Source organism: Hyperolius riggenbachi, chromosome 1 (genome assembly GCF_040937935.1).
Source record: "Hyperolius riggenbachi isolate aHypRig1 chromosome 1, aHypRig1.pri, whole genome shotgun sequence".
Classification (NCBI taxonomy): domain Eukaryota; kingdom Metazoa; phylum Chordata; class Amphibia; order Anura; family Hyperoliidae; genus Hyperolius; species Hyperolius riggenbachi.
This window is the reverse complement of record NC_090646.1, coordinates 645,099,113-645,243,291: the sequence shown is the minus strand read 5'-3', so window position 1 is coordinate 645,243,291 and position 144,179 is coordinate 645,099,113. Positions and strand designations below refer to the sequence as shown.

General features: G+C 45.9%; 3 protein-coding genes across 12 annotated transcripts in view; 2 read left to right on the top strand and 1 right to left on the bottom strand.

The window, feature by feature from the left end:
* Nucleotides 1-8,775, top strand: part of ELAC1 (elaC ribonuclease Z 1) — a 24,814-nt gene extending 16,039 nt beyond the window's left edge. For all 6 annotated transcript variants that reach the window (XM_068271872.1, XM_068271875.1, XM_068271871.1 and 3 more), the window contains exons 3-4: nt 3,475-3,936; nt 8,238-8,775. In XM_068271872.1, coding sequence (XP_068127973.1) covers nt 3,475-3,936; nt 8,238-8,707 — 932 coding nt within the window. In that variant the 3' untranslated portion in view covers nt 8,708-8,775. The remainder of the gene's footprint in view (nt 1-3,474; nt 3,937-8,237) is intronic.
* Nucleotides 8,776-26,275: 17,500 nt separating this feature from the next.
* Nucleotides 26,276-129,986, top strand: SMAD4 (SMAD family member 4). Of its 5 annotated transcripts, XM_068251350.1 has the most exons (16): nt 26,276-26,466; nt 55,877-56,189; nt 59,414-59,588; nt 64,352-64,381; nt 73,251-73,337; nt 73,807-73,893; nt 81,549-81,635; nt 82,378-82,461; nt 85,594-85,809; nt 90,783-90,902; nt 94,451-94,564; nt 97,729-97,779; nt 101,030-101,213; nt 116,883-117,051; nt 119,516-119,654; nt 122,365-129,986. In XM_068251350.1, exons 2-16 carry the CDS (start codon nt 55,950-55,952, stop codon nt 122,574-122,576), a joined length of 1,995 nt encoding a protein of 664 aa, XP_068107451.1. In that variant the 5' UTR covers nt 26,276-26,466; nt 55,877-55,949; the 3' UTR covers nt 122,577-129,986. The 5 variants fall into 5 exon arrangements, with proteins under 5 accessions (XP_068107451.1, XP_068107452.1, XP_068107453.1 ...); XM_068251351.1 differs by lacking the exon at nt 82,378-82,461 and having other exon boundaries at nt 26,278-26,466; XM_068251352.1 differs by lacking the exons at nt 81,549-81,635; nt 82,378-82,461 and having other exon boundaries at nt 26,279-26,466.
* Nucleotides 129,987-142,568: 12,582 nt separating this feature from the next.
* Nucleotides 142,569-144,179, bottom strand: part of LOC137560523 (uncharacterized) — a 2,422-nt gene continuing 811 nt past the window's right edge. Inside the window, exons 1-2 of the mRNA XM_068271869.1 lie at nt 142,702-144,179; nt 142,569-142,605 (exon numbers count right to left, since the gene is read on the bottom strand). The exon at nt 142,702-144,179 is cut by the window's right edge and continues 811 nt beyond it. Of these exons, the coding sequence (XP_068127970.1) occupies nt 143,035-144,179 (1,145 nt within the window). The 3' untranslated portion in view covers nt 142,569-142,605; nt 142,702-143,034. The remainder of the gene's footprint in view (nt 142,606-142,701) is intronic.

Genomic DNA, 144,179 nt, shown 5'->3' with positions numbered 1-144,179 from the left:
TAATAGTAACCCGACGCCGGCGTAGCGGCCTGAAAGCCTTGCGGAGCCGATGCCCCGGATTCCCCCGCCATGTGTTGCCTTCTTACTGATTAAGTTTTACGATCTGCGCATATCACAGCTGTCACCATCTCTGCGGAGAGCGGCAGGTGCGGCGTTCACTGGAGGCAATGGGCTTCCGTCAGCTCCGCACGCAGGGGTCTATCAGCACCGCTCAATACCACAACACGGGACATCAGCAGATTCCTCCTCTACAGATATCAATTATTAATGGCAGGATGTGCCAGGCAGTTACAGCAAGAGATTAAAGCAGAACCCCGCCTTCACTAAGAATCCTCATCAGATCACCATTGTACACACTAAGCACTTAAAGTGAACCTAAACTGAGAATAATATGGATTTTTCCTTTTAAAATAATACCAGTTGCCTGACTCTCCTGCTGATCCTGTGTCTCTAATACTTTTAGCCACAGCCCCTCAACAAGCATGCAGATCAGGTGCTCTGACTGAAGTCAGACTGGATTAGCTGCATGCTTGTTTCAGGTGTGTGATTCGGCCATCACTGCAGCCACAGGGATCAGCAGGACTGCCAGGCAACTGGTATTGTTTAAAAGGAAACATCCATATCCCTCTCAGTTTAGGTTCCCTTTAGGGCGGCCAATACACCTCCTGATCTGCCACCAGATTGACCATCAGATAAATTCCATTCACATTTGATCTAAGGCCGAGTGCACACCAAAAACCTTGAGCAGATCCGCAAAACACTAGAGGTTTTTGGAGCAGATTTCAGAGCGATTCTAGGCATGTTTAGAGAGGTTTTCTAAACATGTCTAGCGTTTTTTGGAGCGTTATTGTGTAGCAGATTACACATATTGTTACAGTACAGCTGTTACTGAACAGCTTCTGTAACAAAAACGCCTAGAAAAACGCTCTAATCTTGCATTTTTCAGAGCGTTTTGCGTTTTTCCTATACTTTACATTGAAGGCAGAAACGCCTCAGAAATCCCAAAAATGCTGCAGCACCGAGTTTGCGTTTGTGGAGAAAACGACCCGCTCTGGTGTGCACCATCCCATTCACTTTCATTTGCCAAGCGGTTTCCCCCCTGCAAGCGTTTTAAAAAATTCTCCAGAACCGCTCTGGTGTGCACCAGGCCTTAGAGGGAGCTACTGTATATCCTGCCCAGACACTGCACAGCATGAAATCGATACATCAGACGATGCATGCGCAGATCGACCAAGAGACAGATCTATCGACCTTGTGACACTGCAATTACCACCTCCAGCTCTCTATCCCCCCAACCCCCGTGTAAAATGTGACCCCTGCAGTGTACTTTACCTGTCACTGGCTCTGAGCTCCGTCCACATACACACGCCCTATGTGGTTGCCCGTGTAACGTGGGCGTGTGTGTGATGTCACACACATGCCACGTATACGCTGGCAACAACGTGGGAACAAGTGGTGGATGGGGAGGGGGCATTTAACTTTAGGGGGACAGCGGCGGGGATTCCGTCACGCTCATCGCTCGTTTCGATATTGCACTCTGTTACCACCGTGCACCTGATCGAGCATGTTGGTCCTACATCTTCCAGCATGTCCTATCGATAAATGCGACTCTTTTCGGCCCGAAATTGGTCGCATCGTCGATTGGGCATGGTCTTGACTGCACTGATTTTCATCTGGTTATAATAATTGAATCGGATGGTCGATAGACTATCACGTCACCTTATGCATTGCCACCTTTATAGATTTCCACCCCATGTTCCAAAACTATCGATTCCTTTCAGAAAATAATCCATTCAGAAGGAGTCCATCCTTGCCATACACTGCAAATCAATTTCCAATAGATTCCAGCAGGAAATCTATTGAAAATCAATCGAATTGCAGAGTTGCCCTGTTCAATGCAGTGCAAAGCTATAGGCCAGGGGTCCCCAAACTTTTTCGGTCAAGGGCCGGGTCAACATACTTCAGACTGCTGGGGGCCACAACATAAATAAAATGTTAAAAAACATTACATTGAATATACGTATTGATTTCCCCAATCATGCCCGGAGGAGACCTCCCAGCAGCAGCCATTCAGTCACGTGGTACCCGAAGAATGTCTTTGTGCACCAGACAGTGAAGCATACCCAGGTGACAACCTGTCGTCCAGATGGACAGCAGTGTCACCTGATGCAGAATTGGATTGGAAGCCAGCGAATGACTGCTCACTGGCTTCTACAGTATGTGGATGGGTGGTGCCAGCACTGCTATTCTATATGCGGGCCACCAAAGGTGCAGTGGGCCATATCTGTAAGTCATACATTTGATGTTTGGGGGCCAGTGAAAAAGCCTTGGGGGGGCCGCATTCGGCCCGCAGGCCTTAATATGAGGACCACTGCTATAGGCAATTGATCTGCCAAGGCTCTTGGCCTGTCCCCGATTGTTTTAAATTTTCTATTTTGTCTGTTCGATCATTTTGATCGATTTTGAGTCAGAGCTGAGTCGAGCTAACATTTTGGGTTATCGATTCCCAGCAGATTAATCGAATCTGCAAGGAATCAAATTAGAAAAACAATGGGTTTATGGCCACCTTAAAGGCAGCCATACATCTAGCGATTCTGATTCAATCGACAAAGCGATTGATGTTCTGACTCCAGATTGATCGAAGGACATTTAAACAGTAGCTGATTCCTGTGTGGTGATTGACTAATATCTTCCAACCTGCTCAATCGACTAAGCTGGTCGATTCAACATATCAGCCACTTTTTATCGATTGGGCATACTGGAACAAACTCTATTTCCTCTTGTTACGATAAAATAATTGAATGAAATGGACAATCATACAGCCAAATGTATAAAATAACCATTTGAACGTGTTTTTTTTTTTTTTTAGAAGTTTAAAGCAATTATAGACTGGTTTAAAAATAAGTTATTTTAAAATACCTAAACACATTCTTTAATAAGATTTGTTACATTATGACAATCTCTGGAAACTTCATGAAGATTAGTTTTCTTTTAAAATAAGCACTATAACAACATATAGTAGAATGTAGTCAATTATTCAGGATACCCACTTTTACTGCAATTTCCCTGTCTTCAGAAACCCTTTTATATCTATATATTGCTGTATATTGAATGTAGCCCCACCCTTCCAGTGATACTTGGGCTAGGCAGATTAGATATATGGAATTCTCCCAGAGCATTCTGGGGGAATAGACATTTCTGGCTTCGTAATTCACAGAAACCAACATTCCTGAGAGCTGCACCTGCCAGGACTAAAGCTGTGGCCACATGTGATAAATTGCAGAATGTAAATCAGGGTGAGGAGAGATTTTACAATGGGCAAACACTGACTAATTCATACAGTAAATGAATATAAAAAAAAGAAACGGGAAAAAAAAAGCAATTTTATTAATTCCATTATTTTCACTACAGTTCCTCTTTAGTTATTGCTAATTACTGTGACTATAATTTTTCCGTTATCTGTTACATCCACAGGCAGAATTACCAAGATCTTCATCAGCCATCTCCACGGAGATCACATGTTTGGACTTCCTGGCCTCCTTTGTACGGTCAGTCTACAAGCCGGCTCCACCCCATCCAAGCAGACCGTAGACATCTATGGTCCGGTAGGATTGAGGAACTTTGTCCGCAGGAGTTTGGACATCTCTCACTCACAGCTGGTCTTTCCATACGCTGTTCATGAACTGGTTCCTTCAGAAGACCAGTGTCCACCTGAGGAATATAAAGACTTCTCAAGCTGTAATGGAGAGTATGGTCCATCTCCAGAAGAAAGGACTATCCAGGCAGATCCAAATGATGGGACTTACCAGGTCCTGGAGAACGAGCAGTTCGTTGTTAAAGCTTTTAAACTTTACCATCGTATTCCATCCTTTGGATTTGTGATTACAGAGATGGACCGACCTGGAAAACTCAATGTGGACAAACTGAAAGAACTCGGTAAGGTTTGCTCTGTGATTACGATGTCTGATATTTAGGACACTTTGATGGACGTTGAAGGATGGGGTAAAATATTATGGAAACTTGTACACAATGGTTGCTCTATCTCTGACGTAGGGGACCATAGGGGATGCTTGGAAACAAGTATCTGCTGTCTCCTCTGGCAACTTGAACATATATTCTCTGATGATGTTTGTAAGCTGGAGATGACAGGTGCAGGGGCAGCTTATACATTATTATTATTATTTATTGTATTTATAAAGCGCCAACATATTACACAGCGCTGGACAATAAATAGGGATACATACATTGCAACGAGGGGTGACAGACAGAGAGGTAGCAAATGGTTATACAACATAGCACAAGGTTATACATACAATCAGGGTATAAAATGCGGTTTACGGCGTAGTAAAATTAAGAAGGGCACACTAAGGGAAGGGGGAGGCCCTGCCAAGGCTTACAATCTAAAGGGTGGGGGGACACATAAGCAGGGCTGTGGAGTCGGTCCAAAAATCCACCGACTCCGACTCCTCAGTTTAGGATTCCACCGACTCCGACTCCTCGACTCCGACTCCTCTAATTTGCATATTACAATTTTGTTGATTAAAAGTATGTAACATGAAATTCGTCTCTTAACTGCCAACGCTTAGGAATTTTACAAGACAACTGAAGTGAGAAGGATATGTAGACTACTATATTTATTCCCTTTAGACTAAGTACTTGTAAAAGGTACAAACCAGAACAAAGAACATCTATCAGGCCCTAGGCAATGTAAGTCTGGGTACATGTAAGAATGATGTGCAGGTACTCTGCAGGGGAATGAGGAGATTGTAAACAGACAACGCCTCTGTGTTCAATGTGCACAGCATTCTCAGTGGATTCCCTGCAGCTCTGTGGGGAATGCATATGTATAGTATAGTACTACTGTGTAACAAAGTAAACCTGAGACAGATGAAATTAAAGTTTTATACATACCTGGGGCTTCCTCCAGCCGCCTTCAGGATAATCAGTCCCTCGTTATCCTCCTCCGCCACCTGGATCTTCTGCTATGAGTCCTGGTACTTGAGCCAGTCGGGCGTAGCGCGTATGCACACACTCCGCCACCAGGAGCATACTACACCTGTGCAGCACTATTGCGCAGGTGCAGAATGTTCCTGGCTGTGGGAGCGGCATGCGGCCGGACAGCGCTGACTGGCTGAAGTACCAGGACTCATAGCAGAAGATCCGGGTGGTGGAGGACAGCGAGGGACTGATTAGCCTGAAGGGGGCTGGAGGAAGCCCCAGGTATGTATAAAACTTTACTTTTCATCCGTCTCAGTTACCCTTTAATTTGTAGTCACCAAACCAAATTTTAACAACATATCAAATTATTTGATTTCATCAGCAAAGGGAGTGCATACATTTGCATAAATCAGCATCAATGCAGAATTATTTCCATCTCATTGACCATCTCTATTAGTGACACGGCTACACATCAGGCTTTATTCTTACAGCATAGATGTTATTTAGTATATATGAGATTCCTGTGTACACATCATATATACAGTCACAATCAGATATGTATATCTGACCTTAAAAATACGGGGACTGCTTTATTGAAGCAGCACAAGTAACTAATTTTGATTGGTTTATTTCATTTTTGTGGACTAAGCACAGCTATTACTGTATATATACATTATTTTTAATGACTATTATCTGAGAAATAGAACATTTTATCATATTTTCTATTTTAATTACAGTTACAAATTCATTAGGAGTCGGAGTCGGTGCATTTTTTCCCGACTCCGACTCCAGGCACCCAAAATTGCCCGACTCCACGACTCCGACTCCACGACTCCGACTCCACAGCCCTGCACATAAGGTAGGACTGTGGAAAGGGTGATTGACAGAGAATTAGAGTGTGGTAGATGTGGGGTAGGCTATTTTAAAGAAATGTGTTTTGAGGGCTTGCTTGAAGGTGTCCAAGGAAGGAGCGAGTCTGAGGGGGAGTGGAAGGGAGTTCCATAGGGTGGGGGCAGCTCTTGAGAAATCTAGAATACATGTGTGTATTCTATTGCCTTTGCCTGAATATGGCATAAATAGAGGGATATGGAGGCTGCCATATTAAGTTCCTTTCAAAGTGACCCTGAGCAGGACAATAAAATGGGCAAATCCCTCGGTATCCGCCAAGTTCCCTTCATTCTGCCCCCGGCAGCTTTGTAAGAGCGGCGACTTTGGCTGAAGTCGTCGGCCAGTGCGCATGCACGGCACCTCCGCGTGCCCATCTTGCTCGCATGCCCGTCGTAGTAAGCACTCTCTTGAAAGAGCGCGGAGGGGCTGCGCATGCGCACTGGCCCACATCTTTGGTTGGAGTCGCCACTCTATCAGAGCAGCCGGGGGCAGAATGGAGGGATGCCGAGGGACTCCGACTACGAGGGGCTGGAGGAAGCCCTAGGTTACGTTAATTTGCCTGTTTTAACCTCCTTAGTGGTAATCATGAGTACAGCTTTGGGTAGTAAAAACATGCCAGGAGCCGTAACCCCGAGCTGAAATCGTGGTGGCCGCCGGGAGGTCTATGCGGAGCAATGTGCGCAGCGGGCGTTTTAACTCACCTCCCGGGGGATTCCGATGTCTGTTGCTATTCTTCTTCCTCTCCTCCGATGCTCTGCTTCCCCCTGGTGAGATTGCCGTCTGTCGTCATGACGATAGCCAGCAATCTCACTATAGGGTTACAGCGCCACCCGGAGAACTGAGGGAAAACTGCAGTGCTGGATCCCAGAAAGGTGAGTGAGTGCTGAGCTGCTACAGATCTCCCTAGCAGCATGATTTTCTTTTTCCAGGTTTTGGGGTCTGAAAAGGTGCAAAAAAATGGTACCACTTTTAGATTCTAAAATCCGGAAAGAATCATACCGCCAAGGGGGTTAATGTTCTGCTCAGGGACCCTTTTAAATAGTGTCTGGCTGTCCTGCTGATCCTCTGCCTGTAATACTTTTAGCAAAAGACCCTGAACAAGTATGCAGATCAGATGTTTTGCTGAAGTTTGGACTGTATTGGCCTCATGCTTGTTTCAGGTGTGTCGTTCAGGCAATACTGATGCAAGAAAGATCAGCAGGACTGCCAGGCAACTGGTATTGTTTAAAAGGAAATAAATATGGCAGCCTCCATATCCCTGTCACTTCAGGTTTACATTTTAAATTATTAGCATTGAATTCTTCTCCCCAGCCAGGTCCAACCTGGCGCTGCTCTCGGCTGATTTACCGATGCAGTGAGCAGAGCTGTGTGTGCGGCGGCACCCCCTCCCCCGTGCTGTGCTTCCCCGGCCTCAGTATATGCTGCAGAGTGTGGGTGCAGCTGGAAGCCCTGCGTCTCTCAACTCCAGTGATGTGCATCTCTCCACTCTGCTTCCTGCTCACTCTAGTGCTGTGCTCGGTATCTCATTCTCTCAAGTTGTGCGAGATGCCGGGCACTAGAGCGAGTGGAGTGGATAGATGCATGTCGCTGGAGCTCCTGGAGGAGGTGAGAGACGCATGGCTTCCAGCTGCGCCCTACACTCCGCAGGATATACTGGGGGGGCGCACAGGACAGAGGGAACACAGGATGGAATAGCTTAGAACAGGGAAAGGACTGAGGAAGAGGAATAAAATGACTAACAAAGGACTGGGGAAGAGGGGAGGAGGCAAAGGACCCGGGGGAACACTGTACGGGGAGTTACACATGATGGGGGGAGGGTACTCTGCCTATACAGGTTTGGGGGAGCACAGGCAATTGGCCACTATACTCCAGGGAAGCAATATGGGGGAGAGAGGGGGGGACCACTAAACAAAAGAGGGGGGGGGTCACTAGGCACCAGGGACTGCTGAATAGGGGAGGGGGACCACTAGACTGCCAGATATCGCTGTATGGGGAAAATATCCCTGCCCAACTCCACCTGGCTATTTGTTCATGCCATCCGGATGGAAATAAATTCTGGGGAGAACATAAACCATCACATAGACCAGTGATGGCTAACCTTGGCACTCCAGCTGTGGTGGAACTACAAGTCCCATGAGGCATTGCAATACTCTGACAGCTCTAAGCATAAGTCGGGGAGGCAGAGGCATGATGGGATTTGTAGTTTTGTCACAGCTGGAGTGCCAAGGTTAGCCATCACTGTCATAGACCATCTCTTGTTGCAATCTTTTTTTCCTCCTAATAGTAGAAAAGCTTTAGTATACCCAAGTCAGGTTGTAGAATCCCTTCTCTTCTGTAGCTCTGGAGAACTTTGGTTTTGTGCTTTTGTGTTCATCAATAATCCGCAGTAACCTGTTCCTTCTAATTGACAGGTATTCAGCCTGGACCTCTTTATGGGAAACTTAAGCTTGGCTCGGCAGTCACCCTAGAAAATGGACAGACGGTCTATCCGTGTGACGTCCTAGGGACCCCCATACCCGGGAGGAAAGTTTGCATCCTCGGAGATTGCTCAGGAGTCGTCTCTGTGGGGGCTGCTAAGCTATGCCGGGAGGCTGACCTTCTCGTTCATGAGGCCACCTTAGATGATGGGCAGGTGGACAAAGCTAAGGAACATGGCCACAGCACCCCTCGGATGGCTGCAGAGTTTGCTAATTCGTGTCTTGCAAAGAAGCTGGTTCTGACTCACTTCAGTCAGAGGTATAAGCCACCAGGGCTGCTCGCCGAAGGAGATGAGGATGTGTCCATACTGAAGACTCAAGCCCAGAGCGTTTTAACAGGCCGAGAAGTGATCTTAGCTGAGGACTTTTTAACTGTTACAATTTCAATGAACAAAGCAGAATAATTTTGCCATGGGCAAACACTGACTTCATTTAAAAATGAATATTTATTAAAAAAAAATAACCAATTTTATTCATGACGTTAGTTTCACTACAGTTCCTCTTTAAAGTGAACCAGAGATGAGAATAATATGGAGGCTGCCATATTTATTTCCTATTAAACAATACCAGTTGCCTGGCCTTGTGGATCTATTTGGCTGCAGTAGTGTCTGAATCACACCAGAAACAAGCATGCAGCTAATCTTGTCAATCTGACAATTATGTCAGAAACACCTGATCTGCTGCATGCTTGTTCAGGGGCTATGGCTGAAGGTACAAGAGGCAGAGGATCAGCAGGATAGCTAAGCAGCCTCCATATACCTCTCGTTACAGTTGTCCTTTAAGTGACAACACTAACATTTACAGAGAGAGCTGGCAATGGCAGATCCCGCAGTCTCAGGTGGGGGTCACATATACTACTATCTGGGCGATTTTGGGTTTTCAGGCGCTCTGAGATTGCATCTTTCCAGAATTCCAAGATTTGAAAATGTGGGAAAAAACACAGAAACGGAATAAGGGTGACTGCTAAAATTGTCTGATTTCTGAGTGGGCCGTTGACTTTCAAGGGAAATGCGTGTGAGTCTAGGAAGTCTGACCCCTGCCGCAGATTCTACCAGCATTTATTTTGGAACTAAAAACTTGCCAAATTATATTTTCATCGCTTTCCAGATCTTGGCAACGTTTGGTAATTCATTGATTATGCAGGAGGGTATTGTACCGTGTTAGCCATCAGTAAAAGCAAGAAGTTTTGAAACAGGATGATACCATTTAATGGCTAACTAAAAATGAATAAGAATAAGTTGCTACACACTTTCGGTCCAGTTGCCTGGCAGTCCTGCTGTTCTCTTTAGCTGCAGTAGTGGCTGAATCACAGACCTGAAAAAAGCATTCAGCTAATCCAGTCTGGCTTCAGTCAGAGCACCTAATCTGCATGCTTGTTCAGGGGCTGTGGCAAAAAGTATTAGAGACACAGGATCAGCAGGACAGTTAGGCAACTGGTATTATTTTAAAAGGAAAAATCCATATCCTCCTCAGTTTAGGTTCCCTTTAAAGGGTCTCTAAACACCTCTCATGGGCATGCCTTTAAGACTCGGACCAGTACTGCAAAGTACTTAAAGATGCATACCTTTCTGTAGCTTGTGCTCTCCTCTTTCATTTGATGCCTGAATCACTGTTCTACACCAAAGCGTTTTCGCTCGATTTCAATTTAAAAATTGCGGTTTCCATCGTGGCTAGGTTATAACTTCCGGGTCACCCCTGTCTTCTCTGTTAGAGAAGTGCATCACTGAATGAAGCAGGAAGAGGAAGTGACACGCATGGCCATTGCAAGAGGCTCCTCCAGAGGGGTCATAGCACGACTTTGTTGGAAGTCGTCTGGCTTAAAGGCATGCCCATGAGAGGTGTCTGGAGTCCCTTTTAAAGGAATAAGAGTAAGCGAGCTTTCGGCTGTATAGCCTTCGTTAGGCTTCAATCCTGTTTGCTTGCAAACTGATGGAACAGACAGGCAAGCCATGTGTTATCGTAGAAGAGAAGAATCCCGGCTAATCCGCGGCTGGTGCAGCAGGATTATCCTCTTCTACGATACATATTTTTATATTTTATATGCTTTTATATAGTAAATAAAGAGAAAACTGTTCCAAGCAGTTTCTTTATTATTGCCTCTGACTGAAGCCAGTCCTGATGTCATTTCCTCCCTTACTCTTTTTTTTTTTTTTTTTTCCCCACTAGAAACTGCACTGTCATATCTAGGTTGTGAGGGCACACATGAGCACAGCATAGATCGTATTTCAGCAGCTTCTGCAGAGGGTGAGGAGTATTTCCCTTCTCAGCCTCGTGTCACTCTGAACTGCCCTCAGCCAATCAGTGAGAAGCAAGAGTGTGGGAGGGGAGATAAACTTCCCTCTCGCCGGCAATGCACCAGAATAGAGCCAGGGTGACTAAGATAAGATTCCTTACAGCAGAAACATTTATGATTATATTGGAATTCTTGCAATGCAGGATCCGGATTTAGACTACATAATGAAGAGAAGTGGGTAAATGGAATTTTATTTTGTGGCTGACAATCCCATGTTAAATTAAATGTGTGCGCAAGATGGAATCGATAACATGTTCATGACTATGACATCACACACACACGCACACACAACACACACACACAACACACACACACACACACACACACACACACACGCAATTTCATTAATGATGAACGACTGGATCACATTCATACAGTCCTAGGACATTACTAATCCCTTGTTACCACCATATGCCATGAAGAAGATGCCACCGAATTCTCCTTAGATGTACTAAACACACTGGATCCTCTCCAGAGCTATTTCCACATCAGCTCCTGTTGTTCTGGTATGAAAACGCAAACCACCACAATTGTGCACCGGTCTGTCTTCAGATTGCACGTTTGTGAAGAAGCGTAATCCGTTCCTGAATGCTTGAAGCTGGCCACTAACGGTCCAATTTCTAGTGAAAAATCGTTCGAGCGATCAGAAATTCTGATCGGACGAAAAATCGTTCACTACACCATCAACTAACCAATCTTTGCTTCCTATCTATCACGACCACCAAGAAAATTCAAATTTTCGCTCGACGAAAATTCATTCGGGCGACATTTTTTTCACTCGTTCATAATCGATTGTGTCCACCAATGGAGATTATTTACAACCAATCCGATCAGAATTTCTGATCGCTCGAACGATTTTTCGCTAAAAATTGGACCGTTAGTGGCCAGCTTTAGGGCTGGTTCAGACGGACGTTTGGAGGCGTCGCGGTGTCAATGTGTTCGGGCTTTTAGCAGCGTTCGCATTGCGTTCGGATGCGGTCGCGTTTTTTCTTTCCCCTAGGGGGACATTACCCGTCGTCTTTAACCGCCCCTGGAAGCAACATGTAGCTTCCAGGGGCTCCTTGAACGCCAGTGAAAATCGGGACCTGAACGCCGCGTTCGTGCAAACGCGCGTAAAAGCTTGGTACAAACGCTCCCATTCACTTGAATGGGAGCGTTTAACGCCAAGCCCCGAACGCTGTCAGTAAGCGCTCTGCAAGCGTCCGTCTGAACCAGCACTAAAGGACAGTATCATGGTTGACTTTCCTTCCTTTCTCGCATCCAGCTAATTGTCTCAGTTTTATTACATTCAGTTTAAAAGGCTTCCATTTCCTGTTAAAATTACTTATTGTATTGCCATAAACAAAGCTCAGGGATGTGTGTGTGTATATACACTGTCCATGCGTGATCAACTTATCTGTGTGTGCTGGCTAATTGCTCGCCATTGTGTGTACAATGCGCAGCTCTGTGGGATACCAGAGTTGACGTGACATGATGAGATAGACATGTGTATGTACAGTGCCAAGCACACAAATAACTATGCTGTGTTCCTTTTTCTTTCTTTCTCTGCCTGAAAGAGTTGAACATCAGGTATGTAAATGGCAGTTCCTGTCTGAGTCAGGACTGGTTCAGACTACAGTGTGACCCTCACTGATAAGAAAATACAATTATAAAACACTTTCCTAGCAGTAAATGGCTTCTTAGAGCAGGGAAGAGATAAAAAGAGCCAATAGTTCATAGATTTTAGCTCTGGCACACGTCAATGAATGTGTCATTGAGCAAAAACAATAACAACTTAAAAAGTAGATTTAATATAAAATAAAATTGTGGAATATCTTAAAGGAAAACTTAAGTCAACTATAAAAAATGATTTACTCACCTGGGGCTTCCCTCAGCCCCCAGCAGCCGATCGGTGCCCTCGCAGCCCCGCTCTGACGCTCCAGGACCCGCCGGCGAACACTTCCGGTTTGGCCGTCACCGGCCGACAGGCATGGGAACGCGAGTGATTCTTCGCGTTCCCAGCCTGTATATCGCCCCCTATGCTGCTATTGCGACCAGCTGGCCGCAATGACGTCACTCCGCTCGTCGCTGTTACGGTACGGGGACTGTTGACCGCCCCACTGCTGTTTGGGACACCTGAGCACAGAATCTAAGTGACCACGGGTCTTCACCCACGACCCCTTGAGGGGGAAGCAGGACCACAACCCCAGGAGGGGGCTGTGGGAACTCCGCTGCCTAGTGCCCACCAGGTTGCGCTCAGAGTAATCCCACAGTGGGTTGGAGAACAGGAGACACTGCGGTATGGAGGAGATAGTACACGTAATCCAGTAACAGGCCGGGAATCAAGGCAGGCGGCAATCAGCGGAAGGTCGGAGTCACAAGCAGAGGTCAGGGCAGGCAGAGATCAGAGGATAATCGGGGTCACAAGCAGAAGTCAGGCCAGGCGGAGATCAGAGCGTAGGTCGAGGTCACTAGCCGGGGTCACAACAGGAAATAATCAGGATAATAATAGCAGGAGCACAATAGCCAAAACTGTCAGAACCAACAGCACTGCCATAGAGGGCAGTGCTGTTTATATACTATGGTTAATTGAACTTGGCGCCGAAACTGACGCCTGCGCATGCGCAGTGCACCGTGCGCCGTGCGCGTCATGATCTGCGCATGCGCGCGTGCCCGCTTGTGCGCGCGCACGCACGCCGTAGCGCCGTACGCCCGGAGTGAGGAGTGTGGACTACAAAGCCCAGCGCACCCGCGCGCGCGCGCGTAATGACACGCGCCCGGGAACGCCAGACAGGAAACCCGCGGTGAGTATAACATTGCCCCCCCCCTAGGGGCAACCTCCGGGTGCCCTCAGGACATGGTTTGTCTGGAAATTTCTTATGAAATTGTCTAATCAACCTGGGAGCGTGAATATTCTGGGCTGGTTCCCACGAGTTCTCCTCAACCCCAAAACCCCTCCATTTGATCAGGTACTGAATGGAATTTCTGATCCTTCTACTGTCCAAGATCTTTTCTACCTCAAACTCTTCCGTTCCATCAACTAGAACTGGAGGAGGTGGACTGGAGGAACGGTTGGCAAAAGTACTGGGTACCACTTTTTTCAGGCAAGAAATATGGAAAACTGGATGGATCTTTAGCGTGTCTGGCAAGGATAATTTAAAGGCTACTGGGTTTATTTTCTTGATGACTGAGAAAGGGCCAATGAATTTAGGACCCAACTTCTTAGAAGGCAAACGAAGTCTTAGGTTTAAAGTAGAGAGCCAAACGAGATCTCCCGGAGAAAGATCCGGGCTCTCTCTCCTCAATCTGTTGGCAAATCTCCTTCCCTTTTCTTGTGAGTGTCTTAGTTCTTCCTGTAATTTTGAGAAATTGTCCACCAGGGCTGTGATTCTTTCTTGTACCTCAGGAATATTGGAATCAGGGCAAATTCCGGGCAGAAAAGAGGGATGGAACCCGTAGTTTACAAAAAACGGAGATTGCTTGGTTGATGAATGCACAGCATTATTAAAAGCAAATTCAGCAGTGGGTAAGAGGGAGGACCAGTTGTCTTGGGAGGCTGAGGTAAAACACCTGAGGTACTGCTCAAGAGTCTGGTTAGTCCTTTCAGTCTGACCATTTGTTTGCGGATGAAAACCAGAGGAGAGGGAAGTGTGAATTCCTAGACTCCTACATAGTCCTTGCCAGAACCTTGAAGTAAATTGAACGCCTCGGTCAGACACAATATCAGTAGGGAGTCCATGGAGTCTGACAATCTCTTTAATGAAGACTTCCGCGGTCTCGGCCGCGGTTGGTAACCCCCTTAAGGGTAGAAAATGGGACATTTTAGAGAACCTGTCTACTACTACAAGGATGGTGGTAAATCCCTTGGAAGATGGTAATTCCACAATAAAGTCCATGGCAATACTCTCCCACGGCCGTGTGGGAATAGGTAAGGGGTTTAGTAGACCCCAAGGCTTGGCACGAGAGCTCTTGGATCTGGCACAAGTCTCACATGAGGTGGTAAAGTGGTTACAGTCCTTAATCATTTCAGGCCACCAGAAGACTCTCTGAAGTAACTCCAAGGTCTTAGAGATCCCAAAATGTCCCGCTAGTTTGTTGTCATGACAGGCCTGTAGAACAAGGAGACGAACCTCTGGCGGGACAAAGATCTTGTCTTTGAAGTAAAGAACACCTTCTCTGTTGATCAAATTGGTAGGAACATCTTGATGGGAAGAGGATTGTTTAATAGTTTCCAGCAGACCGGATTGCAGAAGAAGAAAGTGCTGCGGAGAAAGGATGTGTTCTGGCGTTGACTGGGTAGTAGACTCAGATTGAAACATGCGCGACAAGGCGTCTGGCTTTGAGTTCTTGAGGCCCGGACGGTAGGTCACATGGAAATTAAACCGGGAGAAGAAGAGGGACCATCTGGCCTGTCGGGGTTTAAGTCTCTTAGCGGAACGGAGATATTCAAGATTTTTGTGATCGGTAAGAATCAGTACAGGATGCTCTGCTCCTTCCAACAGGTAACGCCACTCCTCCAGGGCTGCCTTGATAGCTAAAAGTTCTCGATCGGCAATGTCATAATTCCTTTCGGCCGAGTTCAGTTTTCTGGAGAAGAAGGCTATAGGATGCAGCGTGGCCTTAGGATCAAAACGTTGGGAAAGGATGGCTCCAATGGCGATTTCAGAGGCGTCTACCTCCAGAATGAAAGCTCTAGACGGATCAGCGTGTCTTAGAACTGGAGCGGACGTGAAGCATGATTTTAATCTTTCAAAGGCGACTTGGGCTTCGGATGTCCAACGGAAGGTCTGGCGGGTGCTCGTCAGCTGGGTAATGGGAGCCACAATCTTAGAAAAGTTCTTTATAAAACGCCTGTAGAAGTTGGCGAAACCAATAAATCTTTGTACAGACTTTCGATCACATGGTATTGGCCAATCCAGGATAGAAGCAACCTTTTGGGGGTCCATCTTGATTCCTTCAGGGGATAACTTCAAGCCCAAGAACTGAATGGACTCCTTGCCAAACTCACATTTCTCCGCTTTTGCATAGAGTCTATGGGTCCGAAGACGGGCCAGCACCTTTTTGACGTGAGTATGATGTTCTTCAATGGAGGAGGAAAATACGAGTATATCATCGAGATAGACCACCATGAAGTCATCGATAAAGTCCCGGAAAATGTCATTGACAAAGTGCTGGAAGGTGGCCGGGGCATTGCATAGGCCGAAGGGCATCACTAGATATTCAAAGTGCCCAAAACGGGAGCGAAAAGCGGTCTTCCATTCGTCTCCCTCTCGGATTCTCACCAGATTGTAGGCCCCCCGAAGATCTAACTTAGAAAAAACTCTGGCCGTGCGAAGTCTCTGAAACAGGTCAGGCATGAGCGGTAAAGGATATCGGTTCTTAATAGTGATATTGTTCATTTCCCGATAATCAATACAAGGGCGTAGGGATCCATCCTTTTTTTCGACAAAGAAGATGCCCGCTCCTGCGGGAGAAGTGGATGGTCTGATGAACCCTTTCTTTAGATTTTCATCGATGTAGTCCTTTAGTACTTGAGTCTCAGGTTCAGATAATGGATAGATCCTCCCAAAAGGAATGGAAGCCCCGGGCTGCAAGTCGATAGGGCAGTCATAGATGCGATGTGGTGGGAGAACATCAGCCCCCGTCTTATCAAAGACGTCCAGGAAATCATGGTACACGGCTGGGATAAAATCCTTCTTGGGAGAGTTCAGACAGAACAGAATGCCGGCCCGGGGGTAGCAATGTCGTGCACAATATTCAGAACGGAGGAAAACTTCACCGGTTCTCCAATCAATTACTGGGTTGTGGGTTCTTAGCCAAGGCATGCCCAGAATGACTGGGAACAAAGGGGAAGGAAGCAAATCAAAGCATAGGTATTCCTGGTGTTCCTCCTGGATAGTGATTAGAAGCGGAAGAGTTTCAGCAGTGATAGGACCAGAGTGGATGGCCGATCCATCGGCCAATTGGATGGTCAGGGGCAGGCTTTTTTGACGCGTAGGAAGCTGAAGTTGTTGGGCGAGTTCAACATCAAGGAAGCAGGAACAGGCCCCAGAGTCTATGATGGCTCTTATCTTAATGATCTTTCCTTGGAGGCCCTGCAACGAGAGGGTAAGGGGTATATGAGAGGAGGTCGAGGTGATGGAAACATTATCAATGAAGCTTGGAAACAGAGGCTCACCCGTGGGTCTAATCGGGCAGTTGACTCGGAAGTGTCCCGGAGCCCCACAGTACAAACAGAGGTTAGATGCTCTTCTGCGCTGTCTTTCTTCTGGAGACAAGGCCGGACGGGCCAGACCTAATTGCATAGGCTCAGGGATGTCGAGAGCAGAAGAAGAGGAAGAAGGCACTGGAGCATTCATAGCTGAGGATACATCAGGAACGGTGGGAAACCAGATAGGACGTGATGATCCGGACCTCTCCAACCGTCTTTCTCTGAGTCGGCGGTCAATTTGAATCGACAGATGGACCAGTTCTTTTAAGGTTGTGGGTACACCGACCCTGGCCAGTTCGTCCTTCAATTGATCGGAGAGTCCTTGCCTGAACTGAAATTTAAGGGCCGACTCATTCCAGCTGGTATCTCCTGACCAGCGGCGGAAATCTGTCACATACTCCTCTACGGGTCTTTTCCCTTGGCGGAGGGCCTGGAGCGCGATCTCAGCTGAGGCGGTTCTTCCAGGATCGTCATAGAGCTCACTCATAGCCTCAAAGAAAGTATCCAGGCTTCCGAGGGAAGTGTCACGTTCTTCGACCAGACGGAGGGCCCAGGCCTGGGGTTCCCCCTGGAGAAGTGATATCACCGCCCCGACCTTTACTTCTTCATTAGCGAAAGTTCTAGGCAGAAGTGAAAAGTGCAACCGGCAGGCGCTCTGGAACAAACGGAACTTCGACCGATCCCCAGAAAACCGATCAGGCAGAGGTAACTTGGGTTCAGGAATGATGTTAGCGGCTGCCTCCATAGGAACAGGTCTCGGCAAGACTGCAGGAGCTGGAGCGGCCATTTGAGCTGGAGCAGATGCTGAGCCCGGAACTGGGCCACGTAGCTGTTCTCTGATTTCAAGGTAGCCTCTCTGGACTTCATCAACGGAGATCCTGAGCTGAGAGACCAGTTCACAGAGAAGTTCCATCGGAGAATTTCCTCCATCAGTGTTCATACTGGCTGTTGGTTACTGTTACGGTACGGGGACTGTTGACCGCCCCACTGCTGTTTGGGACACCTGAGCACAGAATCTAAGTGACCACGGGTCTTCACCCACGACCCCTTGAGGGGGAAGCAGGACCACAACCCCAGGAGGGGGCTGTGGGAACTCCGCTGCCTAGTGCCCACCAGGTTGCGCTCAGAGTAATCCCACAGTGGGTTGGAGAACAGGAGACACTGCGGTATGGAGGAGATAGTACACGTAATCCAGTAACAGGCCGGGAATCAAGGCAGGCGGCAATCAGCGGAAGGTCGGAGTCACAAGCAGAGGTCAGGGCAGGCAGAGATCAGAGGATAATCGGGGTCACAAGCAGAAGTCAGGCCAGGCGGAGATCAGAGCGTAGGTCGAGGTCACTAGCCGGGGTCACAACAGGAAATAATCAGGATAATAATAGCAGGAGCACAATAGCCAAAACTGTCAGAACCAACAGCACTGCCATAGAGGGCAGTGCTGTTTATATACTATGGTTAATTGAACTTGGCGCCGAAACTGACGCCTGCGCATGCGCAGTGCACCGTGCGCCGTGCGCGTCATGATCTGCGCATGCGCGCGTGCCCGCTTGTGCGCACGCACGCACGCCGTAGCGCCGTACGCCCGGAGTGAGGAGTGTGGACTACAAAGCCCAGCGCACCCGCGCGCGCGCGCGTAATGACACGCGCCCGGGAACGCCAGACAGGAAACCCGCGGTGAGTATAACAGTCGCCATGGCGACGAGGAAAGCGAAACAAGGAAGGCCGCTCATTGCCGGAGGCGATCAGATGTACGCATCGGGAGCGCCCTCTAGTGGGCTTTATTTATTATCTAGTGGGCTTTATTGAAAAAAAAACCCTCCTGCAGCCGCCCTGGCGATCTTAATAGAACGCCAGGGAGGTTAAGGGTCAGTTCACGTGGGCTTCCTGTTGCGTTTCGCCCCAATGCTTTACTGCTAGCGAGCAGAAAAGTGTTTGGCAACCTTTCAGCAGCGCTTCCCGTCCGTCACTTTTGACCCCCACAAAGGGGACACGGAAGCACGGGGATTTTGTACATGTAGCTTACAGGTGTAAACGAGACAATGGTACAAACTCAGGATCAAGCGCAGCATTTGCCCAAACTGTAAACCAACTGTGATCACTACTGGGGCTGCCCATTTATTTGAATGGAAAGCGCATAAGCAACGAGTGCCGCGGTCATCGTTTAACGCCAGCTGAGCATCTGTGTGATCCAGCAAAGGCAACTGAGTACCTGTGAGGGGAAATATATAGCATGAACCTCCCAACAAAGGGGGTTCATAATAGAGTGGGCTGTTGGTGGGGGATTATCATTACTTACCTATGGGGGGGCTACTTCTCTGGCCCTTCGTCTGTATGGGATTTTAAGGGATCCACCATCTTACCGAGGAGCAAGGCTAGAGCTATACTTTTTACTGCCCAAGGCCCACTATCAACAGCCTCTAACAAACCTCCCCCCCCCATAATATAGGTAACCAGGTCCTGTCTCCACGCCCTCCCTTTAGTACAGGTAGCCTGATTCCACCCCACCTTTTAATATAGGTAGCCAGATGCTGCCCCCTCCCGCTTTATTATAGGTAGTTAGGCGCCATTCCCCCCCCCCTAATATAGGTAGCCAGGTGCCTTTCCCCCACCTCCCACTCTGGTATAGGTAGCCAGGTGCCCTTCCCCCACCTCCCGCTCCAGTATAGGTAGCCAGGTGCCCTTCCCCCCCACCTCCCGCTCCAGTATAGGTAGCCAGGTGCCCTTCCCCCACTTGTTCTCCAGTATAGGTAGCCAGGTGCCCTTCCCCCACTTGCTCTCCAGTATAGGTAGCCAGGTGCCCTCCCCCCACTTCCCCTCCAGTATAGGTAGCCAGGTGCCCTTCCCCCACTTCCCCTCCAGTATAGGTAGCAAGGTGCCGTTCCTCCTCTTCCTACTACCGCTGGAGACAGCTAAGTCACTCACCTCTCTGGGCTCCAGTGCAGAAAATTCATCCTCCTGTGAGCCGCTGTGCGCCTCTCTCCAGCAAGGGTCCCTTAGATGTAAAATGTCGGCATGTTACTGGCGAGTCACATGACAGGAATCGCTGGCTGTACAGAGAAGCACACAGTGGCAGACAGAGTGAAGGATGCCGTCTCAGCGCTGGAGCCGGGAAAGGTGAGCGATTCTGCTGCTGCTGCTCCAGGCCGCTCCTTTCGCATCACTCTGCATTGCCCGTGCCTAGTCCGTACTTGCCTGCAATGTGCACAGAAAGCAGGGTGGCTGCGGACTGACGTGGATTGTTTACTGGCATCCAGCACCTATTTAGTGCCTGAGTGCCGGCTGCCCCCTGTCTCTCCTGCCGCTCTAGGCTCAGGCCTATGTAGCCTTGACACAAATCCGGAGAGACTGCAGTGCCGCATTTTTAAGGTCCCAGGAAATTCGAACACCCGCGACCATTGCAATTTTTTTCACTTACATGTGCTCAGTTGCCTTTCAATCCTCCATAGTCCCAACAGCTTGACCATGTCTACCTCCCCCCCCCCCCCCTTCCCATTATGATTGGGGAGGGTGGTAGTGGCCACCCCTTCCCTCCCAGGGCTGTTTGAGTAAACAGTACTCTGTAAAGTTTTTGCAGAGATCATCTTATTTACGTTTCCCCATCATACTGTACTCAGTAACTGCTTCTATCCTTGTCATCGCTCTTAAAATACAGCCAGTCTCTCCTTAAAGAGGAACTCCAGCTTAAACAAACATACTGTCATTAAGTTACATTAGTTATGTTAATTAAAATAGATAGGTAGTATAATCTCTTACCCACCCTGTTTTAAAAGAACAGGCAAATGTTTGATTTCATAATGGCAGCCATCTTTTTGGTTGAAAGGAGGTGACAGTGAGCATGAGACACAGTTCCAACTGTCCTGTGTCCTGAGCACCTCTCCCAGTTGCTAGGCAACGTGAATAACAACATAGGAAATCCCATCATACTCTGCACAGCATCAGGGGAAAAAAGCATGGGCTTTTTTTCTTTGATGGGTGGAGCTTAGCTAAAAATGCAGCTAAAAATGATGCTTTGGTAAGAAAAACAAAGTTCTGATGCTGTGAAACTGTTAAAGAAACACCAAGCCTTTTCAGTGCTGCTGAGTAGATTTTTAGTCCGGAGGTTCATTCATGATACTTCTTTATACAACCTGTGACCTCACTGCTGGCACATTTGGCACTGCTCACTCAGGTAAGCTTACAAACGCCCATAGTGCAAATATGTATGTGTTGCCACTGGAACCAAGCACAACGCTGCGGCGGTCACTGACATTGGTGCATATTCTCCTAATACACAGATTGACTTAGATCTTTGTGCCTTGATAAAGAGACCCTAGAGTGCTGGCTGACATTATTAAAAAAGCAACTACAAAAAAGTACTCCTTTAAAGGACATCTGTAGTGAAAATAGTATTAGACTGAACAGAGGCGCCAACAGGTTAAAAGCAGTATTTAAAATGTTTAAAATTGCTTTGGAGGCAGTGGTGAACTTACCTCCTTCAAGCAGACACAAGTAACTGTGTATTTCAACAAAAATTGAATTTATTGGTACACTCCAGGGTATTGTTTACAACGCGTTTCGCAGGTCTATACCCGCTTCATCAGGCAGTAGAAGTAGGAGTACACAGCAGAGTGTCAGAATCGCACCTGGCGCCTAAAGGCGCCAGGTGCGATTCTGACACTCTGCTGTGTACTCCTACTTCTACTGCCTGATGAAGCGGGTATAGACCTGCGAAACGCGTTGTAAACAATACCCTGGAGTGTACCAATAAATTCAATTTTTGTTGAAATACACAGTTACTTGTGTCTGCTTGAAGGAGGTAAGTTCACCACTGCCTCCAAAGCAATTTTAAACATTTTAAATACTGCTTTTAACCTGTTGGCGCCTCTGTTCAGTCTAATACTATATTACATATCCACCCTTGGTGGAGGGGGATACCCCTTTCTTTCTTCACGTCTACAGAGAGCGACTTCTTAAAGGAGAACTGTAGTAAAAGGTATATGGAGGCTACCATATTGATTTCCTTTTAAGCAATACCAGTTACCTGGCTATCCTGCAGATCCTCTGCCTCCAATACTTTTAGCCCTAGACCCTGAGCAAGCATGCAGCAGATCTGGTGTTTGACATTTTTGTAAGATCTGACAAGATTAGCTGCATGCTTGTTTCTGGTGTGATTCACACTACTGCAGCCAAATAGATCAGCAGGGCTGCCAGGCAACTGGTATAGCTTAAAAGGAAATCAATATGGTAGCCTCCATATACCTCTCACTACAGTTCTCCTTTAATCCTGAGTGGGGACAGGTCAATCTCCTCACCTGCTTATACAGTGGTTGCCTGGAGGTAACCCTGGTTTGTGAGTATAAACTTTACTCTTTATATATGTTACGGCCAGAACCCGAAGTTTGGCCAGAACTAGAAGTGGCCGGCCACTTCGGGTTCTGACCGGCCAATGCGCGAACTGGCCGCTGCGCTGCGGCCAATGTGAGAAATGAAACAATTCCTGTAAGGTTAATGTGATGTTGTGGCCGCAGCGCAGCGGGCAAATGTATCACATCTTTACTTTATTCAATGGCATTAAGCCGCCCGGCTTTTTCCTCTGCCTCTCTCTCCTCCCCCCCCCCCCCCCCCGCCTCTCTCTCCCCTTCTCTTATGGGCAGCCGGGCGGGGACACGCGTGTCCAGGAGAGTCGTTCCTCGCGGCAGGAGAGCAGAGCGGGGAGGCTGCAGACATTGCTTCTGCCAGCACCCGCTCTGCAAGAACGGCAGGATTCTCCTGCCGCGACGAACGACTCCGGAGGGACACGCGTGTCCCCGCCCGGCTGTGCCCATAAGAGAAGGAGAGAGAGAGGCGGGGGGGGGGGGGGGGGGAGGAGAGAGAGGCGGGGGGAGGAGGAGAGAGAGGCAGAGGAAAAAGCCGGGCGGCTTAATGCCATTGAATAAAGTAAAGATGTGTGATACATTTGCCCGCTGCGCTGCGGCCACAACATCACATTAACCTTACAGGAATTGTTTCATTTCTCACATTGGCCGCAGCGCAGCGGCCAGTTCGCGCATTGGCCGGCCAGAACCCGAAGTGGCCGGCCACTTCTAGTTCTGGCCAAACTTCGGGTTCTGGCCGTAACATATATACCATTTGCCTTGACTTACTACACCATATTGGGCTCTTGGTTCTCCCTTCTTATATCTGTAGTGAAAAGACTATGGAGGCTGCCATATTAATTTCCTTTTAAACAATACCAGTTGCCTGGCAGCCCTGCTGGTCTATTTTGGCTGCAGTAGTGTCTGAATCACACCAGAAACAGGCATGCAGCTAATCTTGTCAGATCTGACAATAATGTCAGAAACAACTGATCTGCTGCATGCTTGTTCAGGGTCTATGGCTAAATGTATTAGAGGCAAAGGATCAGCAGGATAGCTAGATAACTGGTATTGCTTAAAAGGCCCAGCCATATGAGCGAGGTAGGGGGGGGGGGGAAGCACTAGATACCAGGGAACTGTATTGGAGAGCAAGGGGCCACTAAACACCAGGGAACTGTATAGGGGGGCCATTAGACACCTGGGAACTTTATAAGGGAGGAAGGTGGCAAGTAGACATTGAGGTTGGCCCGAGACTAGGTCCCAGTGTTCAATTTCGGCTGCTTTGTATTTGAGTTTGACACCCCTGGTTTAAAGGGTCTGAGGAAGAAATTTAAAAAAAAAAAACTTACCTGGGGCTTCTTTCAGCCCGTCAGCCATCCTGTGCCCTCGCTGCAGCTCTGTTGCCCGCCGGTGGCCCCGGGTCCCCGTTGCAAGATGAGCCTGCGCAGTACACTCCAGATGACGTCAGCGCCCTCGCGCAGGCGGTAGCACCGAACGTGACCCACCAGCAGGCAGCTCAGCATGGGCACACGACAGCTGACGGTCTGGAGAAAGCGCCTCGGACAGTCCCTTTAAAGGTTGGAGAGTGTGTTTTGGAAGGAGATTCGAGAGGAGGGGTGAACCAACATGAGAAGTCTTGTATATTTGGATGCCCAGGAGGTTATTCTAGAGGAAGGCAGAAGAAGGTCATATGCAGATCTGAGATAGCAGTTGGGTTGATACTAGCATACCACCCAACTTTTTGAGCTGAGAAAGAGGGACACTCAAGCCACTCCCCTGATCACGCCCCCAACACACTCCTAGTCATGCATACCATAAAAATTTCATAAGAAAAATATGTTGTTTTATAATTCAAACCACATGTAAAGAAGAGTAAATATCCCGCACTACTGCAGATTTGTGAACTCCATACATTTAATAACAGTCCTCGCGCCTATTCATCCATTACAGCAAATGGCATTGCAAGGTTGGTCAACATACTAGCACGGAGCCTCATGCTGCGTACACACTGGCGACTACGGTCGTTTGAAACAGCTCATTAACGATCGTTCCGCCGACAATCGGGGAAAGAACTTTACCCAACGATCATTAACACGAACGACAAAAGAACGACATCGGGAAGATGGAAATATCCAACCTGACGGATCGTATCTACCGACAATCGTTACAAAACTATAGTGTGTACAGACATTGGCCGAGAACGATCGTTACAAGGGCCAATGCGCCTGCGTTGAATTCTGCCCAGCTTCAGTACTTCCTTTGTAGCGCGGCCATAAAGATTGTTACATTGCTCATTTCAATTAAACTTTGTTTTAAAGTTAACAATCATATATTTGTATCTATTGTAACTCCATGTCAGTGGTTTTTTTTTTTAATTTTATATAAATATGTACGCAACATTTCCTTCTGATCGTTCTTTTCTGCGAGAACTATCGTTAAAATGTGTATGATGATCGCTGCATCCCATCGTTGCATTCCAATCTTTCCAATATCGTTCGTCTGGTAACTATCGTTCCTTGCAAACGATAGTTATCGCAAGTGTGTACGTAGCATTAGAAGAAGTATTTATCAAGCGAAACGGTCGTCAGGCAGACCGCTGCTCCCACATTGCCCCACGGCAGAAACACCAATAGGGTATGTTAACCAACCAGGGGCGTAGCAATAGGGGTTGCAGAGGTAGCGATCGCATCGGGGCCCTTGGGCCAGAGGGGCCCCGAAGGGCCCTCCCTCAACTACAGTTTTAGCTCTCTATTGGTCCTGTACTCATAATAATCACTTATATAGATACTTTGAATATTAGTAATCATTAACAAACTGTTCCTCATCCCCTTCTTGCACCTCTGACACTGTAGTTGCCATTGGCAGGTTTTGGTGCGCCGTATCAATTGTTATGTATAGAGCGCTTGGGGGGCCCCATTGTAAAACTTGCATCGGGGCCCACAGCTCCCTAGCTACGCCACTGTAACCAACCTTGCAATGCCATTTGCTGTAATGGATGAATAGTCACGAGGACTGTTATTAAATGCAGTAGTGCCGGATATTTACTCTTCTTTACATGTGGAACCCTGTCTGTAATTTCTATCCTGAGCACATGGAAGGTACATACCCTATCAGCTGTACTCCGGAGGTGCTCATCCAGAATACCTAGGCAATGCAGTGCCAGTCACTTATCTTTTCTTTTTCTTAAAGTGTTCTCTAATTCAAACCATGCTGCTGGTCCTTTCTATCCTGCTTCATTTTCCTCCATATTAACATTTTAAAATTAGTAATATATAAAGGATGGGAATAAAGTTTAGAGTCAATCAAACACATTTTTAAGTAGAGAAATAAATACATTTACATAGAAATAGGGACAAATGAGGACAGAGGGGCAGGGCTCCCAAAGAGGGACTGTCCCTCCAAAAGAGGGACAGTGGGGAGTTACCGCGATGTACTAGTCATTGTATTTGCATTTGTCTGATGTGACATGATGCAACAGTGTTGAAAGGACCTTTATTGTTTTGGTTCTGGTGGGGTCTTATGAGTGGGATTCTGTTGGGGATCTTGGCTGCTTTCCTTGGTGAAGGGTCTATGTGCCCTGCTGCATTCTATTGCCAATTAACGTTACTTGTTTTACATGTATACTGTTTACATGTACTTTTTATTTCAAGCATCCTGATATAATGCCCCAGGGTAGCAGAACTCTCTCACGCTGCAGCCTCCTCCTTTCCCAAATATATTATGGTGGTCACACTTGCCAATCACAGATACTATTACCATAGTGATGAACTAGCTCCGCCTCTCCATTCCCCAGGCTCTCCATTCCTGCTTCCCACATAACCACGCCTACTATGTTCTCATCCCGCCCATTCTTCCAACGGCCCCTCCCATCACCCGTAGTCGTGGTTGCCTAACCAGAAGCTCCGCCCACGCTTCCTAAGAGCCTATTCCTAATTTCATCCAGCAGAGTAAGCTCTTTCCCTTCCCGCCCATTTTTCCAGTCCTCCTTCAGACCCACCCGGATCAAGCGATCCAACTAGCAGCGTGGCCACTCCCAGTCATTTCCCCGCTACGCCCATCTCTCCGTACTTCTGTTACCGTGGTGATCACCTAAGCCCCGCCCAAGGCCGCTAGCAGTCTCCCTCACAGCCCAGCCCCCAGATTCCCGCTGGCCGCGCAGCCACGCCTCTCCGCCCTCCTGTGTGTGTCCCGGATGTAGCGGCTGCTGCGCATGCGCGGAGCCGCGGATGGTTTGTTGTCTGCGGCCTGCGCCGCTCGGGATTGCGGAGAGGAGAGGGGAGCGCTGGTCCAGCCTGGCTGCCTGCTGGTGACGCTGCAGAGGGGAGAGCGAAGGCCTCACGGGCCCGGCTGGTGAGTGTGGGGGGAGGGGCGGGGCTCTTTACGGGTCCCCCCAGCCTGATGGGCCCAATCACTGCCTGCCTGAGGCCCCAGCATTGCCACTGAGCGACCGGGGCCAGGCTGAGGCTCATTCAAAGCGGACCAGTCATGGAATGAAAATCTCTACAGCTGTTATACAAACAGGGTCGGGCTACTTACAGGCAGTCAGAGGGGTTTCCATTGTTAATTGCTGCAGGACATTATTTTCCCCTTCCATATTGATATATGAGGCCAAGTCTCATCTGGATATCAGGTTCTATAGATGAGCTTGAATTTTAGCCTCTTGTGAGCTGACACTTTGCACAGGACTGATCTGATTTGCATGCAAGATCTTTGTACACAGCCCAATATCTAGTGTGTGTACAGCTGTCCCAGAACAACATTATCCACCCAATAACCGTCATAGGAAGTCTCATAGTAGCACGGTGGTGTAGTGGTTAGCGCTCTCCGGTTTGAATCCTAGCCAGATCAACATCTGCAAGGAGTTTGTATGTTCTCCCCCATTGGTTTCCTCTGGGTACTCCCACATCCCAAAAAATACAGATAAGTTATGCTTCTCCCTGAATTGGCCCCAGACTATGATACATCAGAATCAGAATGACTTTATTCGCCAAGTGCGACGTGCGCCGCACCTGGAATTATTTGTGGACATAAGGCAGGTTGGCATTGCAAACAGTACAAGTGACACTACACAGTACAATTTATACGAAACATTACAACATAGCAAAAGACACATAGAAAGATTGTCACTATATTATGCAAGTCTGTCCTCTAGTGCACCCAGGTGCAGAAGGGGATAAGGAGATGGCATTGGGAGAGGATCTGAGTTTAGGAGAGTGATCGCTTGAGAGAAGAATGTGTTCCTACGCCTGGTGGTTTTGGTGTAGATGGACCTATAGCGACGTCCCGAGCGGAGGGGACGGAAGAAGTGATTGCCAGGGTGGGAGGGATCCAGAGTGATTCTATTTGCCCTGGACCTCATTCTGGATGTGTGGAGAAGGTCCAAGGGTGGCAGGGGCGACCCAATGATCCTCTCAGCCTCGTTGATGACTCTCTGGAGTTTGAGCCTATCCTTTGCCCCCGAGTACCAGACAATGATGAAGGAGCAGACATGATACATAGACATAGGACTATGGTAGGGATTAGATTGTGAGCCCCTTATAGGGACGGTTAAGTGACAAGACAATATACTCTGTACAGCGCTGCGGAAGATGTCGGCGCTATATAAATACTTGAAAATAATAATAGTAAAATTTAGCACCGCTGGTATACTTTAGGTAGGGGACCAAGCAGGGAAGCTCATAGGAAACAGCTCGCCAATCAAAACGCCCACCTACAGCACAAAGTGTTTTGATTGGCTGAATAGTGGGGGCTTAGTTTTCTTCAACCTATTGGAAACCTAGACGTTCGTCCACCTAATTATGTTAGCTAAATTTGCCTATGAGGTTTCCTGCTGTGTCCGCTAAAGTAGACTAGTGGCCAATTCAGCTAATGTGATTGGGTGGACATCACCCTTTCAAACTGCTAGGTTTCCAATAGGTTGTAGTAAACTACACCCACACTATTTGGCCAATCACAATGCTTTGTTCTGTAAGAGGGTGCTGTGGATGAAGAACTGTTCCCTATGCAGGTTCCTGCTAGGTCGAATAGACTAGTGCCCTTTTCTGTGCCATGGGATGTGGTTTGTCCCCTGTTGTCGCTCTCCCCTCTCTGTTTAGCAGCATGTTTTGCTCAGCTATAGCAAAATAGTGTAGCTGACAAGTGCTTGTTCCCTGAAATGTCAACTGTTGTTTAGGGTTATGTTAAGCATGTCTGAGGCTTTAGGCTTAAGCTGGCCATACACTAGGCCGATTCCCCGCCGATCGACAGCAGATTCGATCACTGGGATTGTTCACGCTACATGCTAAATTTCGATCTATTTCGTCCCGAAATAGATCGATCCTGTCGAATGCTCCGTGCGGGAAATTACTGTCGATCGCCCGCGGGTAGGGAGTGCGTTGCTAGCGGCGTTCGAGTGCCCGACGACCGACGCAATAGAGTGGCGATACATTACCTGCTCCGCCGGCGCGACTCACCCCGGTCACCGCTGCTCCGTCTCCGCTCTGGTCTCCGGGTCCGGGATGCTTCACTTCTTCTAGCCCGGCAGGAAGTTTAAACAGTAGAGGGCGCTCTACTGTTTAAACTTCCTGCCGGGCAGGAAGAAGTGAAGCATGCCGTACCCGGTGACCAGAGCAGAGAAGACAGCGGAGACCTGGGGACTGGAGTCGTGCCGGCGGAGCAGGTAATGCATGCGGGCAGGGGGAGCGGTGGCAGCACCACCACCACAGATTGTGAACGGTTTCAGGCTGAAATCGGTTAACAATCTGTTTGCAGTAAAGGCAGCCATACGATCCCTCTCTGATCAGATTCGATCAGAGAGGGATCTATCTGTTGGTCGAATCTGATGGCAAATCGACCAGTGTATGGCTACCTTTAAAGGAAAACTGTAGTGAGAGGTATATGGAGGCTGCCATGTTTATTTCCTTTTAAGCAATACCAGTTACCTGGCTATCCTGCTGATGCTCTGCCTCTAATACTTTTAGCCATAGACCCTGAACAAGCATGCAGCAGATCAGGTGTTTCTGACATTTTTGTAAACTCTGACAAGATTAGCTGCATGCTTGTTTCTGGTGTGATTTGGACACTACTGCAGCTAAAATGGAATGCAGGTCTTGCCAGGCAACTTGTATTGCTTGAGAATCTGTATTGTTAAAATCGCTCAAAAGTAAACATACCAGTGCGTTAGGGGACATCTCCTATTACCCTCTGTCACAATTTTGCCGCTCCTCGCCGCATTAAAAGTGGTTAAAAACAGTTTTAAAAAGTTTGTTTGTAAACAAACAAAATGGCCACCAAAACAGGAAGTAGGTTGATGTACAGTATGGCCACACATAGAAAATACATCCATACACAAGCAGGCTGTATACAGCCTTCCTTTTGAATCTCAAGAGATCATTTGTGTGTTTCTTTCCCCCATGCACTGAAGTTTCAGGCTGCTCTTTTCTTCCTGCAAACAGCTTTGCCCTTGTTTGTAATTCCTCAGTATGTGAAAGCCCAGCCAGCTCAGAGGACAATTTATCCAGCTTGTAAAAGATAAGAGAGAGAAGAGAGAAGCTGCTCTAATCCTAAATAACACACAGGCAGTGTGCATAAAGGGGAGTTCATAGCAGAACCACAACACTGAAGAACTTGGCAGCCTTCCAGACACAGGCCGACAAGTCTGACAGGGGAAAGATACATTGATTTATTACAGAGACTGTGTTAGTAGAAAGTGCTGCAGTTAGCCAGAACACATTAGAATAGCTTTTGGAACTTGTAGGATGATAAAAAACAGGATGCAATTTTTGTTACGGAGTCTCTTTAAAGGGGTTCTGTGGAAGTTTGCTAAAGATAAAAACCGCCACTTACCTGGGGCTCCTATCAGCCCTCTGTAGCAGTAATGTCCCACGCCGTCCTCCTCCGATCCGCCTTTCCCCATCGCCGGTCCCGGTCTAGCGTGTCACGCCATCCAACTGCGTGGCCATGCTCACTCCCGCCCATGTCATCAGAAGCTTACTGCACAGGCGCAGTACAAGAAAACTTCGTACTGCGCCTGCGCAGTAAGCTTCCGATGACGCGAACGGCAGCGCGCATTATTCGGCTATGGCAGATGAATAATGCCCAGTGGCAGGGAACGGCAGATCGGAGGAGGACGGCGTGAGACTTTACTGCTACAGGGGGCTGATAGAAGCCCCATGTAAGTGGCGGGTTTTATCCTTGGCAAACCCCCACATCACCCCCTTAAAAGGAAATAAATATGGCAGCCTCCATGTAAGTCTGACTACAGTTGTCCTTTAAAGCCCTTGTTTAGCCTTGTTTTTTTTTTTTTTTTTTTTTAAAGTACGCCTGAAGAAACAGGAAAATTGAATACTCACCTTCCGGTAATTTTCCTTTCCTGGAACAGAAGATGGCGGCATACCTCTGGGGTTAGGCTCCACCCCCTGACCCCAATAGGACAGCTTGCTTATAAAAACAAAACTCCGCCTCCCCCCGCCATTCTCATGAAAATCAGTCCTCGAATGGACAGGAGGGTGGGATTCGTATGCCGCCATCTTCTGTTCCAGGAAAGGAAAATTACCGGAAGGTGAGTATTCAATTTTCCTGTTTCCTGGACAGAGATGGCGGCATACCTCTGGGACATAAAAAATCACAACACGAGGGAGGGAAATGCAAAACACAACATATTTTATTTTACAACTGCCGACAGAACAGCTTTTCCAAAACTCAATGTAGTCAGAGAGGCAGGATCAACATGGTAATGAGATAGGAAAGTATGTGGAGATGACCAACTTGCGGCCTTACAGATTGTATCAACCGAGACTTTCGTGAACGAAGCCCAAGAGGCAGCCATTCCTCTGGTCGAATGTGCATGAACCTCTACAGGAACTTCTAAACCCTTACTTTTGTAACTTTGCTGAATCAACTTGACTAGCCAATTAGCAATCGTTTTGGCCGTAACTGAGGCTCCCTTTTTTGGCCCTTGAATATTCACAAACAAACGATCTGTTGACCTGAAAGAAGCTGTATTGTCTAAGTAAGCCTTTATGCTTCTCCCTACATCTACTGGGTGACATACATGCTCCATTGGGAATGTTGGCAAAGTCAATTCTTGATTTATGTGAAAGGAACTAGCGACCTTTGGGATGTAATCAATAACCGGTCGGATTACAACTCTATCTGGGAAAAACTGAAGTAGGTTTTGTGAACACCCCAGCGCTTGCAGATCTGAAACACGTTTTGCAGAAGCTATGGCTACTAAGAAAATAGTTTTCAAAGTTATATTCCACAGGGAGGCAGACTCCACAGGATGAAACGGAGGTTCTGATAAAACTTGCAACACGAGAGACAAATCCCACTGGGGAAAGAAAGGCTTTCTCGCGGGCCTAATCTTCTGCACTCCTTGTATGAACTGTATCACCAACGGATTCAAGGCCCATCTTTCGTTTGTTAAGGCCGATAAAGCCGAGACCTGAACCTTGACTGCTGATAAACTTAACTGCTTGTCCACTGCTGTTTGTAGAAAGTTTAGAATATGATGAACATTAGGCATCAATACATTAAAACGTTCTGTGGTAGCAAATGCTGCAAATCTCTCCCAGATTCTGTGGTATGTTGAATTCGTAGATCTTTTTCTTGCCTGCAGCAGAGTACTAATTACTTCTTCAGAGCATCCAAGGGTCCTATATTTTTCCCTTTCAACTTCCACGCCGTTAAACTGAGGCTGTTGACATTTGGACACAGCAGGCTTCCCTGAGAGAGCAGGTCTGGAATCGTTGGAAGGCTCCATGGTTCTTCCATACTCAGTTCCAACAGTAGCGTGAACCATGGCCTTCTCGGCCAGTAAGGCACAATAGCTATGATCGTGCATGATTCCCTTGCTAACTTCTGCAAGAATTTTGTTAACATTGGAAATGGTGGAAAGGCATACCCGAGGTTGAATGTCCACGGGTGCAAGAAACAGTCTGTCCCTAAAGCCTCCGGATGGTGAAGGCGTGAATAGAACCTGGTTACCTTCGAGTTCTTGACTGAAGCAAATAATGGGGATCCCCATTTGTGAACAAGTTGCTGGAATACCTCCTGGTTCAGTGACCATTCGTGGATACTGGAGAAGTGTCTGCTCAGCTGATCCGCTAGGATATTCTGTTTCCCTGGCAGATATACTGCTGTCAAATCCGACAAGTTCTTTTGAGCCCAATCCATGATGTAGGCTGTCACTTCTAAGAGGGACTGACTCCTTGTCCCCCCTTGCCTCCTGATATAGGATACCGCTGTAGTATTGTCTATCTGGAGAAGTACTACTTCCCGTTGGATCAGATGACTGAAAGCCCTTAAAGCTAAAAAGGCTGCCTTTAGTTCCAGGAGATTTGAAGCGACCTCTACTAGAGGGACTCTCCACTTCTCTTGTACGCAAAATCCCTTGCAGTGTGCTCCCAATCCTTGCAGACTTGCATCTGTGGTTATCACTACCGGACTCTGTTGTTGTATCTGGTGACACGTCTTGAGGTGGGACGAGAGCGTCCACCACCACAGCGAGTTCTTTACCTTCAGGGGTAGAATCAACCTTTGAAATAGGTTCCGCTTGTTCCATGATCTGAGGAAGAAGACCTGTAACCCTCTCATGTGCCAATGTGCCCATTTCACCATCGGTATTGCCGATGAAAAGGTTCCTAGGAGACTCAGACACTGCTTGGCTAATACTACCCTCTGGGTTAAGAATGCTCTGACCTTCTGCTGAATCATCACCATCTTCTGGTCTGGAAGGCATATCTTGTTCTCCCTGGTAATAAACCTGGCCCCCAGGAAAATCATGTCCTGGGACGGTCTCAGCTGACTCTTTTGAAAGTTTATCATCCAACCTAGTCTCTGCAATTCTTCCACTAGAATCTTCTGATGGTGTAGTAAGACTGAACGATCTTGATGAACTAGCAGAATGTCGTCCAGATAATGAAATACCCTCAGTCCTCTGCGTCTTAATGAGGCAATTGCTGGAAGAAGAACTTTGGAGAACGTCCTTGGAGCCATTGACAGACCGAAAGGAAGACTCCGGAACTGCCAGTGGTGATCTTTGATTGAGAATCTGAGAAATTTCTGAAAACTGTCTTTTATTGGAATGTGAAGATAGGCGTCCGACAGATCGATGGTCGTCATCCAGTCGTCTATTCTCACCAATTTTATTATGGTTTGCAGTGACTCCATCCTGAAGTGACGGATCTTTATGTGTTTGTTTAGAAATTTCAGATCCAAGACTGGCCTCCATCCCCCTGAACTTTTTGGAACTACGAACAACGGTGAGTAAATCCCTGAAAACTTTTCCTTGCATGGAACTGGAATTATTGCTCTTACTTGGGCTAATGAGTCTATATAGTCCATCAATACTTTCCCCTTCAGCCCGTTTTTTGGTAGTCTTGTTTCTATAAACTTTCTCTTTGGTGGAGTTCTCTTGAATTTCCACGAATGTCCTTTTCTTAGAGTCCTGTGCACCCAAGTATCTTCTATCGACTCCACCCAGACTCTCCAGAAGTATTGCAATCTTGCTCCTACTGGAATAGACCGGGTGGACGTACCTTCAGAATGGTTTCTGATTTTGTCCGGAACTAAGAGTTGACTTAGGTTTTCCTGACTTGAGAAAGGAAGACTGTGAACCTTTCCAGTTTCTGTTGAACTGCTTCCCTGGCTTATAAGATCTTGCCTGCTGAAATCTGCTTGTTGATTGTTTTGTATTTGACTGTTGGCGAAAGGGCTTAGTTCTTCTGTCTTGCGGCAACAATCCGGACTTTCCTCCAGTATCTTTCGCTATTGCGCCATCCATTTCAGGGCCAAATAGGTGTTTTCCATCAAACGGAATCTTACACCAATTATTTCGAGATGATTGGTCTGCCGACCACGGTTTCAACCAAAGAGCCCTCTTTGCTGTCACAGTATGGAGCATTGCCCTTGCCGATGATCTGATTGTGTCGATAGCGGCCTCTCCCATGAATTCACTGGTCAACTTCAGCTCATCCAATGCCTTTATAATTTCACTTCTGTCAGTGTCAGAATTTTAAAGCTGTTTCGATATTTTCTATCCATACCTTCGCCGCCTTTGCCAAGGAAGTCAATGCCACTGCTGGTCTACAAGCGGCCCCAGCTGCCAGAAAAGCCTTCTTTAAATCCGTATCAATCTTCCTATCTAGAGGGTTGGTGAATGAAACTGCATTGTCCATAGGGAGAGTTACATGCCTGGCTAGCCTCATTATTGAGGCGTCTACCACTGGCGGAGACTCCATTATCTTAACATCATCCTCATTGAAGGGATAAAGCTTTGTGAACCTGTTCGCCAAAGACGGCTTCTGTTCCACTTTGCTCCATTCTTTATGAAAGATATCCTTAATTACTTTCATGAAGGGAAAGTTGTTTGGTTGTTTGTCTAGGTGAGGATAATATTTATCCGGTTCTTGTACCGCTCCTTCTTCTTCCCAGCCTATTGCTGATTTTACTTCCGATACAAAGGCTGGAATTAGTGCGAAGTCAAAGCCTACTGGCGGTAGCCCCGCAGAGGTAGAAGCTTCCTCCGACTGATTCTGTGGATTAACTGCCGGTGCTTGAGTAGCCGCCAATTTTTCAAACGATTCTTGAACCGCCTGTTGTATAAACATCATTACTTGCTGATTATCTGACTCCTTCTCCTTGCCCAGCTCCATAAAGCAGGCCTCGCATACCATCTTGTCAGGCATTGCCGGCTGCCCACATGACCAGCAGCATGATCTTTCTGGCTGAGAATATCTTTGCGCTTTGCTTGGTCCTGGAGAAGATCTTCGTCTCTCATAAGGACTGTTAGAGCGCCTATTTGATCTATGTCTGTGAGATCTGTATTCTGGTGAATAATTGATGCGCTGTGGAGACCTACTCCTGCGTGAGGAATAATATCTGCTTGAATAATATCTCCTAGGAGATCTGCTTCTACTGGGAGATCGTCTCCTAGACTGCCTGTCTTTAGGCGATTGTCTTTTATCAGATTTCTTGCTCTGCTTTCTGGGCGAATCTCTTCTAGATGATCTTTCATCTCTGTTTGACCTCGAAGGGGATCGAAGTTTTCCAGAGGATTGGCGCCCTTTAGACCCCTCACTCCTCCTTTCTCCATCAGGCGGACTGTGGAAACACAAAAAGATATGTTCCACTAAAAACATCCACTCCTACTGATGGGAGAAAATAGTCCTCTTTTAAGCCCGTGCAATTAATTTTAAATATACACCCTGGTGCTGTGATATAGAATCGAGAGCGATTAAATAATCACTCATTACCTCATCTGACTCTTTGAGGGATGTTTATCCGCTTCTTCCATCTTAAAAAAGCACACAATGCAAATATCAGATGAATCCACAAAAGGTATAAAAAACATATCACCTGCTCCTGCAGACATGCTGAAATACCTTGTAGTTCCCCAACTTGCACCGGGTGGTCCTCCTGCCTGGCACTCCAACCGCAGGCTGGATAGGTGAAAAAGCGGTACCGCAGCAAACCCACTGCACCCGCTCTGGCGTCCTGTACAATGCTTCCGGTAATGTGTCCAGTTAAATGGACGCCCGGATCTCGCGAGATCCTCTGACGTCACTTGCCCAATCCGGAAGGTAAAGGAGAGAGGGCGGAAGATAGCAGCCACCCTCGTCCGGACGCTGGGTAAGACGGCTCACAGCACACAGGGAGGCGGCAACAAAGGGATTGCCCTCGCATATTTAAGCCCCATTTAGAGGCCGCAATGCGTACCGCCTGACGGGAGAGGCTGAACCCGTCAAACTGCCCAAAAAAATTCAAAAGAAGAAACAAAAATGGCAGATTTAAACAATACAAAATGAGAGAAAAACAAAAAGCAAACCTGCCCATGAGAGGACAGAAAAAAGAGAATGGCGGGGGGAGGCGGGGTTTTGTTTTTATAAGCAAGCTGTCCTATTGGGGTCAGGGGGTGGAGCCTAACCCCAGAGGTATGCCGCCATCTCTGTCCAGGAAAGAGGGATATGGAGTCAGACATGTTTTCTTTTTCAACTTTTTTAAAAGCATATTGCTGAAATACGCTTCTGCGCATTTGAAAACATATGTGTCGCTATAGACTTGCATGACTTCGTGTCTGCCGCAGGAGCAACAATGTAACATAGGTGTGCGCTCATGTTAGGGTACTTCCGGTGCAGAGCACAGCAGGCAATGTGATTTCACCCATAGATTTTCATTGCCCTGCGGTAGGCTGCAGCGAAAATGCCAGTGTGAAAAAGCCCTTTGTTCAGCCTAGCATTTTTAACAAAAATGTTATAACAATGCCTAACTGACCCCCCAGAAGCCACTTGACATGTGCTGCCTGTCATCCCGCCTGCCTCCATATTCATATAGAAGTAACACGTCTGTACAGCACTCGGCCCTGAACTGTGGCCAGAGACATAGTCTCAATCCCTGCAGGCGACAGTACAAATGCATATGAGGCTTTTGGACTCTTGCCAATTGTGGTACAAATTGACCTGTAGAGATGGTATCTGGATTACATTTGCCTCATCTCCACTTTGCTGGTCGCATTTTCAGCAACGCACATTCTGTGGTAAATAACTCAATGTCAGTTCACAAAGATTGGAGCATTCGGTAAAACAAGTTGGCTGCTTTAACACACGGACCCGTTATAAGTGTATGTCAGCCTTAAGGTGTACCTGAGGTGGGGATTTAAAGAAAAAATATACAGCTCCCTCGTCATCCTCAGTTGCCACCTGGCACAGGCGCAGTCCGGCCTTGCGCACCTTGTTGCCAGAAGCGGCCTGCGCAATAGTACTGTACTGGCGCAAAACGCACACGGTGACCGGAGTGCGCAGCTTGGATGCGCATGTCCAGTTGGCCACAGACTGGGGGCTTTCTGGGGCCATTTTCAGATGAACCAGGCAGCGACTGAGGGTGACGAGGGAGCGATCAGGCTAGATGGGGGTTTAGGAAGCCCCAGGTATGTATATTTGATTCTTTCGATCCCCATGTTGGGTTCTCTTTAAAGGCAATTACTTCTCTTTTTTTTTTTTTAAAGGGTTACTTTAGATACCCTTTAAGTCTGTGGCTGATATTAGAGGGTTGCCTTGCACTGACGCACTGCTTAGAAGCAGGACCTTGACAACTAGTTTTGTGGGGGGTATTTTAAATGTATTTCTTTAGCTGGCGTGTAATTCTAGCACGTTTGTAGCTACTGTGCATGCCGGATGAAGCTACAAATAACTGGCAATGTGACATGGTCCTTAGCGGCTGTACTGGATAACATTAGTAGGAGATCCTGCAGCTGCCGCACATCACTCATATGCCCCAGTCCAATGAGGTGAGGGTTACAATAATGTTTAAGCTCCTGCTGGGACTCTAACTTTAACATTAGTAGTTGTGTGCAAGACAGCTGAGGCTGATTCAGTCACTCCATGCCGTAACCTTTAAGCCTGGTATATACACTTTCAATTATGATTGGCCAATCACTGACCAATTTCACCCCCTCCATGTAGTATGAGGGTGAATAGATATTGAATACTGAGCAGATTATGTAGGAAAACCTTCACACTACATGGAGGTGGTAAAATTGGTTGACCAATCATTCTTGTAAGTGTGGACCAGGCTTTAGGCCTAGGACCCATGATTAGAACATTTTCAGCAGTGAAAATTGCTATTGCATTGAAAATGGATGTAGGTGAGCCTAATGGAGTGATTGCAGTTTGGCCAAATTTCTCTGCCTGCAGCGGGCGGTACGCTCCCGGTGACATGGACGCATGCCCGCGCATTTGCAGAAAACTTCAGAGGCTGCCAGCGGGACCCGGGAGAACTCCGGAACTGCGGCGAGGGACATGCATGACGTGAGGCTGGAAGGAGCCCCTGGTTAGTAAAGAGATTTTTTTTTTTTTTTTTTTTGTCGCCTCGCTTATCCTTTTAAAGGACAACTGATGTGAAAAATATATGGAGGCAGACATATTTATTTCCTTTTTATACAATACCAGTTGCCTGGCAGCCCTGTTGATCTGTTTGGCTGCAGTAGTGTCTGAATAACACCAGAAACAAGCATGCAGCTAATCTTGTCAGATCTGACAATAATGTCAGAAACACCTGATCTGCTGCATGCTTGTTCAGGGTCTGTGGCTAAAAGTATTAGAGGCAGAGGATCAGCAGGGTTGCCAGGCAACTGGTATTGCTTAAAGAGAACCCGAGGTGTGTTTAAAGAATGTTATCTGCATACAGAGGCTGGATCTGCCTATACAGCCCAACCTCTGTTGCTATCCAAAACCCCCCTAAGGTCCCCCTGCACTCTGCAATCCCTCATAAATCACAACCGTGCTGTGAGGCTGTATTTACATCTGTAGTGTCAGTCTCAGCTGCTCCCCCGCCTCCTGCATAGCTCCGGGCTCTGCCCCCGTCCCTTCCCTCCAATCAGCAGGGAATGGAAGGGATGCAGGCGGGGACTGGAGTTCTGCAGGAGGCAGGGAGAGCAGCAGACTGACACTATAGAGATAAACACAGCCAGCTCTGACAAGCTGTTTGTCAGCAGCGTGGCTGTGATTTATGAGGGATTGCAGAGTGCAGGGGGACCTTAGGGGGGTTTAGGATAGCAACAGAGGCTGCGCTGTATAGGCAGATCCAGCCTCTGTATGCAGATAATTTAAAGAGAACCCGAGGTGGGTTTGAAGAATAAGGAAATAAATATGGCAGCCTCCATATCCCTTTCACTTCAGATGTCCTTTAAAGGGATACTGTAAGCCTGTTTTTTAAATCAATATGGACTACTGGGGTATGCTTGCTGTCTTGAGACCTACCTTTTCGTCAGTTAGTCCATGTGATGGCGCTCCCGGTGGCCTCGGTATGCTTCTCTGAAATCTCCGACTTTAAAGTCTGAGATTTCAACCCAGGAAGCTAAAGTGCTGTTCCTGGTTTGAGTCCTGCGTTTCAAGACAGGCACGCCCCCTCCAGCTGCTCCGCCCGCCTGCTGGCTCGGTCCTATGCGCTGAAGCTGTGCACAATGTCACTGGGTGCGAGCACGAGAGGACGTTCTGCGCATGCATGATAATGACGTCCTCTCGTGCGCAGCGCTAAAGGGAAGTGCCCGATGGATGGGTAATGATAAATGCCCCGGAAGTAGATGCGGGGCTCGCTGCCATATTGGATTCTTTAACAGGGGGGGGGGAGGGGGGAAATAACAGCCAGAACGTGGATGGAGAGCGGCGATATATATGCAAATTATGCATCCGATGAAACGGGAGATAAGGTACATATATTGATTGTGGGTGGTTGGTTTAGGGGTTACAGTAGTCCGAAAATGAAGAAAACCCAGAGAATCCCGCATGAGGTGATGGACCAGTCCAAAACATGTCAGGTCCAATCAGATTTCTACTGCCTGCTGTAAGGGACCGCAACATAGGTTAAGGCTGCTTTCACAGTGGGACGTTACAGGCACACGTTAGAACAGCCTGTAACGCAGCCCACTGCACAGTAATGAAAAATCAATGGGCTGTTCACAGTGCCCACATTGCGTTACATTGTAACGCTACACGTCAGGTTAAAGTGCTGCATGCTGTGCGTTATACGCGGCTAAACCGCATTAGACTGTTTGCACATGCTCAGTAGTGTTGGAGGAGGAGGTCAGCCACATGGCTAATTAATATTCACTGCACTGAGTGACGTGCAGTGTTTACTTCCTGGAGCGCCGCTCTGTGAGGCGATTGGCTGGCGGGACCACGTGATGCGGATCACGTGGTCTCCGCAGTCCATAGCACAAAAAAGGCGCACCAAGAGTTGCATAACGCAGCTCTAGGCAGCGTCCTCCACCAACACCACCAGGCGTTGCATTAGGGGCACGTTATGCGACCTATAATGTCCCCTAAAACGCAACGTCCTGATGGGAAAGAGGCCTAAAAGTAATTTACAGTAAATTTTATTTAGAGAAATGTACTACCTATAAATGAGTACACATGTACCATATTTTAAATTTTTGTGCGATAGTGGTCGCTTAAAGTTAATTATGGTACAAATATCAAGGTGCTGATTGCCGCTGTACAGAATATGATTCTCGCCCCCCCCCCCCCCAAATCTTGCGTGGCTAGACCGGCTATCAGCTGTTTGAGGATGGGGCAGGATTCTTCCTGTATGGGTATCTATGCCTCAGTGTTGTGTGTCTGGCCAATAATGTGCTTTATTTCTCCCTGGAGTGGTGTCATTCTGCTGCTCTAATAGCATGTCAGGCACAGCCTTTACCTGGGGCCCTGTAAAGCAGCGAGTGGTAATTACTGGCTGTCTCTGATCCCTCGGCGCTGTGTGTAGAGGAAACATTATAGGTATGGATGACAGCATATCCGTTTATTGACGTTCTAAGAGAACCTAAACTTCAGCAGCAATATTGATAGGTAATCAGTCAAATATTACAGAAACCATTATCAGTACTTGCGCATTATCCCATTTACTGACTTTGCCTGCTGTTTAAAGGGAACCTGAGACCAGAAGCGTCTTGGGTACCATACTTATCTGAGGCTTCCTTAACCCATTCAGGTTCCGTGGTTTTCACGTGAGAAATGTTCACCTCCCATTCATTAGCCTATAACTTTATCACTATCTTGTTTTTTCCGCCACCAATTAGGCTTTCTTTGGGGGGTACATTTTGCTAAGAGCCACTTTACTGCAAATGCATTTTAACAGGAAGAATAAGAAAAAAATGAAAAAATTCATTATTTCTCAGTTTTCAGCCATTACAGTTTTAAAATAATACATGCCTCCATAATTAAAACTCACGTATTGTATTTGCCCACACCGTTAAAATTATGTCCCTATCACAATGTATGGCGACAATATTTTATTTGGAAATAAAGGTGCATTTTTTCCATTTTGCATCTATCACTATTAACAAGTTTAAAATAAAAAAAAATGTAGAAATATTTCATCTTTACATTGATATTTAAAAAGTTTAGACCCTTAGGTAAATATTTACATGTTTTTTTTGTTTTTTTATTGTAATGGTTTTTTTTTTTTTTTTAATAGTAAACATTTTATTTGGGTAGTTTTGGGAGGGTGGGAGGTAAACAATAGATTTATAATGTAAATGTGTGTTCATTTTAATTTATTTTTATTTTCAGTTGTAGTATTACTTTTTGGCCACAAGATGGCGGCCATGAGTTTGTTTACATGACGTCACTCTAAGCGTAACACGCTTAGAGTGGCGCATCGGGGAGGGAACGGCCAGAAAAGGCGCAACTTCCGAGAGAAGCTGTCGCTTTTTCAGCGGGGGAGAGGAATCAGTGATCGGGCTCCATAGCCCGATACATTGATTCCTTGGCTACCGAATCCGCGGCCGGGAGTGCGCGTGCACAAAATAGGTTAAAGAGGAACTGTCTCGAAAATCTTAAAATTTAAAACGCATACAAATAAGAAGTACATTTCTTCCAGGGTAAAATGAGCCATACATTACTTCTCTTCTGTGTTGCTGTCACTTACAGTAGGTAGTAGAAATCTGACAGAACCGACAGGTTTTGGGCTCGTCCATTTCTTCATGGGGGATTCTCAGCATGGCCCTGCTCCTACTCGCTGCACACTATTTTGGCAGTTGGACGGAGCAACTGCCATTCTCAAAGTGCTTTCAATTATAAAGAAAACCCCGAGAACCCCCCCTATGAGAAGATGGGCTAGTCCAAAATGTCAGATTTTTACTACTTACTGTAAGTGACAGCAACATAGGATTTAAGTAATTTATGGCTCATTTTACTCGTGAAGAAACCTACTTCTTATTTGTATGTGTTTTAAATTTTAAGATTTTCGCGACAGTTCCTCTCTAAGCCAATATAGGGCCAATTGTCCCCGGGTCCTGTCCCCAGCAATTCAGCCCAAAAAACTGGCCGAGTTGTGCTTCATTGCGCATGCGCAGCTGGACACGCTCCCGTGTCGCGTTTCCAACCCTGGGAGCGCTCTGTGCTGCACAGATTGTTCCCAGGGGAGTGGGAAGGGGGAGCACGTCTGGCCAGGCTGCGCATACGTGACTCAGCCAGGCTTTTGGGCTGAATTGCAGGAAACCGTAGCCATCCTGGGAGAAAGTGAGGGGCGAGCGGCCCTAAAGGTGCGCACACACACACTACTAAATGCAACGACGGGTCCACCGGACCCTCCCGCTGGGCGGCCGTTCCAGCGACAGTATGCACGTGTGTACGCGCTGTCGGCGGACTAATAAGGCTTTTTCTGAACGATTCGCTCAGCGGACCGCTCAGAAACAGCCTTATCAGTCCGCCGACAGCGCGTACACACGTGCATACTGTTGGCTAAAGACCGCCCAGCGGGAGGGTGCGGCGGACCCGTCGTTTCCTTTTGTAGTGCGTGTACGCACCTTAAAAGCTTAAAGAAAACCTGTACTGAGAATTAAGTCAAAATAACCATACACAAGTCATACTTACCTGCTGTGTAGTCTACTCCTCAATCTCTTTCTCCTCTCCTGTATCCTGTTTGTCCACTGTGATCAATGGAATTCTCCGTCCTCCATTTTGAAAATGGCCATTACCCCATAACAGCTTCCTGGTCAGCACACCGTTAAACTGTAATATCACCCACTTGAGCCATAGGGAAACATGGACACATCAGTTCTCCTCTCAGCTGTAACTGACAGCAACTGATGTATAACTGACAGCAACTGATATATTTCAGTTCTGACAAAATGTTGTCAGAACTGGAAGGGATCATTGTCAGAAGAAAATGGTGAGCTTCTGAGAGGAACTGATGGTGAGGTAACTATGTAATGTTCATTTGAAGTTACCTCATGTGTTTATTTTAAATAATTTTACTCAATACAGGTTCCTTTTAAAGAGTTACTTCAGCCTAAACAAACATACTGTCATTAAGTTACATTAGTTATGTTAATTAAAATAGATAGGTAATATAATCTCTTACCCACCCTGTTTTAAAAGAACAGGCAATTGTTTGATTTCATGATGGCAGCCATCTTTGTCATGGGGGCAGCCATCTTTTTGGTTGAAAGGAGGTGACAGGGGGCATGAGACACAGTTCCAACTGTCCTGTGTCCTGATCACCCCTCCCAGTTGCTAGGCAACGTGAACAACATAGGAAATCCCATCATGCTTTGCACAGTATCAGGGAAAAAAAGCCCGGGCAGTTTTCTTTGATGGGTGGAGCTTAGCTAAAAATGTAGCTAAAAATGATGTTTTGGTAAGAAAAACAAAGGGCTGAGACGCACCAGAAAAGCTTTCCAAACGCTAGAGGTTTCAAAAGCTCTTCCCAATGCATTGCTATTTTTTTTTTTTTTTCCAAAACCTGATCGCTCCAGTGTGTATAGACACATAGGATAACATTAGCAGGAGGTTTCAAAAACTCAAAATGCTCAGAAAAACTCCTCTGGTGTACACCAGGCCAAAGTTCTGATGCTGTGAAGCTGTTAAAGAAACACCAAGCCTTTTCAGTGCTGCTGAGTAGATTTTTAGTCCGGAGGTTTGCTTTAAGGAAGCCCCAGGTAAGTATGGTACCTGAGATGGTTCTTGTCTCAGGTACACTTTAAAGTGGACCTGAATTCTTGAACAGGGCAGAAGGAAAACGTAGAGAAATGCACCCTGTATGTACTTAGAGTTTAGCCTGTCTGATTCCCCCTCATCAGTAACTAATCAGAACTTGTAATTTGATCCTCCAGGTGTCAGCTGGCTGCCTCAGCAGAGAAGCTAATTGGTAAACACAGGATGTTAACCCTATGTCTGCTCCCATGAAAGCAGGAAGTAGACACGCTGCAGATTTATTGCAGGATTTGTATCGGCTGTAACAAAGAAATGTTTTTCTTTAAAGGTTATCATGCTGTTGCTTATCTTGTAGAGCAGAGCGTTCTGAGTTCAGCTCCGCTTTAAATGATATTTACTCCCCTTTGGAAATCACGTTGGAAAGCCGAGTCTTGATTTTCATTTGCAGTATGCCCCGCGTTGTTGCTATGCAACGTTCCAGGATTAGGGGGGGGTTGAACGAGAGGAGTCCACTGCACCTGGCTGCATAGAGCACTGTGACGATCTGCTGGAAGGAGAGACGTCAGGAGCACCCAGCTGCTTGTGTACAGTGCAGAAGCTGCAGCCTTTCACAGCGCTCTACCAATCTGCAAGTGCTGGAAGAAGGGGGAGGTTCAGGGTAACAAGCCTGATCGGGCCGTGGAATGGTAAACAAGAGCCAGAGAAATGGCGTGGCGAAGGGCACCAACTGCTACTTCTGGGATCTCGCTCTCCCTCCTCCAACCCAGGCCGGATGCTGCTCTCTGCAGCCAGGAGCAGGGCTGTGGAGTCGGGAGTCTGAGCAATTTTGGGTACCTGGAGTTGGTGGTTTCATAAACTGAGGAGTCGGAGTTGGATGATTTTTGTACCAAATGCACAGCCCTGGTAAGTATTAGACTAAGGAGTCAGCGCTATTTTGCATACCTGGAATCGGTGGTTTCATAAACTGATGAGTCGGATGATTTTTGTACCAAATCCACAGCCCGGGCAAGGAGCAATGGACATCCCTCATACAACAACCCCTAACCCCGGAAACGTGGCACCGATGCGTGACACAGTGCAAATGAAAGCCAAAATTCAGCTTTCTATCAATACGTAGCTCTCTAAAGAGGAGTTTTTATTTTTTAAAGGGACAATCAAAGTCAGTAGACCGGATTAAGTACCTCTCTCTAACTGAATATTGGCCTCAATTCACTAAGCTTATCTCCTGTCTTTAAAGAGAACCTGTACTGAGTAAAATTATTTAAAATAAACACATGCGGTAACTTCAAATGAACATTACATAGTTACCTTGCCATCAGTTCCTCTCAGAAGCTCACCATTTTCTTCTGACAATAATCCCTTCCAGTTCTGACATTTTGTCAGAACTGAAATATATCAGTTGCTGTCAGTTATATATCAGTTGCTGTCAGTTACAGCTGAGAGGAGAACTGATGTGTCCATGTTTCCCTATGGCTCAAGTGGGCGATGTTACAGTTTAAAGCCAATGGGTACCGCTATAAAAAAAAAAGTCACCTAAGGAGAGGGAAGGCTCGGTCCTAATGAGCCCTCGGTGCTGCGCTGGCTCCCCCGTTCGCGTCCGCCGCCGCAGGGACTTCGGAAGGCTTCGGGAGCACTCGGGCTTCCGAAGACGGGCCGCTCCATACTACGTACGCGCGAGTGAGTCATAGAGGGCACTCGCGCATGCGTAGTATGGAGCGGCCCCGTCCTCGGGAGCCCGAGTGCTCCCGAAGGCTTCCGCAAGCTCCTGAAGGCATGCGGAAGTGGCAGTATTTGACCGAACTGGTCGAATACTGTCACGGGGGATCCTGCGCGGGACCGGGAGAGGAGAGGGAAGGCTCATTAGGACCGAGCCTTCCCTCTCCTTAGGTGAGTATCTGACTTTTTCTTTTTTGAAACGGTAAACATTCACTTTAACAGTGTGCTGACCAGGAAGCTGTTATGGGGTAATGGCCATTTTCAAAATGGAGGACGGAGAATTCCATTGATCACAGTGGACAAACAGGACGCAGGAGAGGAAAAATAGATTGAGGAGTACACTATACAGGAGGTAAGTATGACTTGTGTATGTTTATTTTGACTTTTAATTTTCAGTTCAGGTTTTCTTTAATAACATTTCTATAGTTATCACCATGGTAATAAGGCATGTAGTATTCAGGAAACATTTTACCTCAGTCAAACCCAAAGTTTACTCTTCTGTCTTTAAGTTAACTCTTCAATCCTTAAAATAACTCTACAGTTAAAGACAGGCTCTTAACCTCCCTGCCGTTATAAAAAATTGCTGCGCACGGCAGGGAGGGTGTTTTTTGGCTTTTTTTTTTTGTAGCATGTAGCTAGCCTAGCGCTAGCTACATGCTTCCCCCCCTCCCTGCGGCGTCCCCCCGAATGCGCCGATCGCCGCCGGCGCATTAACCCATCCGGAAATCCCGTTCTGAACGGGATTTCCAGGAGGGCTTCCCCCGTCGCCATGGCGACGGGCGCGATGACGTCATCGACGTCGTGACGTCAGAGGGAGTCCCGAACCACCCCTCGACGCTGCCTGGCACTGATTGGCCAGGCAGCGCACGGGTCTCGGGGGGGGGGGGGGCACCCTCTGATGCGGCGGGTTGCGGCGAATCGGCGCGGAGCGGCGGCGATCGTAAGTTACACGCAGCTAGCAAAGTGCTAGCTGCGTGTAACAAAAAAAAAATTATGCAAATCGGCCCAGCAGGGCCTGAGGAATCCTCCGCAGCAGGTTACCCCGAGCTGAGCTCGGGATAACCGGCAGGGAGGTTAATTAACTGCGTGTGAAAATAACTACAGAGGAGGTAACTTAACTAATGAAGAGATAAGTTAACTCTCTCACTGTGTGGTGGCAAGTTTTCTCTTGCCGTATTATCTCCAGCATGGCCTCAATTCACTAAGCTTATCTCCTGTCTTTAACCACTTCACCACTGAGGGGTTTTACCCCCTGACCACCAGAGCAATTTTCACCTTTCAGTGCTCCTTCCATTCATTCGTCTATAACTTTATTATTACTTATCCCAATGAAATGAACTATATCTTGTTTTTTTCGCCACCAATTAGGCTTTCTTTAGGTAGGACATTATGCCAAGAATTATTTTATTCTAAATGTGTTTTAATGGGGAAATAGGAAAAAATGTGGGAAAAAATTATTATTTTTCAGTTTTCGGCCATTATAGTTTTTAAATAAAGCATGCTACTGTGATTAAAACCCATGAAATGTATTAACCCATTTGTCCCGGTTATAAAACCATTTAAATCATGTCCCTATCACAATGTTTGGCGACAATATTTTATTTGGAAATAAAGGTGCATTTTTTTCAGTTTTGCATCCATCCCTAATTACAAGCCCGCAGTTTATAAAGTAACAGTGTTATACCCTCTTGACATAAATATTTAAAAAGTTCAGTCCCTAAGCTAACTAATTTTTTTTTTTTTATTGTATGTTTTTTGTTTTTTTTTAATTACAAAAAAAAAAAAAAAAATTGGGGAGTGTGGGAGGTAATGAGTTAATTTATTGTGTAAATGTAATGTTTGAATATGTAAAATGCTTTTAGGGTGTAGTTTACTATTTGGCCACAAGATGGCCACAGAGTGTTTGTTTACATGCGACCTGTAAGCGACCGGAAGGACGCTTACAGGAAGCAGTAGGAGGCTGGGAGACTCACAATGATCTCGCTGTTTCTGAAAGAAGCAGCAGATCATTGCGGGGGCTAGATCAACGAACGGGAATGGATTTTCCCGTTCATTGATCTCCGGGCGAGCGGGCGGCGGCGTGCACGAGCGGCGGGTGCGCGCGCACGAGCGGCGGGAGCGCGGACAGCGGCGGTAGCGCGGAAGGTACGGATTTCTCCGTCCCTGGTTTTTTAGGGGGGAAAAAAGGGGCGGAGAAATTCGTACCGCTGGGGGTAAAGTGGTTAATAACGTTTCTAGAGTTGTTACCATGGTGATGAGGCATGTAGTATTCAGGAAACATTTTACCTCAGGCAAACCTAAAGTTAACTCTTCTGTCTTTAAGTTAACTCTTCAATCCTTAAAATAACTCCAGAATTCTAAAGTTAAAGACAGGCTGTTAAATAACTGCATATGAAAATAGGGGGTAACTTACTTACAGAGGGGGTAACTTACTTACAGAGGGGGTAACTTAACTACAGAGGGGGTAACTTAACTACAGAGGGGGTAACTTAACTACAGAGGAGGTAACGTAAGGAATGAAGAGATAAGATAACTCTCTCACTGTGTGGAGGTAAGTTTTCTCTTGCCTTATTATCTCCAGCATGATCTTAGTGAATTGAGGCCATTGAGAGGAAATAAAACTTTTTTTTTTTTTGTCTACATTTCATTGTATGAGTTCCTAAGAAGAGATTGTAAGCCTGATGGTCCTCTTCCCTCTTGTGCTGTATTGCTATGATTCTGCCACCCCTTACTGATGTATTCTGCGGTGCTGAGTAACAGGATAATTATTAGTACGTGCCTGTATATTGAAATGAGGCTTCCTTGCCGAAACTGTTCTCGATTTGCCAGTGTAAGAACCAGCTATGTGTGAAAATCCTGTTTCACAAGCCTGGGGTGATTCCTTGTAGACCTGCCCTGTCAGGGGTAGGTTTGCTGTGGTGAAGTTTAGTATATTCCCTTCAATGTACAGTTTTCCTCAGTGATCTGTTTCTTCCCCAACTGAAAGTTACCTTTTGTTTAAAGGGAACCTAAAGCAAGAGGTATATGGAGGCTGCCATACTTATTTCCTTTTAAACAATACCAGTTGCCTGGCAGCCCTGCTGATCTCTTCTGCTGCAGTAGTGTCCAAATCACACACCTGAAAAAAGCATGGCGATGAGGATCAGCAGGACAGCACGGCAAAGTGCATTGTTTGAATTAAAATAGATCTGTCAGCCTCCCTATACCTCTTACTCCATGTTCCCTTTAAGTGGTAAACAATTTCTTCTGTTCAGTTCTTCATACTCCAATGATTTAGGGCTCATTTCCACTATAGCGAATCCGCATGCGTTGTCCGCATGCGGATTCGCACAGCCAATACAAGTGGATGGGCCTGTTTCCACTTGTGCGTTGTGCGGAGCATTTTTGTGTGCAGGGAAAATCTGCACGGCAGAGCAGTCAGAATTCGCTCCCCGCACACCGCTAAGCGAATCGCATACAATGTATCTAATAGGGAAATCGCATGCGGGTTTGGCATGCGTTTTTTCCCCGCGATTTCGCATTTGATTTCGCATAGGAGATAATGTTAATTTACACAGGCAGTGACATGGTCAAAATTGCCCACCTACTACCCTATGCGAAATCGCGTGAAAAAACGCATGCAAAATCGCACCGCATGCGATTTCGTCTGCGGGGATTTTCCAGCGATTCCGCACCGCACAAGTGGAAATGCAGCCTTATAGCAAGCATTATCGCAACCTGCTTACATTTTCTTGTGTGCATATGAAACAAGTCCATTCCACCGTGTTAAATAGACACTGTAAAACCAAAAACGTCCCCTGGGGGGTACTCACCTCGGGAGGGGGAAGCCTCCGGATCCTAATGAGGCTTCCCCTGCCCTCCTCTGTCCCACGGGGGTCTTGCTGGAGCCCTCTAAACAGCGACCCGACAGCCTGTTCAATAGTTACCTTTCCAGGCTCCAGTGGGGGCGCTGTTGCGGCTCTTCTGACGGAGATAGGCGGAAATAGCTGATCTCTGTCGCGTCCGCTCTACTGCGCAGGAGACTTGCGCCTGCGCAGTAGAGCGGCCCGACGGAGATCGGCTATTTCCGCCTATCTCCGTGGGAAGGAGCGGATACTGCGCCTGCGCTGGAGCCAAAAGGTAAATATTTACATCGCCGCCACCGTGGGACCGAGGAGGACGGGGGAAGCCTCAATAGGATCCGGAGGCTTCCCCCACCCAAGGTGAGTACCCCCTAGGGGAATTTTTTTCGTTACAGATTTTCTTTGTATGCTTGTGAGCGGAAAAAGTAAGATGCATAGTCCATAGGCTTCCCCATACTCCTCGGTACCACTAATCCAGCGCTGGGAGCCTCTGAACATACTTGACAAGAGCTTGTTGAATAAGTTCCTGTGGCTGCTTTTCTGTCTGAGCGCAGCTGTACTGCACATGTGAGTACAGTCCATGTCTGCACAGTAGCACAAAGCTGCTTGTGCACAACTCCCGTCCTGCACAAACGGCATAGTGCTACTGTGCAGGTGCTGCCTGCATGTTCAGTATTATTCACATGCTCGTACACAGATGGGAGCGCTGCTGCAAAGATAAACGTTCACATCTAAAAATGCATGCGTTTTGCTTTTTTTTTTTAATGCGCTTTTTTTTATTTTATTCACTCACATAAATACAATGTATGTATTCTTAAAAACGTGAATGCAATCGCTGCAAAAGCGATTTTGTGAGCATTTGCGGTTTTCCTATACCTTCCATTGAGGCGGAATAGAAGCTAATGGTCCACACACCACTTTGCTGTGCGGATCGGAAACGAACCAATCAGATGTGAACTCGCTCATAGAGAATCATTGCACAAGCTTGAAAAAAGGGCAAAAACGCCCTAGGTGTGAACGAGATCGAAGAGGGTCATAAATGGTGCGAGCCAGGAGAACATGAAAAGACACGAACATCTAACTAGGTTCAAGGACACCTAAAGTGATAGGGCTATGGTGGCTTCCATATCTATTTTCTTTCAAACAATAAGACAAGACAAGAAACATTTATATTGTGCTTTTCTCTTTGCTGGCTTGGCGCTTGAGCTGCAACCTCTAGGGTGCACTCAGTAGGCAGTAGCAGTGTTAGGGAGTCTTGCCCAAGGTCTCCTTACTGAACAGATGCTGGCTTACTGAACAGGAAGAGTTGTATTTGTAGGCCTTTGCTAATTGATAATGGATTCATATTGATTGTTGTCAGCAAATAAACCTTGCATTTTTTGTAAGAGGAAGTGCCAGGTATCCATTGTTTTCTCCTGTTGCTACATGCATGCAGCAGTGCTGCGCAGGGTGACAGTGTCCACTGTCCAGCAGACAATCCTGTCTATACATGTATGCCTGTCCCTGCGTATTGCACACCAAGATGCACTGCTAAAGTCAGAAACACAACGTTGTGCTCAGGCCCTAAATAAATAAGGGTGTCACTATGTTCCTCACCTTGTAGCACTTGTGTCCCAGGTTCAGTATTTGTCCTGGACTCTGTTTGCATGGAGTCTGTACTGTATATACTTAGCTAAAGGTCAATTGATTTTGGCTAAAGGCAAGTTGTAGGTGAGTCAGACTTTCTCTCATAGCCTCTCACTCACCCCCTTTGTGAATATGCAGAGCACATATACCTTATCCCAGTGATCTGCAAACTTAGCTCTACAGCTGTTAAGGAACTACAAGGCCCACAATGCATTGTAGCGGTCTGATAGCCACAGTCATGATACATAAAGGCAAATGCATTGTGGGACTTGTAGTTCCTTAACAGCTGGAGAGCCAGGTTTGCAGATCACTGCCTTATCTAGCTCCAGGTTTTCCCCTCCTCTTCACTGCAGCCGGTTAGCATGCCTCAGCGTCCCTTCATAGGTTGCTCATGTCACGTGACCTCTATCTGGCACCAGAAGGTTGTTGAAGCACGCTAACTGGCCGAAGTGACAAGGGAAGACCCGGCACTGGATTGCGGCCACTCTGCTTGTTTACATGGGGGGAGTAGTAAATGCTGCGCTTGGGGACCAGGAGGGCTCATTTCAACTTGAGTAGTGCTATTGGCATTTTATACAGATAGCAATGCTGCAGTGTGAACACTTTGCACTGGCTGCGTTTCTGCAGCAATTGCGTTCATTCTTTCATTTGAATGAGAATCATGGCAAGAAAACAACAATTTTGAAAAATTCCAGTGAAATCGAGCACGGCATTGCGTTTTGAAAAAGGCATTCTCATTCACAGCACCACACTCTATTTTACTTTGTTTTACAATTGCTGTGATTTTTGTCACGATTTTTCATTCAAGTGAAGGAGACTGCGTTTTTTTTTTTTAAACGCAACCGCTGCAGAAACACAGGACAGACTCAGCCAGTGGAAATTGGGGCCCACATTTGATTACCCGTATATTCCGGCGTATAAGATGCCTGGGTGTATAAGACGACCCCACAACTTTTCCAGTTAAAATATAGAGTTTGGGATATACTCGCCGTATAAGACTACCCCTCTTCCAACGCACACCAAATACAAATTTACAAAAATCACGTACTGGTGCTGTGTATGAACAGATACTGGTGCTGTACTGTATGTGGTACCCAGTATATAACAGTGTATAGTCAATTGACTTGTTGCATTGGTCAACTCTCCTTCAGAAGACTGGTCAGCTCTCCTTGTCTACCTGTTTATCAGAGCGGTATGGCAGAATAGATTGCGCTCCCTCAGCAGGGAGATCTGAGAGGTGGTAACAGGATAGGGCGTATCACCCGGCATCAATGACACCCGGCGTATAAGACGACCCCCAACTTTTCAGAAGATTTTCAAGGGTTAAAAAGTAGTCTTATACGCAGGAATATACAGTACTTTGAGCAGCGTTTTGTTGATTGCTTGCGCGCGTGTGGGCTTTAATAATAGAGATCGTATTGGAAGCCCTACATTAGTTTTGTTTTACTAGGCTGGGAGGACACTTGGCAGTTAAGAAAACCATGTTTTCTGCACTGTTTTTATTTTGTTTCTGCGTTTTTAATGTGTTGTACGTTTCGCGTTTGCTTTTTCATAATCAACGGAATACAGAACGTATTTTTTTTTTTTCAAAAACGCACTAAAAGGCATGTAAAAAATGCATTCCTCTGCATCCTCATTGATGTTATGTGCGTTTTTGAAAATTAGGTCCCTTTCCACTTATCACCTCTAGTACTGTAGCCGCAGGTTTGAATACTGGCTAGGGTCAGTACCTACCCAGTATGGAGTTCTTAGGCAAGACTCCTTAACACTGCTGGATGGCCTCTTGAGCGCACCCGTGTGGCTGCAGCTCATGAGCGATTTGAGTCAACAGGAGAAAAGTGCTATACAAAGGGTTCAGATGAGAATTGCGCAATTGCCTTTAAGGGAAAAAATGACGTTCACTAGGGGGAAATGAGCATCGTGGTTTACATGTAAATCGCGGTGCTCTAGTGATCGGCAAAAGGACTGCGATCTGCTTTTCGAAGAGGATCGCAGCTAGTGGAAAAGGACCCTTATGCAGCAAGTTATGCGTTTACAAAAACAATGTAAAACGCACATATATGCATTTTTCACATGCAGGCCATAGACTTAAAGAGAAACTCCGACCAAGAATTGAACTTTATCCCAATCAGTAGCTGATACCCCCTTTTACATGAGAAATGTATTCCTTTTCACAAACTGATCATCAGGGGGCGCTGTATGACTGATATTGTGGTGAAACCCCTCCCACAAAGAAATTCTGAGTACGTACTCTTGGCAGTTTCCTGTCAATGAACCCTGTTGCATTGTAGGAAATGGCTGTTTACAGCGGTCTCCAACTGCCAAAACAGCAAGCAGCAGCTACAAAAATGGCACCATGTGATAAATGTCAGAATGTAAATCAGGGATTGAAAAGATTTTACAATGGGCAAACACTGACTAAATCATTTATACATAAATATATATATATATAATATTATAATAATCCGAACATTTGTATAGCGCTTTTCTCCTGTCGGACTCAAAGCGCTCAAGAGCTGCAGCCACTGGGACGCGCTCAAGAGGCCACCCTGCAGTGTTAGGGAGTCTTGCCTTGAACTCCTTACTGAATCGGTACTTGACCCTAGACAGGATTTGAACCCTGGTCTCCCATGTCAAAGGCAGAGCCCTTAACCAGTACACTATCCAGCCACTACTTGTAAAAATGAAGCACTTTTTTATTACATTACTTTCCTCTTTAAGTTAAGCGGCGAAACCACTAGCATTTCTGCCTAGTGTGTTCCTAGCCTCATTTTATTTTTTCTCCCCTTGTAAATCTAATGCAACAGTGAGGCTGGGGGATGTGTACTCTGCATGCCTCTAATCCACCCAGCTCTCCACACGCATGACTCAGACATGTATGAGATGTGGCGTGCCTCTTTTCCAGCAATTTCACATTCCCTCAGGATTTTCCACGTTTCCAAACCCATTAAGATATCAGGTTTACTGATCTATGTACTGCGTATCTCCTGCAGATCTATCCCTTTCTTCAAGGCTGCTAATGTACCTTCTGTCACCCTCTGTGTAGACGGTCTAAGGGAAAAGGATCTATTCTTTTTCACGTGGATGGACAAATGTTCGAATGATGATTTGGAAATCTTAAGGTAGCCATACACTGGTCGATTTGCCATCAGATTCGACCAACAGATCCCTCTCTGATCGAATCTGATCAGAGAGGGATCGTATGGCTACCTTTACTGCAAACAGATTATGAACCGATTTCAGCCTGAAACAGATCCCAATCAGTGGTGGTGGTGCTGCTGCCGCTTCCCCCCCCCCCCCCCATACATTACCTGCTCCGCTGGTGCGACTGCCTCCGGTCACCGCTGCTCCGTCTCCGCTCTGGTCTCCAGGTCCGGCATGCTTTACTTCTTCCTGCCCGGCAGGAAGTTTAAACAGTAGAGCGCCCACTACTGTTTAAACTTCCTGCCGGGCAGGAGGAAGTGAAGCATGCCGGAGACCAGACCAGAGACGGAGCAGCGGTGACCGTGGGCAGTCGCGCCGGCGGAGCAGGTAATGTATTGCCGCTCTATTGCGTCGGTCGTCGGGCACTCGAACGCCGCTAGCGACGCGCTCCCTACCCGCGGGCGATCGACGGTAATTTTCCGCACGGAGCGATCAACGGGATCGGACGAAATGGATCGAAATTCGGCGTGTAGCGGGAACGATGTGACAGCAGATTCGATTACAGTGATCGAATCTGCTGTCGATCTGGCGGGAATCGGCCTAGTGTATGGCCAGCTTTATTCTTTGAGTCCTATGGGAGAAAAGCGCTTTACAAATGTTATTGTATTATATTATTCTTTCATTAGATGCAGTGAATGGTTGCAGTGTCTGATGCTTTGTCTTCTACTGATTGCAGAGTTTGATATAAAGCGTACTAGGCTTTGTCCACAAAATGCCTATCGATTTATCAGTTCAATTCCCTGCAGATTCGATTGATCTGCAAAGAATGGACATTGTGGGTAAATCAAATCGATGGACATTCGGTTGATTTTTGACTGAAAAGATCTAGGTAGATTGGGGTTGGGGTAGCAGCAGCGGTATATTGGCTATAGTGTTGCATTGTACAACGCTGCAGTTCGATTTATTTTCAATAGTTTCACTGATGGATTCTTGGAAATCTATGTGTAGTGTGTAGAATCATTTAATTTATTCCTGAATCTATTTGCTTCAAAGAGTAAGCGATCATTCTGCCACATTAGACCCATTGGCAATCGCCAGGTCATTAAAAGTGTATAAACCAGGGCTGTGGAGTCAGTACAAAAATCTTTCGACTCCTCAGTATATGAAACCACGACTCCGACTCCGGGTACCCAAAATGGCTCCGACTCCTCGACTCTGACTCCTTAGTCTAATACTTACCAGGGCTGTGGATTTTGTACAAAAATCATCCGACTGCAGACTCCGACTCCTCAGTTTATGAAATCAACGACTACGACTCCCGGGGCCTAAAATTACTCCGACTCCTCGACTCCGACTCCGACTCCAACTGCGACTCCACAGCCCTGGTATAAACCACTGGTCCTCAAGAGATTAATATATTTTGAATCGTGAACATAGACTAGGTATAAAAATCAGATTTTCGGACTACATGCTTATTGAGGCGTGGCACTCAAGGCAGAAGCCTAAAGGTGGTCACACACGATGCAATAAAATGATCCGATTTTACGGCAATTCAATAAATATGATCGGATCTTCCGAAAAACATTGAAAGTTGTTTTTTTTTTTTTTCCCCCATTTGACTGAAAAATTTGATCGGATTTTTTAATTGATCCGGAATGCTGGAAATTTTTCTAAAGATTATATGGTGTGTTAGATTTTCAATTTATTAATATACACACCCTAGCAATTTTTCTTTGAGTTTCTATCCTTTTCATCATAATTGGGGGAAATTGAACATGCGTGTGTGGTACATTGGTCATATTTTTTAAATGTTACAATCAGCCATAAAAATGGATTGCAATTCTTAAATTGAACAGATATTTAAAAAATTGTATGGCATGTGGCCACCTTAAGGATCAAGTGTACAGACAGCATTGTTACAATGTGTCCGCAGTATTGGCAGCCTCCATACTCCTCTCTAATTGTCTCGACGTAGGTATTGGGTTGTAGGTTCTTATTTATTTATTGTTTTTTTTCCCCCAGGTTTGGACATCTTCACTATTCCAACACTAGTGAAGTTCTGATCTGAGTGGAGAAACTGGAGTGTGCCGGCATCATGTCCATAACGAACACGCCCACGAGTAACGATGCCTGCCTCAGCATCGTGCACAGCCTGATGTGCCACCGGCAGGGCGGCGAGAGCGAGACCTTCGCCAAACGGGCCATCGAGAGCTTGGTGAAGAAGCTGAAGGAGAAAAAGGACGAATTGGATTCGCTAATCACGGCCATAACGACAAACGGGGCTCATCCTAGCAAATGTGTCACTATCCAGAGAACGCTAGATGGTCGTCTACAGGCAAGTCGTGTTTTTTGTTTTTCCCACCCTTTCAAAAGTAGTAATCTTTAGGACACCCTCCAATCACAGCACAGTACCCCTGAGGTTACCACATTCTTCTTTAGTGTCACCTGAACTTTTAATCAAACCCTTAGCAGACAGTTAATTCAAGCTACACCCAGACATTTGGTTTTTCTCTGACTGAGCAGCTGGGGCAGTGCCAGGCAAACGACTGCTTGCATGCGCTGCTTCTCTGGCCCGCTCACAGGCGGACGGATTGCACTCCTTCCCCCTGCAATTCCCCCCCCCCCCTTTCCCCTTCCTGGAAAAATTCTGAGCGGGCAGCGGGGGATTTCGAAACACACCTCCGCTCACAGTAGTCCCACGTCTTCTCCGTAGCAACAGTGCGTCACATGACGTGACGTCAGGACGCGTCAGCGTATTGCACGCTGGCAGCCAGATGTAATACGCTGGCACGTCCTGACGTCACGTCATGTGGCGTCCTGTTGCCATGAAGACGACGTGGGACATCGGTGAGCAAGGCGAGTTTCAAACCGCTCATAATTTTACATGGAAGAAAGGGGGGTGTAATGAAATTTGAAGAATGCAGCCCGGGCTGCATAAACTTTGCCCAGGCCTGATCTGGGGTCAAAACCAGGATTCAGTACAAGCGTTGTGGTGCATTGTGGTATAATTAGTTTCCATATGGTGTAGCACTGCATGCAGCGCGTTAACAGTAAAAGTGAGGCATACTTTCAGGTGACTGTGTGCTTTACTGTACCCGAAGCGATGCACGGATAATGTGTGGCCTCACAGTCCCGATCCATGGCATTGCGTTCCTGCTGTCAAAAGGGAACACAGCACCCACTGTGATTGTGGCCTTACCGTTACTGCTTTCCAAAGGCTTCACAGTGTCTTTATAAAGGTGGCCATACACGGTACAAATTTTTTCATCCAATCTTACCAATTCTATGTAGTATAAGGGAACTGCCTAAATTATCATTTCAGTATATTCACTTAATTTACCCTTATACTACATAGAAATGGTAAGATTGTATGAAAAAATTGTACCATGTATGGTCACCATAAAAGAGATAAAGACAGCAAGACGTGGTTCCTTATAACATGCAAGGTGATAAGAACAAAAAGAGTTGGTAGAAACTGCTCACTCTATAATAGGACAGTGCCAGGACCGCCAATCCAGATGCAAACTTCAACAAAGTGATGCCCGCACAACGTCCATAAAAGCAGGTTTTTTTTTATTGTGGGCATATCCAAAAACCATCACACATCACACAACTGACATCTTTCGGACCTGGAGGTCCTTAACCTCCTCAGCGTAATCCGCGGCGGAAGATTTCTCAGCCCCCGGTGGGACGATTTGCACGCTTTTTTGCTTTGTTACACGCAGTTAGCACTTTGCTAGCTACGTGTACAAGCCAATCGCCGCCGCTCCGCGCCGATTCGCCGCTACCCGCCGCGTTAGAGGGCCCCCCCCCCCCCAAGACGCCTTGCGCAGCCTGGCCAATCGCCGCCAGGCTGCGCTAAGGGGTGTATTAGGACTCCCCCAGACGCCATGACGTGGATGACATCGATGACGTCATCCCGATCGTCGTCATGGCGATGGTGGAAGCCAAACAGGAAATCCCGTTCTGAGCGGGATTTCCTGCTTGCTCTGATTGTCGGAGGCGACCGGAAGGGGTGGGGCGCTAGGCTAGCTACATGATTTAAATTTTTTTTTTCTAAAGTGCTGTGCCGCCATCCTGGCGGTTTTAATAGACTGCCAGGGAGTTTAATGTCAGTTGTGTGATGTGTGGTGATTTTTGGATACATCCACAATAAAGAAACCAGCTTTTATGGACGTCGTGCGGGCATCACTTTGTTGAAGTATGCAAGGTGATAAGACGTATGATAGAGCAGAGTGTTCTCTACACGCAGATAGGCACCCAGTATAACAAGTTAGAACTCTTTACTGAAGAAAATGTGCAGAGATAAATCATACACCTCTATCAGTAAATGCGGCTTACTAAGAACAGAAAGGAACACAGAGTGACTACAGGAAATTACAGTACAATAGAGATCATTGCATCACATTACGGATAGTGACATCTTGTGGATGCGTTACTGTACTGCAGTTTAGCTAATAATGTAACTGCCAGCAATGTACACGCATTGTTCAAGCGTACAAAAGAAAAGGCAGTTGATGGAGTAATAATTTTATGTGGGGAGGAACTTTGATCATGTGTAATTGCTGTATCCTCTAGTGATGGTGTTTCAGATCAGGTTATCACCTCCTTGTATATCTGTAAGGTTTACTTTCAATATATTATTTCCTTAAAGGAGTTATCGGGCAAAAAAATGGCAATGTAAAAGACCTACCTGCTTCTGTTCACAAGCCTAATCTGAGCAGGATCGCATGCTTTATTTTCCCCACAAAGCTTTACCGGCTCTGCAATTCAGGCCGTTTGTATTTCCTGCCCTGGAAGTACTATTGCTATTACACTTGCTAAACTTCCCTGTTCTTTTACGTGGAACGCAGGGGGAAGTTGTTTTACAATGCGTGCTGCCGTACATTGAGGTACGCCTGCACACATGTACTGAGCCGCCGGAGGAGGGTTTGAGCTTGCCTTCGTCACTCACAAGCCAAATCCTCCGCTTCAGCCGCTGCCCAAAACACGTCCACTCCCTTCAGCCGCAGCCTCTCCTCGTGCGCGCTCTCAGCACATTTCATCCGTGCATGAGACGCGCAGGCAGGCGGAGGCTAAAGGGAGTGGTCGTGTATTTGGGCGGCGACTGAAGCGGAGGGTTTGGTTGGCGAATGACGAAGTTCAAAACCCTCCTTCGGTGGCTCAGTACACGTGCGCATCTGTATGCGAACATACGGATGCACGCACTGGAAGATCTCTGCGCCAGCGTCCGCACAGCTAAAATAGTTATACTGCGCCTGCGTTGCTAATGCAGTTCCGGGTAGCTGAGGACCTCGAGGTCGGGTTCCCGACCGGAGCTTACCACGGCAAATGGATACATTTCTCTGGGGAACGGAGGGCTCGATCCATCTACAAAAAAAAAACAAAAAAAAAAAGCTACACACAGGCATGCGTGTTTCAAATAAAAAACATTGCCTGATAACTCCTTTAAGCTAAACTGCAAAGACTACACCTCCAGTTCCGTTTATTTTGTATTTTGTAACATATGCTGTCTGCCCTGTGAAGCCATTATGATAAGGTGATGTTGTGTCCTCACAGGTGGCTGGCAGAAAGGGTTTTCCTCACGTTATATACGCCCGTCTCTGGAGGTGGCCAGACCTTCACAAGAATGAACTCAAGCATGTCAAATACTGTCAGTATGCCTTCGATCTGAAGTGCGACAGCGTCTGTGTCAATCCCTATCACTATGAGCGGGTCGTGTCCCCTGGAATAGGTAAGCAAGTCACGTGACATTCTGTGCAGGGGTGGTCAGGGGTTGTAGGGCTTCTAGCCAGCAGAGCAATGCCGGGACCAGCAAGCATGCCAGGAAATGTATTTGTTTATTATTATTAAAGTACATAGAGAAATTCACCCTGGATGTATTTTGAGAGTTTAGCCTGTTTAATTCACCCTCATTTGTGTCTAATCACAAGTTGTAATCTGATCTCTACCATTTGTCACATGACAGAGATGGCAGATAAGGCCATTTGAAAGCACATGATGTTAACAATATGTCTGATTCCATGAATCAGGAAGTAGAAACAGTAAAGATTTATTTTAGGATTTGTATCCGCTGTAACAAATCAGCTGTCAGCCAAAACCCCACATATAAGTAGATAAATAGTTGCTCTACTTACGTATGTATTGCACTGTCCACATTTTGATTTTAGTGATTTATCTACAGTAAAAAGAGAAAATCCTTCTTAGCATTTCCCATTTAAGCGTCGGTATTTTGAAGCCAATTCTGATGTAATTTCCTCCCTCCCTCCCTTCTGCCTGATTTGCCCGCCTTTCACTATAGAAAGTGCATTGTCTCAGCATGAGAAATCCTGGCCAATCAGAGAGGAACAGAGGTGTGGGAGGGGAAAACAGGAGAGAAAGAGCCTTCAGCCAATCAGGCTGCATTAGTTAAGTCTGAGGGGAAGTACAGAAGCAAAAAAGGACTACCCAGCATGCCCTGCAACTTCCTTTTTGTGTACCAAGTTTTGTATGTACCAAATGAGTCAGGTGGGGAATGATCATCTATCAAACACAAAAAAATGAAAATGGGGTTTAGACAGCACGAACACTGGGATAAACTAATCCCTATTGGCCCCTAAAATATAACTTTTATTAAGTCTAAAAAATAAGTATAACAATTAGGGCTATAACACCATCACCAACAACATACATCAAAAGGGGGGAATATAAAAATATTTAGAGCTTCTACCAGCCCTCTGCAGCCGTCCCGTGCCCTTGCAGTCACTCACAGATCCACCGGTCCCCCACCACCACCTAGTTGCGTTTTCACAGGACGCTATTGCGGATGGGAACACGTAGAAGGCTGCACGTGAAAACGAAACTAGCTGGCGGTGGGGGGCCGGAGGATCTGTGAGTGGCTGCGAGGGCATGGGACAGCTGCAGGGGGCTGGTAGAAGCCCCAGGTAAGAAAAAATGTGGTGGGTTTTTTTTTTGTTTTTTTTTTTTTCAATCCTGGCTTAAAGGGGTTCTGTGGGGGAACCTGAAGATAAAAAATGCCACTTACCTGGGGCTTCTATCAGCCCCATGTAGCAGTAATGTCCCATGCCGTCTTCCTCTGATGTGCCGTTCCCCGCCGCCGGCATTATTCGTCTGACATAGCCGAATAATGCGCGCTGCTGTTTCCGTCCTCGGAAGCTTACTGCGCAGTATGAATTCTTGTACTGCGCCTGCGCAGTAAGCTTCCGATGCCACAGGCGGGAGCGAGCAGGCCGGGCAGCCGCAGTTGGACGGCGTGATGCGCTAGACCGGGGCCAGCGGCGGGGAATGGCGGATCGGAGGATGACGACGTGGGACATTACTGCTACATGGGGCAGATAGAAGCCCCAGGTAAGTGGCGGGTTTTTATCCTCAGACCCCCCCCCTCCCCTTCCACAGAACCCCTTTTAAGTATCAATTTAAAGTGAAACTCCTGGTTAAGAAATAATTTCAGCTGAACATAGTTAATGGCATATGTTTCAACTTGCTTACATTTTTTTCTATGTATGTAAATCATGGGCACTACACGTGATTTTGCAAAAACTATCAGATTGGGTGTGGTTTGCCAGTAACTGAATCGGTGCAGGTGTAGAAATACAGAGGCTTCACACAGTTTGTGGCTAATTACTCATGCTGAAAGAGGAAAGTGTCTGGGCTGTGTGTACTACAGTATAGATTCCTGGCTCAAAAAGCACTGCTGTTTGGGCTTAGCTTTAGAAATACAGGACTGGCTTTCAACTGACATATACATTTTTATACCATTATAGCAACAAAAACAAAAGCCCAGCGTCCCCCCGCCCCCCCCCCCCCCCCCTTTCCTCATGGTACCAGTAGAATCTTATGAGCACTCTTCCCTTGTGGTTCTGCTTTGCAAGGCTTGAAATTCTGGCGATGCGGGCCGTCCTCTTTCTCACTAGAGGCTGGCAGTAGAGATCGCAAATTATATTCAAAGAATTCCCACGTGATCATGCGTTCACTCCTGCCGCTTATTCATGGCGGGATTAACACGTTGTGGTGGATTGGTGAACAGGAACATGTGTTCCCTGAGCCAATTGAAGTGCTTGGGAATGAAGGAACATGACTCTAATCAGGAGCCATGTTCATTCATAAAAATGAAGACACGAAACGTTAATATCATTTTTTTTTCTCCTGGAGGACTCCAAGTGCTTCAAGGCTGCAGCAACTTAGGGCACTTCTCAGGCAACCAGGAGCATTTCTGTTTTATGTACTGGCTGAAACGACAACTGAAGCAAGGGATATGGAGGCTGCCATATTTATTTCCTTTTAAGCAATACCAGTTGCCTGGCTGTCCTGCTGATCCTCTGGCTCTAATACTGTTAGCCATAGACCCTGAACAGGCAGTATTTTTTCCCCCTATGAAATGCATAGAAAATTAGTTACTGAAAACAAGTATTGCCCAGAAAAAGTCTCAATTATAATGAAACAAACAAATGTTCTTTTCCATTTAGGTGTGATAAAGTTATGGCCAAATGAATGGGAGCAGCGCTGACAGCAAAATCTAATGCTAAGTACACACTATGAGATTTTCTGGCAGATTTACTGTCAGATCGATTACTTCCAACATGTCCGATCTAATTTACAAGCATTTTCCGATCGATCCCCTATTGAAAAGAACGGCAATAGATCGGAAAATGCTTGGAAATTTTATTGGACATGTAAATAATCGATCTGACAGTAAATCTGCCAGAAAATCTTATAGTGTGTACCCAGCATAACACATGCAAGCACCACACCTCAAATCAACTCCGGCCTTTTATCTACAGAACTACTTGAAGACCCTGGTCTTACACCCCACTAGTGACCAGGCTATTTTTTACAATTAAGGCTGTCAGGAACCGGCACGCCTGCGTATACGGTTCCCGACTGCGGGTTTGACCAGATCAAGCGGGGGACAGCCTTATTCAAGCTACAAACAAGGCTGTGACCCCTAAAAAAAACTTCTTACTGCCACCACTAGCGGTTGCTTGACACGTCCACTCGGCTGTCGAGTGCTCAACACGCAATCTGCGTTTTCGTATTCGGGTCAGCTTTGCGCTTAGGCCGAATACGGGAACGCCACGCACCCACACACACAGTACAGTTGTACAGTAACACAGCACAATCAGGCACTGATTTGTAATGCAAGTTACACTGTCGTGCAGCAAAACCACTAACAGTCGTTCCGAACGATACTGTTAGCCACTCCCACTCTGCTGTCGAGCGCAGAAGTGCCCCATACACACAATGCAACTACAATTTCATATGGTAGTGTTGCTCAAGCATACAATTAGGCATGGACTTATACACAGCTACACTGCAGTCTCCTCTATGCTATGAGTGTTAGTTTAGTACAGCAGAAGTCAAGCTTATGAAATAATAATTTAATATTCCAGGAAAAAAGTGGAACAATGCAGAACAGAATATATACAAAAGATTACAAAAAACAAAATAAAAAGTTACAAAATTAAGAGTTTACAAAGATACACACAAGCGATTTGCTTACCAAAATAACAGGGATCAAGATAGACGAATCTTGGACTTGGGTTCTGTGGACGGACACCGTTCTGATTGGATTATGAGCCAACTTAGCTTAGACCGGCAGTCCGGCTCCAGCTACCGTCAGGAGTAGACTGATTTTAGGTATCTGTCCCCTGCTTTTTATAATGGAATATTTGCCTTGAGGCTGTAAGCCTGTTTGGACAGGGGGAACTAGATTTAATTACATCCTCAGACATAATTTGATTCCCAGAGATCTAACATCCTCATGTGAAAAGTGTATTATAGCACACACACAACAAAAGACTTCCTTAACATCCAATTTCCCCAGGTTAACGTGTATTTTAGTACATACATGAAAAGACTTCCCTAACATCCAATTTCCCCAGGTTAAAGTGTATTTTAGCACATACATGAAAATACTTCCCTAGTCCAAGTTACAGGTGACAAACACATTGACAGTATTGGCCTGAATAGCCATCTCCTAATTAGAGGCTAGGTAGACAGTCCCTAATTGCAGAGAGTTCCCATCTCCCAGTTAGGAGCAGACAATGGCCATTGAATGCAGGGTCAATTTACAGGATATAACGAACTCCAGGCAGCTGCCAGCCTTCAAAGCCAGACTGGCTAGCAGACAATCCCATATGATACAGTAGTACACAGCAGACAAAAATGGGAAAATGAAAATATATTACTGTATTATCCTTATCATAACTAGCTGCTATATTCCTGACAAAGGCCACTGCAGCTTTAAGGCCTCACTGCAGGGCCGTACAACTCCCCCCACCCTCCCTTTTCTGCCCACCAACAGAGCTTTCAGTTGGTGGGCTATGATCACTCCCAGGATGTTTATTTGTATATATTTTTTTTTAAAATAAATATGCCTATTTATTCTGTCTAAACATTTATGGACATAACTTTACATTTGCATGACTGTGTGGGTGGAGCCACCTTGCTCCTGTTTTTTTTTAGATCGTTAATTGTTTTTCTTTTTATTTTTTTCAGACCTGTCTGGGTTGACTCTGCAAAGCACTGGTAAGTATTGCTTTTACATGGTCCATTGTAACACTGCTTGCTTTTTTTTTTTTTTTTTTTTTTTTTTAACAGCGCTAACTTGAAAAGAAAAAAACTGTGTTAAGTGTAACAGAACAATAGCATCACTTTCATGAATGTTCTCATTATTCCACCGTCTGTGCTGAAATCGTAGACTGGCCTCTGTTTTCAATAGATTGATGTCGGGACTTGCTGCTTGCTTAGCTTTACATTCCTGTCAATCGGCTGATTCCTGTCGGTACAGGTAGATCGGCTCCATATCACCTGAGACTGTCGGGTTATCGGAGAAGAAAATTTATTAGGGCTGTTTCACACTGAAAAGGATGATTTTTGCTGAGTTTTTCTGCAATCGCTCACAAATTGCTGCATGCGGTGCTTTTGCAATCGCAACCTCTGCAGTGGGAATGGTTCCATAGGGAGCCACTGCACTACCCAGCGATCGGCAGTCACAGAGCAAACGCCATGGAATCACCCGCAGTGTGAAACATGCCTTAGTGTTCCTTCAGTAATGGTGATTTCTATATGCATGCTGGACAGGATCTCTTAGAGAATGTGACCCTGGTTACTGGAGGCTGTGTGTGAGCGACCAGTCTGTGCTGATGGGTGTTATGAAGACCATCTGTCACTTGTGGGCTTACTCCTGGATGGCAGGTGGGCTTCACCACAAGAGAGGACCCTATAATGCTGGCTGGGTTTCTGCCATGCTGAAGTCATCAGATTGTTACCTGGCACTTTCGCTCATGTACAGGAAGCGTTTGGCTGATGCTTTGGGCATGCTGGGATAGTGCTGTCTGTGGGCGGAGACTTTTTTTCTCCAGCCGCTGTGGCAGGTCTACACATGTGGTGTCCTTCAGATTCATAGAAGCTGGTCAGTCTGTGTGAGCTGCTTACACAGTCATCTGTCTGAGAATGGACTACCTACTGGAGGCAGCATGCCTGCTATACTGTTGAAAGAGTGGTGGCTTCTGGGAGCTCAAGGGTAAGGGGGTTTCATGTTACTTTCTGCCTGTGTGCTATGTAGTGGTGGAAACTGGTGTAGGTATTGTGATTGTTCTGTTTGTTTGTTTTTTGTCTAGGTTGGAAGCTGTGCAAGCCAAGCCCACATCCAAATGTTGTCCAATTATTTTACTTTAAAGGGGACCTGAAGGGATGGAAATATTTGGGGCTGCCATCTTCTTTCCCTATTAAACAATGACAGCTGCTGGACGTCTGTACTGATGCTCCGCCTCTAATACTAAGTCACTGGCCCAGAATGAGCTGCAGATCAGATGACTCTGGTGTGACTCCACTGGCTGCATGCTTGTTGCAGGGCTGTGACTCAGACACAACTAAAGCCTAAAGCTCAGCATAGCAGCCATGGAACTGGCATTGTTTTTAAGTGTATGAAGATGGCCGTCTCTGTATTTCCATCACTTCAGTTCCTTTTAGCTTCATGCACACATTAGCAGTCTGCCAGATTTTACATCTGCTAGCTGAAGAGCAATTTCCCCCCTGAGGAGGCTGTGCAGGCCGTGAACAATGGGGGTTCGGCAACCTTTGTACTTAGAACTAGTCTGCTTGTACCTAAACCTGGCTGCTGCTTCACTGTCAATCCGACGGAGTTGCTGGTGCAAGGAAGTCTCCGTTCATAGAGCTCAACATGCTTCGTGGTCTTAGTTGTGTGTATTTGTTTTTTAACGACGAATAGGCTTTATTGTAGAATATACAGCACATGCAACTAAGTGGAGACAGTGCATAATACCAGGGCAAAGGGTAAAGTCAGTTCATTTTGGGAAATAAAAAAAAACGATACATGTACAACTTGTCGGGCGTATTTGAGTACAAGACAGTCAATCACATAAGGGAGGCTCTAGAAAAGTCAATACATAATAGGATAGTAGGTGGAACAAAAAGCAAGAACTACCCATTAGAGAGAAAATACGATACAAGCATTACATCAGATTAAAGAGAACCTGTACTGTCCGATTTGTACTATAATAAAACGTACCAATCGAGTCACTGATCTCCTTGGTCCCTCTTTGCCATTTCCGCCACTCCCTGCCGCGATCCTGGCTTTAGACAGTGTTTACAAACAAAAAACATGGTCGCTAACCAGGAAGTTATGTATGTATGTCTCTATCATATTACAGTATACAAGTTTCTGTACTCCAGTCTGGGATTATTCAGTTTCTCAGCATGTGACAGGTAGCTCTCCCCCCTCAGCCTCACAAACTGCAACACAGACAAGCTGAAACTGAGAGCAGTGTCTGTGAGGAGTAAACAAAGCATACAGAGCCTGCAGGGGGCGTGCATAACTTGAATTTATTACAACCGAGGCAGCCCATTCCTCCCTGGGTCGACAAAGCTTGACAAAGAAAAGATTCAATATATTACAGAGACAGTGCAACTAGAAAAGGCTGCAGTAATCCAGACCACATTAGAACAGGTATAGGAACTTATAGGAAAGAAGGTAAAAAGGCTGACAATTGTTAGTCTCTTTTAGAAATGCTACTAAAGAGGCCTCCTAGGCAGGTTCCAATGTTCTTTCCTTTTATCCCAAATTTGATAAAACTTAGTGCAGTTTTACAGTAACTTTAATTAACAGGCGGTCTATCTATGCATGGCTTCCAACTAGCAAAGGCATGGGAAATGTCTGATGGCCACTAGCATGCAATGTCTTGTTTAGCGTAGAACAGAGTTTTTTAAATGTGTTTTGGTGGATTTGCATATATTTTGTCAGCAAAGAAGTGTGGGGGTACATAAGATAGGACACCCCATTTTGTCATGCAGAAAAGATGGGGCCAAAAGGAATAAACAAGACCAGACTGAACGGTAAAGGGCGACTCAGAGTGGCATTTGGGTCTGTGGAGCGCAAGTCTTATATTTAGCGGCCTGTGACAGTTGGGTACACTCTGTGCAATGTATAGCAATGGATCGGCCTATGCTGTTGCCAAGTAGAAGATTTCTTAACTGCCTGGGGAGTGTCCACCAAGTCCTGCGCGTCTATGGAGAGATCATCTGCTTCCCATAGTCTTTTAGGCCTTGTTCACATTAGAAATCACAAGCGCTAAGCGCTTTTGAAAGCGATTTTTTCCCTTCGCTTTCAGAGCAGTTTGCGCTTTCGTCCAGCATTTTTTTTCCTTCCTGACACTCAGGAAGTGAACTCTTTGACCTGGAACTGAATAAATACAATGTATTTATTCTTAAAAGTGCTTGGGAAATCGCTCTTCTAAAGTGCTTTGCGATTCTTTCATACTTTATATTGAGGCGCAAACGCTCAGGAAAAGGTGCAGGTATGGAGTTTCAGATTAGAAAGAAAGCTGATCGCTCATGTGAGAACACTCACTCGGAGTAACATCGCAGAAGCATTTTTAAAGCGATTTTAAAAAATCACCAGCAAAAAATCACCAAAAAAAAAAAGCGAAAATGCTCTTAGTGTGAGCAAGCTCTTAAAGAGACTCTGTAACAACAAAAACCTCCCCTGGGGGGTACTCGCCTCGGGTTGGGGAAGCCTCCGGATCCTAATGAGGCTTCCCACGCCGTCCTCTGTCCCACGGGGGGTCTCGCCGCAGCCCTCCGAACAGCCGGCGACTGTGCCGACTGTCAGTTCAATATTTACCTTTGCTGGCTCCAGCGGGGGCGCTGTGGCGACTTTCGGCACGGAAATAGACGGAAATACCCGATCTCCGTCGGGTCTGCTCTACTGCGCAGGCGCCGGAAACTTGCGCCTGCGCAGTAGAGCAGACCCGACGGCGATCGGGTATTTCCGCCTACTTCGGCGCCGAGAGGCATCAGAGCGCCTGCGCAGGAGCCAGGAAGGTAAATATTGCGTCACGGCTGTACGGAGGGCTACAGCGAGACCCCCGAGGGACGCAGGACGGCGTGGGAAGCCTCATTAGGATCCTGAGGCTTCCCCCACCCGAGGTGAGTACCCCCCAGGGGCCGTTTTGTCGTTACAGTTCCTCTTTAAAGAGTAAGGTATGCTGCAAAGCAGTATAGGAGGCAAGGGCTTTATAGATTCTAGATGAAACCAATTTGGTGTTTAGCAGGCAGTTCTCAATAAGGTAAATAAGAGGAGTTCTATATGGTAACGGGAGTTTGCTGAAATTGCGCAGAGAAGGCATGCTTAACCCATTGCCCATTTGCAACTACTTGACTTAAATATAATACTGTGTCCGGAAAAGGGAGCTGGGAACTTGAGCTTTTTCAGAAGGTTGGGATTGCATCAATGGGGAGTGTGGTTCTCCTTACTGTGAGTGCTTATACCAAACCCTGCTTACTTGCATGTATTGGAAAGTTTATCTTTGGGGATAGACCACTTCAGAATATCTAGTACAGTGATGGCTAACCTTGGCACTCCAGCTGTGACAAAACTACAAACCCCATGATGCCTCTGCCTCCAGGAGTTATGCTTGGAGCTGTCAGAGTACTGCAAAGCCTCATGGGGCTTGTAGTTCAACCACAGCTGGAGTGCCAAGGTTAGCCATCACTGATCTAGTACAACATGCTCCTCATCTTTGTCACAGTCCTATTCCAGGAGTTCAGGATCAAAGAGGAACTTTAGCCCAAGATTGAACTTCATTCCAGTCAGTAGCTGATACCTCTCAAATAGATCTTCATGGGGCTCTGTGTGGCTGATATTGTGGTAAAACCCCTCCCACAGTGTGATGTCATGACCATGGCCCTGACAGTCTGCTGTCTGTGGACCTCATTGCATTGTGGGAAATGACTGCTTTTTCCCAACTACCAAGAAAGCGTCATCTTATCTCCCTCTGTGCATAGAACTTTGTCACCACCAGTGATAAATCTCGGAATGTAAATCAGGGAGAGGAAAGAGTTTACAATGGGCAAACACTGATGAAATAATTTATAAATGAATATTGTAAAAAAAATAAGCAATTTTATTTATTGTTCTTGCCGCTACAGTTCCTCTTTAAAGTCTGCCCCTGTTGAGAACCACTTGGCAATCGGTTGCGTCTCTGCGTGCCATCATGTAGTATCTTTGAAATGAAAGCAAAATCCAGATCACATTCGCTGTTGTGGGGCTGCGTGAATTTAACCCTTGTTCTCTTCTTGAGCAGCACAAAACTCAATGATTGAGAGTAGTTTCTTGGCGGTAACCCCGAGACAGGCTTGGGATGGAAATCTGTAGCTCAGAGTGGCAATCCCGAGTTAGAAGCCATAGAAGGTGTGTAATGTGCAGGGCTGCCACAGATCTATCTAGCAGTAGGATTTTTAGGGTCTAAAAGCTTGTGAAAAAATTGCACTGCTTTTAAACAATCTGAGTGAGACAATCTGAAGAAGAGGAGGATGTGGATAAATCCACTGAACCTCCAGCTTCAAAAATAAAAATTCCAGCCAAAGGCACAGAATATGTTACATATCCAATTACAAACAGAAGAAGAATGCACTCTGCATAATAAGCTTGATCATGGTATAAAGCACCATCAAAGTAGCCCATAGTCCAAGTTTCGATGCTTTTTTTTGCAATTATCTAAAGATTATCAGTTGGCCTTTAAAGGTCTCAAAGATCACGCCGACCAAAACAGTACACATTTCTCTAAAGGGCCTGAAAAGCATCTGCTACCCTTGTTACTTCCACTGCAGTTTCATTTAAGTGGAACCAATTAGAAGAACAAATTGAAGCAGGTACGGAGAAGAGTTGCTTGCAGCTGGTTTAGCCTAGCTTATGGATGCAGCCAAAACAGCTGAAATTAATGTTGATCTATGGCTACAGTAGTGTGGTCTCAAAAGCCATGCTTTATTGTGTATGTTTTGTTTTAGTCCATATTTAGCCATCACTGTTGAACGGTGAGTAGAGAGAGACTGTTTCCTAAGAGAATAAAATCACCAGTGTAGGTATCTCTAATATTAAGTAAACCAACTTACAGATTTACTTAGTAGGAAAGGCTGGTCGGGGGTGCATTGTATTGACGGATTTAGTTTGGCTTTCCTCTCTACAGTAGATTCCTGGTTTCAAAGGCTCTCAGGGACCCTCTTCTGGCATTGCTCCCTCTGAGCTCCTGCAGGGATTGTTCAGTTGGTGGATTTGTTTGCCATTCCCTCAAAACAGCATAGAGACCGGTTACTATTCCACAAACCTAACTGGTTCAGTTTATGTTCAATATCTTGGAAAACTTGAAGAGAAACTCCAACCTAGAATTGAACTTTATCCCAATCAGTAGCTGACACCCCCTTTTACATGAGAAATATGATGCTTTTCACAAACAGACCATCAGGGGGCGCTGTATGACTGCTTTTGTGCTGAAACCCCTCCCACAAGAAGCTCTGAGTACCGCGGTACTCTGGGCAAACTGCCACAATGTAACAATGTTCACAGACAGGAATTAGCTGTTTACAGCTGTCTCTAACAGCCAAAACCGCTAGGAGCAGCTACATAACCTGCCCACAGTAAAAATGTCACCATGTAATAAATGTCAGAATGTAAATCGGGAGAGGAAAGATTTTACAATGAGCAAACACTGACTAAATCATTTATACATAATTATTGTAAAAATGAAGCACTTTTTTACTACATTATTTTCACTGGAGTTCCTCTTTAAATTGTATTAAAAAAAACCTCCTTTTTCTGAAAACGTACATGGTCGGTCACACATTCGAGGGACTTGCATTGGTAAACTTAAAATGACCGTAGCTTCCAGACATTTCTCAGGACTTTACATTTCCAGCACCCATGGTTTGGGATCTTTTTCACACTGAGCATTCTGAGGGGAGACTTCATTGCGCTTCAGGAGGCATCCAGTCACATTGTCCCACGTTTGGCTGACCACTTGTTTTTTGGTGGATTTTGAATGGAAACTCTACTCTACCAGAATGATCTGGAATTCTTGAGACAGATTGATCGACACAGAAATGGCATTTTCCTCCAGCAGCTGAAAACTCGGAGCAGTGAACCATTCCTAGATATTCCGTTCTGTGATCAGAATGGGATATCTACCCTAAAGCTGTTCATTTAAATGGTTCTCAGAATCCTAAAGTAATTCAGAATGTGGAGACCAGTCCAGCAGGAATAATTTGTTAGGATATCAGGAGTCGGTAATTGTTCAAGTGGTACTGATGCCGGCATCTATTTCACGCTCTGCTAGGACCATGGCAGCAACGTGTGCACGCCCAAGCGGAGCAAGAATCACTCCAAACCGAATACGTAAAGCAGCTTGGAGGTCGTGCGACATCTCCTTTCATCAGACACTACAGAAGCCCGGAGGACGTCCGATGACATCAGCGCGCCCGCGTGGGACGCAGAAGAGCCCGTCCTTGGAGCGCAGAAGAGCCCGACCTGGCAGCCGGCCTGGCCAGGTCGGGTCGGCCACCGAAGACGACCGGAAGCCTCTGGAGCGGCGGCTAGGGCACCTCCTGCCTGCCACGGGCTGGAGGAAGCCCCAGGTAAGTGGATATGGATTTTTATTTTTTTAAACGTTTCCCTGAACCTTCCCTTTAAGAAGTTTTCAGGAGGAAAAGGTCCCACCCTGAGGCTTAAAGTTTCTAGTTTACTTTGCTGTCCTGGAAGATAACTAAGGAAGTTTCAAGTTTTCTTGTAACTTTCCAGGATGGGTTTCTCCTTCTAAGTCTTCCTCTGTTAGCAGATATTGCTACATTCTGTTGTCCTCCATCTTTCACTGTGCCCAGCGGGTACCAATCTGCTAGTATAGCTAGTTTTGTTTATATGTCTGCCTGTACCAGAGGTGTCTAAACGTTTTTAGACCGAGTGCCATATTGGCATTCTCGAGACTGATAGAGGGCCAAACTAGCAAAAAGGAAATAACATTTTTGCCGCCTGCCCATCTTGCCAAATGTTCAGATGTCCGCATGGTGGCTGCTGCAAAGCGGTGGTGGCTGCTGCTGCTAGCACAGTGGCTGCTGCTAATCAGCGGCTCTTACTGCTGCTGGCAAAGTGGCGCTGCTATTGAATGTTTAGTGTTTAGTGCTACTGGTGCAGTGGTGGCTGATGCTGGCGCAGTGGAGGCTAGTTTTGACAAAGAGGTAGCTGCTGCTGGCACAGTGGCGGCTGTTAATGTATGGTGTTTAGTGCTGCTGGTGCAGTGGCGGCTACTTTTTGCAAAGAGGTTGTTGCTGGCACAGTGGTGCCTGATAATTGCCGACTGCTTCAGGCACAGTGGTGGCTGCTGCTATAGTTGGCCCCCTCCTCTTTCCCTCCTTCACTCGCTGTGTTGGAAGTTCTGTGTCCCACCCCTTCACTGTTTGTTTTCCTCCTCACCCTGCTGGGGCATCACAGGCATCCGTAGTTGTGGTGATGTGGCTGGTGACCTGCATCACTTTGTGTCCAGGAAGTTGTTGCTGTTTCACCTAAAGTCAGTCCTCTATGTCCCCCTCTAATCTTCTTCCTCCTCCTCATAGGCACCAACAGTTGTAATGATGTTGCCTGGCTACTCGCATCACTTGGTGTCCAGAAAGCTGCCGCTCTTTCACTTGAAATCGCCACTCTGTCTCCCCCTCCGCTCTCCAGTAGTTATATAGCATTTGCTATAGAACTACAGAAAAAATGGCCGCCAGAGTCTGCATTGTATGGACTCAAGCGGCCATTTTTACGTAGTCTTGCAGAGTCTCGCGTCTGTGTGAATGCGGCAGCTTCCTGCACACCAAGTGATGTGGCTTGCCAGCCTCATCATTACAACTACTGATGCATGTGGCGCCGTAGCAAAAGCCTGCCTGTTGAAAGCTAGTTAAAGCTTCGGGGGCCACTAGAAAACGCTTGGTGGCCGCAGATGTCCTTCAAGCCAGATTTTGGACACCCCTGGCCTAGATCATTGTGTTTTGTGTTTTGTTTGTTTTTTGTTTTTGTTTTTACGTTGAATTAATACTAAAGGGGGACTAATGCACATTATTTTTATAGGGGAGGTACCGATGTATTCTTCATATGGGGAGGAGCCTAATCTTGCGGTTTCAGTTCTTGAAGATTACCGGAAAAAGACATTGCCAGGTGACTAACTTTGCCTTTCACGTTTAACCCTAAAACTATGTGGGCACACTGTGTAAATCCTGATTCGTTTCTTTTTTAAAGTCTCTACTCTGTAAAGTGCTGTGGGAGATGAGGACAATCTCTGAAGACCGTCAGTGACATGACTATGTACTCTGTACAGTGCTGCGGAATACGTCAGAGTTTATATAAAGGCACATGACAACAATTGATGGAAAGAAGATTTTCCACGATTTCGAAGTCAAATTGACTTATTCAGATAAAATGGAGTTTAAGAAGATGGATTGGATTCTCTTCTTGTTCTTCAGTATCTTCTGTTATTTTTCTAATTGTACAGCGGATGCCGGCATATTTTTAGAATTCTCTATCTAGGGCAGTGGCAGTGACGTGGGCACACCGGGCAGAGCAGGAGTCACCTCACACCGGATATGTAAAGCAACTTGGTGGTCACTAATGCACATTGTTTTTATAGGGGAGGTACCGATTTATTCTACTTATGAGGAAGAATCTGATCTCGCGGTTTCTGTCCGGGAAGATTACCGGAAAAAGATGTTTTCAGGTGACTAACTTTGCCTTTCACGTTTGACCCTGAAGCCACGTGGGCACACTGTGTAAAACCTGATCCATTTATTTTGTAAAGTCTTGAGGCACATGACTTGGTGAACCGGAGATGAAAAAAAATACATACATACCTGGGGCTTCCTCCAGCCCCATCCGCCTGTATCGCTCCCACGCCACCCTCCTCCGCTGCCCGCAGCTACGAGAACCGTGTCTGCGCTGCCGTCAGTCGGAGCCAGTCTAGCATAAGAGAAGTGCACGGTTTGTGTATCTCTCCAGCAGCCGCTGGAGAGACACATAGAGGGCACACTTCTCCTATGTAGGCTGGCTCCGATGACGGCAGTGACAGCACCCGGTTCTCGTAGCTGCGGGCAGCGGAGGAGGGTGGCGTGGGAGCGATACAGGCGGATGGGGCTGGAGGAAGCCCCAGGTATGTATTTTTTTTTTTTTTTAATTTCAATAATCTCTGGTTCCTTTTAATTGTAGGAAATATTGGAAGTCAAACGGACTTGTTCAGATAAAATGGAGTTTAAGAAGATGGGTTGGATTCTCTTCTTGTTCTTCAGTATCTTCTATTATTTTTCTCCTATTATTGAATTGTTATGGTGTTATCAGGAGTTGGTAATTGTACTACTGTGCGGATGCCTGCATGTGTTTTTAGTAAAATCTATTAGGGCAGTGGCAGCGATGTGGGCACACCGGGCAGAGCAGGCGTCGCCTCACCCCGGATATGCAAAGCAACGTGGTGGTCGCTAATGCACATCGATTTTATAGGGGAGGTATTCTACGTATGAGGAGGGACCTGATCTCACGGTTTCTGTCCGGGAAGATTACCGGAAAAAGAAATTGTCAGGTGACTAACTTTGCCTTTCACATTTGACCCTGAAGCCACATGGGCACACTATGTAAAGTACATGCCATTTATTTTGTTAAGTCTCTACCCCAGGGCTGCAGAGTCATTCCAAAAATCATCAGACTCCTCAGTTTTATGAAATCTCAAACTCCAGGTACCCAAAATTGCTCTGACTTCGCAGCCCTGCTCTACTCTGTAAAGTGCCAGGAAAAATGGCATTATATAAAGGCACATGACTTCATTGTAGGAAATAAAGTATTCCATGATGTGGAAGCCAAATTGACTTGCCGTATTTTTCGGACTATGAGACGCCTGACCATAAGACACACCTAGTTTTAGAGGACAAAAAAAGGGTATATATATATATATATATATATATATATATATATATATATATATATATATATATACCTGGTGAATCCATGGAGAAGCTGCATCTTGTGAATTATACTCCTTTGTACCTTGTGCCCCCTTGTACTTTTTGTCTCCCTGTGTCCTCTATGCCCCTTTGTGTCCCCCTTTATGCCCTTTTTTTTGTCCCCTTGTGTCCTCCTCTGCATGGACACAGTACAGGGAGTGCCTGACATTGCGGCAGGTTGGAGGTATTGGCAGGCATTCACAAGTCAGCTACTTCCTGCATTTGGACTCTAAGGCACAGTGACTTTTTCCCCCACTTTTGGGGGAGAAAAAGTGAGTTTAAAGAGACTCTGAAGCGTTATAAATAATTGCTTTTTACCCTATATTCAACATGGGCATGTTTGCCACTGCTAAAACGCCACTATCCTGCGGCAGAATGAGGTGTCTTTACCCCCCAAATCCCCCCCCCCTGCAAAATCCACGACCAACTTGGTCGTAGATTTTGCTGCTCATGGAGGCAGAGCTAATGGCTGTAGCTCTGCCTCCATGCGCGTCTATCAGCCGGCAGATCTCCGCCTCTCCCCGCCCCTCTCAGTGAAGGAAGACTGAGAGGTGAAGAGGCGGCGATCAGCACTGATAGATGCGCTGAGAGGCAGGGCTGTGGCCATTAGCCCTGCCTCAACAGGAGGCGATCCCCGGGCATTACGGAGGGGATTTGGGGGGTAAAGACCCCTCGTTCTGCAGCGGGAGAGCAGTGTTTTAGCAGGGGCAAACATGCCCCTGTTGAATATAGGGTAAAAAGTGATTTTTATTAACTCTTCAGTCTCTTTAAGAAGATGGATTGGATTCTCTTCTTGTTTTTCAGACTCTTCTGTTGCTGGTTGAATTATAATGGCGGTATTCAGAGTTAGTAATTGCACAGATACATTTTACAGCAATTGTACGGCATGTGTTTTAGTATGACCTACTAGGGCAGTGGTAGCGACGTGGGCACACCGGGCAGAGCAGGAGTCACACCAGATCATATATGTTAAGCAGCTTGGTGGTCACTAATGCACTTTATTTTTATAGGGGAGGTACCAATCTATGCTATATATAGGGAGGAACCTGATCATGTGGTTTCTGTCCGGGAAGATTACCGAAAAAGGACGTTGCCAGGTGACTTACTTTGCCTTTCACGTTTCACTCTGAAGTCACGTGGACACCCTGTACAAAGCACGATCTATTTATTAGGAGTCTGTAATTGTACAGCTGTGCAGATGCCGACATGTTTTTATTATTTAGTATGATGTAAGGCAGTGGCAGCGACGTGGGCACACCGGGCAGAGCAGGAGTCACCCCATACTGGTTATGTAAAGCAGCTTGGTGGTCGCTAATGTACATTATTTTTATAGGGGAGGTACCGATGTATTCTACATATAGGGAGGAACCTGATCTTGCGTTTTCTGTCCGGGAAGATTACCAGAAAAGGACGTTGCCAGGTGACTAACTTTGCCTTTCACGTTTGACTCTGAAGCCACATAGGCACCCTGTGTAAAGCACAATACATTTACTTACTGAAGCCTGCTCTGAGTTCCCTGTACTGGCATGCCTGGCAAGCGACATGTTCTGTACTGTGGAGAGGGGAGCAGGTTGTGTCCTTTTGGGCAGGGCCGGATTTACTATTAGGCACTGTAGGCACGTGCCTACAGGCGCCCGATAATGGAAAGGCGGCTCACTCCCCTGCCTAGTGCCTGTCATCCTCCTTCCCTACGCAGAGTCCCGATGAGCATGAAAATGAGAGAAAAGTGACAGCCGGACCAGCCAGCACACTTGCTGTGCAGTTTGGTGGGGGTTTGAGGGTTCATGGAGGGCAAAGTGTAAGGTGCCAGAACGTCTGTGCCTATAGGCTCCTGTGAGGTAAATCTGGGCCTGTCTGTGGGGGAATACCGTGCAGACGCACTCATTCTCGGATGGGAACGCAGCCAAGAAGTTTCAGAGGGTGAGAGGAGCCTATTCAGTCATGACACATTCTATAGATCACTTTCTTCCCCGAGCTCCGTGTCCGCTGATTTCTGGCTCTCAGCCCTGTGCCTTGCAGGAAAGGGCAGTGATGCTTCCGTGGCATTCCTGTGCTAGGGGCGGGGCTGCTTGCCTGAAGCCATTGGACACGGAGCATCGGAGTTGGAAGAAACTGACCTGAGAGTTAATTATAACTTCATTTTACAAGATCTATAATACGTGTAATTATGAACTTCTTGAAGGATACATTAAAGAACATCAGATTTGCTTACCTGGGGCTTCCTCCAGCTCTAGAAGCCTATGTGTCCCTTCCCGCAGCTCCTCACTCTGCTAGTGCCCTGTGGTCCTCTCCGTAGCTGGGAACATTCTGTGGAGGTGCAGAACGCTCCTGGCCACCATAGTATCACCGTAAGCGGTGCGGGCTCGTGCATGCGCTGAAGCCGCTGGCCATGTTGGACTACAGAGGGGACCGCAGGACACTGGCGGAGAGCAGAGCTGCGATGAGGGACACATGGGCTTCTAGGGCTGAATGAAGCCCCAGATAAGTAAATCTGATCTTTTATTTGGCTCGTGTATCCTTTAAACAAATCTCTCCCAAGTTGATGTTCATTAATGGTGTGGATTTTAGGGAAGCAGCAGGAATTTACATACGGGAGCCCCATCCCCGTTTATATGAAAGCCTTCGTTTTCTATCTGCCCGTGCCGCAGAACCGCAGTGATGTCCTCGGTCCCTGGCAGCTGCAATGCATTCCGGGAGATGTAGTTCCCATCGATGTGATTACGTATTCTGTCAAGGAGATGCAACAACATCAATGAACTACGTGCCAGCATGCATCATGCATCCCCAGCATGCAATGCAGCTGCAGGGGCACAGGAAGTCACAACGGGAATTTTAACCTGTGCCAAAGGAGATTGAGGCTTCCATATGGACGTGAGGTGCTATGGAACAGCCTCATAGGTAAGTAAATGCATGCTGTCCTTCCAAAAGCCCATACAATTAACAGACCTCCTTTATGGGAAGGTTTGTTTAGTTTTCCGCACTTAGGAGCACCCAGGTGCACAGTATGACGTACTTGATGGTTGGGAATCCCTTCCAGAATCTTTTAGAGCCCCCAAAACCAATGGGAACACCTGGTGATAGAAGACCACTTCAATCCTTCCATGGTCAGTTGTCCAACACAGAAATGGCATTTTCTCCAGCAGCAGAGAACTTGGAGCAGTGAAGCAGTCCGATGTTCTTGTCTGTTCGAAAAGTGTTATGGCCAGAGAAAGTCGGTTTTTGAGTGAGCAGAACCGAATGTCTACCTAAAAGTTTTTCCTAGAATCTGGAGACCAGTTCAGCAGAAATATTTTGTCAGACCTAGAATTAAATCCGAACGGATAAAACCTTGTATGCGCACCAACGGAGACTCTGCTGAGATGATTGTTCTGCAGTCTAGCATGTGTACACCTAACCTGCAACTTCATTCAACAAGCTATCATCTCAAACAATAAAATGTTCCATAATTTCATAGGCCATATGGATATTAGGTTGCGGGTAGGGATGGGCAATGAGATGCAAAGAATTCCAACTTGATTTGCAAATATTGCAAATTCTGTATGCAAATATATGCAGCTTGAAAATTGACCAATCAATAAAATCTTGGTGGGACGTTTGCATAGCAAATTTACATAATCCTGCATCAAGTCACAATTCTTTTCATCTCATTGATCATCCCTAGGACAGTCTGTGACATGATGGTATGGATTAGCATCAAAAAAGGAAAACAACAACAACAACAAATAACATTTGTAAAGCGCTTTTCTCCCGTGGGACTCAAAGCGCATAAGCATGGCTCCGACCATCGTGGTACAGAGGAAGAATTTTATAAATCTGGAAATGCCAGGCTAAACAGGTGGCTTTTCAGTCTGGATTTGAATAGCTCCAGGGATGGTGCTGTCTTTACTGGGTGTGGTAGGGAGTTCCAAAGAGTAGGGGCAGCATGACAGAAGGCTCTGTCTCCAGATTTTTTGAGGTGCACTCTGGGAGTGACCAAGTTTATAGAACTTGCTGATCTGAGGTTGTGAGAGGTGTGGTGCAGCTTCAGCAAGTCCTTCATGTATCCAGGGCCCAGATTGTGCAGGGATTTGAATGTCAGCAGTCCAATCTTGAAGAGTATTCTCCATTCTACTGGTAGCCAGTGCAGTGAGCGAAGGATCGGTGTAATGTGACAGTGGCGAGGCTGGTTTGTTAGCAATCTGGCAGCAGCATTCTGCACTAATTGCAGGCGACGCAGGTCCTTTTTGGGGAGGCCAGCATAAAGGGCATTGCAGTAGTCCAGCCGTGATGTGATGAAGGCGTGGACTAGGGTTTGAAGATCCTCTGGGGGGATCAGATGTTTAATCTTTGCAATGTTCTTCAGATGAAAGAAGGAAGATTTAACTACAGATGAAATTTGGTTTCTGAAACTCAATTCCCCATCGATTAGTACGCCAAGGCTGCGCACAAGGTTGGAGCTGTTTGTCTGAATTCCCAATCCTGATTGGTGTTGCTTTAGGATAGAGCTGTTTTGATGGCGAGCACTGGCTTTGGACAAACAGGACCTCAGTTTTGTCAGCATTCAGTTTCAACCAGTTATCATTCATCCATGCCTGAAGCTCAGCTAAGCAAGAGTTTATTTTTGGGGTAGGGTCTGTTCCACCAGGTTTGAAGGACAGGTATAGCTGTGTGTCATCGGCGTAGCAGTGGTACGTCAGGCCATGTCGTTGGATAAGTGTACCGATTGGCAACATGTAGATTGCAAACAGCAGAGGGGATAGGATTGATCCTTGTGGCACTCCGAATTGTAGAGGTGCAGGTTTGGACATTATAGGTCCTAGGGATACTCTCTGTGTTCTGTCAGTCAGGAATGATCTGAACCACTGGAGGACTGATCCACTGATGCCACAGTACTCCTGCAGTCTGTTAAGCAGGATTTTATGGTCAACTGTATCAAAAGCAGCTGAGAGATCCAACAGGATTAGGATGGAGCATTCCCCTCTGTCCCTTGCCATGAGCAGATCGTTGCAGACTTGGATGAGGGCTGTTTCACAGCTGTGGTGTTTCTTAAAGCCAGATTGTAGAGGGTCCAAGATGTTGTTTACTGACAGCCTGGTTTCAAGTTGCAGATAGACAGCCTTTTCAATAACTTTACCTAAGAAGGGGAGGTTGGAGACAGGTCTGTAGCTGCTCATAGCATCTGGATCCATGGAAGGTTTTTTAAGAAGGGGCTTGATGATTCCTTCTTTTAGAGAGGTAGGAATCCTCCCTGCTTGCAGAGAGCAATTTACTATTTTGTGAAATGCTGGACCAAGCAGGTCAGGGCATTTCAGCATATGTTTAGTTGGATCAGGCACTGCAGTATATACTGTTTTAATGGTGTTTTCAGTTGAGAGTAAAATCACCATTAGTATCAAAAATTGTGACATTCAGAAAGGTAGGTACAAAACATCATCATCTGTAGAAAAATCGTCATGTGCAGACATCTTGTGCATTCAAACAGTTGCAAGAGGAGGATGTCCTACCATATCAGAGGGTGGCGGTGGTGGGTGCAGGGCAAAAACGATGGCCTAACCGCCGTTTCGCACGGCGGTGCTTCTTCCGAGGCTGATACACGCGTGTATCAGCCTCAGAAGGCCTGCACCCACCACCGCCACCCTCTGATATGGTAGAACATCCTCCTTTTGCAACTGTTTGAATGCACAAGATGTCTGCACATGATGATTTTTCTACAGATGACGATGTTTTGTACCTACCTTTCTGAATGTCACAATTTTTGATACAAATGGTGATTTTACTCACAACTGAAAACCCCATTAAAACAGTAATTACTGCAGTACCTGATTCAACTGTTTTCCTTTTTTGATGCTGATCCTATGTGTATGTTTCGCAATTTTAGTCATGAGCACGCAGTATCTGTAATATTATCAAGGTGGCTTTTTGAGTATCTGTCCATTCTCCCTCCCAGTGACACGGCTACAGATCCCGTAGTGCCGGCAACCTTCTACTCCTAGACTTGATGGTATGGATTAGATTGTGAGCTCCTCTGAGGACAGTCAGAGCAGTGACATGACTATGTATTCTGTAAAGTGCTTCGGAATATGTCGGTGTTCTATAAAGGCACATGACTTTATTGAAGAAGATTGAAGAGATTTTCCATGATTTGGAAGTCAAATTGACTTATTCAGACAAAATGGAGTTTAAGAAGGTGGATTGGATTCTCTTCTTGTTCTTCAGACTCTTATTGAATTATAATGGTGATATCAAGAGTTAGTACTTGTATAGCTGTACAGATGGCGGCATGTGGTTTAGTATGATCTACTAGGGCAGTGGCTGCGACTTGGGCACACCGGGCAGAGCAGGAGTCACCCCAGACCCCGGATATGTTAAGCAGCTTGGTGGTCGCTAATGCACATTATTTTTATAGGGCAGGTACCGATCTATTCTACGTATGAGGAGGAACCGGATTTTGCAGTTTCTGCCCTGGAAGTGTACCGGAAAAAGACATTGTCAGGTGACTAACTTTGCCTCTCACGTTTCACCGTGGCATTGTCAGGTGACTATCTATCTATGTACTCTATGTACTATGTACTAAAGTGCTGCGGAAGATGTCAGCGTTATATAAAAGCACATGACTTTACTGAAGGACATTTTTTTTTACCATGATTTGGAAGTCAGATTGACTTATTCAGATAAAATGGAGTTTAAGAAGATGGATTAGATTCTTTTTTTTTTGTTTGTTTTTTTTGTTTTTTTTTGTTCTTTAGAATCTTCTTTTCCTTTTTTTTCTGTTATCCTACCTAATAATTAGCAAGTGTCCCTGCGTCCTGTCCGTGTGTCAGTGCTTTTGCGTTACTGCGCATGTCCTGCACTGATGCAGCCTTTGGGACAGGACGCAGGAGTGTGTGTGTGTGTGTGTGTGTGTGTGTGTGTGTGTGTGTGTGTGTGTGTGTGTGTGTGTGTGTGTGTGTGTGTGTGTGTGTGTGTGTGTGTGTGTGTGTGTGTGTGTGTGTGTGTGTGTGTGTGTGTGTGTACGCGGCGGGTGCATGCACACTGACTGACGGCGGCAGGACCGAGACCTAGAGCCCGTTAAACGGGCTTAGGTCAACTAGTTGAGCTATAATGGCGATATCAGGATTTGGTAATTGTACTAGGGCAGTGGCAGCGACGTAGGCACACCGGGCAGAGCAGGAGTCACACCAGACCCCGGATATGTTAAGCAGCTTGGTGGTCGCTAATGCACATTATTTTTATAGGGCAGGTACCGATGTATTCTACGTATGAGGAGGAACCTGATCTCGAAATTTCTGCCCGAGAAGATTACCGGAAAAAGATGTCAGGTGACTGACTTTGCTTCTCACGTTTGACCCTGAAATCACGTGGGCACATGATCCATTTATTTTCTAAGGTGTGCTCAGAGTTCCATGTACTGACATGTATGCCAGGCAAGCGGCATGTTCTGTACTGTGGACAGGGGAGCAGGTTGTGTCCTGTGGGGGAATTGGCTAAGACATTCTTCTAAGTCCTCATAACCAAGAACATCATGAAACTTTATACCATTATGAAACTTATCCTTAATGGAAACATCTGGACTGTACACCCTGTGTGTTCAGTAGCATCGGCTGACTGCAGAGGATATGGGACACCTGTGTAGACTTCAGGTTATGAGACACAAGCATTTTCTGTCAATCATTTGTCGTGTACAAAGCTTTACCTTGCCCTGCCTCCCATTTTGGATGTTGTCCAGCCTACGTCTTATTACTTGGGTTTCCAGTGAGGAGATTTTACCTCAACTTCTGTTCTTACTAACCTTTATCACAGGGACTGGAAGTGAAGGTAAGCTCAGTCTCAAGGTCTTCAGCGCTAAAGATATGCAGTATTCCCCTCAGGTAGTCAACTCTGCAGTCACCCAGTGCTCACAATGACACAAAAAACGATAAACAAGGTGACCATCACCAGAGGAAGAAGCAAAACGATAGTCAAATATCTTCAGCAAAATGTCTTTATTGCATACACATAGATAAAACTTGAGTACAAAGCTCACATTGTGGCCCCTTGTAACGGGGACCCTTCAGAAGTTAAAAGCGTATTTAGTTTAGAAGTTAAGTGTGCCCCCAGCTACAAGAGAGGTGGGTGGGAGGGGTGTGCACGTGGCTGGCCAGACCAGGGGGGGGGGGGGTTGCAAGACAACGGAGAGGATGGCAAGGCAGCCCACGCATCTCATGAGGCTGGCGGAAGCTCCAGGTAAATATCAATACCCATATTATAGTTGTCTCTGGTGTCCTTCAAGTGAGTGAATTGGGCGGGGAAGAAGAGGGAATGGGAGGGTGATGGGAAGGAAACTTGGGGCAAGACTGCCTCTTCCCGTCTGGAAACTTGCTTTTAGCGAAGTGATTATGGTTGGGAGGAGGGGAATGGACTATGCAGAGAGGCTTGTGGATCCAGCATGAACATGCGCTAAGTAGCTTTTCCTTGGGTCAGACTAACCAGCAAACTCATGGTGAACCAGAACTCATTGGAGTGTATGAGGGGCTACAATGGTCCTAAAAGCCCCCTTACTAAAATACTAAGGAAAACAAGAGTTTGCTTTCTTAAAACTGAAAGAATTTGCGATAATTCAGGTTGGAGTGAGTTTGAGATTTCTCCCAGTGCATCACTGGAGCTGGAGTTTATAAGTATCTCACTGACCATCTCTACCCACTCACTGCGGCCACCACCCACAATTTCCTGTGTAGAGATGTAGCTGCAGTTTCTGTTCATTGCCTGACTGCATTAGAATGACTGATACAATATAAAGCTAGATGGGATTTAACCCCCTCCCGACCGCCTAAAGCCGATCGGAGGTGGGAGGGTAGGACCACCTAACGCAGATCAGCATCAAGAGTGTAGGGAAGGGATTAGCAGGGAATGCTCGCACACAACCGTGATCATTCCCTGAAGAGACACAGAGAGGAACTCCATGATTACCCGGTTTGCCTGTGATCGCGGCTGGCAGGCTGTTAACTGAAAAAAACCAAAACCGTTTACATCTGTACAGCGCTGCGATCTATTGCAGCGCTGTACAGGGGACACTAGCTGTCCCTCTGAGCGGCTCACAGTGAAATGCCTCTCATAGGCTGATGCCTGTGAGAGGAGAGGAAGTGAACGGATCGACGTCCAAGGACAATTTAGTGGAGGGAAGGTAGAAACACTACCGATCGTAGCAGTGATCAGAGACCATGGAAGGAAAGTCTTGTTAGAGACAAGAAAAGGTGGCAAGATTAATTTGGGTGGTAAGTTGTGTGGCTGTGCAATAACCTGTTAAAGCTGCAGTGCTGTATTGTATCGCTTGGTCACTAGGGGGGTATAAACCTGTGGTCTTCAAGTGGTTAAAGAGTGCAGCTATGATCTATACACAGGCATTGATGGTGTTGGACAGAGCATTTGGGGATTTACCAGCATAATGATTTCCATGAAGGAGGTGAGTATATACAGTACTTTCCCCACCACTCTGAAGTGGATTGCACACTTGCAACTAGTCGGCCTCTATACTGCTCGGCTATCTGAGATAAAAACTAACCTTAGCACTTGGGCCTGGGTCTCTAATCACTAATGAACACTCAGTTGGTGTTGGGGACACGTGTAAAAACACAAAGGTGCTCAAAATTTTCACTGATTGACTTGTGTGGCATAGATTGCAAGTGAATTTACCGATTTTACAATTTATCCACAGATTTGCTTTGAAGTAAACCCGAGGTGAAAATAAACCGATGAGATAAACCATTATATTTATCCTCCCACCCCTAAAAATGACTAAGTATCCCAGGGATTTCTTTTATATTTAAACATTCACAAAGTAAGTTGAATGTTTTACTGTCTTGTCTAATCAGCGGCACCCTGTTAAGTGTTCCAGAGTTAGAAAAAGGTCAATAGTTCATGTATTTTCTTTCCCTGCCCTCAGAAGTTGTATCCTGCCAGGAAAACCTTTATGGCTGTAATTTGTTTATTGGTGATGTTTACTATATTCCCGACAAGACAGAAGCTGTCACTTCCATGCCTAGAAATTAACTCTTTCAGGCAGCATAATACAAGTAAAACAGCCTGGTTATGTTTTGCACTGTACATACACCTTTATCTCATCATGTCACCTCGGGTACACTTTAAAGTAAACCAGAGATTTTGAAAAGTAAAGATTTGGTACTTACCCAGGGCTTCCTCCTGCCCCATAAACATGTCCCACGCCTGTCCTCCCTCGGTCTGCCGTTCAGCCGCTATCATCCCCAGTAACTTTCTCAGTGACGTCAGCCCTGGTCTACTGCGCATGAGCAAAAGACCGGACTGCGCCAGTTACCGGGGCTGAACGGCAGGCCGCGGAAGGACGGCGAGGGACTCGGATGTTTATGGGGCGGGTAAGTATAAAATCTTTACTTTTCAAGATCTCTGGTACACTTTAAGGAATCTTTTGGATTGATTTGTTCCTCTTTGTGTTACAGCGCCATCTAGCTTACTGGTGAAGGATGAATATGGCCATGACTATGAAGCACAACAAAGCATATCCTCTTCTGATGGACATTCTATTCAGACTATCCAGCATCCGCCAAGCAACAGGTCATCGAGTGAGAGCTACAGCAACCCTTCCTTGTTGGCACCCAGTGAGCCCGGCACCCCCAACCCCTCCTCCTTCTCCAGCATCCCAGTCCCTTCCACAAGTGAGTATCTGATGTGCGTCTTATCTGCAGTCCTCTTCTGTCCACAGCATAAGGAGGAGCCTTTATAGGAGCCTGATCAATACAGAATCTTGTGATTTACTCCTAGTACACAGGAACCACTCTGCAAAGTTTACAGGGACCTTGGCTAAAAACTCTATTTTCTATTTGCCAAGCTTTGTGAGTTCCTCATATGATGGTTATCAGCTTAATTGAATGGCTACCAATTTTTCACAGGAACCATTGTGTCTGTGTTACTTTTCACTCCCCACCATACAGTGCCTCTGCGGGGTCTTCCCTTCCCGGTGAGAGTAGAGATGCATTGCTAGCCTTTGGCCAAGGCATATCCCGAGACTATTGGCCAGGCTGATCTCTGATTTAGACACCCAGGGAGTTATGTATACATGCTAGGCTCTCTGCAGAGACGTTTCTGACTGGACATCTTGGCCTAGAACCATAGTGTGTGTAGAAGGCTTCAAGGTGCGTAAACACACATGAGTACTGTTACCCTCATTGGGACTCTTTCCCTTGGTCGAAAGGCCAGGGCCGAGTTCTGTATAGACAAGTCGCTTTGGGCAAACTACATGAACTTTTGCTACTGAGTGGGGAGGAGAGACTTGTAGTGCACAACAGAGAGAGAGGGTAAGGAGAGCAATGCTCTCGGCCTGCGATTGGCTGTGATGACCAGGCACTTTGGATCTCTCGGCGACACATTGGGGTTCACTGTACACATGCTAGATTCTCAGCAGAGGTGGTCCTCATCATCCCTCTCGCCCGAGATCTGTCTAGAGTGTGTACTAGGCTTAAGTGATGCTCAGCTGTGCATCCCTCCAATGTGACAGTTTTCTTAAAGGGGAACTCAAGTAAGAGGTATACGGAGGCTGCCATATTTATTTCCTTTTAATCAATACCAGTTGACTGGCAGCCCTGCTGATCCTCTGCCTCTAATACTTTTAGCCATAGCCCCTGAACAAGCATGCAGCAGATCAGGTGTTTCAGACTTTAAAGGGAAGGTCCAAGCAAAAAAAAAAAATGAGTTTCACTTACTTGGGGCTTCTACCAGCCCCATGTAGCCATCCTGTGCCCTCGTAGTCACTCACTGCTGCTCCAGTCCCCCGCTGACAGCTTTCTGACCTCGGAGGTCAGGGCCACATTGCATACATTTTTACGCATTCTAGCTATTGCAGGAACAAAAATGTACGCGTTGCACCACTAACACGTAAAAATGTATGTGTTAATGTTCCTGCACTAGCGGGAATGTGTAAAAATGTACGCAATTCGGCCCTGACCTCCGAGGTCAGAAAGCTGCCAGCGGGGGACTGGAGCAGCAGTGTGTGACTACGAGGGCACAGGATGGCTGCATAGGGCTGGTAGAAGCCCCAGGTAAGTGAAACTCATTTTTTTTTTTTGCTTGGACCTTCCCTTTAATGTCAGATCTGACAAGACTAGCTGCATGCTTGTTTCTGGTGTTATTCAGATACTACTGCAGAGAAATAGTCCAGCAGGGCTGCCAGGCAACTGGTATTGATTAAAAGGAAAAAAATATGGCAGCCTCCGTATACCTCTGATTTCAGTTCCCCTTTAAGTGGAGGACGACATTCTGTGTGGCAGTTGGGAGTAAGGCCACCTGTATAGTAATCTGAGGATCAACATTTCAGACTATAATGAAAACCTTTCTAACAAGACTATTGGATATCAGCTGGGAAATCCATAATGCAGTACTGGCCTTATTATGTGAGCAGAGTTAAGGTGGCCACACATTACTGTATTTTCCTGTACGATCGCCCATTTGATTTCATCATTTTATCAGATCGAGGAAAAATCGATAGTTTCATTCTGCTCGATTGAGGGAAATTGACATCTGGTCGAATCAACCGATTTACTCCCTCACACAGAATGAAAGATATCCATCGTAAAGGAATCGGCTACCGTTCACATGATTTCTATCGACACAAGTGTTTTAGGGTTTCAGAGCATGGAGGTGCACAATATCATTAACCACTTAAAGTGATCTGAAAGCCAGCATTTCTACTTAGCTCTAATGCTAGGTACACACTGAGATTTTTTTTTTGTCAGATTTACGGTCAGACCGATTATTTCCAACATGTCCTATCTGATGTTTTCCGTTTACTTCAATAGGAAAATGCCCGGAAATCAGATCGGACATGTTGGAAATAATCGATCTGACAGTAAATCTGCCAGAAAATCTCATTGTGTTTACCTAGAATTAAAGATTCCTCACAGCTTGAAAGCTACTATCCCAGAAAAAAATTCTAGCAGAACATCGCTGAAATGGTTAAAATAGATGTTGAAAAAAACAAAACAAAACACAATGAAGCAGCAATCAGGAGCCCACTAACAGAAAGCTCTGTTGGTGGGCAGAAAATAGGAGGGGGGGGGATTCATGTGTTTGCTCAGTGTTATGCCTCTGAAGCGAGCTGATAATAAAGCTGCAGAGCACTAAATTGTAAAAAAAAATAGCCTGGTCACCAAGAGGGGGGGGGGGGGGGGGTGTAACTGTGGACCTTAAAGTGCTCTGAAACTCTGACAAAACATTCAATAAAAATGTGTTTTCCTACTTTGTGTTTAAAAAGTAAAAAAAATAAAATAAAATACTGTTGTCTACAGTTTGGATGCGGATTTGAAGCTGGATAGCAGGATAAAATGCTTTGGTTTTTTTTATTTCTTTTTTTCTAACAACCCTCCCCCAACCCCCGCCCCCCCTCCCCCCCCTCCCTCTTCACCAGCCAATGGCAGTGATCGGCTTGCATAGGCATCCCTCTCCAGGGGATAGCCAAGTGACAGGGCTGCCCCCAGTACAGCGCTGACGTAGATCGCATCGCTGTACAATGTAAATAGTCGACCGCCATCTAACAGTCTCCTAGCGCCGATCAGCGCTGGTAGACTGGTGACAAAGCAGCACGCTCGATCTCCTGCAAAACGCCCCCCCCCCCCCCCCCCCCAGGACTTAACGCACCTGTGGCTGCCACCTTCCCGACACCTATTGGCGTTAGGTGGTTGGGAAGGGGTTAAAGGACAACTGTAAAGAGAGGGATATGGAGGGTGCCATATTTATTTCCTTGTAAGCAATACCAGTTGTCCTGCTGTCCTGCTGATCCTCTGCCTCTAATCTTTTTAGCCATTGACCCTGAACAAGCATGCAGCAGATCAGGTGTTTCTGACATTGTCACATCTGACAAGATTAGCTGCATGCTTGTTTCTGTTGTTCAGACACTACTGCAGCTAAATAGACCAGCAGAGCTGCCAGGCAACTGGTATTGTTTAAAAGGAAATAAATATGGATCTTAAAGGGGAATCATCGCAAAAATCTTAAAATTTAAAAGGCATACAAATAAGAAGTACATTTCTCCCAGAGTAAAATGCTTCTCTCCTATGTTGCTGTCACTTACAGTAGGCAGTAGAAATCTGACATTACCCACAGATTTTGATCTAGTCCATCTCTCCATGGGGGATTCTCAGCATGGCCTTTATTTTTTATAAAGACATTCCCTAAAAATAATTAATACAATGATGCTGGCCAGCCTCCCTGCTCGCTGCACACTATTTTGGCAGTTGGACGGAGCAACTGCCATTCACTAAATGCTTTTAAAAATAAAGAAAACCCTGAGAACCTCCCTATGAGAAGATGGGCTAGTCCAAAATCTGTCGGTAATGTAAGATTTCTACTACTTACTGTTAGTGACAGCAACACAGGAGAAAAGTAATTTATGGCTCATTTTACTCTGGGAGAAATGTACTTCTTATTTGTATGTGTTAAATTTTAAGATCTTCACGACCGTTCCTCTTTAAAGGACAACTGTAGTCACTACAATTGTCCTTTAAAGAGACTCTGTAACATCAAAAAGATCCCCTGGGGGGTACTCACCTCGGGTGGGGGAAGCCTCCGGATCCTAATGAGGCTTCCCACGCCGTCCTTTGTCCCACGGGGGTCTCGCTGCAGCCCTCTGAACAGCCGGCGACAGACCCGACTGTCAGTTCAATATTTACCTTTGCTGGCTCCAGCGGGGGCGCTGTGGCTGCTCTCGGCTCCGAACTACATGGAAATACCCGATCTCAGTCGGGTCCGCTCTACTGCGCAGGTGCCGGAGACTTGCGCCTGCGCAGTAGAGCAGACCCGACGGCGATCGGGTATTTCCGCCTACTTCGGAGCCGACAGCCGTCAGAGCGCCTGCGCAGGAGCCGGGAAGGTAAATAATGACGTCATCTGGTACGGAGGGCTGCAGCGAGACCCCTGAGGGACGGAGGACGGCGTGGGAAGCCTCATTAGGATCCGGAGGCTTCCCCCACCCGAGGTGAGTACCCCCCAGGGGATCTTTTGACATTACAGATCCTCTTTAAGCTCGATAGTAGAGAGAGAATTGCATTGGATCTTGCTTTCAGTGTGTCGGCCACTAGCTGATCAACTTTTGATCAACCACTGTAGTTGATCACCAAATTGAAATCAAGTAATGTGTAGCTACCTTTACACTTTAAAGGACAACTGATGTGAGAGTGATATGGAGCCTGCCATATTCATTTCATTTTAAAGAATACCAGTTTCCTGGCTGTCCAGCTGATCTGTGGTTGCAGTAGTGTCTGAATCACACCAGAAACAAACATGCAGCTAATCTTGTCAGATCTGACAGTAATGTCAGAAACCTCTGATCTGCCGCATTCTTGTTCAGGATCTATGGATAAAAAATATTAGAGGCAGAGGGGTTTGCCATTCTTAGTTTTGTAGTCTTTAGATGGACCATTGACCCACCTCTGTCTCCAGTAGCATATGCCTTTTTGCCAGCCATTTCCCCTAGAAGTTTCTATGGTTGCTGTAGGAGACCGAAATGACTGAGGAGCAAGAGATGGTTGTTGTGTATTGAGACGTGTTGATGGATTGCTGTACAGACTAGCCGGCCTCACAGAGCTTCCTGTTGGCGGTATATTGATTTGCTCAGCACTGAAGATGTTCTCTCCCCCAGGTCAGCCCACCAGCTTATTGGCTGCTACGCACGGTGATGGACTGCTGCAGATCGCCTCCGTACCACCTCAGGGGACGCAGCAGAATGGCTTCAACGCTCAGCCCGCTACATATCACCATAGTAAGTGGCCTCACACCGTCACATGACTTCCTGTCAGATTAGCTGGTCTGCCTAGTATGCTGTGCAGCTGCTGATGGCTTCTGTTCCAATATTTTAACTGTTAAAAAAAATAAAAATAGAAATCTTGTACTACACTCAAATTTCTCAGGTAATATACAGTATGTAATTCATGGTTAAAGATGCAGATATGAATAAATACAAAGTAACACAGCAGAATAGACTAAATGTTATGCCCCAAATTCCTGGTTTATAGGCCTGTGCCCCAATAAGTCTACTTTCACCAATATAAGCTGGTTACATTGTTCATAGTAATCCCATGCATCGCACACCAACGTCCAGCAGAGGTGATGGGGGCAAGACCAAGTAGCCAAAGTCCATGCAAATATCCCAAGAAGCTCCGCCCACCACTTTGTCAGGAACTTTTAATTGCTCCCTCATCATATACACACAAAACTTCTCATAAATTACTTATCGCCTAATTGATAAAAAATAACCTTTCAGCACATTTACGAGCAAAATAATCACTCAAAGTAAGTTGTTCCTGATTAACTTCATTTCAATATTACTTTTCTTACCTTAAAGGGATACTGTAGGGGGTCGGGGAAAAATGAGTTGAAGTTACCCGGGGCTTCTAATGGTCCCCCACAGACATCCTGTGCCCGCGCCACCACTCACCTATGCTCCGGCCCCGCCTCTGGGTCACTTCTGGAATTTCAGACTTTAAAGTCTGAAAACCACTGCGCCTGCATTGCCGTGTCCTCACTCCTGCTGATGGCACCAGGAGCGTACTGTGCAGGCCCAGTATGGTCTGTGCCTGCACAATACGCTCCTGGTGACATCAGCGGGAGCAAGGACACGGCAACGCAGGCGCAGTGGTTTTCAGACTTTAAAGTCTGAAATTCCAGAAGTGAACTGGAGGCGGGGCTGGAGCATTGGGGAGTGGCTGCGCGGGCACAGGATGTCTGCGGGGGACCAATAGAAGCCCCGGGTACGTTCAACTCATTTTCCTCTGAGCCCCCTACAGTATCCCTTTAATTATATTTTTGCTCTTTGTGAGTTTAAAGGATACATCCAAGGACATTAAAAATTAAAAAAAAAAAAACCACTTACCTGGGGCATCCTCCAGCTACTGCCAGCTGTCCTATGCCCTCGCCCGCTCACCACCAATGGACCAGGGTCCCCTCCGGCACAGGGTGTATACAGCGTCTGTGTGACTGGCTCTGAGTCGCACTGACATCATCCCGACTACTGCGCAGGCGCAGTACAGCATGACCTGTGAGCTGCATGCTGGAGCGCAGAAGAAGCCAACCAGCAAGCCGACCTGGCGAGGTCGGCATCTCCACCGGAGGGGACCGGGAGCCACCGGAGCTGCAGCGATGGCACAGGACGGATGCAGGGGGTGGATCATGCCCAATCTATGGTAAAACAGACTATCGTTTCAGAGCCACACAGGGTCCCCTTTGTATGGCTACATCTTTCAAACACAACGTAAAAGCCACCTTCGCTGCACATGTGTTGTGACCAGACGTGGTCCGTGTGTTCTGCAGAGGCCTACATCAAGCAGACCATGTGGATAAGCATGTGATCAATTTTGCAAGACTCTGATTGGCAGTTTATGATCAGGTGACTAGTTGCTGCCTCTTGTTAGCTAAAGCAAAGGAGTGAGTTATGTTGGATAACGGCCAGTCACACTTCTAAAATCACTCGCATGCTTTTGCATGAATTCTTCTCACTGGATTCCTTTAGGGAAAAAAAACCTCATCTTTGTTGTGACTATATGTGGTCAATGAGATGTGAATAATTTCAAGTTGATGTGAACATTATACAAACGTGCAGCTTGGGAAAAGAGTTGCACAAATTTGCATACGTTTTGCATCAACCTGGAAATGGCGTGTAATTGAGCATATCTAGTGATGGATAGAATCCTAAACTGGTATCCCTTGATAGATGTGTGAAAGTGTTCCTGTGACTTGAGTACGGATTGTTCTTTATATACTGTATATTGGCTGTCACCTCGTTTTCTTAGAAATGGGCAAGAGCTCTGCAGATCGGGTTCTGCTTTTTAAATGAAATGGAGTCTTTAACCACTGAAAGACAAGCAGGCGTATTAAAACGTCGTGCTGGAGCCTCTTAACGACTGCAGGACATTTTTTATAAGTCTAGCAGCGCTGCTGCCGCTATGAGTGTGCGCATGCAATCTGTTAAAAAAACACACACAACTGAAAAAATACACCTTTATTTCCAAATACTATATTGTCACCATACTTTGTACTAGGGACATAGTTCAAATGTTGTGATAACCAGGACAAATAGGCAGATAAAATGTGTCGGTTTTATGTACAATAGCAGTGTTTATATTAAAACTATAGGGGATGAAATTGGAGAAATTGTGTGTTTTTTCATTTTTTCCTTGGTTTTTCCCTTTAAAATGCATAGAAAATAAAGTAATTACTAAAAACAAATATCAACCCCAAAAAGCCTAATTGGTGGCGAAAAAAACAAGATATAGATCATTTCATTGTGATTAGTTGTGATTAAGCTATTGGCAAATGAAAGGGATGAGCACTGAAAGGTGAAAATCGCTCTTGTCCGCTTTGGGGTGAAGTGGTTAAAGGGAACCAGAGAGGAAGCACCCTTGTGTATTTTACCATATATATCAGTAAGAACATTAGAGGAAACCCTTACCATGCTCTCTGTTTCATCCTCACTGTCTGTTATCAGCTGTGATAAGAATCCCGGACTGAGCATTCAGTCTGGCTGTGCTGGGAATGATTATAGCTGAGTCATTATAGCAGAGCCACAAGGGGGCAGGCTTGGGCTTGAAAAGACACCAGAGAAGACAGACTCAGCTATAATCTTTCCGTAGCAAAGCTAGACTGAGTGCTCAGTCGGGGATTCTTATCAGAGGTGAGAACTGTCAGATTAAACAGAGAACAATGAAACAAAGAGCAGATTAGGTGTTTACTGTCATGTTCCCACTGATTTATAAGGTAAAATACAAGAGGGTGCTTCATCTCTGGTTCTCTTTAAACTTACAGCCACAGCACTGATGGTTTACTCACACTTGTTACTGCCTATAGGCGATGTGTTCTATGTTGTCTTCAATTGCGTTTCATTTTATTCCAATGCTTCCTCATTCTGGGTTTGAAGAAGAAAGTATTGGAGAGATTGAATGCAACATGGAGCGCATTGGCTTATAGGTGGCGACATGAGTGAGCTAACCGCCCCGCCCCCGCTACGGCCGCAAGTTTAATGGCTTCTTTTGGTTCAGAATGTGTAATCCGAACTATGGAGCTCTCGCCTACTTAGAAACTGTTTTTTAAAGTCATTTGCATTCCTCAACATTCACAATTTCTGCTCATGTCACCCCCAGCTTTGGAAGCTGGAGACTCTTCATCCCTCCATAACCCTTTACAGATATTTTGTTGCTGCATTTCGTTGCATGGAATGATCATTGTTACATTCTTGAGTTCCACCTGAGACATATTGTTAGCACAGCCTCCAGGCCAAGGGTCGGAGTAGTAACCATGTTCTGTGTGATGTTGTAGACAGTACCACAACCTGGACTGGAAGTAGAACAGCAGCTTATACACCCAATATGTCTCACCACCAGAATGGACATCTTCAGCACCATCCACCCATGCCCCATCCTGGACATTACTGTAAGTTTTCTTTTCCAATCTTCTAATACATTGATCAGATCCATCCACTTTTTTTTATTTCTTTTCCAGCGGGAATACATCTGTGTATTTGTCATGCTAAGCCTACTACCTGTTCGGTGAATATAAAGGCTAACTCTGGGCACGAGTGAATCGAGGTCTACCTGCATGGCCCCCACTTGTCAGCCTAAAGAAAAATAAAAGCTTGGTTGCTTTATTGATGTTAAAGGAAACCAGAGCTGAGATAAAATAAATATACTTACCTCGGGCTTCCTCCAGCCCCGTGCGCACGGATCACTCCCACGCCGCCGTCCTCAGTCTTCTCCCTCTTCGGTACCCGTCACGGCCAGCCTGCGATCTGTGCTCATAGGGCTGTGGGAAGCCCCAGGTATGTGTAATAAAAAAAAAAAAAAAAAAAAAGGAGACTGCTCCATCTCTGGTGGATGCGTCAGTGACATCACTGCATAATAAGCAAGCAACGTTGTCGTCCTGAGCTGGAAAAGAGGACAACAGTACTATAGTAAAAATCCTGGGGACAGCCGTCAAAATGGTCTATCTAACATACATACATACATACATACATACATACATACATACATACATACATACATACATACATACATACATACATACATACAATACACACATGCATACATACTGTGTGTGTGTGTGTGTGTGTGTGTACACACACCTACCCATACATGCATATGTATATAGAGATATCTCTACCTATACATACCTACCTGCTCACACACGCACACTCACTCACACACACACACTCACTCACACTCAAGTGTGGCATTGTAAAAAATGGCCTGGTCACTAGGGGGGTATAAGCCTCTGGGGCTCAAGTGGTTAAAGGATACATCCAAAGAGTCTCTAAGAATACAAAAAAGCCACTTACCTGGGGCTTCCTCCGGCCCCTGGCGGCCGTCCTGTGCCCTCGCTGCAGCTCCGCTCCCCGGCGGTGGCCTGGAGTCCCCTCCAGTACCAGAGGCCTACTTGCGATCCAGCGCACGTCTCACGTAGTCACACTGACTTGATCCGGACTGTACTGCGCAGGCACAGTAGCTCTGTGCATTACAGTCCAGATGACGTCAGTGCGACTCAGTGAGCCGCAGACCTGGAAGATGACCTGGTGAGGTTGGCTTCTCCACTGGAGCTGCAACAAAGGCACAGCACGGCCGCCAGGGGCTGAAGGAAGCCCGAGGTCCCTTTTTATATACTCGCGTATAAGCCTAATTTTTCAGCACAAAGCATGTGCTGAAAAGTTACCCCCTCGGCTTGTATACAAGTCAGTGGAGCAGAACGGATGGTGGAGCAGGTTTTGTTACTGGCAGAGGAGCATAAGGATTGTGCACTAGTGATCCTGCTCTTACCAGCTGGCTCCCTGCTGTGTCCGTGCCCCCCATCCCCTGCAGCATGGTGTGCAGAGTGCACAGCTCAAGACTACCTGTGTCCCCTGGCTTGGTGATTGGAGCATGCAAGCAACATGTCAGTGGTGCAATGATCGGGGATTCTTCCTGTGTGGCAATCGTTGTCTCAAATCTATGACACCATCTATTGGTGTCTTGAGACAACTATCATCATTTTAGTACATCTGGTTATGAGGATGGCGGCTGACTTGTACTGGGGGAACATCTGGCCACTGTGTAGGGGGCTGTACTGGGGAGAGGGCTTATATGTGAGTCAATCTATTTTTTTCCTGGTTTCTGAAGGAAAAGTTGGTACCTCGGCTGATATGGTACAGTACATATGGTAAATAAATTTTTTTGTACTCCTCGGACCCTCCCTTTAAAGTACCTGGGATTCTGGTTCACCATTACAAGCAGTATTACTACCCATAGGGCAATCACTGGTATATTGGTAGTAATACTGCTGGTTGTGGTGAACAAGAATTCTTTGTATATAAAATATAACTTTAAAAAAAATATATTTTGGGTGATGTTAACTTCATGTCTACTGCTCATCATTTATTAATATTAAAGAGGAACTTCAGCCTAAACAAACCTACTGTCATTAAGTTACATTAGGTATGTTAATTAAAATAGATAGGTAATATAATATCTTACCCACCCTGTTTTAAAAGAAGAGGCAAATGTTTGATTTCATTAGGGCACGGAGCATGAGACACAGTTCCAACTGTCCTGTGAGCTGATCACCCCTCCCAGTTGCTTGGCAACGTGAATAACAGCATAGGAAATCCCATCATGCTTTGCACAGCATCGGGGGGGGGGGAAGCCTGGGCAGTTTTCTTTGATGGGTGGAGCTTAGCTAAAAATGCAGCTAAAAATGATGCTTTAGTAAGAAAAGCAAAGTTCTGATGCTGTGAAACTGTTAAAGAGACACCAAGTCTTTTCAGTTCTGTTGAGTAGATTTTTAGTCCGGAGGTTCACTTTAACCACAAGCAGAGAGGGCCACCCTGTATTCCGTACCTAATGCCAAACATTACAGGGTGGTGACACCATTCTGATAGACGTCCCCCAGGACTTGTACTGTACCACTGCTTTATGTCCTGTCTTCAGGCGCAGGACACCACTTTACCATGCAGTGATGTCACTGACCCCGCCTCCAAAGCTGGATTGGTCTTGTGATCCCTGCTGGGCTGGGCAGCCTTATTCTAAAGTATGCATCTGTCTTTAGGGTGAGCCCCACCCTCTCTGTGCAGCTTTCTGCAGCAGCACTTCCAGAAGAGTGAAATGAAAAGTCCACACTTGTGCTGACGTTTGCCTCACACTGATACTGTAGATTATAATGTAATCCTTTCATAGGTTTCATTTTTAAAATGATTCCAGGTGGCAGAATCCATAGGGATGGGGGTGCCAGGGGAGCAGTCCCATGTAGAGAAGTCATGACAATCGCCCCCACCAACGGCCCACTCTATTGTGAACCTCCCTTACAAGGAGGTTCATTTTGTTTGTTTTCAGTTGCAGGACAGACAACTGGTTTTGGGCAGACCAGATACTTTTCTACAGACAACCTGCTTTTAGCAAACTCTACACTTCTTCAAGATCATTTAAATACATTTCTTTTTCCCCCTTTTTCTTTGAATGTGTCAATTTACCAAACATGTGCTTTTGTTTTCCCTTCACCCCCCCCCAACCACACATGTTACTTTGCTCAGAATATGGTTTACAGTTTACAAAATGTAAGATCTTGTGTTGCAGGGCCTGTTCACAATGAACTTGCATTCCAGCCTCCGATTTCAAATCACCCAGGTGAGTTTTTTTTTTTTTCTCTCTCTAAAAATGTTCTACAGCTATTCCCATTTGCATTGGGTGAATGCAACACTTGGCAAAGCTTTTGTATAACCTCCCTGGCGGTATGCAGTTTCAGTGGCTGCGTCCGCGGGAGGGATTTTTTAAATGAATGTTAGCTAGCACTTGGCTAGCTACAGTGGAGGAAATAATTATTTGACCCCTCACTGATTTTGTAAGTTTGTCCAATGACAAAGAAATGAAAAGTCTCAGAACAGTGGCAGATAGCACATCAAAAGGAAAATCGAAAAAATAACCTTAAATAAAAGATAGCAACTGATTTGCATTTCATTGAGTGAAATAAGTTTTTGAACCCTTTAACAATAAAAGACTTAATACTTAGTGGAAAAACCCTTGTTTGCAAGCACAGAGGTCAAACGTTTCTTGTAATTGATGACCAAGTTTGCACACATTTTAGGAGGAATGTTGGTCCACTCCTCTTTGCAGATCATCTCTAAATCCCTAAGGTTTCGAGGCTGTCTCTGTGCAACTCTGAGCTTGAGCTCCCTCCATAGGTTTTCTATTGGATTAAGGTCCAGAGACTGACTAGGCCACTCCATGACCTTAATGTGCTTCTTCTTGAGCCACTCCTTTGTTGCCTTTGCTGTATGTTTTGGGTCATTGTCGTGCTGGAACACCCATCCACGACCCATTTTCAGTTTCCTGGCAGAGGGAAGGAGGTTGTTGTTCAGGATTTCACGATACATGGCTCCGTCCATTTTCCCATTAATGCGATTAAGTTGTCCTGTGCCCTTAGCAGAAAAACACCCCCAAAGCAAAATGTTTCCACCACCATGCTTGATGGTGGGGACAGTGTTTTGGGGGTCATAGGCAGCATTTTTCTTCCTCCAAACACAGCGAGTTGAGTTAATGCCAAAGAGCTCTATTTTGGTCTCACTCACAGAATCATTCAGGTGTTCATTGGCAAACTTCAGACGGGCCTGCACATGTGCCTTCTTGAGCAGGGGGACCTTGCGAGCCCTGCAGGATTTTAATCCATTGCGGTGTAATGTGTTTCCAATTGTTTTCTTGGTGACTGTGGTCCGTGCTAATTTGAGGTCATTCACTAACTCCTCCCGTGTAGTTCTAGGATGCTTTTTCACTTTTCTCAGAACCATTGACACCCCACGAGGTGAGATCTTGCGTGGAGCCCCAGAGCGAGGTCGATTGATGGTCATTTTGTGCTCCTACCATTTTCGAACAATCGCACCAACAGTTGTCACTTTCTCTCCCAGCTTCTTGCTAATGGTTTTGTAGCCCATTCCAGCCTTGTGCAGGTCTACAATTTTGTCTCTGACATCCTTGGACAGCTCTTTGGTCTTTCCCATGTTATAGAGTTTGGAGTCTGCTTGATTGATTGATTCTGTGGACAGGTGTCTTTTATACAGGTGACTAGTTAAGACAGGTGTCCTTAATGAGGGTGACTAATTGAGTAGAAGTGTCTAACCACTCTGTGGGAGCCAGAACTCTTAATGTTTGGTAGGGGTTCAAAAACGTATTGCAAATCAGTTGCTATCTTTTATTTAAGGTTATTTTTTCGATTTTCCTTTTGATGTGCTATCTGCCACTGTTAAAATAAACCTACCATTGAAATGATACTGTTCTGAAACTTTTCATTTCTTTGCCATTGGACAAACTTACAAAATCAGTGAGGGGTCAAATAATTATTTCCTCCACTGTATGTGGCCCAAGTCCCCCAGCACCTCTCTAACCCACTACAACCTCTCCCCCCCCCCCCCCCCCCCCCCCCAGATCGCCATTGGCTATATTTACTTGTTCGCGATCCCACGAGGGCTGCAGCTTCCCAATTAGCTTCACTCGTCGCTGTGGCGACAATCGGACATGACGTCATGCGCAGTTCCGATCCTCCCCATAGAGAAGCCGGGTGCTGATTGGGAGGCTGCGCCATCACGGGATCCCTGGGGGGATGTATACCGGCGGCAATCGGAGGGACATAGTTAGCTAGCTTAGTGCTAGCTGAACAATATGCAACTCCTTTTATTCAAAAAATTCCTCCCGGGGCGATGTGATCCCTTGCAGCGGCTTACGCCAGGAAGGTTAAAGAGAGCCTGTAACAGAAAAAATGGCCCGGGGGGGGGGGGGGGGGGGGGGGGTAGTTACCTTGAGATCCTAACGAGGCTTCCCCTATCATCCTCTGTCTCACGTTGGTTTCGCTGGGCCCTTCCAAACAGCGGCCATGTAATATTTACCCTCCCAGCTCCAGTGTATGCACAGTAGCTGCTCTCAGCTCAGGATCAGGCGGAAATAGCCGATCCCAGTCTGGTCCACTCTACTGCGCCAGGCCCCTGCACATTAGGACCCGACTGGGATCGGCTATTTCCACCTTGGCCCATCGGGGAACTGCGCCTGCGTTGGGGCCGGGGAAGGTAAATATTGCAGGCACTACTGCGCCACACCTTGACAAATTGTTGGCTTTGGCTTCGGAGGGGCCCAACGAGACCACCGTAGGATGGGGGAAGCCTCGATAGGATCAAGAGCCTTCCTCCTCCTGAGGTAAGTACCCCCCAGGGGCACTCTTTTGTTACAGAGTCTCTTTAAGAGGCTCCTCAGTGCTTTGGAATGTTCTCGTATCTTAAAAATATAATTTATTTTATGAATGTTAAAATGGCCATACATCAAATGACTTGGAGACCGATCGACTATCTGATTCGACTATTATAATTGTATCTGATAATTGGTACTGCCAAGAGCATGCCCGATCGACGATGTGTCCAATTTCGGGCCAGAATTTGTTGTACGTATTCATTGGACATGATGCAAGATGCGTAATATGTTGGCGCTTTATAAATACAATAATTAATAATAATGTTGGGCCATCATGGTCGATCGGGCGCACAGTGGTAACGGCCCGAGAGATTAGGATGAGCAACGGAGCCCCCTGGTGCTGTCACCCGCTAGTGTAAAATGTGCACACACCCTGCAGGTCCTCTGGTTCTGCCAGCTCTCCCTCCATATGCCCTCTGCGGAAGTGTTGTACCTGCACTGGAACCCATGAACGGAGGGGAGGCCAGTGCAACCAGGGTGCTTGTGAGTTTCAGGACTTCATAGTGGACACTGTTAGATGTTCTTTTAGTACATTTGGGTTCCTTCAGGTGTTAAAGGGGGGAAAAAAGAACTTGAGTTTCAACATCCTCTAGAATTTATTACGCAATATTTGTTTTTGCTCATATGATCTCTCTTCTCTCTGCAGCCCCGGAGTATTGGTGCTCCATTGCTTACTTTGAGATGGATGTGCAGGTGGGAGAGACCTTCAAAGTCCCTTCAAGCTGTCCTATTGTCACCGTGGATGGCTACGTGGATCCCTCTGGTGGCGATCGCTTCTGCTTGGGTCAGCTGTCCAACGTACACCGGACGGAAGCCATTGAGCGGGCAAGGCAAGTCCTTTTACAGAGCATTACACTGCAGTATAGTTACTCTTATAAAGACTTGTAAGGAACTTTAACCCAATCAGTAGCTGATACCCCTTTCCTACCAGAAATCTTTACCCTTTTTTCGAATACATCATTAGGGGGGTAAAACCCCTCCCACAGTGTGATGTCAGGGCCATGGCCCTAACAGATTCCTGTCTGTGAACCTCTTTGTGAGAAATGTCAGTAAGGCCTCATTCACACTCTGCCATCTTTTGCCCACGTTTTGCAGATCGCTGGCAATCAGCAAAACGCTGCTGCCTAAGTAAATAAGTAATCCCATGGGATTACTCTTGCGGCAGCAATTGCAGCGCGTTTGCGATTATTGCCGATCGCAAACTTGTTGCATACAGCTTTTTACCAGTGAAGGTGATTGCGATTTGCATTTGCAGGTGTGAATATGGCCTATCCACACATTCCACAGAGATCACCTGGCAGGACTAAAGATGTTCTTTATTGCAAAATATTATGCAGCGGTGTACAATATATAAGGTTACCGACAATAATAATTGGGTTACAGACAACACAATACAGGTAATAGGTAGGGATGATCAGATATGCAAATTGGTTTAATTTGATGCAAATTATGCAAATTATTATGGCAATATATGCAGCTTGAAAATGGACCAATTATTTTAAACCTGGGTTTAAATTGATTGGTCCATTTTCAAGCTGTATCCATTTGCATTAAAATGTTCATAATTTCAGAACGATTTGCATCTCACTGATCATCCCAGGTAATAATCAGTGACCCACAATGCCAGATCACACACTGGAGTAGTAGTCCTAATAATACAAGTCCACGTTCTTCTGTGAGCAGGATGTACGATCAGGTAGGTGGCACAGGAAGTGGCACCGGTGATACATTTCAGAATATAAATCGGGTAGAGGAAATGTTTTACAATGGGCAAACGCTGACTAAATAAGCTATAAATCAATGTAAAAAAAAAAAAAGCAATTTTATTCATCAAGTTATATTCACTACAGTTACTCTTCAAAGAGTACTTATGGTAAAATAGACACAGCCTGTAATGACTGCCTCTGTCTGCACGAGGATGGATGGGGGGTTCGCGGGGTTGTATACACGGAGCAGTGCTTTTCGGCGCTGCTAGATTTGGGCGCAGCCAGCGCCGCCATACACTATAATGGGAATCAGTCTATAGCGGTGCTCAGTGAGTACCGGCAGAGGACGGAGCCGAGGTTGCTTAAAAAACACAATAATTCGGCCTCCAGCAATCGCTGGAAGCCGAATTATTTCATTCCCCCACTATCCATGGCGGCCTGGAGGGGGAATAGTAATTAAAACGGCCCGGAGGGACTTCCGGTTCCGGCGCCGGCATGGAAGGCTGAGCATCAGGAGAGCTCCGCTTAGCTTCATCTAACCAGCGACTAACAGTCGCTATCATACATCCACCGGCTGGCCGAGTGGGTGGCCCACAGCACAGAGAACGCATCACCAAAGTCTGATGGATAAATACGTTACCGGATCGGCGCGGAAAAGCCTCCGTCCCGAGGGACCTAAAAACAAGATGGCGCAGGCGGAAAAACGCCAGACCAGAGCCTCACATCAAGACGCTGAAGTTAGAGGCTGGGAGACAGACCCTGAGGAGTACGAAGAGAGGCCTCGAATGCACTTAACAACCGCAGACTACCGGGAAATAGCAAAAGAGGTAGCCACATACATTGCTCCCGACCTCAAGGAGATCGTGGAAGCGGCAGTCACGAGCTCGCTGGCTGCCATCACACAAGCCCTACAGTCACACACTGCCTGCCTGGATGAAGTAGAAGCACGCATCAAAACCTGCGAGACAGATACAAGCCAAAACAGTGGCAAACTAGACACGGTCCTGCAGGAAAACAAAGAGCTGAAAGAGAAGCTAGACGATATTGAAAATCGTACCAGGCGTAACAACCTTCGGATTGTAGGCCTTCCCGAGTCACATAAGCCTGAGCACCTGCAAGAACTTTGCGAATCCACCATCCCAAATCTCCTAGGCCTCCCGGGCTCGTGCAGAGTTGAACGCGCACACAGAGTAGGCCCGCCTAAAACCAATGCGTCTTTACCGAGAGTGGTCATGACAAGGTACCTAGATTATAATGATAAGTTTAAAATCATCAATGCCTTCAAGGCACGAAAAGAACCACTACAGCTACAAGATACTGAAATCAGAGTTTTCAACGATTACTCCGCGGAAGTTACAAAGAAACGCAAGCTATTTAGCGTAGTTTGTTCCGAACTTTACCACAGAAACATAAAGTTTGCACTTCTATATCCAGCAACCCTCGGGTAACATCGGAAGAAAACGAGGTACTTCTCTTCAAAGAACCCTCAGAAGCCAAAAAGCATTTTGATATTCCTGGCTCAAGATCAAACAAGTCTCCAAGAAGCTGAAACCTGCTGGGATCCGGCGCCTTATTTTTCATCATTTAGTCTACACCAACCATATACCTTGAATATGGTGATGCGACTCTCGATTGCTTCAATTCACTCAAAAAGAAGCTATGGAGGGGGGAGTGAAGAACGCTTCCTACTGGGAAGAAGTGGAGTCAATGCCGAGGAAAGGCTCATGCTATCAGGACAGTGAGTATGCCCCTAGTTTTACTAGGAGACATCACAACGTACAACTTTCTTCAAGTTCTTGTTTAAATTGTAAACTGTTTATTTTCAGGGGATGTTTTGATAGATTAAGGGGGTATAATTTTCTGGGATCTCTCTTTGCTCTCTCTCAGGGGTATGACGCAGGCTCGCCATATTATCATTACTGTCTGATGCTGCCTATGCCTTTTACCACACACTGACCTAAATCATCATGGCAATTAAAATAATATCTTGGAATGTCAAGGGCCTTCGATCACCTATTAAAAGGGGACAGGTACTTAGACATCTTAAAAAGCTAAATGCGGATATAGCATTATTGCAAGAAACGCATTTAGGCCAAAACGAAATCAATTACATGAGGAAAAAATGGGTGGCACATAGTGTGGGGTCTCCCGCAAAAGGGAAGAAAGCGGGCACCATGATATTTTTTATTTTTTTTTATCAAACCAAGTTTATTAACGTATTCAAGGCACAACAGAGAAAACCATAATTCAGACTTATATCTAGTTGCAAAAGAAATAAAGAGTACTTTTTGTGTGAACGATTTGGAGCTTCTAGATCATCATCATAGAACATATTACTAAAGAGATGTGTATATATTTTACAGATAGAAAATGTTACATTCCACCAGATTCTTATCGAAATAATCTATCCCTAATCAAGTCAAAGTCAACCACCTCAGGGGTATCCAACCATTTATCCCAAATATTCTCAAACCGAGCCCCATAACCTCTATGCATATGTACTATTTTTTCCAGCTTAAGATACTCATTGAGTTGTTTAACCCATTGCGTGTAAGTAGGAGGAGTTTCATCTATCCAATGCTTAAGAATTAATAGCCTCGCCTGAAAGATACTTCTATGAATTGCAATAAGGGATACTTGTTTGGGGTCAGAAAGATCAGTCGCACTAAGAATACATGTATTGACATCATTCACTAGAGCTTTTTTTGTTCCAGACCACTTCCCTAAATAATTTGTCAATTACTTTAAAAATCCTTGATGGAAGCCAAATAGGAGAGTTGTGGATGATATATAATATTTTGGGCATTAGGACCATTTTAACCAGGTTAACCCTGGCAACTACTGATAATGGTAGTTTGGCCCAAGCAGATATTTTACTCCTACAATGTTCAATCAATGGGCCTACATTTAATTTTTCAAACTGGGTAGGGGTCTGCGGATATTATAATACCCAAATACCGAAAGGATGATACAATATTTAATTTAAGTTGTGATACATATTGGGGCATTACCCAGGGGTCCAGGGGCATCAGACAGGACTTATCCCAGTTTACCGTTAGGCCAGAATAAAAGCCAAATTTTTCTAAAACCTGTATACAGCACAGCAACGACTCATGTGCGTCATCTAAAAATATTAACGTGTCATCCGCATATAATGACACTTTCTCCTCTAAATCCCCAAATTTAAACCCTTTAATCCCAGTAGAGGCCCTTATACGTTCCGCTAACGGTTCTATTGCAATTGCAAATAATAGGGGGGAGAGAGGACACCCCTGCCTCGTTCCCCTAGAGAGAGGTATTTTATCTGATGTCAGTCCATTGGCCGCAACACATGCTATAGGATGTTGATAAAGCATTTTGGACCCATTTGATAAAATTAGGCCCAAATCCCATTTTCTTTAGTATAGTAAATAAGTAACCCCATTCCACACTGTCAAATGCTTTAGCAATGTCCAATGACAGAACTGCTCTATTACCCGCATCCTTGGAAGGTACTTGCATATTTAAATAGACCCTCCTAATATTAACTGCTGTAGATTTTAGAGGAATAAATCCTGTTTGATCGGTATGTATCAATTTCGTTATTACTTGCGATAGCCTAATAGCCAAGACTTTTGCAATAATTTTAATGTCTGACGTGAGAAGGGAGATGGGTCTATATGAACCAGCTTGCAGAGGGTTCTTGTCTGGTTTCAAGATTAAAATGATAAGTGCTTCCATTAGCGAAGGTGGAAATGCATTCTCATTAATCGCAGTTTGGAGCATATCCATTAATCTGGGAACCAGAGTTTCAGAGTACTGTTTGTAAATCTCCATAGGGAGCCCATCTAACCCCGGTGCTTTATGATTATCAAAGGACTCTATAGCAATCACCAATTCAGCTAGAACTGGTAGGGTTATCTCTTCTAAATAAGCATCTAAATCAGATTGCATATATTGTACTTTGGAGGTATATAATTCCGTGTAAAAGGATTTTAGTTCTGCTAAGATTTCAGAGTTATTAGTTAACAGCTGGTTGTTTGAGGTTTGTAAACCTGAAATAAAATTATTATTTCGTTGGGCTTTGATTATTGTTGCTAATAGATGTCCTGTCTGATCCCCCTGCTCAAAAAAGGCCTGCTTCAAGAAAAATCGTTTTTTTCGTTGCTTTTTGTAGTTGTGTCTCCTGATATTCTTCCTGGGCTTGCATCCACAACTCCCTATTTTGGTCTACCGGTAGCGTAACAAAACAAGCTTCAGCGTCCAGCACTTTTATCCTAAGCGACTCCTCCCACTTTTTATTTTTAGATTTAATTTTATTGATTTCCCTAGAGAACAGCCCCCTTACAAAGGCCTTAAATGTATCCCATAACCATGTTTTAGATTCAGGAGTATCATTGGTATGGAAGAAGAATTCTATTTCTTTAGCGATATAGTCATGCGATTGAATTAAATCTAGCCAGTGGGCATTTAGTTTCCATATCTTCCTAGTATTTGGGGTAAGACAGTCAGTGGCAAATTTAACTAATAAGGGAGAATGGTCTGAAAGCCCCCTGGCCATATACTCAATTTCTCGCACTTGATTCAGAAGGATTGAGTTACCTATGGCAAGATCAATGCGAGAAAGTGACATATGAGTTTTACTAAAGCATGAAAATTCTTGCTGCTGCGGGTGTTTATACCTCCATAAATCGAATAGATTAACTTCTTGCAATATTCTGGCTAGTCTAGTCGGTTTAGTTAAGAGGGGATCTGCATTAAGTTTGTCTAATAAGGGATTTAAATAGCAATTAAAATCACCCAGGATTAAAGTAGGAGTAGAGGGCTTATCTCGCAGGAAATCCAGCACTGGTTTTAAAGGAGTGGATGAATATGGAGGAGGGATATATAGGCCCACAAGAATGTATTCTTTTCTATAAAGGAGACAGTGCACTATTATAAATCTTCCCTCAGGATCACAAATCTCTGTAATTAATTCAAATTCTATTTTAGAGTGAACAAGAAGAGATACTCCCCTTGCATATACTGAATGTGTAGAGTGAGCCGCATAGGATGCCCATTTACGCTTCATCCATTTAACTGTTTCACAAGTCAAATGTGTTTCTTGAAGACAGTAAATGGCCGGAGCATATTGATTGATATAGGTAAAAATAGCTTGACGTTTAGTTGGATCAGACATCCCCCTAACATTCCAACTCAGACATTTTATGACTACCGCCATTTTACTTTGCCCATTAGTAAACCCTCAGAACCATCATCTTCCGAATATACATGTACAGTAAGCCCATAAATGTTTCACACATGTTATCATAGTATAAGGATCCGCCACCCATTGTGCCTTCATTGAAAGGAATATTAGCATTTATCAAACATTTAACCCTAAAACGTGCAACTTTTAAACTATAAACCTCAAACTTAAACAGTTTCTGTATCTTCCAGCACTCAGTCGGAAGCATACACACATCTATAATTGTAAACCAAACTACAATCAGGAGAATTAGCATCAGAAAAGCTAGTAGTATCAATCTGGGTGTACATAAAGCACAACTTATTCAGATAAATGACGCTATGTCTCCCTCTTGTGGCAATAAAAAGGATATCTGTGTAAAAGACCATAAAGTAGCTCATAAAAGAATAAGCAAAATCATTTTTTAAAGGGGAAAAAACCTCAAGAGCCATCTAAATGCCCTTAACGTACATACATAACTATTAAAGACAGACCAGTTAGTATAATGCGTAGGCAAACAAATCAGTTTTGTTGATCTTGCTCAGGATTTTTCTTAATATGCTGTTCATTACGATCCAGCCACTGTAAGGCCTCCTTGGCAGAGAGAAAGAAGTGAGTTTCACTATTGTGGATAACTTTAAGCTTCGCAGGATACAACATTGCATATTGCAATTTTAATCCTTGCAGCCGTTTAACATCCAAAAATTTGGCTCTTGGCGCTGTACCTCATTAGAAAAATCAGGATACAAGGAGACTTTGTGACCTTCACATAGGAGGTTACCCATATCTCTTGCTTTTCTCAAGATAATTTCTCTGTCCTTATAGTGCAGAAGTTGTCGCAAGTATTGGGCGAGGTCTAGCTCCTGGGGGAGGCGGGCGGCCAGGCACTCTATGAGCTCTTTCAACTGCAAATAACTTAGAAAGTGAGTCCAGACCAAATGTTTCAGCAAACCAATTTTCCACAAATTCTGTTGGGGTATTCTTTTCCAGCTTCTCGGGAAGCCCCACTATACGTATATTGTTACGGCGTAGCCTGTTCTCTAGGTCATCTGTCTTATCAGTGTTTGCATATGCATGGGAAATCACTCTTTGAAGATCTCTTAACGCAGGCTCTATTTTGTCTTCAATGTCACTGACTCTCTTTTCAACATCAGTTGTTCTTTGTCGCATATTAGCCATATCTTGACGGAGTAAACATATTTCTTCTTTAAGTCCCCCGGTTTGCTGGGTGAGAGTAGTGATAGAGTCATTACAAACAGTTAAGCAGGCCATACACTGGCTCGATTCACGGCCGTTTCGACAGCAGATCCGATCCTGGGATCGGATCTGCTGCCAATCGCTTGCGCTAAACGCACCCGCCGATCCGATTCCCTCCCGAAATCGGATCGGACCGTCGATCGCGCCGTGCGGGAAATTACCCTCGATCGCCCGGCGGTAGGAGCGCGTCGCTTGCGGCGTACGATTCGGGCCCGATCCGAGCATGTATACATTACCTGAAGCTGGCTCCGGGGTCCTCTTCTCCTCGCTGCACCGCATTTCCGCATGTCCCAGTGTACGCTTATACTTCCTGTGTCACTCCGGTGACCAGGAAGTTGAAATAGAGGGCGCTCTATTTGAACTTCCTGGTCACGGAGTAACACAGGAAGCGCCGGGATGGAGCAAGAACAGCGGTGCGGTGCAGTGCGGAGAAGATGCCCGGGAGCCAGCCTCAGGTAATGTATACGGGGGGGGGGGACAGGCGGCAGGAGCAGCTGAACAGATTGTGATCGGTTTCAGGCTGAAATCGATTCACAATCTGTTTGCAGTAAAGGCAGCCATACGATCCCTATCTGATCAGATTCGATCAGATGGGGATCTGTCAGCTGGTCGATCTAATGGCACATCGACCAGTGTATGGCCACCTTTACAGCCCTCAGAATATCAGCAAGAGTGGGCTCTTTATCTGTGACCTTGTTATCTTGTGAAGAAACAGGAGCTTGTGTAAACGCAGGGGTGGAAGCCTGCAAATCTGTTAAAGCTGGTGTTTGTACAATTGCAGGAGTGGAGACATGTGAGTCTATGGGAGTAGGAGCCTGTATGTCTGCGTTCATTTCTCCCTCTACATTCCAATCACCACCCTGTGCTTTGTCACGGTTAACTTCCCCTGCCTGCCATCCATCCTCCCCCTCCTCAGAATCAGCTTCAGGGGTTGATATAGTGTGTGGCTCACCCTTTGGAGGATTCCTGGCGAACTTTTCCAGTCTGGCCGCCACCTCCCTTGCCTTATCTCCCTCCTGCGTAGCTCTGGTAGGATAGCGTGGTGGTAATGGCATCACTCCTGCGCCATCTTGCTTCTTCCCGACCTCATCTGCTCCGACCTCCTCCTTCTTTCCCCGCATCTTGGTAGGTCTCAGCTGCCTTGCTAAAGGTACAGTGGATGTATTGAGCTCCTTTAGGGCTTCAGATGGCGTCTCCTCAGGATATCTGAGCTACTTAGCCAGGATCAAAGTGGGAGCTTCAGCGAGACACAGCCTCTCACATTGCCGTTAGGCCACGCCCCCGGGCACCATGATATTAATAAGTAAAACAGTGGGAGCCGAGATATTGGATATTGCGCATGATGATGAAGGTCGCTGGACATATGTATTGCTGCAACTTCCGGGGGAAACCCTGGGTATTTTAAATGTCTATGGCCCAAACATAGAAATTCGCTCCTTCTTAAAAACATTACAATGGAAAATCTCTAGTCTGCCAGGGGGAAACTTGATATTAGGTGGTGATTGGAATGAGGTAATGTCACATGTAGAAGACAGATCCACACGTGGGGCACGGCCTCTGCAGTCTTCCCAGGGAATAACTTCTCTCTCGGAAATGATTGAATCACTATCCTTTATAGATGCGTGGCGCTATCTTCACCCATATGATAGAGAATACTCTTTTTATTCCCACGTACATCAATCACAATCTCGCATAGACTATTTATTTCTTCCTCCTTCCATGACTACTAGATTACAGGACGCCGAGATACATGATCTCGTTATTTCGGATCATGCTCCCGTCTCCATAACTCTAAATGAAGCGATACCACGCGGCACCGACATAATCTGGCGCTTTCCTCAATTCTTATATGGAGATGAAGGCTTTCATCAACTCTTGTCTAATTGGTGGGCAGAATATATGTATGATAACAGAGCACATATATCTAACCCTGTTCTACTATGGGAAACTGCAAAGGCTGTCCTCAGGGGGAAAATAATATTGTACGTCAAAGGAAAAAAAAACAAGAGCGAGACACAATATAGACAAGCACTGATCACAGTAAGAACCGCATATACATTATATACTCTAACCCCTACAGAGGAAAATAGAAAAGAGTGGCTAGAAGCAAAAAAATCCTTAGATACGTGGGCAAAAGCAAGGGAACAACATGCAAAATCATATAAAGACCTATACATGCACAAATTTGGAAGTAAATCAGGCAGACTTCTAGCGAGACTTGCTGGGGGGGATTCACTATCCTCACGCATATATAGGCTCAAGGACAAAAACAATGTCATTGTGCATCACCCTAAAGACATTAATGAAATATTTGCAGACTACTATAGTACATTCTACAAAAATCCAATAACCCCTGACCCCTCATCCACACACTCCATACTTTCCAGTGTATGCTTACCAAAACTAACAGAAACACAATTAGATCTGCTAAACGCCCCGATAACAACAGAAGAAGTAAGAGCCACGATAACTAATCTCCACAACGGCAAAGCCCCAGGGCCTGACGGCCTGACAGCAGAATTCTTTAAAATTCTAAAACAAGACATAGCCCCGTCACTGACCAAAATCTACAATCAAATTCTTACAGGCACCAATTTCCCTGACTCTGCAAATGAAGCACACATTAAATTAATAGGCAAGAAGGGAAAAGACCCTCTTCTCCCCGATTCCTATCGCCCAATCTCCCTCATAAATCAAGATTTAAAGATCCTCACCAAATTAATGGCAGATAGACTCTCACAAGTCATCCCATCCCTAATCCATCCAAACCAAGTGGGGTTCATACGAGGGAGAGCAGCGGTGACAAATGTAAGACGCCTTCTGGCGGTCCTAGAACATGTAAAAGCCTATCCCATATCAAACAAGAACGCAGCAATTTTAACCCTAGATGCAGAAAAAGCGTTTGACGCTGTACAATGGAGCTGGCTTGAACAAGTCCTCCTCAAAATGGGCTTTAAGGACTCATTCATGAAATTTTTTCATCTTCTATACGCAAACCCTAGAGCCAGAATTGCTACACCAGGTTTCCTATCTAAGCCATTCCCTCTCTGTCGAGGTACAAGACAGGGGTGCCCCCTGTCACCGCTGCTCTTCAACATAGCCTTAGAACCACTGGCCAGACTTCTAGATAGCAACATAAGTGGTATCAAGATAGGTAAACAGAGGGTGTCCTCGGCACTTTTTGCAGATGATATACTCCTCTTTCTAGACAATCCCCACCAGCAAGTCTCCCATGTGCTAGACATAATACAAAGGGTAGGTAGGGAATCAGGATTCAGGATAAATGCTCACAAAAGTGAACTTCTCTTTCTCTCCCATAAAGCAGACCTAACTCACACCCACACTTTAGGAGTGAAAATAGCCCACAACCATATCACATATCTAGGCCTCACAATAAATAAAAACCCTTTCCAGATATATGCAGACAATATTACTCCAATCATAGCCAAGGTAATAACTCAACTAGAGGGCTGGGCAAACATCCCCCTGGGACTGGTGGGGAGGGCTGCATTGATAAAAATGATAAGCTTCGGCAAATTATTGTATCCGATGCAGGTCCTTCCACTACTCCTCAAGCACAAAGACCTGAACAAGCTAAATAAAGCCTTCTCGTCTTTTTTATGGGCGGGCAAAAAAGTCAGAATAAAGCTCAATAGACTGCAACTACCTAAAGAATCAGGGGGATTAAATCTTCCAGATGTCAGAAAATACAACTTAGCCTGCATAACGAGCCATGTTCGGGACTGGGTATCGGAGACCAACTCCTTTTCAAACTATAATTTAGAAAGTAGCATAGCTGAGCCCTGGCACCTCAGAGGCCTGCTTCATTCCCCATGGCCGAACTTGCCAACCAGAATTAAACAAAGCCAGTTACTACGAGACACTATAATCGCGTGGAAAGAAATTCGCAAGCTTTTTGGTCTCCCCTGGGCAGTCTCGAAGTATATGCCCCTCTGGGGACACCCAGGCTTCACACCAGGTATGATGCACGAAACTTATAGCGCATGGGAAGACAAGGGCCTAACAAAGTTGGGAGCCTTCTTTAACCTTGCAGAACACAGATCTCCAACGAGAACATAACCTCCCCAACCATCATTATTTCATGTACACACAAATCAGATCATATGCCAAAGCACACTTACACGATATCTCTACCATTGCCAAACTCACTCATTTTGACTCATTCCTTAAGCCGGGAAACATAAAGCTATCATTATCAGAATTACAAAAGGCACTGGCATTGCTAAAGATTGAGTCCAAAATAAAGCAGAATTTTAAAAGCTGGGTACCACATATAGAAGACGAACAAATTGAAAATAAGATAGTGGAGGGAAACAACAAAATTAGAAGTATCATAACAAGTGAGAGATGGAGGGAATCACACTTATTATTTATTTTTAGAGCAAAGTATGCCTTTGATATTAAATATGCTGCACCCCCAGCCCACTATAAAAACCAGTGCCCCAAGTGTTCAGAGCAAAATGCTGGCCTATTCCACTGCATATGGTCCTGCCCAAAAATTCGTAAATTCTGGTTGGAAGTGAGTACTTTACTGAGGTCTATATGTAAAAAAACAATTCCACAGCAACTGACACTCCTCCTCTTCAACTATGTGGACCCCTCACAGCAAGGACAATCCAATACATCAATACCAGACATTGCGCATCTCATCATATTGGCTGCCAGAAAGGCCATATTTAACTGCTGGATCTACCCAACTCCCCCCTCCGCACAAGACGTCCATGATGAACTCTCCTATCTGATGAAACTGGAAAGACTGGACGCCACCTTGAACATATCCAAAGGTACTAAACGGTTTTTCAAAATGTGGAAACCCTATATCCTACACACAATTCCTCCAAAAGATGTCAAAGACTTTATGGAACCTTTCAAATACTCAGAGTGGTACGCCTACAACCAGCTCTCAGGAACGCTTGGAGCCCTGGAGATAATGCCTGAATCCACCCATTGCTGATTTAGTAGTCCTCATACCTCTGTACCGTAAAGTATTTACCGACTCTGATAAATCCCTGGCACGTCACAACTGTAACCAAGTTGCAGAAAGTGACCTTGATACCTCTAGACCCCCCTTTTTATAGGCTGCCGGTGTCAGTTCGAGCCTGAGAGCGAGCAAAGAGATGAAAAGGTGGGTGGGGGATGTTCTTTTTGAGGGTGTTTTAAAGGGGGGGGAGGGAATGGGGTAAGAAAGTACATAGAAAATCCCCAGAGCAACACTCAAGGAACCTAACCCAACTGAGGACTCACAAATTTTTAAATGAGACTTTCTTGTTCTTTGTACTCCTTTAAAGTTGCTTCAGATGTATCTTACACACTTACCTTGTTTTCTTGTTTAATATATGAAAAATCAATAAAAAACTTTTCAAAAAAAAAAAAAAAGGCCCGGAGTTGTGCAGAAGCAGGATCAGCCATATACCGGCTGTGTCCTGCGCCCAAGTCTACCGGCGCAGATTTTTAAATGCACTCCTGTATACATTATCTGTTTCCGCCCCCCCCCCCCCCCCCCCCCCCCCCCCCTTCTCAGGAGTGGCAGCCATGTTGCTGAGGACATCTTAAGGTCTTTGGAAACCTCCAGCCTGTGGCCACGGCCCGCCCCCAGCTAAGCAGTTCCCCATCAGGACGTCAGCCACATCCTGATTGGTGCCTGCCGAGCTGGGGGCGGGCTGCGGCCACGCAGGTGGGTGTGCACAGGGCTCTGGTGTCGTTTTCAGGGCCTGTTATGGGAGGCGGAGCGGTTGCCTGGCTGGATGACAGGACGGGGAGATGACATCAGCACAGGTGACAAAGCTATAGGCCATCTATCTGCCAAGGCTCCTGCCCAGCCCCCAATTATTTCAAATTTCCCATCCTGATTTTTTTTTTTTTTTTTTGTCAAAATCAATCAAAAATCGTTTGATCTGACATTTTGGGTTATAGATTCTCAGCAGATAATTCTAATGAGAAAATTGATGTGTATGGCCAGCTTTAGAGTAGGAGGAAGCCTGGGGTGCATGGTGTAAAGATGAACTGATCTACCTCTGACACAGGAGACCAGGGTTCGTATCTCGGGTCTGCCTGTTCAGTAAGCCAGCACCTATTCAGTAAGAGACCTTGGGCAAGTCTTCCTAACACTGCTACTGCCTATAGAGCGCATCCTAGTGGCTGCAGCTCTGGTGCTTTGAGTCCACCAGGAGAAAAGCGAGATATAAAGGTTCTGTGTTTGTTTGGTCCAGAGGTTTCCCCTGATTCTCATCCACCCCTCTTGCTCTGCGCTGGGACCCTCTAAACAATCTTCTACATTGATGTCAGATTGCTCATGGCCACACTGCGCATAGTGCATGCCCACAAGCGTCCCTGTGCTACTATGCAACCTGTACTTTGCGCAATGCGGCGGTGCTCTTACACAGAGGGGAGCTCACAGCCACACAGATGACGAGGGGTGTGGAGGTTCCAGAACCTTCCCCCTACTGCAGATTAATATTTATATTTCATTTTTTTTTTAATTATTTATTTTCTGGTTACAGGTTTACTTTAACCCTTTACGGATGACACTAGTTGAAATCTACGCCCTGTTTTGATGCTGATCTGGCTGGCAGGGCATAGATTCTCGCCGCCATCTCCCTGCTGCAGCTCCCTCGCTCTGCCGTCTCTATAACCGATTTAATTGGCTCCTGACCCTGTCTATCAATGTAAGCATTACATTACATTGATCACACGGTCTGGAAGGTGGCTCCTGATTGGCTCACAGGAACTCTGTCGTCATAGAGGTGGCAGAGTGGGTGGCTGAGGTTCGCGGCATGGACAGCAGTTGCGGTGGGTATGTGCAGCTTATTCTTCCGTTTCTGGTACTTAGCGGTCTCTGGTCCTTAACCACTTGAGGACCACAGTGGTAAACCCCCCTAAAGACCAGGCTGCTGTTTTCATAATTAGCCACTGCAGTTTTAAGGCCAAGCTGCAGGGCCGCACAACACAGCACACGAGTGCTTTTCTCCCCACCAACAGAGCACTCTGTTGGTGGGGTCTGATCGCCCCCCAGTTGTTGTTTTTTTTTTTTATTTTATTTTTTTACTAATTTTGTGTTTTGTTTTGCTTTAGAAATCCCCTCCCTCCCCCCAGCCGGCCAATCACGCAATCTGCTCTCTTGTCCCCCAGGGGGACAGCCATGTCACACGGCTGTCCCCAGTGCAGCGCTGCTGCTGATCGCAGCGCTGCACTATGTAAATAGACGGCGATCACACCGTCTAACAGTCCATTGCCGCTCGGAGACTGAAGAGGGGGAAGGAGATGCACGCAATCTCCTTCAGTAGCCGGCTCCAGGACCTGACGCCGATTGGCGTTAGGCGGTCCTGGGGCTGCCGCCGTGGCCACGCCCATTGGCGTGGAGCGGTCTTAGAGTAGTTAAAGAGGAACTTTAACCTACAACAAACATACTGTCATTAAGTTACATTAGTTATGTTAATTAAAATTAGTTAGTTCCAACTGCCCTGTGTCCTGATCACCCCTCCCAGTTGCTAGGCAATGAGAACAGCAACATCAGAAATCCCATTATGCTTTGCACAGTATCTGGGGAAAAATGCCTGGGCAGTTTGATTTGATGGGGCGGAGCTTAGCTTCTGTGCAGCCAAAAATTAGGCTTTGATAAGAAAAACAAAGTTCTGATGCTGTGAAAATGTTAAGGGCTCGTTTTCACTATAGCAAATCCGCATGCGTTGTCCGCATGCGGATTCGCACAGCCAATACAAGTGGATGGGCCTGTTTCCACTTGTGCGTTGTGCGGAGTGTTTTTGTGTGCGGGGAAAATCTGCACGGCGGAGCCGTCAGAATTCGCTCACCACACACCGCTATGCGAACCGCATACAATGTATGTAGTAGGGAAATCGCATGCGGTTTTGGCATGCGTTTTCCCGTGATTTCGTATAGGGAGTAATGTTAATTTGCACGGGCAGCGACATAGTTAAAATCGCATACCTACTACCCTATGCGAAATCGCGAGAAAAACCACATGCAAAATCGCACCGCATGCGATTTCGTCCACGGTGATTTCCCGGCGATTCCGCAACGCTATAGTGGAAACGGGCCCAAGAAACACCAAGCCTTTTCAGTGCTGCAGAGTAGATTTTTAGTCTAGAAGTTCACTTTATGGAGGCAGAGCCTGCTGGTACTGAAGTGGTTAAAACTAGCATGTCTGAGTCTGAACTCCTTGCATTTACATATAATTTTGTTGTTGTTTGTAGCCACCATTGTATTTCTCTGTATTTGCATTTGCTTTCTGGCCTGTGACTCTGCACACGTTGATATCGGTGTGGTGCTGACTGATGCTTGTTCCCTCTCAGGTTACACATAGGAAAAGGTGTGCAGCTGGAGTGTAAAGGGGAAGGGGACGTGTGGGTGCGCTGCCTCAGTGACCACGCAGTATTCGTACAGAGCTACTACCTGGACAGGGAGGCCGGACGTGCTCCTGGGGACGCCGTGCACAAAATCTACCCGAGTGCTTACATCAAGGTAACGGCCAAATCACACATGGCACCTGAGGAGCTTCTCTCCGATCTGAACTCAGAACTTCCCTTCTGCTGTAAGATAGGCAACAGCATAAAAACCTTTACAGTAAAACATTTGTGTTACAGCTGATACAAATCTGCAGTGTCTACTTCCTGCTTTCATGGAAGCAGACATAGGGTTAACACCCTGCGTTTACAAATGTGCACTTTGCCATGGCAGAGGAGATTCTTGAGCTGATACAGCTGAAAGATCAAACTACAGTTGTGATTAGTCACAGATGAGGAGGAATTAGGCTAAACTCTCTAAATACATACAGGGTGCATTTTTCTCTGTTTTCCGTCTGTCCTGTGCAAGAGTTCAGGTCCACTTTAACTTGAAGGACAAAAAAGTTCAATAGCAAAAAAGAAATGTAAATTAATGTGGCCCAAGGTAAAGCTACCTAAGCTAAGCACAGAGGTACTGTACAGTATGTTCCTGCAGGATCCACACACCTCTGTGTGATGCATTTCCTCTGTGTTCCTTTTGATCCCTGTAAGCACTCCTTGAAAATGTTCACTACTAGGTAAAGTCACATTTTCAAACGGGAAGACGTAGGCTTATTGCAATGTTTCTTCCTATCCCCTTCCCATTCCCTCCTCTTAAAGGATACCCGAACTGAAATGTGACATAATGATAGACATGTGTATGTACAGTGCCTAGCACACAAATAACTATGCTGTGTTCCTGTTTTCTTTCTCTGCCTGAAAGAGTTAAATATCAGGTATGTAAGTGGCTGACTCAGTCCTGACTCAGACAGGAAGTGCCTACACTGTTACCCTCACTGATAAGAAATTCCAACTATAAATCAATTTCCTAGCAGAAAATGGCTTCTGAGAGCAAGAAAGAGGTAAAAAAAAGGGAATTTCTTATCAGTGAGGGTCACACTGTAGTCACTTCCTGTCTGAGTCAGGACTGAGTCAGCCACTTACATACCTGATATTTAACTCTTTCAGGCAGAGAAAGAAAAAAAATTAACACAGCATAGTTATTTGTGTGCTAGGCACTGTACATATCCATGTCTATCTCATCATGTCACATGTCAGTTCGGATATCCTTTAAAGCGGATCTGAGATGAAAAACTAACTCTAACAAGTAACTTGTCTATATATCTTATCTAATGTTTAGATAGTTTACACAGCAAATCTGGCTGCAAACAGATTCAACAGTTTGATTATTTATTCCTGTGGTACAATGAGGGCAGACATGTTCTGTTTGTCACATTACACACAGGCTGAGGGCTGGAGATGCTTTCAGCTTGCTTGTGTATAAATTCTGTCCCTTCTCCTCCTCCCCTCTGCCTCTGAAATCAATGGCTAGTAACCTTCTCCTCCTCCTGCCCAGACTGAGCTCCCATAAGCCCTTGCTACGTTGCCAAGGCACTGTGAAAAGCTGTGGGCGAGGCTTGTTTAGTTTATAGGGAATTAAAATATTGGAACAAAAGCAAAAAAGTATTTGGCTTGAGGAATGCCCTATAAATTATATGAAAGGAACACAATTGTGCAATAGGTAAAAGTTTCAGATCCACTTTAAGGGACACACTTGACTTTTGACACTTGTTTTCTGCACAGAAAAACTGAGAAATCATGTTACTCAATGGGCTAGTTCACACTTAAAGGGAACCTTAACTGAACGGGGGTAAAGAGTTTTACTTACCTGGGGCTATTACCAGCCCCCTGCAGCAGTCCTGTGCCCTCGGTGCTGCTCTGAAATCCTCTGGTCCCCCGCTGTCACTTAGTTTCGTTTTTGACGACTCACCAGTCGCCGGCCGCCAAGCATATTATTGGACGCATTCACCAATGCAATTAGCGCTATTGCGGACCGCAACGCGTACAAAAATACGCGTTGCTGCATTCCGCACGCGTAGATATGCGACAATGCGTATTTTTGTACGCGTTGCGGTCCGCAATAGCGCTAATTGCACTGGTGAATGTGTCCAATAATACGCATGGCGGCCGGCGACTGGTGAGTCGTAAAAAACGAAACTAAGTGACAGCGGGGGACCAGAGGATTCCAGAGCGGCTCCGAGGGCACAGGACTGCTGCAGGGGGCTGGTAATAGCCCCAGGTAAGTAAAACTCTTTACCCCCCGTTCAGTTAAGGTTCCCTTTAATGCATTTTTTGCACATTATACTGCGTGCAAACACATGGTGTGCAGAAAACTGAAATACAAGTGAGTCCCCTGCCTTGGGGGGAGGAGTACGGTAAATGGGGCAAGCAAGAGGAGAATGATGGGAGGGAATACGGCAAGGCTATTATGGTTTTCTCACTTCTCTTCTTTAGCAATTTCTATTCATTTTTGTGTTCATGTAATGGGTGAAGTGGTTAATAGTGGCGTCACACCCAGGACTTCCTGTCCATTATTATTGGTGTTGTATATGTTGTGTTTTTCTGAGCGTTCCGCTGACAGTCTTCCTGTTTCCCGGCTGTAGGTGTTTGATTTACGTCAGTGTCACCGGCAGATGCAGCAGCAGGCAGCCACGGCTCAGGCGGCAGCAGCGGCGCAGGCAGCAGCCGTGGCTGGGAACATACCCGGACCCGGCTCTGTTGGGGGAATCGCCCCTGCTATAAGTAAGTGGATTACAGCGACTGAACCATCAGTGCGTTTCATTTCAGTCTAACCTTCGGTAGTCCATGCACAGCGAGCGCTCAGATCTGGTCATGGTCCATGGGATGCAAGTCATTTTGAGTTGATACAGATTTTTTTATATTTACTAGTTTTACACAAAGTTATGCAGACTGAAAATGGGTCAATCATATCCAACCACTATGACATTTGATTGGTCCTTTTTCTAGCAGCGTAAATGTATGTCAAATGTGAATCAACGTAGAATTATTTACATCTCATTGACCATCATTGCTCAGATGCTTTACCTGTATCATTCGTAAGCTTCAAGGGAATATGGATTTTTTTTTTTGTAGCATTAAAAAAAAAGGGTGTGGGCGACTAGTGGACAAAAAGGGCGCTGCCATAGACTCTAATGCAATTATCGTTAATACAGTGAAAAAAAAGCAGAAAAAGGTGCCCGATAAAAATCGTTAACATCAGAACATTAAAGAGAATCTGTATTGTTAAAATCGCACAAAAGTAAACATACCAGTGCGTTAGGGGACATCTCCTATTACCCTCTGTCACAATTTCGCCGCTCCCCGCCGCATTAAAAGTGGTTAAAAACAGTTTTAAAAAGTTTGTTTATAAACAAACAAAATGGCCACCAAAACAGGAAGTAGGTTGATGTACAGCATGTCCACACATAGAAAATACATCCATACACAAGCAGGCTGTATACACCCTTCCTTTTGTATCTCAAGAGATCATTGTGTGTTTCTTTCCCCCTTCTGCTCTCATGCACTGAAGTTTCAGGCTGCTCTTTTCTTCTTGCAAACAGCTTTGCCCTTGTCTGTAATCCTCAGTATGTGAAAGCCCAGCCAGCTCAGAGGACGATTTATCCAGCTTGTAAAAGATGAGAGAAGAGAGAATCTGCCATAATCTAAATAACACACAGGCAGTGTGCAGAGAGGGGCCTGGAGGGGGGAGATTCATCACAGAACCACAACACTGAAGAACTTGGCAGCCTTCCAGACAGGCCGACAAGTCTGACAGGGGAAAGATACATTGATTTATTACAGAGACTGTTATAGTAGAAAGTGCTGCAGTGAGCCAGAACACATTAGAATAGCTTTTAGAACTTGTAGGATGATAAAAAACAGGATGCAATTTTTGTTACGGAGTCTCTTTAAAGTTATTTAAGTATCATCTCGTTTTAGAAGCTTGCAGTGTTTTTGTCAAATTGTGTTGTTTGTATGTACTGACTTTACGTTATCAAAGATATTACTGTTTCTATGTGTAAAAGGGTGTTTCTGCAGGGGGAGTGGTTAGGGTTAGGCACCACCTAGGGGGTTAAGCACCACTGGGGGTGGGTTCTGTGTGAGTAGGGTTGGGTTAAGCTGTATTGTTAAATAAGGTAATTAACGATTTTTCACGTTAATATATTTTTGTTATCAACTTCCGTTTGTTTTATAACCGTATTTATCGTTACATTTTGTTAATGTTTATCATTATTGAGATTTCGTTATCCACTGGCGCCATTTCGTTGTCCAGCCGGCCCTTTTTTCATGTACGCATTTTTTTCTTGCATTTGGCGCTGCTATAGCACGTGCCCGTAAATCAGGGTTCCGGCAAGTGCCGGACCCCGAATTTTCCCTCCGAGTTGCTACGACTTGGATGGGGTAATAGTAAGTGACCGAGCGGCAAACTGCCATGCCCGCCACTGGAGAGCCACACTGCAAGGGGATTTAAAAGAATGTGGCAATGCAGGCCACGTTGAAAAACATCAACACTACTGCCAAAAACATATAAACAGTCCAAAGACTAAAGAGGTTTTTAGGAACAGCACAAAATATTTATTCGGTATAAAGTCTTCTCGATTGCAGTCATGAAATGTAGACAGTTTAATACAAAGATCCACTATACAGAACCATGGATAGCCTGACACATGTTTCTCGGCCAAAAGCCGCTTCCTCAGAGGCACACAAATATGTAGATTTCAGGAAAGTACCAGGATTAGGAAACTGCAATCTGGTAGAAGAGGTGATCCCAAAGAGTGCTGTCCACGATAGTGCAGACAGGACAGTGCAGGATAGTCCTATCCTATAGGATACGGTCTTTGGACTGTTGTGTATATGTTTATTGCTTAGTGGGGTGGAACTATACTCAAATATTTTATCTGTGGACATTGAGATCAGGGCTGCTCAAATCCGGAACCTGGGAGGTACCCGGATAGTTGCTATCTGGATATCTCCCAGTAAACCTGGGCGGGGGGGGGGGGGTCAATTTTACCTGTCTGACGTCTTCTTCGTTTGTCCCTCTGCGCCTCCCACGATGCGCTCCGCGCGTCACGTCATTACAAACACTTCCTGCTTCAACCCGGAGGGAGGAAGTGTTTGTAATCACGTGACCGCCGATTGGACCGCATCGTGGGAGGCGCCGAGGGACGGACCAAAGAAGACGTCAGACAGGTAAGGTTGACCCCCCCCGCCCACCCCACACAGGTTTACTGGGAGATATCCGGATAGAACTATCCAGATGTCTCCCGGTTCCGGATTTGAGCAGCCCTGATTGAGACTACTGCCAAAAGTCTAACTTTGATTCTATATAATTACATGACCGCTTTCTCATTTTGCGTGTTGCTCTCATCCGCTGTGTGTGTGAGATTCGGGAATCTGAACGTAAATTTGCCTCATTATACAAATGGTTGACGAGGCTTCTTTTCGCCTGCAGGTCTGTCGGCAGCTGCGGGGATCGGTGTAGATGACTTGCGTAGACTGTGTATCCTGCGGATGAGCTTTGTGAAGGGCTGGGGTCCCGACTACCCCAGGCAGAGCATCAAGGAGACCCCCTGCTGGATAGAGATCCATTTACACCGTGCTCTTCAGCTCCTGGACGAGGTCCTTCACACCATGCCCATCGCAGACCCTCAACCCCTGGACTGATAGCTGCCTTCCCACCCTCAGCGCGATGACACCGCACATTGTATCCGTTACATTGTCAGGATGGAGGACTGAAAAGCCCAATCATGTTTGTAACCATGATAATATAAATATATATAAATAGATATATATGTATAAAACTATATGCACATACCTTCTCCTGCTTACTCCATGCAGGGAAGAGTTAGGCTTCCGTTTCGGGGCCACTGCATCAATTACATTTCTCTGATGGGGGTTTGACCTGCTAGTTGGTTGAACTTCAATAGAATTAACCTTTTTTTTCTCTTTCCTTTTTTTTTCCCCTTTTCCTTTTTTTGGGTTTGAACTTATGAACTTTTCAAAGCGCGAGTTGCGTACCCATAACAAGCCCCATGTAATCTGAGGAAAACTAAAATTTAAACCTAGGAGAAACTAGTTTTATTGGCTCACATGAATTGAAAGCCCCATCTACCTTCACAAATATTTATTTCACTCCTCCAGTGCTATAGTTTTAATTAAACCCCGTAAATACTTGAATTCTCAAAGGAAATACCAAGGTGAAAATTAACTGTTGAGATAAACAATTGTATATATCCTCCTCCTCCTAAAAATGACCTTTTTTTTAGATATCCAACAGTTTTATTTTATATTTAAATCTACTTTTTAAGTTTTTGCTTGTCTCTGCTCAATGACACATTCATTGAAGTATGCCAGAGCTAAAATCTATGAGCTATTGACCCCATTTGTCGCTTTCCTGCTCTCAGAAGCTATTTTCTACTAGGAAAAATGTATAGTTGCTATTCCTTAGTGAGGGTTATTACGGTATAGCCTGACTAGGTCCGTACTGGACAAATTGTCACTTCTATTGTTGATGTTTAACTCTTTCAGGCAGAGAAAGAAAAAAAGGAACACGGCATAGTTAGCACTGTACACACACGCCTGTCTCATGTCACCTTAGTATTCCTTTGAAGTGGCCATTGCTTCCTGTCCTGGTTCTGATGGTCAGACTATATATGAATTCTATGAGTGTTTACAGGACAAACTCTCCACACAACTGTCCTCCATAATTTCCTTCGGTAAAGGGGTTAAAGTGTCATGCAGGTCATGCCACGTCCTCCCCTCGTCCTGGTTTAGACGGTTGAGTGGCAACTCAATCAATGCTCCCCTCCCAGTGCAACTTGGCAACAATTGGGTTGAAGGAGCTCCCAAGTGACCGCTGTATTTAGGATATGTTTTTGAAAACTTTTATCTTGGCAAGGCAAGTGGGAGGGATTTTTCATGATTAAAAAAAAAGTGGACAGGAGAGCTTTAAAGGGAACCTAAAGTAAATGTAAACCCCCCCCCCCCCCCCTCCCAGTTACTTACTTGTGGCTTCTACCAGCCCCCTGCAGCTGTCCTGTGCCTGCGTCGTCACTCCGTGATGTTGCCGTCACCCGCAGCTCCTCTTTCATCTGGATGCCCGTCCCGCTCCGCACGTCTCCTGATCACACTCCTGTGGGCGGGAGCGCTCTGTGCCTGCGCAGTACGGGAAAATCTCTACTGCGCAGATAGCTCCCGGTGATGGGAGAATGATCGAGGACATGAGCAGCCATGGCCACGCTTGCGCAGTGGCCGTCACCAGGATGAAAGAGGGCAGCTGCAGGGGGCTGGTAGAAGCCCCAGGTAAGCTAAGCTCTTGTATAGTGGATCGGCGGACCCTCGCTGTACAGCCATATCTTAGGCCTTGTTCACATTATAAATCGCCAAGCGCTCTATCGAAAACGCTGAGCCATTTATAGAGTGTTTTTTGTCAGCACTTTTCGTAGCGATTTTAGCTTAGAAAAGCGCTTTTCTAAGAGCTTTTGTGGAGCAGTGGTTTGTTTTTTATCACTTCCTGACATCAGTTAGGAAGTGAACTCTTTGACCCGGAAATGAATAAATACAATGTATTTATTCATTTAAGCGCTCAGGAAATAGCATTTCAAAGTGTTTTTTCAAGCGCTTTGCGATTCCCCTATACTTTAAATTGAATCGCAAACGCTCAAAATGGTGCAGGAGATTGGATAGAGATCATCGCTCATGTGAGAACACTCGCTTAGAGCAACATTGCAGAAGCGCTTTTAAGGCAATTTTTAAAATCGCCAGCGCAAAAAAAATGAAATTGCTCTATCGCTTTCCATTTGTGTAAAGGGCTAATGAAGCTGTGCTGTGACCTCACTTCCGCCCTCCCTGTGTTGCCCGCCTCTTTTCATCTATTTGTGCCTGTATAGAGCTACAGATTCCCCCATGCAGCGGGCCACCTCACTTCTGTGTCAGGGGCAAGGGCAGTGCTTTGTAGCGGAAGCAGGGATCTCATATGGAAATTAAAGTACTGGGGTAAATAAATTGGGTGGCGTGCATTAGGTATTGTCTTACTTTCCATTTAAAGCCTATCTGTGAGCAAAAAAGAAGTTTGGTAATTTTTGTATTAGTGGGAAGCCTGTGAATGATCCTCCCTCATCCTCAACCCTACCGCTGCTGGCCTGTATCACTGTTTTTGTGGTTGCGCTCCCGTCCGTGGCTGTACTGCGCATGTACAAGAAGGTCCACGCCTGCGCAGTAGCACAAAGCCGCTCGTACATTGAGGAATAAGCCATGCACGACTGGCTTCGCAGTACCGCAACGGCACGGACCATTCTCGCATGTGCGCAGTGCGGCCGTGCTCGGTACACAGGCGGGAGCGTGGCCACAAGAACATACAGGACAAGCTCTTGTAGACGATGTTCAAGGGATCCCAAGGAGGATGGTATCTAACTTAGAGTACCTGTGAGCAAATAAAAATGTTGACTTTCAAATATCTCAAAATTTATTCCCCTGCAAAAATACATTATGCTCAGATTATTGATTTTAGAAACACCCCTTCTCTGATCTCCGCCCCTTAACCCCCCCTCTTATGCCTGCCCCTTCACCCCTCCCCTTCTCTGTTCGCTGCCCCTTCACCCCTTCCCTTCTCTGAACACCGCCCCTTCTCTGACCCTGCCCCTTCAGCCCTCCCCTTCTCTGCTCCCCGCCCATTTCACCCTCCCTTCTCCTATACGCATATTCTATGCCTATACTGATGGGTAAAATAGCTGCAGTCTGAGCTCATCCCCTATTGAAGGTAGAAATCCAGAATGTGTTTAGAAAAAAAAAAACTTTGTTATAATCACCGACTGTAATATTTAAATGTTTTTTTACCTTGTGCTATGTTTTGAAATATTGCTGAAAACTGCATTTCTGCTACTGAAAACTGTATCATGAAGTAATGTTAAACAGACTCGGAGAAGCTTTATTACTTTCTCTGCTTTTTCTTTCCTTTTTCTTGCATTTCAATGATAACATTTCTTGCCAGGTATTGTAGTCTGTATAAAGATAACACTATTGTCCAAGCAACTGTAATGCAGACTATCTTTCTGACTGATTTGCATAGACGAGTCTGCCAGCAGGCTAGGCTGAGCGCTCATCACTTGTGCAGCTGATCAGATGTATAAAATAACAGCTCTTTCTCATGGTCAACCCGAGACGTCGTGGAAATCTGATTTCAGACCTGCTTTACTCGAGAAGCATCCCAGTATTCAATTATCCATGTTTATATCCCAAAATAGTGTTGTGCGCTACGAGTATGTGTCTACATGTAATCAATACTTTTAAATTAGATAGCACTGCCCGGGGGGGGGGGGGGGGGAGTAGGGTGTACATTTGCGTGGTCCACGTACCTCCACTGCTTGCTTCTTCCGGATTTGAAGGAGGAAGTAGTGGATTTACGTGGAACGCATTGGCTATAGGTGGCGGCATTGGCAAGTTAACCCCACTTCTGGCGGCAGCGCTATCTAATTTAAATTTTGATTTCGATTAGCTTCGTAGCGCACCACACTATCCCCAAACGACTCCGAGTGAAATCTGTTTGTGCCAATCTGCCGGTATGCATAAGGGGCATTTAGGATATGCTAAATTGTTACTAATTTGACCATTTTCCTCACCTCCCCCCCCCCCCCCCCCTGCCCTCCCCAAAAAAAAGTCCATCTCCCAACGATATGATTGTGTTAAGTGGGTATGCCTACTACCAGGATGCATGCTGGGAGATTTATAGTAACAGAGGCAGCGGGCAGCCCCACCCATGTTCTTCTCTCTGTCTGCAACTGAACATCCTATATGCCACCCCCATAAATGTGTATTGAACAAGCTGAACACAACCCCTTGATTCAGGACAAGCCTTGACATAGAGCGGTTTTCCACTGAGTTGACGTGTGTTTGCAGGGTTCACGCTGGCACGTGTAGTGATGTGGGTACACAGATTCGGGTGCGTACTGCAGGAAACTGCAGCATGCGGTACAGAATCACTCAGCAGTGTGGCAAGCCATAGAAGGGATAGGCAGCCACCCAACTCGCCTGAGGGGAAACACTGCAGATTCCGTGGGCGGGCGGCCGGGTGCGCACGTGGCGAAAAACACAGACCTAGAGCCCATTTTTAAACGGCTTAGATCAGCTAGTTATGTATAAGTGATTTAGTCAGTGTTTGCCGTTGTAAAAACTTTCCTCTCTCTGATTTACTTTCTGACATTTACCACATAACATTTTTACTGCTGGCAGGTGTTGTCAGTGGAAGGAGATGCTGCTTGCTTTTTTTTGGCAGTTCGAAACCGCAGTTATTTCCCACAATGCAACAAGGCTCCCACAGTGTGATGTCAGTACCTCAGTGTTGTGAGGTGCCGACATCACACTGTGGGAGGGGTTTCACCACAATATCACCATACAGCGCCCCCTGATGATCCGTTTGAGAAAAGGAATAGATTTCTCATGGGAAAGGGGGGATCAGCTACTGATTGGGATGAAGTTCAGTTCTTGGTTACGGTTTCTCTTAAAGGCTGATTTGATCAGATGGGAGAATTGGGCCGGCCAGCTTTACAGCGCTAGTGCTATGCCCAGCAGGCAACCTCATAGGGAAATTTCACTCATGGAATTGGGGAGGATAGTGCACGGTCATAAAGGCAAACACAGTAGAATCCCCTTATAGTAAATAAACTCCAAGAGACCAGGAAAAGTAGTTTACTGTATCAGAAGTTTACTATATCAGAATTGGTCACACACTATATTTATACAGCCGCAGTTGCTGGGACCCAAGGCCTGAGATGACTATATACAGAGGGTTACTATATCAGAGTTTACTATAACGAGAGTCTACTGCAGACATGGACAAACTTGGCCCTCCAGCTGTTAAGGAACTACAAGTCCCACATTGCATTGCAGGAGTCTGACAGCCACAGTCATGACTCATAAAGGCAAAAGCATTGTGGGACTTGTAGTTCCGTAACAGCTGGAGAGCCGAGTTTGCGCATGTCTGGTCTACTGTAATGATCAATTTAATGCAAAGCTTGGAACTGGGAGAATCCAAATTGGCAAAAAGTGCATTTGATTGGCCCAGTTCCATGGCCCAGTTCCATGATGCATGCTATCTGCATTCAATTTGCATGCTGCCTATAAATATTTTACCATGTCTGCCAATAGCTCCAGCTAACATGCAAATGATATGCGACTTGGAATTGAGCCAATCGTAAGTTCACCCCCACTGATTAAGTTTGGCCCATTTCCAAGCTGCTTACAAGCTAGGATAGTCATCTGACCTTACTTTTACATGGAAAGGCAGCTTTTAATAGCATTAAATTACATGATGTCATCATAGCGTCACTGTCTTGCTTTAAAAAGAATAAAGTATCCTTTCATGCTTTTATGCTGACTTTAGAAATATAGCTGCTGTGCACAATATACAGGCTGCTAATGAATTCTGTAAGTATAATTTGTCGCTGATTTAATACTTTTTTGTTATAAGTTTATTTATTCTTTAAAAAAACAAAATGGCTGTCACATGACCTCAGCTGCCTTCTTCTGCTTCCCCTGGACTTCAAGGTGGAGTCTGTGTCCCACCATCTCTTGTAGATCGCTGCTGAGTAGTGAAGGTCATGTCTAGGAGAACTCATGGAGAAGCATGTGATTTTGTTTGATCAGCTGATAGATTTTCAAAGCTCTGATTTGCTGTGATCACATCCTGCTTCAGCACATGATCCTGACAAGCAAATCAGAGACTTGCATATCTGTCACCTGACCAAACTGATCACATGCTTCTCCATGAGTTCTTTTAGACATGGCCATCACTACTTCTGAGAGGTTAGGTCATGTTCAGAGGGACAAAGGGTCCCTCTGAACATATCCGTCAAGAGCTTGTCAGATACGCTCTTGTTGCCGCACTCCCTTTTGGTGTGACCATGGCTGTACCTGTATGCCTGTGCATGTGCAGCATGGCGGCGCTTGTGTACGAAGGGGAGACGGCTCTGTAGAGGAAGTGGTGCCGAGGGGGACATGGGAAGCCTTCCTTGTACTAAGGTAAGTATCTTTTTGTTTTCTTATTGCAGGTCACTACTTTTCTACCCATGCAATAAAACACTACAAATACTGAAAATAATTTTGATTGGGAACCTGACAAGTTTTCTGAGCTGCAAGAAAAATAACAGCAATCTAGGGTCCTTCAATTCAACAAAATATAGATGGTTGCCATGGTTTCAAGGATCATGAATTATATAGCACACCTTGGAAATTACAAATATTGTGAAAGGGTAATTTAATTGGTAAGATTCTTTCAAAGTACACCAATGTTGGAACGATCGTTTGAACTCGAATCCCACTATGACTGGACCACAGATTTAGTCCCCACCAACATGCCAGGCTCTGAGTTCCTGGCTTTTGAGTGGCTTGTGAAAGTGGCAAGACTTTCTGGCTATGGCTTTGTGACTCTACTAATAATTTGTGTAGCTAGCCAAATGGGCCTCCTGAACTGAGGTTTAAAACGTATGATCCATCCAGTAACACAATTTCTCTTGTTATGATTTTACTCATTTTTTTTAATTGAAGCTTACTTTGGGAATGGGTAAAATTTTAAAATGGTCAGATTCTTTTTTTTCTTTTATTATTCTGGCCAGGCCCCCGAAATTATTTTCACCCTCGAATGAATCGCTGATCTTGCCCTTTAGAAAGTGCGAACTTGTCCTTTTTCAAACTGTAATATTTCCCATTGTATATACCAGATTTTTTTTTCTTAAGCTTGCAATTTGGTCTTAACAGTACTAATTGTACATGAGGCTGCTCTGGTATCTGGCAGCCATCTTAGATTGGACGCTACAGGCCACCGCAGGTCCTGTCATGTACTGAAGACCTTGTACATAATATATAAATTAGTCACAGCGCTATGTAATATTCATCAGGAGCTATGTATTGCTTTTTATCTAGATATTAGTACCACAACATACCTGTTAGCATTATGCGGTTTTACTTTTTATATTATGCAACAGTTGTAGTGTCTTTTTATTTGTTGACTTGTATAGTAGAAAGTGACTTGTGTTCTAACAAATTACTAATTCTCAATAAACAGACATTTGTTTATTACAACTGACTCAATTTTTTTATTACAGCGGTGGGGGAAGGTGCTGGGTTAAAAAAAAAAATAAAAAGGTACATTTATTGTAAAAATAAACAAAAATATTTGTAAAAAAAAAACACAAAACATTGGGGTAGCGATCACAACCCACCAACAGAAAGCTTTGTTGGTGGGCAGAAAAGGGGGGGGATCACTTGTGTGCTGAGTTGGACGGCCCTGCAGCGGGCCCTTAAAGGATACCTGAAGCAATGTGTGACATGAGATAGACGTGTTTGTACAGTGCCTAGCACACAAACAACTATGCTGTGTTCCTTTTTTTTTTCTCTGCCTGAAAGAGTTAAATATCAGGTGTGTAAGTGGCTGACTCAGTCCTGACTCAGACAGGAAGTGACTACAGTGTGACACTCACTGATAAGAAATTCCCCTTTTTATCTCTTTCCTGCTCTCAAAAGCCATTTTCTGCTAGGAAAGTGTTTTATAGTTGGAATTTCTTATCAGTGAGGGTCACACTGTAGTCACTTCCTGTGTCAGGACTGAGTCAGCCACTTACATACCTGATATTTAACTCTTTCAGGCAAAGAAAGAAAAAAAAGGAACACAGCATAGTTATTTGTGTGCTAGCCGCTGTACATACACATGTCTTTCTCATCATGTCACATGTCAGTTCAGGTATCCTTTAAAGCTGCAGTGGGCCAATTTGTAAAACATGGCCTGGTCACTAGAGGTGTTTAAGCCCGTTAAGGAACTACAAGTTCCACAATGCATTTGCCTTTTGTAATCGTGACTGTGGATGTCGGACTCCTGCAAAGCATTGTGGTAGTTGTAGTTACTTTACAGCTGGAGAGCCAAGTTTGCAGATCACTGGCTTAGAGCTTTCCCGTCTTTGTGGGGCCCGTCGTTCCAGCACTGTCCTCTGGTGGAGCTCTTACACCCACTGGATCTTTTAAACTACTTGTATCCCTGAGTAGTTGCTAGGATGAGCGTATTCCCACTGCACAGGCACAAATTTGGTCTGTACATGCACAGTAGGGATGTGCTTTTCCTTGGGTACGCACAAGGGATACAAGTAGTTCAAAAGAGCTTTTCAACCCTTGGTGCATACACCAGAGAACAGCTGGAACGACTGGCCAGACGGAGGACCAGCCCCCTACTAAGGTAAGTATCAAACCTGAATCGAGTTTAGGTTTTGTTTTTATGAATTCAGGTTTATGTCTATATTGTGTAGGTATCGCCAAAACTGCTCTGACCATTCGAGACTTGGACTCCCCAAGACCTGTGAAAGTGTCCCGTGATACGTGGCACCAAGATGGTAGCCTAAACTGAAGCCTAGATTCTAGTTTGCAGAGATGTCGTATTTATTGCACTGAAGATGGAGGTTTCTAGTAGGGATGGGGTATGATGCAAATAATTCCAAGTTGATGCAAATATGTATGCTAGTTTTGTACATCTTTGTAGCTTGTATACCGACCAATCAGTTTGCTGAATCATTAATTGATTTACATAACATTTGCTTTAGGGCCATGCTCACAGTTGTGCGGTGTAACAGCTGCTTTGTAATGCATCTAACTGCACTGCAATACACCACCTATGTCAGTGATGGCTAACCTTGGCACTCCAGCTGTGGTGGAACTACAAGTCCCATGAGGCATTGCAATACTCGGACAGCTCTAAGCATAACTGGGAGGCAGAGGCATGATGTGAATTGTAGTTTTGTCACAGCTGGAGTGCCAAGGTTGGCCATTAGCCATCACTGACCTATGTGACATTCACAGTGTGGCGGGAGCATTGCGGTAATAAGGTTGCGGCATTGTAACGCACTGCATGCAGTGAAGTACTGCAAAACCTGCACGTTAAAGAATACCTTAGTGCAGCACAAAATTAAAAATGGGGGGAGCAGGCATGTTTAGTGGGCTCTCATCATGCCCCCCGTTCTCCTCCATCCTACCGAACCCTAGAACTTATGTCCTGGTCGGGGCTGACTGCACACTCGCTGCCCGGCGATGCGCATCTTTGTTTGCATGGCCATAGTGTGCCTGCGCAGAGCGCTCCTGGCTGGGCAGCGCCTGCGTAGTCAGCCCCGACCAGGAACTCCAGTGAATATGATGTAATTAACAAAATTGCTTCATTTTTACAATAATTGTAGAAGTGATTTAGTCAGTGTTTTCCCATTGTAAAATCTTTCTTATCCCTGATTTACATGGTGACATTTTTACTGCTGGCAGGTGATGTCAGTGGAAGTAGCTGCTGCTTGCTTTTTTGGCAGTTGGAACCTGCTGTTATTTCCCATAATGCAATGAGGCTCCCACTGTGTGATGTCAGTACCATGGTCCTAACATCACAATGTGGGAAGGGTTTCACCACAATATCATCCGACTTGGTTGGAAGTCGTGTGGCTTAAAGGTATGCCCATGAGAGGTGCTCGGAGTCCGTTTAAGTTGTAGGGGTCGGTAGGCTGTACCGGAGGGGGACAAAGGAAAACGGGGGTACTGGCGGGCATGAGTAGAGGCCACTAAACATTCCTGCTCCCCGTTTTTTTTATTTTATATTGCGCTAATGTATCTTTTAAAGGGAACCAGAGATAAAGCACCCTCATGTATTTTACCATATATATCAGTGGGAACATTAGAGAAAACACCTACCCTGCTCTCTTTCATCCTTCACTGCTCAGCTTGCTTCTTATCAGCCCTGATAAAATCCCTGACTGAGCATTCAGTCTGGCTTTGCTCAGGAATCATTATAGCGCAGTCTGTCTTCTCTGATGTCTTTTCAAGCCCAAGCCTGCCCCCTTCTGGCTCTGCTATAATGACTCAGCTATAATGATCCCTGAGCAAAGCCAGACTGAATGCTCAGTCAGGGATTTTATCAGGGCTGAGCAGTGAAGAATGAAACAGAGAGCAGGGTAGGTGTTTTCTCTAATGTTCCCACTGATATATATGGTAAAATACATGAGGGTGCTTCGTCGATGGTTTAGGCACGGCATTAGGTGAGGGGGTTTGGTTAAAGAACTTACAGGGGGGTTAGGTTAGGCATTAGGTGAGGAGGGGTCAGTTTAGGCACTTAGGTGGGGGGGGGGGGGGGAGGTGTTTGGTTTAGGAACTTATGAGGGGGGGGCGGGGTTTGCTTAAGAATTAGGTGGAAGGTGGTTAGGTATTAGATGGGGGCTTGGTTTAAGCACTTACAGGGGGTGTGTGGTTAGGCATTAGGTGGTGGTGGTGGGGTGTTTGGATTGGGTACTGAAAAGGGAAGGTTGAAGTAAGAGGGTGTCAGGAAATGAAAAATAAAATGTTGGTAAATGAACTTAGTGACATTTTACTACTAGTGGCACCACCATGTGCAGGATTTGAGTGGCTGCAGCCCTGAAGAGCTTTGAGTCTGCCAGGAGAAAGGCACAATATAAATGTTATGTCTTGTCTAAAATATATACTCCTGGCATATCGTCACCTTTTAGTATAATCGGTTACTATCGTTACACTAAAACTAAACTAGTTTCATGATGAATTAAAAAAAAATGGTCTAGTTGAAATATGATTTTCAATGTGGCTTTGATAATTGAGAACCCTTCTAAGATATATTTTCTATGCTTATAAACACGTTATGTGTCAGCGATAGAGTTTATCGGAGCATTTGGATAATACAATTGCCATTTTATAAGCTTGCATACATCCATATGCCGCCATATAAATTTAGCGTAACTGACTTGCGGGAACACTACCCTCTCATTTTCCATTCCATATGTGAGGCGTATGTTGACCCGGAGTCCTCCTAACCGTAAATTACACCGCAGGAAATGCGCAGCAGTTTTTCCCGTTTACTGTTATCAGTGGCGATGTGTCATGATTTAAAAGACTTCTATCTGCAGAACTCCGTGATTTAATGTGTGGCCATTATCAAACGGTCCTCTGTCTTCAATAAATCTGAAGCCGGGACATTTTCTTACGTTAGTAAACAGAAGTGAAAATGATCTACAGAAATGGCTTCATGCGGATTTAACTCGCACCCTTGTTGTAGATAAATTGCAGAGTTAAAGGAGAACTGTAGAGAGAGGTGTATGGAGGCTGCCATATTTATTTCCATTTAAGCAATACCAGTTACCTGGCTATCCTGCTGATCCTCTGCCTCTAAGGGCTCGTTTCCACTATTGTGGTGCAGAATCGCCTGGATTCCACCGCTGATGAAATCGCATGCGGATGCGATTCCCCATGCGTTTTTTGCCGCGGATTCGCATAGGTGAGGGTATATGCGATTTTAACCGTCACTGCCTGTGTGAATTTACATTCGTACCTATGCGAATTTGCGGCAAAAACCGCATGGGGAAACCGCATGCAATTTCCTTATTAAATACATTGCATGCGATTCGCATGCATTCCACTCGCAGGCGAATTCTGCGGCTCTTTTGTGCGTTTTTTCACCGCTGAAAAAAACGCACCTCAACAACGCTACAGTGGAAACAGGCCCGTCCACTTGCATTACATGTGCGAATCCGCATGCGTTGGACGCATGCGGATTCGCGATAGTGGAAACGAGCCCTAATACTTTTCAGCCATAAACCCTGATCAAGCATGCAGCAGATCAGGTTTGACAAGATTAGCTGCATGCCTCTTTCTGGTGTTATTCAGCCACTAATTCAGCCAAACAGATCAGCAGGGCTGCCAGGCAACTGGTATTGTTTAAAAGAAATTCAATATGGCAGCCTCCATATCACTCTCACTACAGTTCTCCTTTAAAGGAGAACTGAAGTAAGAGGTATATGGAGGCTGCCATATTTATTTCCTATTAAGCAATACCAGTTTCCTGGCAGCCCTGCTGATCCTCTGCCTCTAATACTATTAGCCATAGCCCCTGAACAAGCATGCAGCAGATCAGGTGTTTCATACTTTAAAGTCAGATCTGACAAGACTAGCTGCATGCTTGTTTCTGGTGTTATTTAGATACTACTGCAGAGAAATAGACCAGCAGGGCTGCCAGGCAACTGGTATTGATTAAAAGGAAATAAATATGGCAGCCTCCATATACCTCCTACTTCAGTTCCCCTTTAAAGGACAACTGCAGTGAAAATAATATGGATGCTGCCATTGTATTTCCTTTTAAACAATACCAGTTGCCTGGCAGCCCTGCTGGTCTATTTGGCTGCAGTAGTGTCTGAATAACACCAGAAACAGGCATGAGGCTAATCTTGTCAGATCTGGCAATAATGTCAGAAACACCTGATCTGCTTCATGCTTGTTCAGGGGCTATGGCTAAAAAGTATATGAGGCAGAGAATCAACAGGACAGCTAGGCAACTGGTATTGTTTATAAGGAACTAAAAATGGCAGTCTCCATATCCCTCCTGTACAGTTGTCCTTTAATATTCAGGTCTGTTTTTTCAAAAGCCTGAGTCGGGGGTGTAACTAGGCTGCATGCCCCCCCCCCCCCCCCCCAAAAAAAAAACCTGCCCCCCTCCCCCCCATCCCCTTCTCCAAATATGCCCTGCCTGTGACCTCCGGGCTGCGTACATGTAAGAATGGCACCTAGGGAAAAAAGGGTGCAGGGAATTGCCGCCAGGCCCGGATTTACCTCACAGCAGCCTATAGGCACAGATGTCCTGGCACCTCCATGAACCTACAACCCCCCATCAAACTGCAGCACAACTGTGTTGGCTGTCACCTCTCCTGCCAGAAGTACCCTCAATACTAAGTAGCTAGAGGTGCCCCCAAGTATTAGGTAGCTAGAGGAACCTCAGTATTAAGTAGCTAGAGGTGCCCCTGACTGAAGGAAGATCTTGTCAGTGGAATGCTGAGAGCAGGGTGGGTAACCCCTCATTTACACTCCGCTCAGGACTTACGGAAGGGGGAGGATGGAGAGAGGAAATGAGACGCCTTTCCACCATCAGGCGCCTGTAAGCACATGCCTACAGTGCCTTATGGTAAATCCGGCCCTGATTGCCGCTAATAAAATATCACTAAATTTAGTGATAATCTACTACTGCATTTTGATAGTAAAATAGCGGTAATATTTACTGATATTTTACTATGGCTAAACCTAACCTTACTCTTACAGAACCCTTCCCTGGTGGTGCCTAACCCTAAAGGTGACCATACATGGTACAGATTTTCATTTTTGTCGATGAGATAATTTGGTTCGATTATTCAGATTGGATCGAATATAAAGATTTTTTTTCAACATGCCTGACTGGATTTTCATAGAAAAATCAGGATAATCGTTCGTTTTTCTTGATCGAAAAAAATGATTATTTTCAACATTCGTTCCATTTAATCGTTGTGGTAGAAAAAACTGGAAAATCGAACGTTTTTATAGTACCATGTATGGGTATTATAAGACCTTCCCCAGATAGGACCTACCTCTAAACTCCCGCCTAACACAAAACAACCCCCCCCCCGTGCCTAAATTTTAGTTATCCACAAGCCAATTTGTTCCCCGCAAGCCTGTCTCCGTAAAATGCCCTCTCTTGGCGATAATCGGACGCCGAAATTTACCTTCATAGCCGGATATCATGGATATTCTAAAAGCTGCGATTTGCAGCGCGGCAAAGGTAAAATTCAGCGCTCACGGTTGCCACCGTGTGCCCAAATTTCCCTATCGTACCACAAAATTTTGGCTTTTATTATAGGTGCCTGTAGCTGCGCCGTTTTTACCGGAAAGGGCTCCTGCACCATTTTCCCTGCTTTGCCTCAGGCACCCCTTCAGGAGAGTAGTTTTCACTGAAGCGAAAAAAAAATGATGATATTATGATTTGTATGTGTAGCACAGCTAAGAAATAAAACATTAAGATCAGATACATCAGTGTGATTGTTTCCAGTACAGGAAGAGTTGAGAAACTTCAGTTGTTATCTCTATGCAAACAAGCCATTAAGCTCTCCGACTAAGTTAGTCGTGGAGAGGGCTGTTATCTGACTTTTATTATCTCAACTGTTCCTGGACTATTTACTTTTCCTCTCCTAGAGGAGAGGTCATTACTTCACAGACTGCTCTGAAAGACTCATTTTGAATGCTGAGTGTTGTGTAATCTGCACATATTATAGAGTGATGCAATGTTAGAAAAAACACTATATACCTGAAAATAAAAGTATGAGAATATTTTCTTTGCTGCTAATCTTCTAGTAATTATTCATAGTACACAACCAATTCACTATATCATATTTTTTTTTTCGCTTCAATGTCTCTTTAAGTGTGCACATTACTTACATCGCTACGGCTCCACTCTCTCCACTCCTCCTCCATAAGCCCCTGATGTCATATAACATTCGGACCTTATGGAGGAACGTTAGGCTAGGTTTCCAGTTGCCCGAAAACGGGCCCGATTCTCCGGCCACGAATTCAGATGGAATTTGGCAGCATATCGAAGTCTATGAAGAGCATCTGAATTTGTGGCCGGGGAAAAATCTGAGGCCCTGCAGCAAAAATTCATGCGTCACTGTCCGAATCCCATAGCTGCGCATAGCGCGGCCAGAGGGATTTGGCTGCGAGAGGCAAGCAGCTGTGCCGGCATCTCGTCCCGCAAGACACGTGCTGCACACAAGTGGAAACGAGCCCTTGATGCACATTGCTGCACTGCAGAGTGAAGGGGAGAAAGGAGCCCCAACCATGTATGTCTGCTGCTGCTCTGCCTAGAGGGAGGAAAGGGAGTAACACACAACCTTTTACTCGCTTAAAGGGGCACTATGGTGAAAAATTGTAAAAATTAAAATATGTGCAAACATACAAATAAGAAGTATGTTTTTTTCCAGAGTAAAATGAGCCATAAATTACTTTTCTCCTATGTTACTGTCACTTACAGTAGGTAGTAGAAATCTGACAGAAGCGACATGTTTTGGATTAGTCCATCTCTTCATTGAGGGGATTCTCAGGGATTTATTTATTTTCAAAAGCACTTCATGAATGGCAGTTTCTCTGTCCAACTGCCAAAAAACTGTGTAGTGAGCAGGGAAGCTGGCCAGCATCATTGTTTAAATCCTTTTTAGGGAATATCTTTATAAAGAATAAAGGCCTTGCTGAGAATCCCCTATGGCGAGATGGACTAGTCCAAAACCTGTCGGTTGTGTCAGATTTCTACTACCTACTGTAAGTGACAGCAACATAGGAGAAAAGTAATTTATGGCTCATTTTACTCTGGAAAAAAAAAACATACTGGTACTTCTTATTTGTTTATATTTGCACATATTTTCAATGTTACAATTTTTCGCCATAGTGCCCCTTTAACCTCTTTCTGCCCGCGTCACGCTGATGGGCGTGGCCGCGGCGGTAGCCCGAGGACCGTCTAACGCCAACTGGCGTAAAGTCCTGGGGCCAGCTAATGCAGGAGATCGCACGCACGCTGCGCGCGCATCTCCTGCTTGGAGGGCGGAGCTCGGCCCCGCCTTCAGTCTCCGAGCGGCAAGACGGCGTGATCGCCGTCTATTTCTATGTACAGCGCTGCGATCGGCAGCAGCGTTGTACTGGGGACAGCCATGTCACACGGCTGTCCCCCTGGGGGACAAGAGAGCGATCTGCTCTCATAGGCAGAAGCCTATGACAGCCGATCGCTGCAATTGGCTGGCTGTGAGGAGAGAGGGAGGGTAGATAGTTAAAGAAACAGGGTTTAAAAAAAAAAACGGACATAAATATTTATAAAAAAAAATAAGCATGGGAGGAGCGATCAGACCCCACCAACAGAGAGCTCTGTTGGTGGGGAGAAAAGGGGGGGGGGATCACTTGTGTGCTGTATTGTGCGGCCCTACAGCTTGGCCTTAAAGCTGCAGTGGCCAATTTTACAAACAATGGCCTGGTCACTTGGGGGGTTTAGCCCTGCAGTCCTCAAGAGGTTAATGGCAATAGTATTTCGCAGAACCTAAACAGGTAGAGACACTGGGAACTTCTTCTGTAAAATGACTTTATAGAAGCCAAAAGATTAGCATGACCGGCGGGAAACTGTCTTTACTTAAAAGAATGCTAATGGCAGCCCCCATTTTCCTCTCACTTCAAGCATCCTTTCATCTTTATCTGTCCATTTAACAACAGCTTTTACAGCCCAATTGCGAGCTGAAGATTTGTTTCTGCCGCCATTGCTTGTGACAGTGTGAAGGTGTGGCGCTTGCACTCAGCACACAGAAGGCAGAGCGCGGAATTATTAATAGTGGATTTATTGGCATCAGATAAAGTCTTTGTCAGTCCTGCAGGGTGAAGGGGTCAGGCCAATCCACAACATGTGAGAATTAAACCGGGAGCGCCGCCAAACGCAACATCAAACTATAAAACCCAGGTTTTAAATAAACGCAGCGCTGCCCTCCAGACATCTGTGAGTGTTCCAGCAACCAGAGAAGCTGCAAATCCCACCTCACAGAGAAAAGGCTGGGAGAATCTGTTCCAGGGGAGAAATAGTGTTTTCATTTAATAAGGTTTATTTCAGTTATTAAAAAAAACATTTTTGAGCAGGCAGGTATGAAACGTTACCTATGAATATTTTCTATGTACCAGATGAAGCCAGAAGGTGGGGCTCTGCTGTAGACTGTACACGGATGGTAAGGTCTCATACTATGCGGCCTTACCACCTGCTGTCAATGGATGGGGACAGGAGCCCCGCACATTACTCTGTGTGCTTCACTGTACCTGACAGCACGAGTCAATGCAAAGTATGCTCCACTTTTACTGTTAAAGTGTACCCGAGCCGAAGCTCAATGCATTGCCACTAATCACATCAGGGGCCGTGCTGCTCCTCTTCCTGGATCATAGACACGCAATAGCCCGTCCGCGCATGCTGACTGCGAGCACTTGATCCAGGAAGAGGAGCTGCGCGGCCCCGATGTGAAGGGGGGCCGTGCTCAGCAACGAGGGGCTTGCATGTAAGCCTCATTGGGATCCTGAGGCTTCCCTTTCTAAATAGTGTCAGATTTTGAACCCGAGCTTCGACTCGGGTTGGCTTTAAAGCAAACCTGAAGTGAAAATACACCAATGAGATGCTAGCTAGCGCCACCCTGACTATGCAGTGTCAGCACTTCTGCCGGCACCACCCTGACTATGCAGTGTCAGCACTTCTGCCGGCACCACCCTATACAGAGTCAGTCCTCCCGCTGGCGACACGCTGACTGTACGGTGTCAGCTCTCCTGCTGGCCCCACCCTGACTGTGCTGTGTCAGCACTCCCGCTGGCCCCACCCTGACTGTGCTGTGTCAGCACTCCCGCTGGCCCCACCCTGACTGTGCTGTGTCAACACTCCCGCTGGCCCCACCCTGACTGTGCTGTGTCAGCACTCCCACTGGCCCCACCCTGACTGTGCTGTATCAACACTCCCACTGGCCCCACCCTGACTGTGCTGTGTCAGCACTCCCGCTGGCCCCACCCTGACTGTGCTGTGTCAGCACTCCCGCTGGCCCCACCCTGACTGTGCTGTGTCAGCACTCCCGCTCGCCCCACCCTGACTGTGTGGTGTCAGCACTCCTGTTGGCCCTATCCTGACTATGTGGAGACCTGAGTAACCGCTCAGGTCAAAGCATGGCCAGCACTCTCACATACCAGTGCTATGAATAGGCACTGTCTCCATAGAGTTTATTTATCCTCTGTTTATATGGGGTTTCTCTGGGCATTCCGATTTCCAGAAACATTACGGTACTATAAATTACTTATGCATGAAAAAAGTTTTGTCAAAATCCTTACAAATTTTGGAAAAAGCAAAGTAAAAAATACCTGCTGCACCAATCCAGAAATCCTCATCTCCTCTTTAGCAACTTCCTGCTTGGTTGCTCACTACTTCCTATTCAGCCTGAAGCCCCGCCTCCCTACTAGAGACTCAACATACTATCACACAACAGAAATGTGTGAATAATGGGTAGTGTTCCGACAGACTGGGAATAAGCAGGCAGAGGTGGCTGGGTAGATGATGATCTGTGGATGGTGCAGCACCGTTTAAACAAAACTTTTGGTACTTATGTATTATGAAGGCCCCACCCTGACTGTACGGTGTCAGCTCTCCTGCTGTTCCCACCCTGACTGTGCTGTGTCAGCACTCCCGCTGGCCCCACCCTGACTGTGCTTTGTCAGCACTTCCGCTGGCCCCACCCTGACTGTACGGTGTCAGCTCTCCTGCTGTCCCCACCCTGACTGTGCTGTGTCAGCACTCCCGCTGTCCCCACCCTGACTGTGCTGTGTCAGCACTCCCGCTGGCCCCACCCTGACTGTGCTTTGTCAGCACTCCAGCTGGCCCCACCCTGACTGTGCTGTGTCAGCACTCCCGCTGGCCCCACCCTGACTGTGCTGTGTCAGCACTCCCGCTGGCCCCACCCTGACTGTGCTGTGTCAGCTCTCCTGCTGGCCCCACCCTGACTGTGTTGTGTCAGCACTCCCGCTGGCCCCACCCTGACTGTGCTGTGTCAGCACTCTTGCTGGCCCCACCCTGACTGTGCTGTGTCAGCTCTCCTGCTGGCCCCACCCTGACTGTGCTGTGTCAGCACTCCTGCTGGCCCCACCCTGACTGTGCTGTGTCAGCACTCCTGCTGGCCCTACCCTGACTGTGCTGTGTCAGCACTCCTGCTGGCCCCACCCTGACTGTACGGTGTCAGCTCTCCTGCTGTCCCCACCCTGACTGTGCTGTGTCAGCACTCCCGCTGGCCCCACCCTGACTGTGCTTTGTCAGCACTCCCGCTGGCCCCACCCTGACTGTGCTTTGTCAGCACTCCCGCTGGCCCCACCCTGACTGTGCTGTGTCAGCACTCCCGCTGGCCCCACCCTGACTGTGCTGTGTCAGCACTCCCGCTGGCCCCACCCTGACTGTGCTGTGTCAGCACTCCTGCTGGCCCCACCCTGACAGTGCTGTGTCAGCACTCCCGCTGGCCCCACCCTGATTGTGCCTTGTCAGCACTCCTGCTGGCCCCACCCTGACTATGTGGAGACCTGAGTAACTGCTCAGGTCAAAGCATGGCCAGGAATGCGACTCACCCTTTGGGGAGACCAATATGTTGGTCTATACACGCCTTGGGGTTATTCCCTGGTCACCCCCAACCACCACGATCTGACTGCTTCTCTGTAGGGATTCACCTTTAAGGATCACTTTTAAATATTATCCTCTTCCTTTTAAAATGATACCTCCAAAAAGATGCTTAACATAGCGTAATACTGTATATAAAAAGTTTATTCCTAAAATACATTGTACTTACAATTTCCTGACGTTTTCAACAGCATCAGTTTGTTAGACGCTCTCCCCCGTTTTGTTGGCTACTGGAGGGCTGTTGTTCCACGTTCTTGTATGAGGCTGGTACCAGCTGCCGTGCACACAGCCTTCTCACTCCTCTCTGTCGTTCGCTCAGATCCCCGCACTCCGCTGCCACTTCTATTGACTCATAAGTCGGGCAGTACCCGGAAGTGGCAATGGAATGCATCATTTTTAGAAGAAGGAGGATAGAGAAAATTATTTTTCTCGTCAGTTTATTTTCACCTCGGATGTCCGTTAAACAAGGAACTGCCAAAATCTTCAGACAGTATAATACTTAGTGAACCTCCGGACTAAAAATCTACTCAGCAGCACTGAAAATGTTCTGCTTCGCGTTATTGAGTAGTTGTATAACACTAGTCAGACAGCTTAACATTAAGTAATCCAGTAGTAAGACACGTGAGACCTTGAGTCTGTTTGAATCTTTGATGAATTACACTTTACTTTGTAAAACTGCAACATAAACAAATACAGAATGCACTAATCAGTACATGAAACATCACTACAGCACATTAAGCATTATATCATCCCATAGGCTTAAGTACTTACGGACAATTCCACCATTTAGTCCTGAAATAGTAAGAGCTCTTGCCATATGCTGTTATTCAGCTGAAGGCTTCTCACAAAATGGAAGACAGGAAGTTCCAGTTCAAGGGTTGAGACCCTCCCATGAAATTACATCATCCTGTAATTCTGATCTGACTAAACATAATTGCTCACTAGTACCACTAGGTGTCAGCATAACATCACATTTTAGCTTATTGAATGCCCATATTAGTAGATATGGGCAGAACACTCCCTGCCTGGCATTATTTATTATGTCACTACTTATATAACCTATCACTATGCAGAGAACACAAAAACAATAAAATGAAATCCTGACTAATCTGAGACTAGAATTATAATGTCAGTGATAGGTCTAAGATAAACTCTGGCAGTCCCATTTTTGGTGATTTTAACCTCCACCTTTCTAACCTTGCCATCTCCACTTGGCAGTGTGTTTACAACAAGTCCCACGGGCCACTCATTCCTGCCCTCTTGGTCATTTTTTAGCAGAACAACGTCACCCACTTTTATGTTTGGACAGTCCTCAGTCCATTTCCTTCTGCGCTGCAAAGTGGAAAGATACTCCCTCTTCCATCTTTTCCAAAAGGTGTCTGCTAAGCATTGCACTTGTTTCCACTGCTTAACTTGAACTTGTGTTGTGTTTAGGTCTTTAGATGGAGCAGACAAAGAGTTTGTTTTTTGAGTCAACAACATTGCTGGGGTGAGGACCATAGGTGTATCCGGGTCTGAAGATACAGGAACTAAGGGTCTGGCATTCATGATGGCTGTAACCTCTGCCATAAAGGTACTTAAAGTTTCATGGGTCAAGTGAGCAGATTTATTTTGTAGCAACATAGCATCCAAGATTCGCCTGGCTATACCTATAAGTCTCTCCCAGACACCACCCATGTGAGAGGAGTGTGGAGGATTGAAAACCCATGTACATCCTTTATCATGTAGAAAGTTCTTCAACTGTGAGTCACCAACACAAATGCCAAGTTCCTTGCAAGCTCCCACAAAGTTTGTTCCTCTGTCGGAGCGGAGTAGTTTTGCTGGGCCACGAACTGAGAAGAATCTCCTCAAAGCGTTAATGAAGCTTGAAGTTGACATGGCTTCAAGTAGCTCTATATGTACAGCTCGGGTAGACAGACACGTGAAAAGTACTGCCCAGCGCTTGCTGTCCGCACTGCCTCCTCTAGTGCGGCGGGTTAACACTGACCAAGGACCGAACACGTCCAAACCTACATTAGTGAAAGGTGGTTCAGCAACCACTCTGTCTTTTGGTAGCTCTGCCATCTTTTGAGTTTGTAGTTTCCCTCTCAGCTTGCGACAGGTGACACATTTGTGTATGACTGCTGATACCAAGCGTTTGCCACCAAGGATCCAGAAACCTGCAGATCTAATTGCACCCTCTGTGATGTGGCGCCCTTGGTGGACAACTTGTTCATGATAGTACCTAACAAGCAGTGTAGCAACGTGAT

What these genes read in the sequence shown, in the direction of transcription:
- SMAD4 (XM_068251350.1), top strand. Translation starts at nt 55,950, where the DNA reads ATGTCCATAACGAACACGCCCACGAGTAACGATGCCTGCCTCAGCATC. An exon ending in CATCCCAGTCCCTTCCACAA is followed by an intron (nt 85,810 to 90,782) that starts GTGAGTATCTGA and finishes TCTCTCCCCCAG; the next exon opens with GTCAGCCCACCAGCTTATTG. An exon ending in GCCCCATCCTGGACATTACT is followed by an intron (nt 94,565 to 97,728) that starts GTAAGTTTTCTT and finishes CTTGTGTTGCAG; the next exon opens with GGCCTGTTCACAATGAACTT.